Below are 143,795 nucleotides of genomic sequence, written 5' to 3' on the forward strand. Positions count from 1 at the left end.
AAGGAAGAAAGAAAGAAAGAAAGAAAGAAAGAAAGAAAGAAAGAAAGAAAGAAAGAAAGAAAGAAAGAAAGAAGAGGTGGAGGGAGGAAGGAAGGGAGGAAGAGAGAAGGAGAGGGAGGGAGAGAGAGAAGAAGAAAGGAGGAAGGAAGGGAGAAAAGAAGGAAGAAAGATTTAATGTGATACATAATTAGCAAACAAATATAAAACCAGATCACATCTATCTAACACTTTGTGCTTTCCTTTAGCCAACCTCCTCTGTAAGAAAAAGCCTTACACTGTGACACAATGAGGAACCCCCTCATTGGCAAGGGAACTGGAAGAACTCATGAATTGATGGATACCCAAAAAGGGCACTAAATCCCACCCCTCCGCCAATTCTTCTACTTGAAAAGTTGTTCACTTGGGGGCAGCTGGGTTGCTCAGTGGATTGAGAGCCAGGCCTAGAGATGAGAGGTCCTAGGTTCAAATCTGGCCTCAGACACTTCCTAGCTGTGTGACCCTGGGCAAGTCACTTAACCGCCATTGCCTAGTCTTTACCACTCTTCTGCCTTAGAGCCAATATACAGTATTGATTCTAAGATGGAAAGTAAGGCTTTAAAAAAAAAGAAAGAAAGAAAAGTAAGTCATTCTTTGCAGCACACTTGGACTTGCTATCATCCACATGGAATAGGGATACCACTAGATTAGCTAGTTCCTAGGCTCTGGCTGCCTTTCCCTCTTTATCTTTCCTTTCCTGAGTAGATGATTGAACAGGTTCTTAGGGAGGACATGTTCCAGCTCATGGAAGTCTCTTGTGGGTTGGAGAGTTCCAGGGGTCCTGGGTTATAGAAAAGAAATGGTTAGTTGTGGTGGTAATAAGAAACTTAAATTTTTTATATTATTTTTAAAATCTTCCTTTCTGTCTTAGTACCAACTCTAAGATAGAAGGGCAAGGGCTAGGCAAAAGGGGTTAAATGACTTGGTCAGGGCCACAAAGGTAATTCATACAGGATTAGGACTCGAATCTAGATCTCCTCCTTTCTAAGTGGATGATTTTCTCCAATATACAAAACAAACCGTCTCTTGGCCCTGGGTATTCTCTCTGGCTGTCCCTCATGTCTGGAACACTCCCCCTCCTCCACTCCTACTATTGAGTTTCCTGGCCTCCTTTAAGTCCCACCTAAAATCCCTTTTATAGCAAGTCTTCCCCAATCCCTCTTAATTCCAGTGCCTTCCCTTTGTTCATTATTTCCTATTTATCCTGTGTATAGCTTCCTTTGTATACACTGGCAAATAGTAGCATTTAATAAATGTTTATTGATGGATTGTTACACTACCTCCCATAGGAGGAAAGAAAAGAAAAGGAGGACCAAAGAGGAAAAAGGCAGTAAGCAAACAGCACAATTTAAGTCAATTAACTAGAATTTAAGTGTCTAGGATGTGCCAGGCACTCCCTGCTCTCAAGGAGCTTCCTGTCTGATGAGGCAGACAACATACAAACAGAGAACTATGTACAAATAAGACAGATGCAGGAAAAATTGAAGAGACTCTCAGAGAGAAGGCATTAAGATATAGGAGGCTCCATACAGAAGGTGGGATTTTAGCATTGCCCTTGGATTCTTTCTCTTTCCCCCAACACACTGCACACAGTAATTGGTTAATAAACATTTGATGAATGAATGAATTGAATCTGAGAGAACCAAAGTCAGAAAAGTCTTGAAGTAAATGTCAAATGCAGCCTGTCCAGGTCACCTGTTCAAAACTGCCTTTTGCCTGTGTCTACTTCATCCCAGGTGCTATAACTAGCACTTGAGCAGCATTTTTATCTCCCTGTTTCTCTATAATCTTCTCTTTCTCTGACATCCTTTATAGACTTTCCTCTGCCATCTAGAATCAATCGTAACAGTAAATCAAACAGCATTTATTATGTAACTATGAATACTATGGGGTAGCAGATTTCATATTCATGAATTTAAATCCAGCTTTAGACAATTGTGTGACCCTCGGCTAGTCACTCAACCCTGTTTGCCTCAGTTTCCTCATCTGCAAAATGAGCTGGAGAAGGAAATAACAAACCACTCCAGTATCTTTGCCATGGGGTCACAAAGAATTGAAAAGACTAATACTAAAACTCAAATGCTAGGAACTGAGGATTCAAAAACAAAAAAGAAATAATTTCTCCCTTCAAAAAGCTCAAATTCTATTGGGGGAGATGTACACATAAAAATAAATGTACATGAGCAAGTTGTGGTATATGGTTTTAATAGAATACTATTGTGCCATAAGAAATGATGAACAAAATGAGTTTAGAAAAACCTTAAAAGGCTTATATGAACTGATGCAAAGTGAAGTGAGCAGAAACAAGAGAACAATGTATATAGTCACAGAAATATTACACAATGATCAACTGTGAAGGACCAAACTATTATCAGTCAAGCAAGTTCCCAAGATATCCACAAGGTGGCATGGGATTCAAGGTTTCCCTTGGACACCCCAAACCCCAGAGATATCCCAGACCTTTTTCTCTTTTATTCCTTAAATGCTGAAGGAAGGTGACTTTGAGCTAAGACACTCCCTTTGGCCTCTCCACTAATTTCTTTTTTTTTTTTAACCCTTACCTTCCATCTTAGAATCCATACTGTGTATTGGTTCTAAGGCAGAAAAGTGGTAGGGGCTGGGTAATGGGAATTAACACAACTAGGAAGTGTCAGTGTCTGAGGCCAGATTTAAACTGTGGACCTCCTGTTTCTAAGGCCTGGCTCCCAATCCACTGAGCCACTCAGCTGCCCCCTTTCTCCCCTCATTTCTTGATAAACACAGATAGGTACCTCCCAGTTTTACTCTTATGAGCATGTTTGTATCTAAGATATCTAATCATCCCCTGAATTGCACAGGTCATTCTTTCTGTCTTTGAGGCATAACACATCAGCCCATTCCTGGTTATGTAGTAACATCATCACATCATCCCACCAACCCATTTCTGGTCAAGAGGGTATAATAATGCAAACCTCCATTCCCTTGAGAAGTCAGGGTCTTCCCTGCACCTGCCTCCCTATCATTCAGCTCAATAATTCATCTTACATTCAACTTAATAAATTTCTCCATTTTTAAGATATCACTGGAACCTCTTCATTCTTGAAGAAATCATCTTTCCTGAGTCCAGGGTTTTATTCTCTAACTCTCCCACAACAAAGGGATCTATAATGAAAAATGCTATCCAAAGCCAAAGGAGAAATTGTTGGAGTCTGATTGCAGATCAAAGCATGCCATCTTCCACTTTATTTCCTTCTTGAGTTTTTATTGTATGTGTGATATATGACTTCTGTTGGGATGAGCAATACAAAAATATGTATTGCATGAAAGCACTGGTATGATTTACATCAGAATATTTACCGTCCTGGGGAAGGGGGGAAATTAGAGGAAGGGAAGAAATCTAAATCCTAAAATATCAAAAAATGATTGTCAAAAATTGTTTTTACATATAATTGAATAAATAAATGTACATACAAATACATGTACACACGAAATAAATGTGGAAATTTCTGAGGAGGAGCTAGCAGCTGTAGATCATTAAAGACCTTATAGGGGAAAAAGTAATATTCAACCCAAGGTTGGAATTTTTTTTTTAATTTGTTGCTATCTTTGGTTTTCACCACATCTTTATGTTCTAATACATCTCTCCCTGCTCCCCTACCTAGAAAGATGTCCTTATGATAAATAATAATAAAAAAAAGAAAGGAAAAAGAAGTTTTTTAAAACTAACCAACACCTCAATCAAGTCTAATATTATATTCAGTAATCCACACCTATAGTACCTCAAGATGAAAAAGGTACTTTAGCTGAACTGTAAAGGGAGCTTGGCATTTTAGAAGCAGAGATAGGGAGAAGCAGAGATAGGGAGGGTGGGAATCCCAGGCTAAAAATACAGAGACAGGAGATGGAATGTCACACGTGGATAGCTGGATAGCTGGTTTGTCTGTAAGATACTCTGAATGAAAAAGAGTAATTTAAAAAGTTTTTAAAGATAAGCTAGAGCCAGATTGCAAAAGGTTTTGGATGTCAAAACAGAAGTGTTTGTATCTGATTCTGGAGGGTTCAGGAAGTCACTGGAGTTTACTGAACAGAGGAACAGGCTGATGACTTTTCCTTTAGGAGTATTACTTGGACAGCTGTATGAAAGATGGATTGGAGAGAGGAGAAACTGAGACAAGGAGACCAACTAGGAGGCGACTATGTGGTAAAATGGATAGAGGTCTGAGCCTGATATTAGGAAGACACGAGTTTAAATCCAATCTTAGACAATTAATAGTTGTGACCCTGGGCAAATCATTTAACCTCTGATTGCCTCAGTTTCCTCACCTGTAAAAGGGGAATAATAATAGCACCTACCTCTCAAAGTTGTTGCAAGGATTGTCAACCTGAAAAAAAAAAATACCAGAGAACTACCAGATAGTTAAATAATTCTATAACCAGGTCTAGGAGAATATAGTCAAGAAACACCACACAAAGCCACCACCCTGAGAGGAGTATATTCCCGAGAGAAACCCAGACCCTAAGATTTGATTTTTCTCATCAAACTACAAAAAGTAGGGTGCTTATATAATTGAAAAAAATTTTATTATCATGCAAAACACACTTCCATATTGGCCGTTGTCATAAGGTCGTTATATAATTTTTAAAGGTGTGGATATCATTCTGGTTACATGGTTTTACTAAAGCTTGGGCAAGGGCCCAAGTCAGAGTCCAGATAATTTGGGTAACTGAGATGTTCTTAAGGTTTTTGATTTTCTTTAGCTAATCTTGCCTAAGGTGACTGGATAGATACTTTAAAAGAGTTTATTGTCTTCTTTAAACTCAGTTCTTGGGAAAAAGGCAAACCCAATTTATAGTTAATTCAGTGTTTGTCTTGTTTTAATTCTCTGGGAACTGTTAGAGAAATGTCAATCTGGACAATCCTTGAAACAATGGTGTCAGGATCCAGTTGCCTTACTTATGGTTTGTGATATATATTAGGCAAACTTTACAAATAGTTGTTCCCTTCATCCCTTTCCCCTATTGCAGTGGTCCAAGTGAGAGGTGATGAGGACCTGAACTAGGGAAGTGGCAACCTTAATGAGAAAAGATTTATTGAAGAGATATTGTAGAAATAAAAAATGACAGGCCTTGGCAATGGATTAGATATGTGGAATGATTGAGAAAGAAGTGTCTCAGAGAGTGGTTGTGAACCTGAGGGAGTGAAAAAATGATGGTGTCTTGGACTGTAACAGCAAAGTTCAAAAGAAAAGTGGATTTGGAAGGAAATAAAATGAGCTGTGTTTTTGGCCAACTTAAGTTTGAACTATCTACTGAAATGTCCAATGGGCAGCTGGTGATGGGAGAGGCTCGTGTTGCATCGGTAGATCTGGGAGTCTGCAAGTCATTTATTAAACATACATGCAAGGCGCAGTGCTGAGCATAGGCAATACAAAGAAACATTTAAAAAAAAATGGCTCTGCCTTCAGAGAGCTTGCAATCTAATAGAGGAGATCACTTGCAAACAATTATATTCAAATAAGCCATAATAAGCTGAACACACATTTCCAACCTGTGGTAAAAATTCTTTTTCTTCTAAATTTGATTTCTTTCAGGTCAAAATGCCTGTGGACATCTGTCCTTTAACCTTTCACCTTGAGCCCAGCTGTGGTCCCGCCCCGCCCCTAGCAATGCTAGAGACACCTACCATGTAGGACGCAATGAGACTCTCTCCCTCAGGAGTCCGGAAACCCAAGTTCAAGGAGAGACTACATCTCCCAGAAAGCTTTGCGTCGTGAGGGGGGGTGGGGAGGGTCAAAAGGAGAGATCCTGAAGGACCTACCCAGGGAGGCGGAACCCGAGGCCCTTCCGTAGAATTCGGCCATTTGCCGAAGGGGCGGTGCGAACCAAGAGCGCGGCGGCTAGGGTCTGCTCTGATTGGCCTGGAGACCCGTTATTCTCGGTGGACCTCAACAGGCTCTTGCCGGTCAACGTCAGGTAAAGGAAAGACTGGAGTGCGGAGAGGGACTGAGCCTGGAGCCGGAGCTGGGTGAGTGGCCTCTCCCTCTACCTCCCTCCCACCGCCTCTGGCACCTTTGGGAACGCGGGCCTGAGAGAAGCCCTGACTAGCGGGTGACCTGTGTGCGCGTGTCCTCACCTGCCGGGCCCTGCATATGCAGGACCACATAGGGGTGTGGCTTGGCTCGAGAAACGCTCGGGGTGTCTTTGCAAACGTGATCCCCCGTTGGTCCTCACGACCGCCCTTGGAGGAGGGCACTGTTATTGCCACCACCTCACAGATGAGGAAACTGAGACTTAGAGAGTGAAGTGACTTTCCCAGGGAGCAGGATTTAAACCCAGCTCTTCCCAGCTCCAGGCCCAGCGCTGTGTGCACTGTGCCACAGACTGATCCACACACAGATACACACTGGGAAAGGAACAGACAGGAATAAAAAAGGCCACGCCCTGACTCACACACAAGTGTCAGCGCTCAGACACAAACAGGTGCATCTATGCTCAGACACACACAGATATCCCCTCTCAGATACACACAAGGGCAATGATGTCGAACCTATGGCATGGGTGCCAAAGATGGCATACAGAGAGCTCTCTGTAGGCACCCAGCTGCTGCCGGCTCCCCTCCCCCCAGTTTGTTACTAGAAAGGCAGAGATTGGGGGGGGAGGTAGCGGCTTCCCTCCCCCTCTCCACTGTGGGTGACAACAATTACCCACCCCTTTCTGCCCAGAGCCCAATGGGAGCACACATCCGGTAAGGTGGGCAGCTCACAGATGGCAGAGCTATAGGGGAGCAGAGCATTCAGGCTATTCCCCTCCCCCTCTCTATACTCCCTGAGAACATTCCTCACTCACCTGCCCAGCAGCCCAATGGGAATATTTTTCTCCCTCCCCTGTGTGAGGGGAGGGGAGGGGCTGGCAGGGCTTTTTTTGTGGGATGGAGGGGAAAAAGGGGAGAATGGGCACAGCGCTGGTGGTGGAGGATAGGGAGTGGCCTGGCACTCCATCTCTAAAAGGTTCACCATCACTGCACAAGGGTATCCATGCACATACACATAGACATATATGTACTCACACCCACCCAGCAATAGGTTCTCACCCAAGTGTTTGCACACAGAGCCTAGGAAGGACCCACACTCCCACAAAACATGTTCACACCCAGAGTAGCCTTTTCCCTCTGCTCTGGTGGAGAGGCAAGAGCCTGTTGTCAGCTCCTAGCTCCCCAGGTACAGGTTTTGCCCTTTAGATTGGTTACTCCCTCCTTTACTTTCCTTCTCTTTTGAATGAGAGGGTTGGTCTGAGCAGCCTCTATGGACAGTGGCCAGTGGTTTTCTCTTGCCTGTGTGTCTTTGGGAGGTTCTCTCCTTGGTTCTCCCCTCTACCATTCACATTCTTTACCTTCCCAGGGATCTTAACAGGGAACTTCAGGAATATGTGGACATTAGGAAAGAGACCTCGGCCTAGCATTGGATCACAACTGAAACTATGATAGAGGTCTTCACTAGGAGAGGCTTCACAAACAGAATACCACAGTTTCAAGATTGCTGTAAAATGCGGCTTTTTCAGTAGAAGTGGTAGGTAAAATTGTTTTGAGGTTGTTGGACAAAAGGAAAAAAGTTTCAAAAAGAAAGAGAAAGAAAGGGAGAAAGAAGAAAAGGGAAAAAAAGAAAGAAAAGCATCAGAAGTTAGAGGGGTTGGGGTGGGGAAGAAGTATAATGTTCATTGATTGGATAGAAAGAACTCTTGAGTTTGGAGTCGGGAAAACAGATTAGAATCCTAGCTTTCTGGCTATACAGGGTATCCCAAAAGTCTTAGTGCAGTTTTAAGTGAAAACTTTGAAGATACCATGTATAATTACAGGCAAATTCACTTAACCTGACTCCTCTATAAAAAGGAGAAAATAAGAATACCTATTGTGTCTTGAGTTGTAAAATTTAAACCACTTTCCAAACCTTTAAAGCATTACATAAATATTACCTTCTAGTATGTAAAGTTCTAAGATGAGAATATAAAACTTAATAATCATTTGTCCAAGCTAGACTTTGTATAAAGAGGAGCAAACAATTGAGGGAGAATAATTTTATTTCAGTGGGAAGTAGACAAGAACAAGGCTGCTAGACGTAAGAGATAGAGTGCTATTCTTGGAGTCAAGAAGACCCGAGTTTAAATCTGACCCATATACTTATTAGCTGTGTGACCTTGGGTAAGTCACTTAACTTTTGATTGCCTCAGTTTTCTCAACTGCAAAATAGGGTTAATAACAGCTTCTACCTTGAAGAATTGTTCTGAGGATCAGGTGAGATAGTATTTATAAAGCACTTAGCACACTTTCCCAGAAGTATGGAATTAAGCATTATAGGAGCTCACTTGTGTTTCCCTCAAATTAATCCCCAGTGCCCAGCACAGTTCTTGACATATAGTAAATGATAAATGCCTGTTGATTGATGAGAACATTTGGGAGGGGGATGAATCTCATTTGTAACTTCTAATTTTAGAAAGTTGCCTGAGACACTGAGAGATTATTGATTTGCTTATAGCCATTCAGGTAATGTGTGTAGTGAGTGGTAGGAACTGAATTCAGGTCTTCCTGACTCCATTACCATTCCAATACACCTGACTTCTATACACAAGGTTATGGATGCTGCTTTTCAATCCAGAGCTTGTTTCTGAAAAACCCCAGTTCTGAGCATGTTAATGTCCCATGACCCACTGTTCTAGAAGGTTCCCTGAGTGCTGACACTCCTAAGAAAATATGGTTCTTGTGTAATAGCTTCACATTCTAAATGCAGCCTAAGTTTTTATTTTGTTTTTGCCTTTGGACTCCTGCCAGACACACCCAGATGCCTCCAGAAAACTGTTTAGTGAAAGATTCTAAACAAGCTACTTCTATTTTTCCTACCTGTCTCTTGCTTTTAGCTTAATACGAATGGACATTGCATGTGACAGAGGCAGGGATGGTCGGTTATGACCCCAACTCAGAAAATAGGAACAATTCCAAGGTGGAAGTGGCAGTGGCTGGGTCTGCATCTGGGTTTGTTACCCGGGCCTTGATCAGCCCCTTGGATGTCATCAAAATTCGTTTCCAGGTAGGTCCCTTTCTTTCTGTGTCATGAGTGGGAACATAAGTTCAGTTTCCTCTACAAAAGTTGTGTATGATACTTGGAACTGGAACTATCTCTTCAAAATTAAGAAAGTTCTCTGCTTCTTTACTGAAAAGTCTTTTCCCCATCATGCCCTCTTATCTCCCCCTTCTCTCTATCCTTCGGTTTTTAGCTTCAGGTTGAGCACCTATCATCCAGAGATCCACATGCAAAATACCATGGGATATTACATGCAGCGAGGCAGATCCTGAAGGAGGAAGGCTTGACAGCATTCTGGAAGGGGCATATTCCAGCCCAAATTCTCTCCATGGGTTATGGAGCTGTCCAGGTAGGTGACAGGGAACAGGCCAGGGACCTGAGGTTTCAGTTGCTTAATAGAGAAGGATAGAGACTATGAAACAAATAAGGCAACTACCCTTAGGTTCTTAAAAAGGGCAGCAATGATTTTATCAGAGTGCTTTCTGTTTGTCTTATGTCAAATACTCTGTGGAAATAGAAAATATATTCAGAATGAGAGTTGAAAAAACAGCATTTTCCAGGAACAACTAGGTGGTACAGTGGATAGAGTGTCAGGTGTGAAATCAGGAGAACCTTGTTTCAAATCTGGCCTCAGACACTTCCTGGCTTTGTGACCCTAGGCAGGCCGCTTACCCCCATTTGCCTAGCTCTTGCCCTTCTGTCTTAAAGTTGCTACTTAAATTAGAAAATAAGGGTTTTTTAAAAAGGCATCTTCCCTTCCACTGTGCACATATCATCCTTGTCAGATGTATATAATTAAGTTGTAATAATAGCATGCCCTAGATTACCCAGCATAGAATGGACTTGGTGCCACTTCTCTTGTAGATAGTCCATAAATATATTTAGTAATAACTTTCTGTTTGTATAGTCCTTTTCAAGGTACTTTCACAAACATCTTGTTGGAGTCTCCTAGAGAAGCAGGTAAGGCAGCAGGTATCCTTTTTTTCAAAGAGAACAGTTGAGACACAGGTTAGGTGATTTATCCAAGCAAATTAGTGCTAGTGTCAGGATGAGAGCCTCAGGTGTCCTAATTCCTAGTCCAGATCCCTTTCTCCTCTGCCACACTGAATTCTCAGTTCAGTATTCACCGAATGTGGTTGGTCCTAGTTCATCCTTCAAGGTTCTGCTACACAGCACCATTTGGAAAGTAAAAGCTAAAGTGGCATTAATTTTCCCTAAAGACTTGCCTAAGGTGATACCCATTGCGAGTACAGTGTCCCCTTTGTGTCCATAATAGCATTTACACTAGTGAGGCTTGGCCACAGCCCTCAGACGTGTCTCTATCTTTTATAGTTTGTGACCTTTGAACGTCTGACTGAACTGGTCCACAGAACTAAACCGTATGGCATAAGTGACTTCTCAGTGCATTTTGTGTGTGGCGGCCTGTCTGCCTGTGCCGCCACTCTCTCATTGCAGCCTGTTGACGTTCTCCGGACTCGCTTTGCTGCTCAGGGTGAGCCCAAGGTGAGTGGTCAGAGGTTAGAGAGCCATAGCATCTTTGAGGGACTAGGAAATGGCAGATTAAGTGGGATTCAGTTGCTTAGCAAAAAGACTTGAAAGAACCTTGGCAACTACCTTCAATCCACCAATAAATATCTATAGATGACTCAGGAGTCATGCAAAGTGCTATAAAAATATTCTGGATTGGGGGCTAGGTAGCACAGTGGATAGAACACCAGGACTAGAATCTAGGGGACCTAAGATCAAATCTGGCCTCAAATACTAGCTGTGTGACCCTAGGCAAATCACTTAACCCCCATTGCCTTGCTCTTGTCCTTCTGTCTTAGAATTGATATTAAGACAGAAGGTAAGGATTAAAAAAATATATTTTTATATATACTTGGCATTTGGCATGCTTTATTAATTGATGTATTTCCAAAAAGGGATGTGAAGACCGACTTTGTTTAAACAAAACCATATTTTAAATGTGACAGAAATGAGCTTTTTTTAAAATTAAATTATAAGCAAATATCTATTTTTTCTCCCTCCTGAACCTTTTACCAGTCCCCACTATGGGGGGAAAAAAACCAAATCCTTGTAGCCAATATGTATAGTCAAGCAAAAAGTGATTACCACATTGGTCATGTCCAAACAATATGTCTCATTCTATATCCTGATCCCATCGCCTCTCCCTCAGTATGTAGGGTAGCATTCCTTATCATTGATTCTCTGGAATCATTGTTGATCATTGCATTGATGGGACTTCTTAAGTCTTTCAGTGGTATTTGTTTTTACCTTGTTGTTGTGTAAATTGTTCTGGTTCAGTTCCCTAGAAGTGCACTATTTTAAAGGCACTCTAGTGAATCTGGTCATTTGAGTTGATTAGTCCTTAATTCATCAATTTTATCAGTGAGAATTCATTTCGTTAACAGATACCTCCTATGTGAAAAACATGAGGGCTGATACTTTGGTGGATTCCAACATGAAGGAATTATAAGCCTTGCCCTCATGGAGCTTAGAGACCATCCAGGGAGGCTAAGTTGTATGATACTGATTGTAGATGCAGTCAGCTCAGAGAAGAGAGATCAGTACGAGGTCACAGATCTAGAGAGTTCAAAGGGTTGTTTGGGAGCTTCTCCATCTACACAGAGGACAGAACTGGGGCGGAAAGTAGCTTTACATTTGAAGCTAGAATGTGTTGGATTACATTAATGAAGAACTTGCCAAGTGAAAAGGGAATTCAGAATCTGGAAGAGGCATTACATGGAAGATTTTTTTGGGTGTAATTATAAGCTTAATGGTAACAAAAAGCAATGTAAATGGCCAAGAGAAGAGAAAACCTACCTTCCTTTATAGTACCTCTGCAGGAGCCTATGCAATGTGTACATACTTGGAGTTTGCCAATACTTTGATTGGTTTTATTTAACTATTTTTTCTTTGTTATGGAGAGGGCTTCTGTGGTCAGTGGTGAAGTATTTTTTGAAATGATTATGAAAGGGGGCAGCTAGGTGACTCAGTGGATAGAGAGCCAGGTCTGAAGAAGGGAAGCTCTGGGCTCATATCTGGCCTTGTATATATCCTAGCTGTATGACCTTAGGCAAGTCACTTAATCCCTATTGCCCAGCCCTTATTACTTTTCTGCCTTGGTACTATAGGATTTAAATTAATGTCCAATACTCCAAGTATTCTATTTTATAAAGTTTATTAATAATCACTTGAAGTAAAGGAATAAAAAGGTAATTATCTAACAAAATATAAGGCCACGTGAGTAAATTCTACTGCTACTCACCTCACACCACCTCCACCAAACGGGATCACAGGAAGAGAGAGCAAGAAGTGGGGCTACACAAAACTTATATCCTTCCTACATCAGCACGTAATGTGAAAAGGAAAGTGGGATGCTTGGAAATGAAGTCCAGGTGATCAGTTTCTAATTACACAATCCCCCCTATGATTCCCATGGGAAACAAGCATGTAGAAATCTCCAATATTTACATGCCTAGTTTCCCAATGGAATCTATACACATAACCAACACATATGTCTAAGGATCTTTAACTAGAAGTACATACAATATTGCACTATCTAAAGGGAAATTACAATAATTTGGGGATAAAAGGGAAAGAAAACAGAACGAAAACAAAATTAATGATTGCTAGGCCAAATTGGGGTTAGTCTCCTTTGGTATAAGGATTTACATTCAAAATAAATGTGTTTAATCCCCCACAGTTCAATTTCACTACATCCCAGAGTTCATTCTAGATCTTTTGGTGCAGTGTGAGGTTTTTGCAGGCATCTCCATGGCACCTTCTCCAAACAGTTCACTTTCTTGATTCAGGGAGGCAACAAGTTTCTTATCCTAAAATTACTCTCAAGGGAGGAAGCTGTGTAGCTCAGTGGATTGAGAGCCAGGCCTAGAAAAGGGAGGTCCTAGGTTCAAATCTGCTCTGACACTTCCTAGCTGTGTGACCCTGGGCAAGTCACTTAACCCCCATTGCCTAGCCCTTACCACTCTTCTGCTTTGGAGCCAATATACAATATTGTATCCAAGATGGAAGGTAAGGGTTTTTTAAAAAAAAATTAAATTAAAAAAATAAAATTACTCTCAAACAAGAACATTTCTATAAATCTAGAATTTATGACAGTTATACAGTGCCCCCTAAAGAGGGTGTTGACAAACACACAGATCACCCTGAGATACTTGGTTGAGTTATGAGGTATGTAAATTGATTGTTAAAAAGAACTCAAAACATTAAAAAAAAGGAAAAAAATTAAATAGTATATGAAAATTCTGAGTAAGTAAGAATAAGCCCATAACAGGTACTAGAATCAGGGCCTAATAAAGTGATTTATGTCTCACAAGCCTGTAGGGCCATTGCAGCAATATGCACTTACCCAGTCAGCAGCCAGGACTACAGAAAACTGTCACATTATGAAGGACAGAAAAGGAACTAGTTTTTTGCAGTAAAAGGGAAATATCATTCCCTGGTCTGATTTTACCTTCACTCTCAGGGATAGGGGAGCCAGAATTATAGCTAAGCGGAGGTACTTTGTCTGAACCTGGCATGGGGAAATCCTGCATCTGACATCATCAAACAACTGCTTCCTTAAACCCCAAAACAAGTCCTCTGTCTTGGTGTAGATTCTCATCAGTCCCACCAGGATTGGTTGGTCTCCTTGACCTTGTGCTTCTTGGCACTATATAATGGCTCTTTTGTGATCCCTTCTCCTAGAATCAGACACAATCATTAATCAAAGTCTCATAATATTAACAATCAATGGCAAGTTTCCATAATCTAAAGCTTTTGGGTATACGTTAATATTAGGGCTAATGGATATTATAAATTTATATTAGTGCAGAACCATTCTGCACCAATCAAAAAACCATTAACACTGGTAACATGTGCTTCAAGTACAAAAAATGAGAGAAAAGAGAAAATTCAAATACTCTATTGCACATACAAGGAAAAAACAATAATATTTTTTTTTAATCAAAAGTATATAGTTCACAATCAGTGACACACTGTGTTCGCCCAAGGAGAGGCACAATACAAAGGTTTCTCACTCAAAAATGAGATCCATTTCCTTTTTAATTTGGCCACGATTCACAGTGTGAGTGCAAATGATTTTCACTAAGTAACAACTTTATAAAACAGTAATATAACAGATAATGCACATTCAAAGAAGTACCAAAATCCCCAAATCATAAGAGCCCGTTTAATGACAATAGCAAACAAACCCGCTATCATATAGGATTCACATTAGTTGCTGTGTGACATTTAAAAAAAAAACAAACTTTGAAGGTCATGGATACTTGTCACAAGTTCTCCAGATCTAGCCAGTCTTTCAACCTTGGCTAAGATATTTTTTATTTTTATTTTTTTATTTTAAACCCTTAACTTCTATGCATTGAGTCATAGGTGGAAGAGTAGTAAGGGTAGACAATGGGGGTCAAGTGACTTGCCCAGGGTCACACGGCTGGGAAGTGGCTGAGGCCGGATTTGAAACTAGGACCTCCCGTCTCTAGGCCTGGCTCTCAATCCACTGAGCTATCCAGCTGCCCCCCTTGGCTAAGATATTTTTAACAAAGTCTATTACTGCCATCATTCCAAAATGTGGCAGAGGAGCCCAGAATAAAACTTCTGTACTGCTGATGAAAACTTTTTGGGTCTAAAATGTCACTAAGAATCTAGATCATTCTGGTGGAAGGGTAGAGTAAGCTGAAGAGTTATGAATATAAAAAATGAGGCTAGTGGTTATAAAGCCCCCCTGGGAAAATCCTCTGGTATGAAACTGTAACAGCTGTAAAAGGCATGTGTTTATATGTCCATCCATTGAAATGTGGAGGCAAGGACTACAATGGTGAAAATCGCTTCTGATGTCTCATCCATTACATTTTTAATAAATGTGGAGGTGGGGAATACAATAGTGCTATTGCACTGCACTTCATCTACTAAATGGACCCTTACCTTTTGTTACAAACAACTCAAAAGTGGGCAAATGATCAATCACAGGTAGTGGTGTTCCTACATATCCTGAAAAATCATTTATGAAGACCCCTTAAAATCAATATAAATTTTTAGGTCATTAAATTCTCCAAAGGTTGTATACAGGTTGTAATCAGTTTGATGGAGTCCATCCATCATCTCTATGTGACATTTGACAAAGGCAAAAAGGAACAAAAGGCCACATGTTACCTTGATGGATCTAGTGATAAACTCAGCATCCATAAGGACCTACGGTTTTGCCATGGAAAAGGGTTTGCGTAAATAGACTATGGGCTTTTACAATGGTATTTTCTCCAGTCCAGGCATAGGGGAGGTACAAATAAAGACAACGTAACAGAATATGTAGCTAAATGGCCAAAATGTAGTAGCTGAAAATGATATAGTATAACAGAATGTATTAGATTAGATCAGTGATTCCCAAAGTGGGCGCTACCGCCCCCAGTGGGTGCTGCCGTGATCCGGGGGGCAGTGATGGCCACAGGTGCATTTATCTTTCCTATTAATTGCTATTAAAATTTAAAAAAAATTAATTTCCAGGGGGCTAAGTAATATTTTTTCTGGAAAGGGGGCAGTAGGCCAAAAAAGTTTGGGAACCACTGGATTAGATTAATATGTGAACTTAAAAAAACCAAAATTAAATCTTAAAGCAAACAATCAGCAAATACAATATATGTGACAGGATACAAGCACTGAATTTGAGTCCTTTTCTTCAATTCCAATAGCTGCGTTACAGAGACTTCTTCACTATTTGGAGGAGAACAAACTAAAACAGTTAACAATGGAGTCTGAAAAGCTAAAAATTCACCTCCAGACTCCTTAAGGTTCCTTACCCTCCCCAGTATCATCATCTGTCTTGATTCCTTTGGTCCTACCTCTGGAGTTCCCCATACCTGCACTGGGTATAGTGTGGACGAATCCCATGTTGGGTGTATCGTAGAGACTGGGCAGGCCAAAATGGCAAAGGGACATAGGAAGATAAATCACTCCCCCCACCCCCAAATCTCAGGATTACTGAAGCAAATCGCAAGGTGCACACAGGAACTGCTTTGAGCTGCTCGAGCTCTAATGCTCTCCCAGAATGGGAGCTGTTTGAGATAGGCAGGAAACTGGGCCATGTTTGCATTTCTACTTATGCCTTTTAGTAGGTGGTACTAGCCTATTATGCACTGGCTAGGAGTAAAGACCTCACAAGGCTAGTAGATGGAGAACTACTTGTCTGAGGAATAGGGCAACCTACATGAAGTTTTGAAATTGTTCTAGCATTAGGTTTCTGTGACAATTTGTGACTCAATTTTACCGATTGTGTTTAAATAGAAGTTGAAGAAAGAGGGCAAACAATGGAAAACCCTACCGATCCCCATTTGTCATCCACTGTTAGTCTGCATCCTTTGGGTTTCCCTTGGGTGGTTTTTTTTTTTTGGCAAGTTTAATTGACTTTGACAGCAGAAGTGATGTATTTGTTAGTTCTGTTATTACTTGTGGTTAGGAGGAATAAAGCCCATAGAGGCAGTGCAGTATAGTGGGCATTGGATACGAGGTCAGGAAGACTTGGGTTTAAATCCTGCCTCAGGACACTGTGATCTGAGTCAGCAAGTCACTTCTCTGCTTCAGTTTCCTATTGGTGAAATTGGTGGTTGGGCTTGATAGCTTCTAAAATCCCATCCAGCTCTAAACCTAAGATCCTTTGACCCTGTGAGTTCACCAGAGCAACCTGTGCTCACTTGCAGATCTACAGAAACCTCCGTCATGGTATGAAGATGATGTACAAGACTGAAGGCCTGTTGGCTTTCTACAAAGGCTTGCCACCAACTATTATTGCCATTTTTCCCTACGCGGGCTTCCAGTTCTCCTTTTACAAGATGCTGAAGCAGGCCTATGAATGGGCTATGCCAGGGGACAGAAAGAAAAATGGTGAGTGGGGGGCTGTCTCTTTGGTGAGTGCATGGCCCATCGTGTTTCTGCCTTGGCCACGACACAGTATCAGAGGCCTACAACATGTAGACTCACCTTTACTGCTCAGTAGATTTTTCTCACTTCCTCCTGAAGCCTTGCTGGCCACCTCTTCTGTTTGCCATTCTAGGGCCTTCAGGAGACTGGTTCCATGGCCTAATTTGCCCATCTTCTGCCTTCTTTTGGGCCCGTACTTGAACCTCTTTGTGATTAGAGTAACCTCGTTTGACCTTTGGTAGAATTTTTTTATTTGAAAAAATTTATTTAATTAACTGATTTAGAATATCTTTCCATGGTTACATGATTCATGTTCTTTCCCTCCCCTTCTCTCACCCTCACTCCCTCCCATAGTCAACAAGCAGTTTTTAGTAGAATTTTTTGAGGGGAGGAATTGCTCCCATCCAGACATCAGCTAGTGCTAATCTGCAGTTAATTACTATCCTTGTAGAAATTGGCTGCTGTTCGCATTTCTCTTATTAAACAAATCCTTTCTTATGACTGAAGGAAATTTTTAGGATTTGTTCTTCTGAATCAGGTGAAGTAGGCTGTTCTGGGGTGCCTACTAGGATGAAAACCTTAGATTACATTTTTTCTTTTCTTTCTCTTGCTACCTTTCACTTTTATTGCAGCAAACATCAAAAACCTGCTGTGTGGCAGTGGAGCTGGGGTCATCAGCAAGACTCTTACATATCCTTTGGACCTCTTTAAGAAGAGGTTACAAGTGGGTGGGTTTGAAGAGGCCCGGGCAACCTTCGGACAGGTGAGAAGCTCTCTCAAAGGGGATCTTGGGAATGTTTTGAGTACAGGAAGTAATATCCTCAGATTTTAATTACTAAGGAATATTAATCTGGCAGTGATATGTATGGGACAGATTTAGAGGTGAGCCCAAAGGCAAGGATAATTGTACAATAGTAACTGACTAGAAGTGACAAGTGCCTGAATGAGGGTGTTGGCAGTGGGAATGGAAAGCAGGGGATGTATAAAAGGATTGAATGGTCTCAAGTCAAACCCATAGAACCTGGTGAATGATTGGCTAGAGAATTTCTGCTCTGACCTCGATGACTTAGTGAGATATGAGGAGCATACCTGACTTAAGTAATGGCAGCTCCCTGCTCATGGCCCCCCCCTCATGTACTAAGCACTTCCTAGACCCAAAGCTCTTGTTTGTGAGGATGATTGGAGGACCCTCAGCAGTTCAAATTGTAGACAGTAGGGTGCATGGACATAGAGGAAGGAAGAAGGACTCATGGTCTGTCCTTGGGAACCTGCCAGTCTATCACTATCTTTTTCTGTAATTATTGTGTTTAGTCGTTATCTCTTATTAGACTGGAAGCTTTTTGAGAGCATCGCCTTTGACATATCCATCTTTATGCAGGTTGCTTAGAACATTGCCTTGTATATAGTTAATGCTTAATCCTCTTTTTTTTTTTTTTTTTTTTTTGGTTTTACTGAGAAAAAAGAAAGGATTCTATTGCCCGATGTGGCCTAGAACTGACTCAGGTTTCCCAAAGAGTGGAAAGCTCTTGGTAGACTGGAGAAAAGTTTGGAGAAATGGGCCCAGTGAAAAGTGGTCTGTTGTCTGAGGACCAGCCTCAATTATCTGGGAAGGCATTTGTCAGTGTTAGCTTCAGAGTAATTTTTCAAGAATTTCAGGAATTGTGTTCAGTGTTGATGGAGGGAGTACTCACTCTCATGAAACAAATTATAGATTGTTGAAGTGTTGAAATAAGAATTAAATACAGCAGGACATTGTCTTAAACTCAGCACACACAAATTCAGGCAGACATGATTGGCAATAGAAATGCAAAAAAAATGTAAATTGAAATTTTAAATTATGTACTAAATCCTCACCATTTTCCCAAGCAATGTAAAGCCTCTCAGGAGTTCACCCAGTCACTCACTCTCATTCTCATTCTGAGAAGCATTAGTGTTAAGTCATTACATTGTTTTGCATCAAACATTACCTCATGAATCTGTCTTTGTCTTGAGTTCTGGCTTGTAACAAGATATGTCTGTCATTACAGGCCTTCTCTTTGTTTCATTAACATTCTTTAGCTATTAATTATGGCCCCAAAATACAAGAGTCGTGATGCTGGTAGCTCTGATAAACCTAATAAAAGTTATTAAGTGCCTATGTATGTTTGTATAGGAAATACTTATTAAATAATTGAATTTGCTATTATGATTCTCAACATAGACAAAGGGATTTGGAATGTATTGGTCACTTAAAATGAAGTCCTAGGGCAGCTGGGTAGCTCAGTGGAGTGAGAGTCAGGCCTAGAGACAGGAGGTCCTAGGTTCAAACCCGGCCTCAGCCACTTCCCAGCTGTGTGACCCTGGGCAAGTCACTTGACCCCCATTGCCCACCCTTACCAATCTTCCACCTATGAGACAATACACCGAAGTACAAGGGTTAAAAAAAAAAAATGAAGTCCTAATCTAAGTGTTTGCCTTAAAAGGGGGTTTAAATATATTGCATGCCCTACAATGAGTTTAAAGGAATTATTTTGTTAAAGCCTGTACTTTGTTCCCTAATGTATTTGTTTTCATTTTCTTCTTTCAAGAAACATTTCTTGATCACCTACTATGTGCAAGCTCCTATTCTAGTTCCTATAGGAGATACAAAGGTGTAATCAAAAGTAAACATTGGCCCATCTCCAAAGGGCTGATGATATAGTCTTTTTTATTTATGAAGTATGTGCTTCTGTGTGCCAGGTGCTCTGATAGGCAAAGGGGGTAAAAACCAAAATGAAGACATCCCTGATTTCATTCCTTAGGGCAAGAAATGTGCACAGACAGTTCTTGCTTTACTTAAATTTGCATTATACAAATTTGACTTTATGTGAAGAAATCTGAAAAAATGTGTTACATGGGTCTCTGTCCATGTCTGGCCATTGAGTGTCTGCCCCAAGTAGGTTTTTCCTCCCAATTCCAGCCAGGCACCCATGTGCCCTTTCTTCCTCCTTCTCTCCCTTCCCTATATCCACTGGGATATTTGCATTATGTAGAAATCTCCCTACATAGAGGTCTGTGGAAAAGTCCATTTACCCAAAGCAAGAACTATCTGAAAATCTTTGCAGAATAAGTACAAAGTAGTTTTCAGGAGGAAACCTTGCCATCTGACATAGGAAGAACTTCATGTGGGCGGTTTTGATCAAGCTCATCTTTGAAGAGAACCAGAGGTAGGGGGATGTGTAGGTGAAGAAGGAGTACATACCAAGCAAGGAGCATTGCTTGTGAAAAACCATGGTTTGGCAGATGGAATATGATGTGAATAGCATAGCTTGTCTGAAGTATTCAGGAAGGAGTCTATTGAACAAGAGAGTGACATCAGACCTGTTTCATAGGAATGTCACTGTGACAGGTATGTGGAGGATGAATTAGGGGGAGGCAGGAAGACCATTTTCTTCTAATAGTCATTCAAGAAGTGAGCTTGGGCTAAGATGTTGGTGGTTGTATGCAAAGAATGAAGAGAACTACCATGAATGATGTGAAGGAGGGAGAAACAAGATTTTGCAACTGATTGAATATGTGGAAAGAGTTGAGGATGGCTCTGAGATTATGAGGAGACAGCTACATGACTCATTGACTAGAATTTTGGGCCTAGAGTCAGGAAAACCTAAATTCAAATCTGGGCAAGTCATTTAACCATTGCCTGCCTCAATCCACTGGAGAAGGGACTCACAAACCAGCCCAATATCTTTGTGAAGAAAATCCCTAGATAATACTGGGTGTGATCTGGTCTATGGGGTCATGAGGATTCAGATACCACTGAACAACAATCAAGGTGAATGGAGTGCGTGGAAAGATGATGGTGTCCTCAGCAAAAAAAGTGGTTCTGTTTTGGACATGTTGAGTTTGAGAAGCCTCTGTGACATGTAAAGAGGAAAAAAGGGTTTTTTTTTATTGGGTATATTAAAAGGGATGGTTGCCAGGGAATTGAATAAATTTCAATCCCCAATAAAAAAAAATCCTCAAATCAAAATGACTTTTATGGTAGTTTATTTACAAATGAGAGGAGGGAGAGAAAGTAAGAAAATCAGAGAGAGGATAGGATAGGATAAGTAATCTAATAGACTGAGTAATTTGCTCTGACCCCTGGTTCAACCCAGGCAGGTTTAACTAATCCTCAATCAGAGAGAGCTGAACTGAGAGTTCCTGAGGCCCGAGGGCTGAGGATAAATGAAGCAAAAGCTTCAGTCTCCAGTTCTCTCTTGAAAGGAGAGTTCCTTCAGAGAAATCCAGGAAGATTTAGTCATTACACTCACCACGTGTAATTCCAAGGGAGAGATTAAGAGCAGTCTCACCTAGTCCAAGGTCTTAGCCAGCGCTCCTCCAAGTCCAAGACATGAACAAGAAGAGCTCCTTCAGGTCCAAGACACAAACCAGAAGAGAGCAACAGGAAGTTGTCACTCCCTTTTAAAAGCGCTTCTTTTTCATCACTTTTTGTGCCTTCCTCCTAGTTTACATGTCCAATCACAACAGATGATTTGCTTAGGACTGCCTCAAGGGCAGTCAGTCAATTCTGATTCATCACCCACTCTTTCACATGTGGGTCACAGACCTCCCCACTTGACAATTAAGTGCTGGTGTTTACACCTTTGATGATTAGATTTGAGAATTGGCTGGGTAGATTTAATTTTATTACCACAGACATCCAACTTGAGATGCTACTGTGCAGTTGGTGAGAGGAACTGGAACTCAGGAGAAAGAGGAGGGTTGGAGAGATGGATCTGAGAGTCTTCTGTTTAGAGATGATATTTAGGCCCGTGAGTGCTAATGAGATCATTGGGACAGAGAGGCTGTAACAGAGCTACCCACAGCAGCTAGACCCGGGTACCTTGGTATATGCCAACAGATATACCTTGGGATATACTCATGGGAAGTGGAATATAGATGACAATCCAGCAAAAGATCCTAAAAAGGAGGACTCGAGATTAGTTGGACGAGAAAGTAGGGTCATGAAACCCTTGTGAGAAGAGAGGAGTGTCAGGTGATGAAGAAGTATAAAGCCTGAGAAAGGGCCATTGGATTTGGCATTAAGAGATCACTGGTATCTTGAGAGAGAGCTGCTTTAGTCAGGCAATGAAATCCAAAATCAGATTGCAAAGCTTCAGGAGTAGGGAGGAGAGGAAGTATCATTAACAAGTGTAGATACAACATTTTCAAGCAGTTTGTTTGGGAAAGGGAGGAGTCATATAGGACAGTACTCTGAGAGAGTGGTAGGGTCCAGTGAAGAGTTTTTAAAGGCTAGAGGAGACCTGGGCTTGTCTGAATGAATGAATGAAATGGAAGGAGATAGAAATAAGGGTCCAAATAGCAGGGTTGGACTTGCCTTGGAGGAAGACCATCTCTTCATCAGAGACCAGAGAGGATGTGGGGTGATGTCAAAGGGTTCTGAAATGTACCAAAAGCAAAATGAGGAAATTCAAGTAAATGGCTTTTTTTCTTCAGTCAGCAGTGAAGGAAGTGCCTTCTTTGAGAGGATGGGGTAGGGAGTGGCATGGGAGGCTGGAAGAGAGAAGGTCTGAGGCATGGGGAGCAGGATAGAAAATAAACCAATTAGGGAGAAGTCAAAGGGTTGCCTTGCTTTTGTAAGGGCCCAGTTGCAGATGTACATACATACATACATACATACCTAGTTGTGTAAGCTTCCCTTCAGTTAAAGGAAAAGTCTTATGCAATTCAGTCCCTAGAGGGCCAGGTGGAGAAGATCAGAAGAGGGAGATAGCACTACCATATGGAGTAATCAGGAAAGGCTTCCTGAAAGAGGAAAAATCGGGTTGGCACTTGAAAGATGAGTAGGGTTTTAGTAAACAGAGTATAGAGTAGAGCCCTTTGAGATGAAAGGGGTGACCCCAGCTAAGATGTGGAGGGGTGGGTGAGCCCAGTGTGTATTGGGGAGCCTTGATTAGAGCTGTGGGTGGTGAGGCAATAGATAGAGAAAGTCCAGATAGGTAGATTGAGTCAAAATTTTGGGTGCGGATCAGAAAGGAGAAAAACTATAATCAGAAATGTTCTTGGGGAACAATGATCTGCCACTGGTATGTAGGGTGGATCAGGGGAAAGGAACTGAATTCAAAGAGACCAAAATAGGCCACACTTAGAGGTATTGGTTGATAGAGCCTGCACTAGGGTGATAGCACCGTAAATGAAAAGGAGGACTTAGGCCTGAGAAAAATTGGGGACCTTATTGGCTGACTCTTCCTTCTGTCTTTCCCCTCCATAGTCATTAAAAGGAATTCCCAGAGAGACTTGAGATATGTGTTGCCAGCCAGCATGGTTTGAAAATTTGTGCTTCCCTGGGTTTAAAAATCCCTCTCCTTGTGCATTGCTATCCAGCAGAGGAGGCCCTGGCCATTTCAATTATGCTGCCTTCTTAGTTTTATCACAAAATAAATGCCTATGTCAGAGAGAGTAGAATTTTCTGCCATTAAAAGTATGTGGATTTGTTTATAAAAACAAAAAACCAGAGTGTGCCTGTCTCTTCCATAGTAGGCCCAACTGTTGCCAGCTTTGCTCTAACCCTTTCAGAAAGGGGCTCCTCTGCAATACAAGCAGCAGACCCCAGTATGGAGGGGATGAAGAGAAGGGATGAGTTGGTCAAGGAAGACAGACTTTCTGCTTCTCCTTCTTACTGTAGCAGATGGAGATGTTACTACAAAATGCCCATACTGGTGCTCAAGGGCCTTGACCAGAGTTCTCCAGATGCATTTGAAACTAAAAGAGAGAAAGGCTTGATTTGTCTGAATCCCTGTGGTGGAGAGAGTTCTAATGAGGGGCTCTTGACATCTGTGACTCCATCTCCACCGCAGGCTTTATCCTGGTCTTCTCTCTCCTGACTCCTGCACTCTTCACACCAGACCTTTTAAAATGTTCTGTTGGTTATAAATCATGTCTCTGTTGCATATACCATCAGTCTTGGTCAATGTCTCACTTTGGCAGGAATGATTTTTCCCTTCTTTTTTCTTAATCACAGGGCACAGCTGGGGATAGGGGGAGTAGGAGTATATTGGGGGAGCCAAGGTAATATTAAAAAAAAAACAAAAGAGAGCAATAATCTTTTTTTCCCCAAAAAAAGGGGGAAATAAAGGGTACTGATTGGAAAATTTGGCAGAATTGAATGGCTTATTGCATCTTACGATTTCGAGGCACTCTGGTTAGATCTGAGTAAAACATTTGAAAGTGGAAGACCTCATGCTGCCCAAGGGTGGGAATCCTAGGAGTCCCAAACTTGGTGCCACTTTTCCATCTGTCCCTGGCCTCCTCAGATGTTCACAGGATTTTCATGTGTCTTTCTTCTCTAGGTGCGAAAATATGAGAGCTTCCTGGACTGTGCCAGGAAGATTCTCCAAGAAGAGGGTGCACAGGGCTTCTTTAAAGGCCTCACTCCCAGCTTGCTGAAGGCTGCTATGTCAACTGGCTTAATTTTCTTCTTGTATGAAATGTTCTGTAACCTCTTCAACTGTAAGAAGACCTCAGACAACCAGAAGACAGGGCAAGTAGGCTGAAGGCCTTGGGCTTCAGGGGACTCAAAAGAGAAAGAAAACTTATCTATTGCACTGCAGGGTGTCTCTTCATCCATTACCTCCTAGCCATAAACTCTGAACACCTGATAGGGTACAAGTACCCATCTCCACTCAGTCCATATATTGCCAACAAGAGAACTAGTTTTATTTTTTAAGGTCTCCAGGGAAAGCCTGGGGATTGGCATGTGTACTTTGGCCTCCATTAGACCAAGGGGTAGGAAGAGGACTCAACTTCCTTGTTTTATCTTCATCCACTAGACACTTGAAAAGAACAGGCAAGGTACTATATCTGCACCCCTAGACTCGCTTTGAGCAATTTTAGGACCTATGTCCCACACTAGGTGGTCCTCATCCTATTTTAGTCATCAGACTTTAGCATTGAAATTATATCCTTGGTTTTCTATCATCTCTGCCCACATACCTGCTTTTTTCCTTATCTCCCAAGCCACCTCCACAATTTCTGTAATTCATTATTCTCCCTATATTGCTAAAAGGAAGAAATTACTATGTCTTCAGCCATTCTAAAGTTAGCCTGAAGGTCTGAGGGGGAAAAGGCAGTCCTGGCCTTCTCCAAGCTCCATTTTCTGAATAGCATTTATCCTCCTCCATTGTAGCTTTCATCTTCCAAATTAGCTTTGCTTTTTTACTTTAAGGAGAATTAGTGCCAAATTGAGTGACCCTCATATCCCCAGATGCCGGGACCTTGATTCCGTGGAGAGATACAATTTTAGTGTTTTCTCTGCATGGACAAGACTGTTCCCTGACAGCCTCCTCTTATGGGCTGTGGGAACAGGTTTTCTGGGGGAGTAAAAGATGGCAGGGATTTGGACAATGTCAGCAGATGGGTGTGGAAGAGCAGGGGAGAAGCTGCAAACTCCCTAGGATTTCATTTCCCCCTTCTCATTGGATATATCAAATACTCATTCTCTACAATAACACTTGCAAGGAAATTTGGGGCTCTGGATTTGGGGGAGCAGAGGCTGTTACCACTCTGGTGTTCAGATTTGATCCAAGGTTGTGGTGATGACCTTTTGTGGGCCCGTGGCAGCTTGAGCAGAGATGACTGTTCTCGTGAGGTGTTCTGCTGAGGGCAGGGTTCACAGCCCTGTGGGGTGAAGATAGGGGAGCCCACAATTGATATTTATTTAGAATCACAGAGGAAACTGCAAAGTTGGGTGTGTGGGAGGTGGAGACAGATGAGACAGACCATAACTGCTGGACTCCTTGCTTTTACCCTTGACCACAGTCATATTCACCTGGTGTTCTAGGACCCTAGCCCCAGAGGCTTGCTCAGTAGGGGGAGAATCCTACCCAAATAAGGACAATTTTGGTTTTTTCTTCATACTGAGGTTTAGTAGAGGAAACCAGAAGGGTTACCTTGATCAGCAGATCCTGGAAAGGGGGCCTTAGCTGTGCCCGGTGCTCCCCCTCTCCCCCCAGGTGCCAACTCTTCCCAGCTGCAGAATATGCACTGATCTAAATCCTCTCAGCCCTTAGAGGACCACAGCTAATGGGGTGGTCTTTGATAACTGGTTTATCATTTCTGTTTCATGATACACTCAGCAGTCCTGGAGGATGGGAAACTTTACTTTCCTGAAAATCTTTTCCTCCCCCCTGGATGCTGTTATGTGAGTGAGCAGAAGCTGCTATAGAAAGCCTTCACATCAGGGGCCCTGGCCTGGCTACCAAGGCTTTGGCTCTTTGGAGCTGCTGGGAAGGCAGCTCCCTGAATGTATTTTATATACTTCCAAAGTCAACACATCTGTGCTCAACCAGTAAAATTCTATTCTCACCAGCTTGGCCTGAATTATTTGCTTTTTGCCAGTTCCTTATTATCTCTCTCCTTTCTGATGACTCCTCCACCTTAAAAAAGAAACTTTACCATCTACCATCAGACTTTCCCTGTTGGCCTGGGCTGCTGGCAAGAGGCACAACCATCTTCTTTCTCCTCCAGCCTAGATAATAAAGGCCAGAGGGAGCAGCTTGAGCAGGGAATGGCATTTTTCTGTATAATTACAACTCATGTGTGTATGTAGTACTTTGACCATGAACCCTTTTCTCTACAACAAACCTGGGAGGTAGGTGGTGAGACTATATTCACAATGAGAGAGGAAGGATTCAGAATCTAATACTGTGGGACCTGGCCGAACTGCTCTGGCCTCCATTTCTTTATCTTTAAAATGAAGAGGTTTGGATTAGAAGGCACCAGAGGTCCCTTCCCCCTCTCAGTCTAGGATCCTGTGACCCCATTTTACAGTTAACAGACTCAGAGCTGTTGTGGCTTGGAGCCAAACAACTCTAATGTCAGAGCCGACACTGGCTTTGGAAGAAGAGGAAGCCTTAAAATCCGACCCCAGGGGATAGTGAAATTCCCTGTGCAATACATGGAGTGTCCCAAAAGTCTTAGTGCAGTTGGCGCTTCATCAAAGCTCAAAACTCTCCTAAGACTGGGGACTCAGGGTATATAAGAGACTTTGCCGTCTGCCACGGGTTGGGCTCGGGGCAGGGATTTCTCTTTGCTGAAGTGCCTAAGTCTCATTAATTCAATCAGTCCATTAGCCTGAAGGAGGAAGGGGGCTGAACTAGATCCCCGTACCTTTGATCTAGGTCACCATGGAGGTCTTTGGATAGTGAACTTGAATGGGGGGGAGGGAATATTAATCTTCATTAACCTCTATCATGGCTTTTCCTTCAGTTAGTTTAACACTATTCTGAAAATGGTCCCTGACCCAGAAGGTCGAGAACTGCAGTGTCAGATGATGTCAGAAGCTGTGGTCCTCCGCATCCACCTATCTTCCAGGCTGATTTAGTCCCAGAAGAGCAGTGACTGATTGTAACTCCCCTCCCTCCTCAGTGACTCCCATGCCCGCCTCTCTGTGGTAGCAGCCGGGACACTGAAGAAAGGCCATGAGGCTGCTCTGAGAAGCGCCCTGGGATCCTGTAGGGGACATCCTGGGCAGATTTCTCCCACCAGGCCAGGGGTTTGGCCGTGTCGCCGCTACCCCCACGAATACGAGTCCCTTTCTCCAGAGTTCACTGCTATTCGGTTGAGCCCATGTGTCTTAGCCGGGCCTGGTGAGCCAACTAAGAGCTCCACTGCCTCCGGTTAGGCCGAAGTCTAAGCCCATTGGGGAGCGGGACCGGGCGCACCGACCTCGTGGTCCGGCAGACGGCGCTGGCGAGGCGCCTCAGGCTCTGGCTCCGCCCCGCTCGCCCAACGCTGGGTCCTTGGAGCTCCCCAGGCGCGTTCGGAAATGACCTAACCGGAGACGCTGGGTCAAGCTGAATGCTGGCTGTGGCTGCTAGCCGCCGCCGCCGAAGGAGTGCACCATGTCCACGCTGATCCGGCATCCGCGGGCGGCGGGAAGATAGGGACGGTCTCGGCTCGGCAGGTGGGTGGTGGTTCCAGCGGGCGCCCGGGAGCGTTCTTTCCTTCCACCCTTGTCCGGCTGCCGGCGCTGCTTCCGCGCGCGTTTCCAGCTGTTCCGCCGGCGCAGTCGTGTTGGGGGATGGAGAGGACAGGGGTGTTGGAAGGAATCGGCAAACCCGCCCCGGAGTTCCTTAGGGAACAGGGACCCCGAAGGCTAGAGATGGCGGACGCTGCCCACAGCGGGGGCCCCAAACTGGAAGTCCCAGCCTTCCCTGGCCAGTCTTCCCCCTCGCCCCCACAACCCTAAAGTTAGGAGTGCACAGGCTGACGCCCTAGGAACCAGACCTGTTTCGAGGTACAGCCGGTGCCTGGCGCTGGGGAGGGGGGGAGGGAAGGAGAGCCAATCTGGCGTTGAGGGCCTCTGGGGAGAAGCTAGCAAGAGAGTGGGATTTGGGGCTCAAGTGACCACAGAGAAGTTCCCATGAACGGAAAGGGACCTTTTGTGGACGATCTGTTGCAAGGCCCTCTTTAGTTCAGTGAGCTCTGATGAGGGTCGGGCGAGGTGCGGAGAGAGACCTCGCACATCCCGAGCGGGACAGGCAGGACCTGTGGAGTCCAAGTATTGGAAGCCTAACGAGTAGGTGGTCCCAAGCTGAGGCCATTCCCGTTACCAAGTTCCACTCTCGGGAGTGAGGGTGAATCCGAAGCTTAGAATTGTGCTGAGCTCTGTGATTTGTGGTGCGTGGAGCGTGGCCGGGGCGGGGCTTCCAGGCTGAGGTGGAGTTACAGGTATCCGCCTAGATAACTATGTTGTTTGTCTACGCTTCGCCGCCGCGGGCCAGGATTGTGGGCACCCGGAAAGCTATCCTGGCATCCGCCTAGAAAGTGCTCTGCCGCCCCTTCCAAGGTCCGGAGGGTTATCTCTGTTCATCCTAAACCTCGTCTCTCATTTAAGAAGTAGTAGATAGGGATTTCCAGAAATGAGCGGCCGGGGCATTGTCCTTCCCAGCTTCTGGTGGGAGTTCCGTGTGAGGGTCTTCCCTCAGCCTAGGGGCCAGGCCAGCAGAGGATCCATTTTTGTTTTGTTGTAAACAATCTGTGAGTCCGGCACCTTTGCTCCTGTCCACCTGGGGGTAGACGTGACTTAACTGAAGCCTGGTGAGCAGGTAGACACTGAACTAGCCAGGAAGACCTGGGGTTGGAGTCTCCCCGCTCTTACTTACCGGCTCTGAGACGCCTTTTACCCCCGTCTCCGGGTGCCAACTCTGTAAACTGGGGTTGGTTGGCCTTGATGACCTTGAACATCTAAATTAAAAATCTTCCTCATGAAGCCTTTTCTTATCCCCCATATAGCGTTCCTTTCCCTCCCAGACTACCGTGTGTAAAATTGTTTATTTACAATGCATATAGTTTTATACATATTTCTAGTCCCCTTCCCCACCAGAATGTAAACTCACTTGTTGAGTAGAGATTATTCCCTTCTTTGTACTTCTATCCAAACACAGTAGGCATTTAGTAGCAGTTGGGTGCCTCGTTGATTTTGTGCCCATTCCTCTCTCCTCATCTCCTCATCAGGTGCTGCCAGCTCTCCCCTGCTTCTCAGCTGGGGGTGGCTGGGCAGTCATGGGTGAACCAGGCCATGAAGAGTATGAAATTCAGTCCTTTGATGCTGAGACCCAGAGATTACTGAAGACTGCCCTCAAAGGTAAGAAGGAATGTGGATTGGGCTCTGAACCAGGGCAGACCTTCTTAATCCCCTCTTAATCACACTGACAAAGAAATGGAGCCCGAGTCCCTGGTTTCATCACTTTAATTCTCCATTTATTAGTGAATTTAAAGCCTTAAGGTCTTGAATTGGGAACCAGGGCATGCTCATTTTAGATCTGACAGTTTGAGCCTCCGCTCCAAGTCTCCTTTGGTGCTTCATGGTGCTGTGGAGCTGACCCTAGTTTGCTGAAGTCCATCCCAGCAGAGCAGGCCACCAACTCAGGCTTATAGAATAGAAACTTCTCTAACTCCAGTACCTGGCCCATCAGACTCTTAACAAATGCTTGTTGGCTGTCTGATTGGAGAGGGTTGGCCAGCAGGGGCTTAACTTCTTTGCCACATAACTCATAATAACATACAAATTCAACAATTAATACCTCCACCCCCAGCTATGTGTAAAACTTGGGGCCGTGGTGATCTGCTTTAATAGAGGGAGTACCAACTTGGCTGAAATCACTTAATCCTGAAGTGAGCAGGTCTTGTGCCATGTTGTTGCCTCCTTCTCTCAAGCATGAGTTTCCAAGAAGGTGGTCTTTAAAAACCCAAAAGAACAGGGGAAACTGGATAGCTCAGTGGACAGAGTGCCAAGGCATGGAGACAGGAGGACCTGGGTTTAAATGTGGCCTGACACTTCCTAGCTGTGTGACCCGGGGCAAGTCACTTAACCCTAATTGCCTAGCCCTTACAATTGCCTAACCCTTTCCTCTCTTCTCTCTCTTGGAACCAATATTTAGTATTGATTCCATGTTGGAAGGTAATGGTATATATATATATATATATTAAAAAAGCTAAGGGAACCATCAAATTAGAAAATACTAGAGGGACAGTTGGGTAGCTCAATGGATCAAGAGCCAGACTCAGATGGGAGTCCTGGGTTCAACTCTGGCCCGATACTTCCTAGCTGTGTGACCCTGGGCAAGTCACTTAACTCCATTTTCCTGGCCCTTACCAGAACTGATATAGTGTCTAAGACAGAAGCATTTGAAAAACAAAAGCCATAAAAGAGAAGCTACTAGAGAAATTTAAGCCAGCATTTTAAAGGGGGAATAATGTGCTTTTATAATCCAGCATGAAGATAACTATAATCTCAGCAGGTATGCCAACAGAACAAGAGCTCTCCTAAGACCTTGAATATTAATGGGTCTGGGGATGGGTTTTGGGTCTGTCCAAGGACCAGCCAAGAAGCAGATCTGTATGAGCTTCTAACATGGACCAATAAACTTTTCAACCACGCTACCTCAAAGGCCACCACTGAAGTCAAAGAAAAGTGGTGGTTTTTACCAATGAAGTAGCACCCATGCCAAGGGAATTTGATTTTTTTGTTTTTTATTGGCTCATTGACCCAGAACCCTCGTAGATAAGAGAAGACAGTCACTGATCTTGAGGCATTTATAGCTTTACCGTCAGCTTTTGCCATAACGTACCCATCTCTCCTTAGGTCCCCTCTTCCCCCTTTATTTCCTAAAATGAGATCTTCAATGACGAAAGGTCCAGTGGCTCACCCATGGAAGAGGCAGTGCACAGACTGTATGCAATGTAAGGGTTGCAAAGAGCTTAACATTATCTCAGTGGATCCTCACAACCACCCTGTGAGGCAGAGGGTACAGAGAGGGAAGCTGAGGCACCCAGAGGCTAGGGAGTCTGCCCAGGTCCACACAGCTGGTTCTCGGGGCAGGACTGGAACTCCAAAGCCAACACTCTATGTCTTGGGGCACTCAGCAGCTACCCCCGCGGCAGGGTTCCTGGGTACATTGCAGATAGGAAGAGCACTTCTATCAGTGGACTACCTCTCTTACCTTATCCTTAGAACCTGGTGCTGTGGATTTGGAGAAAGTGGCCAATGTGATTGTGGACCAATCCCTGAAAGACTGTGTGTTCAGCAAGGAAGCTGGACGCATCTGCTACACCATCATTCAGGTCTTGGGGTGGGGAGAGGCCCTGGGGCTGTTGGGGGCTGGGGGAGTTGCCCCACAAAGAGACTCTAGGGAATGAACAGAGAACTCCTGGCTAGCTGAGGGAAGGCAGGAAAGCAGCTTCCAAAGGCCCCTTACAGAAACCATTCTGCCCTGAGACCTCAGTGTCTCTAGCATAGGTGTCAGAGTAGGAGCAGAGGGAAGACCAAGGAAGGGAGGATTTCAGTGGCAGCCATCCTGGGAAAAGCCCCCACATACCCTGGGCTCACCTCACCTTCCCTGGGTCACAGGCAGAGAGCAAGCAAGCCAGCCAGAGCGTCTTTCGTCGGGGCCTCCTCAATCGGCTGCAGCAGGAGTACCAGGCCCGGGAGCAGCTCCGAGCCCGATCCCTGCAGGGCTGGGTCTGCTATGTCACCTTCATCTGCAACATCTTTGACTACCTGAGGGTGAGGCCAGTGAGAAGCTCCCACTTCCTTTGCCCCTGTGGCATCCCTACTCTAAAGCAAACCATGCTCAGTTTTCAGGGCTGTGGCCATGGCTCCTGCCTCACCCTGATCAAGGGAAGGTTAGGCTAAGAGCTGGAGGCAGAGGCCTCAGGAACTCTTTGAGGCTCTGCAGCCCTGTGCTCTTGGCACCAAGGGCTCTTACTCCAAACTTGATGTTTTAGGTGGTTTCTAGGTCTGCTTCATGCCAGTCTCTGCCTATGTACAGGATTGTTTCTAGAACTGGGGAATGGGACCATCTGTCCCTACTAACAGTGGTGCTTGGGTCCCTCCTCCATCAGGTGAACAACATGCCTATGATGGCATTGGTCAACCCTGTCTATGACTGCCTTTTCCGACTGGCACAGCCGGACAGCCTGCACAAGGAGGAGGAGGTGAGGGGGAAAGGAAGTGCTGCATGCTAGAGCTGTCAGGAGAGCAGGGAGAGGGGGGACCCTCTTAGGAATTTAAGGCTTTGTGGTCAGTTTTGCAATTTGCTCTCTAACAGAATGGTACCAGAGTCACAACCCACCCAGGACAGAAAGCAAACAAATTGGGGAGGGCACAGGGAGAGAAGGGTTTAGGTCACTAGAAAGAGCAGTAGGAACCACCCAACTAAGGAGAATTAGTCTTATGGGAAAGGGCAGAGCCCTGGTGTGGGAGCATGGATGAGTTGAGGGATCATAGGGTCCCAGAAATGGAATTAGGCAGAGAGGGAGAAGGGTGACTGGGGCATGAAAAACTGGGGAATCCCTCCCCAACTCCTTCAGGTGGACTGCCTGGTGTTGCAACTGCACCGAATTGGAGAGCAGCTGGAGAAAATGAATGGGCAGAGGATGGATGAGCTGTTTGGTCTGCTGCGTGATGGCTTCCTGCTTCAGGAGGGGCTCAGCTCCCTGTCCCAGCTCTTGCTCCTGGAGCTTATTGAATTCCGGGCTGCTGGCTGGAGAACCACTCCTGCTGCCCAGAAATATTATTACAGCGAGGTTTTGGATTAGGCTGCCCCAGCCTCAGGCCCCACTCACCAGCACCTTCCAGGAGGTTTCTATCTACACATAATTCACCCTAAGACAGAGCCCCAGGCTCAGGCTCACACACCTGAACTTGTATTAAAAGATTTCTCTGTTCCAATCTGTCTGCTACTAGGGGTACTACCCAACTTCAGACTCTGGGCTTACATCAGTCCAGCCCTAAGCAACTTTCTTCCTGCCCCCTACTCACTTAATTCGGCACTTCTGATCTTTTAACTTCTCCAGAAAGGTGACAGAAAGCAGTACCCTGGCCCACTGCATTCAACTACAGAAAAGCACAGATACAGTTAGAAGGAACCTCAGAAGACAATAAGCTCAACTCCTTCACTTTACAAATAAGGAAACTGAGGCCCAGAAACATTAAATGATTTGCCCAGGGGTTACACAGATTAAGTGTCTGAAACAGCATTCAAACCTAGGTCTTCCTGATTTCAAATCCAATGCACTATTTAGAATACCCAACTCAACTGAATGGGGCTACTTCCCCAACAGACTTCAGTGCATCATCTATCTTGATACCTCAGTTTCCTGATTTGTAAAATGGTGACTTAGTATTAGGATGCTTTGACATCTTTATAGGATAAAATACAGAAGGAGAAATCTAAGAATCAGATAATAGAACTGAGGCCTAGTCTTTGAATGACCTGCATGAAAAGGAGGTTTCCAAAGCCAAGAGGTTAATGCCAGGTAAAGAGGCCAAGGCATCAGAGCATAAGGAGTATGCTAAAAACTGAGTTTATTGCTTTTTATAATTTTTGTACAAAAATGACTTGGGAAACAAGGGTATTTTATCCAGACAAGTTTTAATGAGCTGCTGACCAAAACACTGGTTCAGTGTGGGATTTAAAAATATATAAACATATATATGTAATTTATTATGAACCAGTGTAGGACTTTTCTAGTAAACCTTTTCTAAAGTGAACGCTGCTTCTTTTTTTTCCAAAACCCAAAGGCTCAACTAGAACTGAGGTATTGGAAACAGCTTTACTGAGTTCATGTGCAGAGCCCAAGCATGTGTTCTTCCTCTGAACGGAAGTTAAATGTGACAAATGTTGGGGGGAAGGGGTATGGCACCCAGGATGGCACAGCTTGAGTGATTCCCCATTCAGATGCCTCCCCACCCTTTAACATGCATGTTACAAACAGGAACCAAATGGATGTTTTACTCTAATTTCTGGCAAGACCAGTAAATAGTGACAAGGCTACAAGGGGAATCTTGAAGAGAATGCATTCTAAGCTCCCACTACTCCAATCTGAAACCTGCCTTGTTAGTGTCCCTGGCCCCCAATAGTAAAAAATTAATGACCCTCCTTTACTCAGGTTGACCTTTCCAGCAGCAGAAGGATAGAAGGCTGAGCAATATTGCCCAACTCTCACCTTGTGGCTCCAGCCTTCCTACCCTCTACCACCAGCGGTAGTGGGCAAAGGCTCGGTTAGCCTCTGCCATCTTGTGCAGGTCATGTTTCTTCTTGACCACAGGGCCTTGGTTGTGGAAGGCTTCCAGTAATTCATGAGACAGTTTTTCTGGCATTAGCATTCTCCGGGGCTTCTTTTCCCGGCATTCTTGAATCATCCATTTCATGGCCAGGAAGCGTCGGCGCTTTTCACTCAGCGGGGCTGGGACCTATTTTGAGAGAGTTGAGGGAGGAATAGTAAGATGAGAAAAGCCAAGCAAGTGAAGGAGGAGTTGAGCCTGCCACAGGCAAAGAGCATGATCTAAGAGAAGCCAAAGCAACATAAATTTAATGTCTATTATTTACTGAATAAGCATGTATTAGATACCTCCTATATATCAGGCACAAAAACAATAGTCCCTGCCCTCAAGAAGCCAATGTGCTATCAGCAATAATCCATATACCTGTCACATAAGTAAATACAAAACCATGTACACAGTAAGCCAGGGGAAGAATGCCCTGCTAAATGATCTTTGAGTTCGGAGGGGCTATAGATCCTAAGGAACAGAGATGAAGGGGAAGAGCAAAAGCACAGAAGGGAGATGGGCTGCAGACTAGGAACCATCAACGGGCAAGTCTGAAACAACACTTCAGAGTGTGAAAGGATAAAATCTGGAGAACAGCAGCAGCAAAACTATTCTCTGTCCCCATAAATCACACCATTTGGGAGGATGTAAACAATTGGTCTTGTTTAGACTAAGCTTTCCAAAAAGAAGAATTAGGTTTGCATTTGTCTCCCCTCCTTTTGTACGTGGACACACAAAAACAGCACAATGACTGAGAGCAGGCATCCCTGAAAAACCTTCAGTCACATCAGACCATGGGGCAACCGGGAGGACCACCATTCCCTCTTGCTCACCTGATAGAAGTGGCCACCTTTAAGGATGCTGACCAGGCCAAGGACAGGTTGACAGTTGTTTAGGGCCTGATGAAAGATGGTGTAGGGGTTGCACTCAATGGTCTCCCTCTCCTCAGCTGGGGCTGCATGGTACTTCTGAAACTGCTTTCTCTTGAGAATTTCCAGAGTCTGGAAGAGAAATGTAATGAGACCCTCTGAAATTCCTAGAAGGGTTAATTAGTCTGGCTTAGCTGAAAACTCCTTTTGGTTTATTTGGGCCTTTCACTATCTCTCTTGGGACTTCTCCATATTAGTCTATTTCTAGTCTCCCCCTCCTCTCTTCCCCACTACAGATCCCCCTCCCCTCTTAAAGCTGTGCAAGCTATGCCAACTTAAAAGCCCTTTTCTAAAGATGCTCTGAATTGAGACGCTCATCAGTCTATTCTGGTAACAGTTTGTGGTTGCTGTTGACATAATCCCCCCACCCTGGCGCCACATGCACTAATGTCTCCTTTGGGACTGGGTTGAGGGAATCAAGGAAAAAAGGGACAAGAGAGGAAAAGGAGGGACAGGGAATGTCATCTTTACCTCAGTCATCAGGGATCTGGCCAGTATTTTGTTTCCTCCTTTCATCATCATGTTGGTGAATTTACTTCAAGGAGAAAAGCAAAATATTCAAGCCTCTAATAGAACACACTTATTTTAGACCCTCCCTAGAAATGGTCATTGCCCACTGAGAGAAGAAAGTATATGGATCTAACCTGATCATTGGGTCCTCAAACAAAGAGCTTGTCTTTGACGCTGGGGGAGCCTTGAAGACCTGTGTGGTTCTGAGATCCCTCTCAAATTTCTCCTCTTCAGTCAGCTCCTCTACGGGCTTACGGTAGAAGTCTTTATCAAGTTGAGGTTCTTTGTAATTCACATCATATCGGCTCCATCTTACCTGGGTCAATCTGGAAGGGGAGGAATGGGGATAAGAAGTCATAAGATAGAAGAATTTAGAGCTAAAAGTGACTCAAGATCACTGAGTCCAAATCTTTCATTCTGCAAGTGAGGAGAGTAAGGACTATAATTTACTTGCCCAAGGTCAGGCAAAAAGCAGGATGGGGCAGAATTGGGCTGTAAGATCAGGTCCCCGATTTCCAAATTTGGCTTGGCTTTTTGGTTTAATGTTCCTCCATGAAAGCCAGAAGACTAGATGTGAGGCCAACTGAATTTAAGCAGAAGGAATTCTGGCTATCTAGCCTCAGGGTGTGGCCCCCACATTAAAATATACTTTAAAACCCCTAGTGATAGGGAGCATCAATGATCCTTTCTAGAAGCACAAGATATTTCCCCTACTCTCAGCACAAACAGATCAGTAACCAAATCAAGGTTCCAATCCTGCATTTGCTGCCTCTGTAGCTTTGAGCAAGTTACTTAACCTATCTAGGCCTCAGTTTCCTCATCTGTAAAGTGAGGGGGCTAGACCAGATTGGTTAACTAGTCAATAAACACTTAAATGCTTTCTATGTACCAAGTAGTGAAATGGCCTCAAAGCTCCCTTAAACTCGACATTTATGATTCCATAACATTTCCTGTTGCCCCCTCTCTCCTCTTTTAGGACCTTGGGTAAAGGAGGGTTCCTGGCATCTCACAGAATCAAAGAAACATTAAAGCTGCCTTAGATCTGTGCAGTCTCAAGTTCCTATTCAAGGGTTTGTTCACTCAGCTCCACAAAGCTTTGCAGTAATAAAGTCTTATCAAGCTAGGATTCTCTGTAATTGAGGCCACAGTATCAACCTTTATTTTGCAGATGAAAAAACTAAGGGGTTGGAGGTGACCTGTCATGGTGTAAAGGAAGCTGAATGGTGTGTAATGTAGAAAACTGGCCCTGGACTCAGGGAAGACCTGAGTCTAACTCCAGCCTCAGGCACTAACTTACTAGTTGTGATTCAAGATAAATCACTAAACTTATTTATTAACTCCATTTCCTCAACTGTAAAATGAAGATAATAAAAACAAAATCCCAAGGTTGTGAGGATCAAAAGACATATGCATATATTTTTTTGCCTTGCATTATTCTATTTACTTTTATTACTATACATTAAGTGTTTTAAAGTACGCATGTGCAAAATTTCCCAGGGAAGTCAGTCATTATGGTATATGCATATATATACATACATGTAAAGAGTGCATATGATACACAATAAAATCCAGTTAAATATATATAGGGAGCAGTAAAGTCCTGGCATTCTGATTTTTTTTTAGAGAAGACCCCAATTCCACTCCAGGGCATCCTTTGGGCCCTGGGTGGTCCTATCCCACTCCATCCAGAGGCTTTCACTGACTGTAGGTATCTGAGGTAAAAGATAATGGCAGGCACTGTTTCCTATGGGTCCCTTTCCAGTAGTCCTATTATTAGCTTTCTCAGTTAAAGAGTTGTACCTTTCCTCTTCAGTCTTATCGTGGGAAAATAAGAGTTTTCAGTAGGGATATTGTTGTTTTTAAAGAAAAAGTTGCATTTTTTCCCATTGGGAGAAAAAACTAAAGAAACAAAAAGATAAATCTAGCTGTTTGTGATGGAGTGGGCAACTTCTTTTCATGATATCCCAGTTCTCTTTTATGAAATGCTGCAACATTTACTTCAAAAACATTTTCTCCATTGTGATCATGGAGATCATGATTCACACACACACCCCTTGAGACGCAATATCAAAGCTAATTGTTGCTGCTACCAAGAAGAAATCAAGCGTCTACTATGTGCTAGGCACTACACAAAGTATGGTTTACATATGGACACAGAAAAAAATCACTTGCCTCTTCCTAGTTAGTATTTATATAACGCCTTCAGTGGGCGCAGATCCCCTCCGCGGCGATAGGCCATGCACCAATCTAACCCAAGCGGTTGCAGCCTCTGCTAGTATAGGGACCTGGCCAACAACTTGTAAAAGGGGTGGGGGGACTTCATGATCTCCAAAGTCCCTTGGCCTCCTCTCAACCCAGTTTCACACACCTGCCCCTAGGCCAGGTCGTACTAGGGCGGGCCTCCCAGGCCCCATTCGCCCCAAGACCAGGTTGCACTAAGCGGATCTGGAAAGAGGCTGGGGTGAAAGAAAAGTCTTCGCTTGCTCCCCTACCAAAACCCCGACGCAGATCGAAAAGGGCTCGGCTGCCCGCCACCTCGGTCAAGCACAAAAGACCTTGGCTCCCCCGACGCTGGTTTTCTCACCCTGGAATCGCCCGGAGTGTCTTCCGCACCCTGGGCCCCAAAGCCCAGAAGAAACGCGCCGAGTTGACAGAGGGGACAACCATCATGGCTGGTTCTAGGACCCCACAAGCCGGAGAGGAATGCCTGCTGGATTGCCTGAGCAGTTTTGAGAACTCTCGCGATCTTTCGTTGAGCCCGCCCCCATCAGCTTTTTAACATAAAGTCCATAGCCGTCCAATCCTACAGAAAGATGATTTATTAGGACCTGGCCTTTCTTTAGGAGTCGATCTGGAAGCTACGGAGAGCCAAGTTCAAGAGTTCAAGTGTTCCCTTTTACACATCCTGCTTATGGAACTCTAGACAGATCATAACTTACTCCCTCCTCCACCGCACACACACACACACACCTTAACTCTCTCCAATCTCCCTCCCTTGATTTAATGACATTGTTCTCTTTGCTGTTCCTCTGACAAAACTTCCATCGCTTGATTCCAAGCATTTTCCTGGCTGTCCCTGATGCCTAGAATGCCATCCCTCTTCATCTCTTGTCTCTTGACTTCCTGGAAATCCCAGCTAATATCCCTCCTCTCTACCTTCTACTGGATACTGGAAGCCTTCTATACTATTTAGTTCTAGTGACTTCCCTCTATTAATACCCAATTACTTCAAATCCTATGAAGTAGTTTAATTATACTATATTTTATACTACTTCTCTCTGCATATTTCCATTGGGCTAGAACCCTTCTCTCCTCTAATTTCTAACTCCTTACAATCCAACTTCTTCCCTTATTCCACTGAAACTGTTACCAGTTATCTCTTAGTTGCCAAATCCAATGGCCTCTTTTCTATCCTGATTCTCTTTGACCTTTGATCACTCTCCTCCTGGACTCATTTCTTTAAGTTTTCTAAACACCAGTCTTCCCTGGTTCTCCTACCTATCTGACAGTTCCTTCTCTCTCCTTTGCTGGATCCTCCTCCAGACCATGTCCTCTAATAGTAAGTGTCCTTCAGGGTTCTGCCCTGGGCCCTTTCAATCATCTTTCCCAGCCCCTGGATCTTCCCAAATGGTATATAAGTTCCCCAATTTCTTTTGTTCCTTGGAGTCATCATCTAGCATCATCTAGTGTCATCTAGTGCAGTGACACTCCCAGGGGGTCAGGGACCAGAGCAAGCAGAGTTCAATCCTGGGACTCTGCATAAGGCATGTGGCTCCCTGCTCTGAGTGGAGGCCTAGTCAGCCCTGTTTCCCCTTTTCCTTAATTAAAGAGTGACTTTTATGACTATTTAATAGTTCTGTGTTTTTTCTAAGTCAACAAAGGATTTAAGAAAGCTTTGCTGTTTTTCAGAGAGTGACTGAAACTACAAATTTCAAAGTGACATAGGGATTGTGCAGAGATGGCAGGGACCCTGTAGCCCTTAACTCAAGCAGGCTGTGAACAGGGGAATTCCCTTCCCCCTTCCTGCCCTTGTGACCCCCGAGGCAAAGACCATTATCCTTGGAATTCCTTTAAGTTTAGATAGACAAAGAGATATACCTCCTCAATATCAAGTTGTATCTCCGACATCCATCTGTCCCCTAAACTATGAGGGTCATCCCCTACGTCTCCAGGCAGACCCTGATCAGATGACCAAACCCCGCACCGAATACCTGAGTGTTTACCACTCTAGAATCACATCCTCATCATGACACAGCATCATGTCCCCACGGTTGTAAAAGTATATAATTGAGGGATTCAGGGGGCAGCCTCCCATGGCTGTTCCACTCATGCTGTCTTTCTGGCCATTAATCCTATCTTACTAATAAATCTTTCTTTTTACTTTTAAGATAAGCTTGGAGTCCTCTCATTCTTGAGAATGGTTTCCTTCCTGAACCCAGGGGTTCATCGTTTGCACCCCTATGACAAAAGGAGAGTGCCAACTTGCTTTTGTCAAAGAAGTTGAATTTCCTCAATTCGGAGTTCCCTATACCAGTGAACTTCACAGGCCTTAGCCCTTGTCCTACCAAGTACCCAGTTATTTGTCAAGAAAGTATCCTTAAGCTGGAGATACAGGAACAAAGCAGCTCTTTCCCACCAGGACCTACCCTCCCTTGAAAACTGGGACGGGGAGTATAAAAGGTAATTTGAAAAGGAGAGAGCATTAGCAACTAGAAGGATTAGAAAGGGCTTCCTCTAAAAGGCAGAGATGAAAGGGTAAGCATTCCTGTGCAGAAAGCCCATAAGATAGCAAGAATTCAGAAGAGAATCAGGACTTGAAACTAGCTATAACTCAGTGTAATGTAAGAGAAAATAAGCCTGGAAAGGAACTGAGGTGTTTGCATTTTATTCCAGAGACATTAGGTAGCACCTAAGCATTCTTGAGCTCCTGAGTGACTTTAATTGTGGGAGTGATTCTGGGGGCATACGGTTTGGAGAAAGGAGAGACCAGAGAGAATCAGGGGAAACCACCTGGAGGATTAATGGCGATGGTCTGGGAGAGAGGACTTAGAGAATACGTGTCTGAGGTGCACTTAGAATTAAGCCCGGGAGGTACGGGAAAGAAACTTTCGCCATCCAGCCCCAGGCCTTCGTCCAGCCTTCACAGTAGTCAGAATTAGCTGCAGATTTCGCAGGGGAGTGGGGGAAGCCACTCAGAGTTTCGACGTTGCCTCACTCCCCGAAAAGGCTGAATAACCACTGGGAGCTCTGGCCCCGCCCATATCCCGGAAGGGCGGGGGATCCGATTCGTCAGAGACCGCGCGCTCCTCTTGTCCTTTCCCCTCCCCTCTCCCTGCTGTTTTTCCGGTGACTCTCGCGAGTTCTGGGGCTCCCAGGCCGGGAGGCTGCAATATGGCGGAGGCCGAAGGGGAAAGCCTGGAGTCCTGGCTGAGTGAGTAACCGCGGCCCTACCCCGACCCCTGGGGCTCCCCGGCGTCTCGGCCCCATTAAGTTCGGGTGTCCACCAATCCCCCCACTCTTGCCGTTCGTGGCTCCGCATTCCTCCTTCGAGCCGGGTTCCCTGACGCCGCTCCGGTACCCGCGTTCTGTCTCAGGCCCCACGGTCCCCTGGCTCCCCGGCTTGTCCGGTTCTAAAGCCCGCCTCATTCCGGCCAGGCCCCGCCCCAGGAACGGGAGCACTAGGCCTGGGAGTGAGAGGGTACCATACATACACGTATACAGCTATCCTAGGGACACATGCATACATGTACACTCATCCCAGTGACACACATACATCCTTATTTAATGGAGACAACACATACACACATACCCTTGTCCCAGCAAATACACCCTTCATCCCAGGGACATACAGGCATCCCAGGGATAACACACACAGGCACATACATTCATCCTAGGAAGATACACAAACACATAGTATTCCCTGGACACAGAAGAAAATTTAGACGAGATCTGGAGGAGAATTTTGAAAGGGATTGACTCTTAAAAGGAGAAATGCAAGCTTTCTCTTTTCATTTAAAAGTCGGAACAAAGAAGAGTCTGTTATGCTCTTGGGATTAAATATTTACTCACCTGGACAGTTATGTCTTAATTGGAGGCTCTTGTTTATCATTATTCCTTTGTAGGGAACTATACTTGTTAGACTTGGGGTACAACTACAAAAAAGTGTCACTGTGTTATTTTCTAAATGCTATAGCTTCACACACCCTTCGTAGATGATTGGTCTGTAGATTTAAAATTGGAAGGGACCTCAAAGGCCATCTAGTGCAATTCTCTTATTCCATAGATGAGGAAACTGAGGTCCTGGGGCAAGTGACTTGCCCAGGTCACACTGGTAATTAGTGCCAGGAATGGGATTTGACAGGTGTATTCTTCCTGTGTTCTTCAGAGGGAATGAAATTGTGAAACTTTTTTTTTTTTTTTAAGTAGGTAGGATATGAGGGTTCATTTCAGTAGACATAATGCTTTGCAAAGTCACCAGGGATACAAAGATAGCTATGACACAGTTCCTGTTGTCAAGCAAGGGAGAGAGATACTGAGAAAATTGAGACATTAGATTCCATTTTCACCTAGAGGAATCAGAGAGGAATTTAATGGAAGAGATGGCATTTTAGTTGAGGCTTGAAGGAAGAGAAAAGATCTGGAAGCATAAATAATTTGGTTTTTTGTTTTGTGTGTTTTTGAGGGGGTGAAGGGATGTGATTCTATTCCAGTTTTAGGAGATGGTATGTAAGCTGTGAGATAGGGCAGAATTAGAAGTGGGGAGCAGGGAACAGAAAATAATGTAAAATATGTGAAAAGGATGTAGTATGAGGTAAGATTGGATAGCTTGAAGTTAGATTATGAATTCTTTTAAATCGAGTATAGTTAGAATTTTATATTTTATTTAGTGGGGATCACAGAAGCTCTGTATCAACTGCTGTAGGCACTGACCACTTGTGGCTCTGTCTTAAGGATCGTTGAGTTTAGGCACAGGTTGGACTAGATAATCATAGAAAAGTGATACCTAAGCATAGTCCTACTAAAAGATCTCTTTTTAGAAGGAGATTCAGCTGCTGTGCTCCAGGGAGTTACAGATAATTTATTTTTTTTTTAATAAATTTCCCAGAAAAGTGAGTACTAAATTAGAACAGAAGCAGACAAATATTCATTAAGTAAATAATGAAGTGGATCAAGAAGCTAAATATTGAGTTTCCACTGTCTTACTGCTTCCTCTACAGATAAGAATAACTATTTTTAAAAATTATAATAACATCTTGGCAGTTCTTAAAATATCCCTTATCTTAACACATGTATAATCCATTGGAATTGCTTGTCAGCTCCGGGAGTGGGAAGGGAGAGAAAATGAATCATGTAACCATGGAAAAATATTTTAAAATAAATAAAATTTAAAAATAAAAAGATGAAAAAAATCCTTTATCTTAAAAGCAATCAGCTGAAAAACATTTGCTAAAGTTCATTGACTATTTAAAGGATTTTTAAAAATATAATAGTATTGCATATTGTGGACATTATGATGTCTCAGATTTGTAAAAATGAAATAATTTTACAAAAATGATATTTTGCTGTCAAAATCAAGTTACACAAGGTCTAGTATATAAATACACAAGTTGAAATGGAAAATTTAAGCAGTTACTCAGATAATTCAAGGGGAAAAGCATATTTGTCTACATTATTTGGACAACATAGCACAAGTGGAAAGGCATTGGTCTCAATCCTGCCTTCTGAAGCTGGTGGTTTCTTTCATATTGAGTGAGAAGAAAACAGCAGAATATGCATTTGCAAACCTGACTTCCCGATAGATAGGACTATTCTTTAAAAAGCTCAGTTTCCTTTGTGGATATTTTATCAGGATTAATGTTCTCAGAATGCTAGTGAGGCATTTTTAAAGCTCTTTGCTGCCTTCAAAGCTGAGCAGGAGGTAGCAGGAAGTATGGAGCCCCCTTAGATAATCAACTGAAATATAGAGGACTGATTAAAGGACTGGAAAACTGGAATCCTGGAATCCAGGCAAGAAAGGTGAGTCCTGAGAGAATAACATTCCAGTAAGCTGTAAACTTGAAAACAAGGCCTCTTTCCTTCTTTAGCTTTTTTCCTTGTTTCCCGCCTTCCATCCTTTCTTCCTACCTGCCCTTCTTCCTTTCCTCCTTCCCTTTACCCCTCCAGCTGGCCAAGGTTTTTGTAACAAGCTTTCATCATTAAGTCACCATATTTACACAATGACAGTATAGATTCAGACATGCTTATAGGAGAAATAAAAATGGCCCCAAAGAGGCAAAGTTGGCAACTGGACTAAGTATATGTAGAGAAGACTTCTGTTTTGGAGACAGCCCAATTGTGAGAGGTCATTGAGGGATTGATTCATTAAAGGAGTGGAAGATACAAATCAATGAATAAAATCTTGGAACTTACTATTAAAAAAAGGTGTACTAGAGAACATCCACTACTACTGATATATATCCTTACTCTTTGTACAGATCAAAGGCATTCTTGCTAAGGTTATTGTGGAATAATCAGGCTTGTGCTAGCAATATTCTACAATGGACTACATACCTTTACCATTTCTTAGTTCACTGAAAGACAAGATCCTGTTGTATTTAGTGATAGTTAATTATGAAAAGCATTTGATTCCATAGAATTCAATGCTGCAGCTGTAAAGTTTGTCTTCCATACAATACTTCCAATATCATTCAGAATGTCTTGAATGATAGATATATATAAAGGTTAAAATTAATGGTTGGATGATGATTATATGAAATTATGTGGTCGCCAGTATCATATCTTGAGTCAGAAATTTATTTACAAATATATACAAGTAGAGAGGAAACAATAAAGAAGAGAAATGTGAGGGGGATAGAGAAATGATCTATCCTATCAACCTAAATGTTTTGCTCCAGGTCTGCTTAATCCAGGTAGAAATTAATTAGCTCTCAACCAGAAAGGCTGGTAGTTAGTAATCACTGCAGCCTCCTCCAAGATGGAAGCTAGTCTCTCCAGAAGCTAGGAAAGGGGTCAGCCTTTTACTCACCCAATGAAATAGTCCAAGAGTCAGAGTCCAAGTAGAAGCCGTGCTCTGAGGCCATGATCCAGACCATAGTCTCCAGCAAAGCTCCCTTGAAGACTATCTAAGACTATCTCCAGAAGACAATCTCTTAAGATTATTTTCTCAATCTGCCCTGAAGGAGCTCAGGGCTTGCTTTTTATGGTGACTTCTTGTCCCTTCCCCTCTTCACAGGGGCCAGTCACAGTTTCCAAATTGTCTAGCACTGCCCAGGGGGCAGTGTCTATAGGATCAGCTTCTCACCTTCTGAAGGTTAAGTACTCATCAAAAAGATTCACAGATTTCTGGCTGATTGAATCAAAAAGGCTCACAGTTTCCTGATTTGATTGAATTTCTAAGGGTGTGAATTCTCTAAGTACCTGGCTAACTTCACACCTAGTACTAAGTAGGGTGTTTAATCTTCTGTTGATTCAATTTAAAAGTAGACAAAGGGGGAGTTAATCCTGTCTTCAGTCTAGTGAGGTACTAAGAAGTGGTACTTAAGTTAATGTTAACTCAGGATAGACATTAGAGTAAAGAATTCTCTTTCACATATAACAACAGAAATAACTGTTCAGGGATACATTGATCTTAAACAAAAGATGAGGCATACAATTATATACATGGATACGTGGGCCACGACTGTGGAGGATAAATATCCAGCAGTCGAAAAGGGATTGCTTTAAGCAGTGAGACCCTCCAGTCATTCTTGCGAACACACACTGGACATTGTAGTACCTCTTAGCTCTCTCACCACTCAAAAGAATTTCCACTAACCATCCATGCAGGAAAGACCAATGAATAAAGATCTCTTGTTCGCATTATCATGTGCAGTTGCAACCAACCTGTAGAACTTGTCCATTTGAATCTATTTGGGGGCAGATAGTATAAATGTTAACTGAGTTTAAACTAAAATTAATAATAACAGAAGGAAGAGAGAGAGAGCTAGGTTGCCTTTATGAAATTACAGAGCTCCTTTAATGACCCTAGACTTCTGGAAACAAAGGCACATCTTTTTCATATTAAAGTTTTACCAATATTATGTAACGGAAAGACATAGAACACAACAGCCTCCAAAGAATTAAAAGTGACACAAGACAATGGAGAAAAATAAAGTGGTATTAAGAGGTTGCAACATATTACCAATAAGGAGCTTCAAAGAATAGGAATCAAAGGCTTTCTAAGGGAATCTATGGTAAGAAGAAGACAAGATAGGCTGGTCATGTGTCAAGGGCAAGGGATGACAAATGGACAGTCTAGTTAGTCCACTGGTATCTTTGAGATGTTAGGAGAAAGCAAGAAAGGTTTCTGGTATGTTGGATGGATGTCCTACACAGCAAACATAAGGGAGGTCATGATTAAGAAACATGAGATGAATGGGCATGGATTGTTTGAATTATATCATTAGAGGGAATATACAAACTCGTGTGATCAGTGGCCCATTTGAGTCTACCTAGCTGCTTGGTCACAGTACCTTGCAATTCAACAAGTATTTATCAAGCCATAAGTGCTGGGTACAGTGCTAGGTGATGATAGGCTAAGTGTTTGTTGTCTAATGGAGAAGTAAAATGACTTCTCTATGGTGACATAGCAAATTAGGTGAGCACAGTGATAAAGACTGAGCCTCAGGACTATGCACTGTGAATTCTTGATGAGGGAGAGCTGTACTGAGATATATAGATATAGATATATTATCCTCACAGTAACCAGGACTTTGATGTCACTAGACTATCTCTCCCTGCCTTAATATCTTGTTGCCTATATTTCCTCTCTCATAAAATTAAATTACTTAGCTTGAGGTTGAAAGCCCTCCCCAGGCTGTTTCTCACCAGACTTTCTAGGTTTATTTATTACTCCTCTTCCCTCCTCCTTCACACACTGTGTTTCAACCAAACTGGCCTACTAGCTTTTCCATTAATCATGTCACTCCTTTTTTCAGAAACCTATATTTGTTTTATTTTTCACTCTCTTAAATGCCTATTCCCCTTTATGGCTATCAAGGCTCTTTATACTGTGACTGATATTTCTGACTGCTTCATACCCTCTGCTGTAGTCACACCATATTCAGTTCTATCCCAGGGTTTGGAATGGATCCAAGTATGGAGGAAGAGGAAGGAGCCAGTGACAATCCAGGTTTCAAGCTGGGGTGGCTGGATCTATTGTGGTCTTATTAGCAAAAATTAGAAATCAGGAAGGAGTCTTATTTTATAAGAGACCAGATTTGATGTTAGATGTTGAATTTCCTTACATCATTTAGTTTTTTATTATATGCTAATTGTTGCATATCTGTTGGTAATCTTTTTTCACAAAAGCTTTTAAGTTCATTGTTCTCAAAAAAATTAGTATTGTATAGTACATCTTGCCTTTGCTTAGTTCTAAATCATTTGTAATGCAGTAGTTGAGCAGGAAGTGAGTTTGTCACTTTAGGACTATCCATAGTTATTAGGCAGTAAATAGACCAATGGCAAAGGTTGCTTCCTCCATAACTACTAGGTGCTTGTAAATTTATCCTTTATACTATTTATTATTTGGATAAGGTTCCAAAGACCACCAAAGTTAGTGATATAATTAAACTGAAAATGATAACAGAAAATGTACAGATGCATATACCAAAGGGAATTAGGCTTTGAGAAGAAATCTGAAAATAGATGGAGTCTATGAGTCAGAGAAGTAAATAGAAGAGGGATAGTTTTAGATGGAAGAAGCTGCAGAACAGAGAGCCAGTATGTGCTTGGTTAGGGGACAGTATGTTTGTGAGGAAGGGAGAGGGAGTAGAGAGAGTCTCAGAATTAAATGATTTGATCATGGATCCTAGAGGAACAAGAGAAAAGACACTTAGAAATAAAGCCTTTATGTACAAATGTATAGGCATTTAGCAGATCTGAAAGGCAAGAGAAGGCTGATAATTTTAGAAAATTTTGTCATAAGCAATTGCTATCAATAGAAACATACCAAATGAGGCAAAATTTCACCAAAAACTCTTAGCTTTTAACAAGTCAGGACCAAAAGAATTAAGAAGCAGAGATTTTTAAATTAATTAAATTAATTAATGTGTAATTTATAGCATATATAATATAATAAAATTATAATCAATAATAAAAATAAATCAATAATTAATAATTTAATTAAGAAGATAACATATCTTAATTTATTCAACAAGCACATATTACATGCATACTAAATGCTAGACACTGTGCTGTGTGTTAGAGCTATAGACAAAAATTCAAAACAATTCCTGTTCTCAGGTCAGGGAGTTTAAATTTGGAGGAAACAATTGATGATGAGTAAGAGCAAAATATGTACAAAGTAAATACCAAAGGATTTAGATTAGAAGGGCACTAACAGAGGGGCTGGGGATCACTGCCTCATATAGTTGATAGGACCTAGGCTATGCTCCATCGGCAATTTGGGATTCAAAGAAGGCAGAGCATCTAAGCCTATCCATAGACTCCAAGAAAGAAGAAAGAATGTCATATGTTGGAAAAAGCCAAGTAAATCTATTTGGCTAGAACATAAAGTATATGTGTTTGGGAGAGAAGAGTAATATGAAATAAGTTTGGAAAGGCAGGTTGAAGCTCAACACAGGTAACATGGTACAGTTATACTCAATTCATGTTGTTAATTCATTGGTCTGTTTCTTTAAATGCCCTCTAGAGAGCTCTTCTAGGAAGGAAGCAAGAAAGCAAGCAAGCAAGCAAGCAAACAGGGAGGGAGGGAAGTATTTGTTATGGGTTCCTTATGTCCAAAGCACTGTGCTAAGTGATGGGGATGTGTGTAGGAGTCAGACAGTTCCTTTTTCAAGTAGCTCATGTTCTTTTGTCCGTCCCCCCCCCCCCCAATTACCTTTTGGTGATTCTCTTGAGTTCTGTATTTAGACATCAAATTTTCTATTTGTCTGGTCTTTTCTTTATGAATGCTTGGAAGTCTTCTATTTTATTAAATGACCATACTTTCCCCTGCAAGAATATAGTCAGGTTTTGTTGGGTTTTTTTTTTTTTTATTTTTTAAACATTTATTAATATTCATTTTTAACATGGTTACATGATTCATGCTCCTACTTTCCCCTTCACCCCCCCCCTCCACTCTCCCCCCACCCATGGCCAATGCACATTTCCACTGGTTTTAACATGTGTCCTTGATCAAGACCTATTTCCAAATTGTTGTTAGTTGCATTGATGTGGTAGTTTTGAGTCCACATCCCCAATCATGTCCTCCTCAGCCCATGCGTTCAAGCATTTGTTTTTCTTATATGTTTCCTCTCCTGCAGTCCTTCCTCTGACTGTGGGTAGCGTTCTTTACCATAAATCCCTCAGAGCTGTCTTGTGTCATTGCTTTCTGCTGGTACAGAAGTCCATTACATTCGATTTTACCATAGTATATCAGTCTCTGTGTACAGTGTTCTTCTGGCTCTGCTCCTTTCACTCTGCATCAGTTCCTGGAGGTCTTTCCAGTTCACCTGGAACTCCTCCAGTTTATTATTCCTTTGAGCACAATAGTATTCCATCACCAGCATATACCACAATTTGTTCAGCCATTCCCCAATTGAAGGACATACCCTCCTTTTCCAGTTCTTTGCCACCACAAAAAGCGCAGCTATAAATATTTTCATACAAGTCTGTTTATTTATGATCTCTTTGGGGTACAAACCCAACAATGGTATGGCTGGATCAAAGGGCAGGCATTTTTTATAGCCCTTTGAGCATGATTCCAAATTGCCAGCCAGAATGGTTGGATCAGTTCACAACTCCACCAGCAATGCATTAATGTCCCAATTTTGCCACATCCCCTCCAGCATTCATTACTCTCCCCTTTTTTCATTTTAGCCAATCTGCTAGGTGTGAAGTGATACCTCAGAGTTGTTTTGATTTGCATTTCTCTAATTATTGGAGATTTAGAACACTTTCTCATGTGCTTATTGATAGTTTTGATTTCTTTACCTGAAAATTGCCTATTCATGTCTCTTGCCCATTTATCAATTGGGGAATGGCTTGATTTTTTATACAATTGATTTAACTCCTTGTATATTTGAGTAATTAGACCCCTGTCAGAGTTTTTTGTTATAAAGATTTTTTCCCAATTTGTTGTTTCCCTTCTGTTTTTGACTACATAATATAGTCAGTTTTGCTGGGTAGTTGATTCTTGGTTATGGGCCTAGTTCCCTTCTTTCCAGAATATTATATTCCATGCCTTCCAGTCCTTCCATGTAGATGTTATCCTAACTGTGGTTCCATGGTATCTGAATGACTTCTTAGCAGCTTGTAATATTTTTTCCTTGATCTGGTAGTTTTGGCTATAAAATTCCTGGGTGTTGTCAATTGGGAATTAAATGTAGGAGGTGACCTATGGATTCTTTCAATCTCCACTTTTCCCTCTCGTTCGAGAATGTTGGGGCAGTTTTCTTGGATAATTTCTTATAGGATGATGTCCAGGCTTTTCCTTTTGTCATGATCTTCTAGTAGTACAATAATTCTTAAATTGTCTCTCTTCAATATGCTTTCAAGATCCAAGGTTTTGTCAATTAGGTGTTTCATATTTTCCTCAATTTTTTTATTCTTTTGATTTTATTTTATAGATTCTTGCTGCCTTATGAAGTAATTTGCTTCTAGTTGTTGGATTCTAATTTTAAAAGACTGAATTTCATCCCTGGCTTTTTGGTTGCCCTTCTCCTTCTGATCTGATTTTCTTTGTAGGTTATCTTTCTTTGCCTCTTTTTCAAGCTGGTCAGTTTTGGCTTTCAATTCTTATTTTAGTTCATGTATTTTCTTTTCTCAATTGTCTTAAGCCTCTCTTGATTGTTTTTTGAGTTCTTGAGTTAATTGAATTTTGAGTTCTTCCAAAACCTGTGTCCAATTCACTGGAGTTTTTGTGCTTTTGCTTGGTGTTCCTTGGTCCTCCTCTGTTCCATTTGCAATTTGTTCATTTCTTGGATAGAAGCTGTCAATTGCAATTTCTTTTTCTGTTGTTTACTTATATTTTTTCCTTCTTCTCCCACTCCCTCCCCCCCCCCCAATGGCTATAATCTTGCTCCTTTTATTTGCTGGATCTGTGGGTTTGGGCTCTTCTGTCCTGAAGGGACTTCTCTGCTCTGCTAATTGACTAGGTTAATGAGCCCTAAGGTCAGATCTTCCCTAGCTGGCAGCAGAAACTGAAGATGTGATTATAGCTACTTTCCCTGCAGTCTGTGGGAGAGGGATGTTGGAGCTTCCCTGAAGACTTCATATCTGCCCTATTATTGATAAGATTAAACCAAGGTGGAGTTGATCTGCAGAGCTGGATGTGCCCTGAGGACAAAACCTGGAGAAAGGGGAGGGCAAGATGGAGTGTTTTGGCTGTGACTAGGCTGCCCTCTCTGCACTTCTCCTCCAACTGCCTCCCTGCCATTTATGTTCAACTCCCCGAACCTGGCGCAGCTGTGCCAGTAAGGCACTCCTTCTGGACTAGTGCCCTTGCCTGCCCCCAATTCCACTGGGTTTTACATGTATCTTTGATCGAGACCTATTTCCATAATGTTGATAATTGCACTAGAGTGATCATTTAGAGTCTATATCCCAAATCATGTCCCCATCAACCCATGTTTTCAAGCAGTTGTTTTTCTTCTGTGTTTCTGCTCCCACAGTTCTTTCTCTGCATATGGATAGCGTTCTTTCTCATAAGTCCCTCAGATCTTGGGTCATTGCATTACTGCTAGTAGAGAAGTCTATTACATTCAATTGTGCCACAGTATATCCATCTCTGTGTACAATGTTCTCCTGGTTTTGTTCCTTTCACTCTGCATCAATTCCTGGAGGTCATTCCAGTTCACATGGAATTCCTCCAGTTTATTCCTTTGAGCACAATAGTATTCCTTCACCAACAGATACCATAATTTGTTCAGCCATTCCCCAATTAAAGGACATCCCCTCGTTTTCCAATTTTTTTGCCGCCACAAAGAGGCCTTTTTAAAGATTGAGTCATTGTTGAAGTAGTGCCACCTGGCTTCCAGTAAATTCTTTCTCACCTCAACAACTCTGGTTTCTTCCTTTTTGACTTTTTAAACATCTCTGTATTGCTGTATTTTTACATATTCATTTCTTTTTAGTTCGTATATTTGTGGTTATGGTAAATATTTGTGTTTTGATCACTTATGTTTTATTTTAACTTAATATCTTTTTTCTTTTAATAACAAAATTCCATATAAGTTTTCTGAAGTCATATGGTCCATTTGTCTCCCTTACTTCTTTCCTCCTTACTCCTGGAGCTGACAAGCAATTAAATTTGGGTTATACATGTATTTTCACACAATTATTGCTATTACTCATTTTTGTAAGTGTATAATTTTTTAAAACTAAAACCCCAAACATATACCCAAATAAACAAGTGATAAATCATATGTTTTCATCTGCAGTTCTTCTCCAATAGTTCTTTCTCTGGAGGTGGAAAGCATTCTTTTTCTTAAGTTCCTCAGAATTGTCCTGGATGGTTGTATTGCTATCTGTAGCAAAGTCTTATCAATTTAATCATTCCATAATATTGCAGGTACAGAGTATAGTATTCTCTTGGTTCTGCTTATTTTACTCTGCATCAGTTCATGTAGCTCTTTCTAGCTATTTCTGAAATCTTTCTGTTCATTTTTCCTTATAGCTCAGTAGTATTCCATCACCAACATATAACACAATTTGTTTACCCATTCACCAATTGAGAGACATCCCTTTAGTTTCCAATTCTTTGTCACCACAAAAAGAACAGCTATAAATATTTTTGTGCAAACAGGTCCTTTTTTTTTTTCTCTTCGGGAAACAGACCTAGTAGAGGTATTAATAGATAAAAAGGTACGCATTTTTTATAGCCCTTTGGGCATAATTCCAAATTGTCCTCCAGAATGGCTGGATCAGTTCACAACTCTACCAGCAATGCAGTAATGTCCCAATTTTGCCATATTCCCTCCAAAATTTATCACTTTCCTTTACTGCCATATTGGCCAATCTGATTGCTGTGAGGTGGTACTTCAGAGTTGTTTTAATTTGCATTTCTCTAATCAGGAGGGATTTAGAACATTTTTTTCACATGATTATTGATAGCTTTGATTTCTTATCTGAAAACTGCCTATTCATATCCTTTAACAGTATCAATTGGGGAATAATCAGTTATATTTTAGACAAGTGTTTGCTGCATTTTTTTTTAATAGATGTCTCTCTTGGTCAATTGTCCAGTTCTTCATAATCTCATTTGAGGTTTTCTTGGCAGATACTGAAAGAGTTTGCCATTTGCTTCTCCAGTTCATTTGACAGATGAGGAAACTGAGGCAGAGTTAAGTGACTTGCCCAGTGTCACACAGTAAGTGTCTAAGGCCAGATTTGAACTGAAGAAGATGAATCTTCCTGACTCCAGGCCTGACTTTCTCTCCATTGTGCCACCTAGCTGAGCAGACAATAAGTACTATGAAGGCAAATGAATTTTTATTTTTCCTTTGTAACTCTTCATTGTACCTATTGGAAAACCATGCATACAATAAGCTTTCAGAATGACATCAGTAACTGACTGGCCTGATGAAATTATACTTACATATTTAGAAGCATATCTTTAGCCAGAGTTGAGGTCCCATCTACTTAAGGTATTCTTTTCTCCTCTACTCCTGTATTCATCATGAAAAATTTCTGGTTCTTTTTTGTACAAAGATAAAGCCACCAATCCTTCCAACCGCCAGGAGGACTGGGAGTACATTATTGGCTTCTGTGATCAAATCAACAAGGAGCTTGAAGGGTAAGTCCCAAAGCTATAGACCAGTGATTCCCAAAGTGGGTGCCACGGAGGGGGGGGGGAACAGTGATGGCCACCGTGCATTTGGGAGCCGTGAATAACTGTAAGGGGGTAGTGATAGTATGTGACAGGGGTCACTAAGTAATATTTTTTCTGGAAAGGGGGCAGTAGGCCAAAAAAGTTTGGGAACCACTGCTATAGAGGGTGCATCAGTAGGTGAGAACTACATCTCTTAAGAAAATCAAAGGCTTTGATTCAGGAAAGCTATCTAGGGATTTATGGTTTAATTGTGATTGGCAGTATGGATTGCTTATGTTTCTCAGGCCTCAGATTGCAGTCCGGCTGCTTGCCCACAAAATCCAATCCCCACAGGAATGGGAGGCAATCCAAGCCTTAACGGTAGGTAGCATTTCTTCTTTTCTAAAACCCCATTTCACTGTCATGAGGGCTTCTCATTTGGTGGGGTAGAATGCCAGGGCATTTATTTTTCTCTATGCTTATGTAATATCATTTATGGAGGTTTCCAGAACTTAGGACCTAGAAGCTTGCTTTTTTGGTGAAAAAAATTTGTTGCTGTGGATCTTTATGGTCCTCTAAATTGAACCAGAAAAATAGATTCTGAGGAATATGACCTACTTACTATTGGAATCTGAGGCAGATAAAAGCATGTCCTCTTCTATTTTATTTCCTTCATGAGATTTTTATTATATGTGTGATATATGTCCTTCACAACATATGGAAATATGCATTGCATGAAAGTTCTGGTAATCAGACAATATGGATCCTAAAATGACAGAAAACAACTGTCAAAAATTGTTTCTACATGTATCTGAAAAGATAGATTAATTTTTAAAAAAGAATATAACCTCCTTGGTGGCAGAAAATCTTTGTCTTCACTTCTCCAGTCTTGCATGTAATAAATACTTACAAAACCAAATTGGTCTAGACTTGGATTTTCCCCTACTTCCTCTACTATAGGAGACTTATGTAGATCTTTCAGAAGTCATGGAATAACAGAATCTGCGAGTTAGAAGGAATAAAAATAATAACAACAGCTAACATTTATATGGCAACTGCTGTGTACCAAGTACTGTGCTAAGTGTTTTATGATAGGATCTTCATTTGATCCTCACAACAATTGTGGGAGGTAGGTGTTATTATTATACCCATTCAGGTCATTTAGTGCAGTCTTTACGTCAGCAGTTACTCTTTTGACAGCATCCCCAAGATTGGTCATCCAACCTTCATTTGAAGACCTTTGGGGAAGGAGGGTTGCTATTTTCCATGACAACCCATTCTGCTTTTAGACAACCCTAATTGTTACGAAGATTTTCCTTAAATCAAGTCTAAATACTCCCCTTTGCAACTGCCACACAGTGGTTCTAGTTCTAACTTCTGGGGTTAAAGAATATTTAAGCATCTACTCTGTGCAAGACATTGAACTCAGATAGATATTTTGTCTCTCTTAGATCTTTTAAGACTGAATGCCTCCAATCTGACTGATTCCCCCAACCCTACCTTATATCACTTTGCCATTCACAAATCTTTAGGGACACCCTTTTACTTCTGTGATTAAAAAAAAAAAAAAACACCACCAAAACTACTGGGCCTGGCATTTAAAGTCTTCCACAATCTAGTTTCCACCTAATTTTTCACACATTTCATAGGCCCCTTTATTTTCTCTACATTCCAACCAAATTGGCTATTCCCCAAACTCAGCATTCCATCTTGTATCCATTTCTAGAATTTAGTCCTTCCTCACTTTCAATTCTCATAGTCTCTAGCTTTCTTTAAGATTCAGTTCAGGTGTCCCTTCCTAATCTTCTAGGTATGCTTCATTTTTATCTTTATCTCTTCGTTCCCCTGCACAGTGCTTTGTACATGATGGGTACTTATTAAGTGCTTATTAGTTTAAATCGATTTCATGTTACCATATTTTCTAGTCCCTTCACCATTCTTGTTATCTTACACTCGACATGTTCTAGTTTGTGAATGTCAATTCTAATATGTGTACAAACACAACCATGTTTTGGTCTGCAGAATCTGGAAAAGCTATGGGCAGCTGGGTAGCACAATAGATAGAGAGCCAGGCCTAAAGAGGACCTGGCTTCAAACCTGACCTGACACTTCTTAGCTTTGTGACCTTGGGCAAGTCACTTAACCCTATTGCCTAGTCCTTACCACTTTTCTATCTTAGAGTTGTTACTAGGATGAAAGTAATGATTAAAAAAAAAAGAAGAATCTAGAGGGACTGTCACCTCCCTTCAGAATCCTTCATCTTGACTACATGAGGAAGTCATAGGGCTCTTTATTCCCTAAATGTCACTTACCATGTTGACTTTTGGGGATATTTTGTTACACTGTTGATTTATAGAGAATTGGCAGTCTACTAAGAATCCCAAATCTTTTTTTCCCCCACAAGATCTTTTTTAAACAAACTTTTTTCTAGCTATGCCTCCCCCTTTGTCTCCCCATTCACACCCCTCTCTTACCTGGCCATAGGTGCTGGAAGCATGTATGAAGAACTGCGGGAGGAGGTTTCATAATGAAGTGGGGAAGTTCCGTTTTTTGAATGAGTTAATCAAAGTCGTCTCTCCCAAGGTCAGTTAGCAGTTGGTTGTCTTACCTCATAGTCACATCCTTTTTGTGCCTTCCCTGTCCCCTGCTTCATCAGCTTTCCCTAAACAACCAATATCTCCTCCACGAAACAGGATTCCTCTATTCTGGTTGAGAATAAGGACTTTGTGGAACCTAGGGACAATCTTTTTTTGATTAATTCCCAGTTTAAGCAAAAAAGTGTGTGAGAGAGATGTGTTCCTATTTGATAGACCCAGCACCACTAGATTCCTGGGGTTTTTACAGGCATCAGTTGTTAACTTATGTGGCTCATAAAATTTAGGTATTAACCTTCTGGGATAGGTCCTATTGAGTCAGTATCACCTAGCTCTGGACACTACCATGAAGGACCATTGGGACCTGTTATATCTTATTAAAGAAATTCCCTTTAACTCCTTCAAGATAAAATGCAGTTGTGTTTCTGGCAGATTATGCATGGAAATGACAGTAACAAGAAGTCCTGGCCCCTGCCTAACTACAGGCTGTATCCCAGATTGATACAGATATGCCACAGGTAGTTGCCTCTCTTATCCCTCCTCTTTCTCTCACACATACCTTTAAAGCCTGATGTCTTTTAGTAGGCTTGAGGACTAGTGCTAATTAGCAGCCAGTTAATTACAGTCAAGAGCCTTACCACTTTTCCTGCCTTCAGATTGCAGTTACTAGGCTTTCCTATTTCACTTTTAATCTCAGTACTTGGGGGACAGGATCTCAGAGAAAGTGAAAACGAAAGTCATTGAGCTGCTATATAGCTGGACAGTGGCCCTGCCAGAGGAATCAAAAATCAAGGATGCCTACCAGATGCTTAAAAGACAGGGTGAGTGTCTCATTGCATTCACTTTTCCTCTCTCTCAAAACCAGGTAATAGAAGGAATTTATGTTTCAGCAGATCAGCAGAGTGAAGGAGCTTATAAAATCACCCAAATCCTTTGACCCAAGACTTGATATTTCAAGGGGATGCAGGAAAGAACACGGCTTTCGGAGTTAGGAAACTGACTTAGAGCCTCAAATCTGACACTTTCTGGCTCTAATCCTAGTCACTCACTTCTTAATTGTTATAGCCCTCAGTTATATCATTCATAAAATGGGGGTAAATAAGATCTCATCTGGTTTTTATGAGGAAAATTTTCATGACTGTTAAGGTGCTATTTAAATGTGAGTTATCACTGTTACTTGAAAGAACTTAAGTTGTTGAAGCAGCTGTGTTCATTCACCAGGGAGGGATGTGAGAAGTACTATGAACTGTACCTTGAACTACTTTTAACCTTGTTGATCTGATTCTCTCAGGAAAGGGAGGGAAAAGAAGAAAAGTTTTTGTCCTTGGTATCAGTAAATACCCTTATTCTGTGGGTCTCATTTCAGGGATTGTGCAGTCTGACCCACTGATTCCTATGGATCGGACACTAATCCCCTCCCCACCACCTCGTCCCAAGAATCCTGTTTTTGATGATGAGGAGAAATCCAAGGTAAGGTACAGCCTGCCCGTGGCAATCCAGAGTCAAGAAAGGCTAAGCAATATGAAATCAAGTACTAGACTGAACTTTACAGCAAAGTGGAATGTCATTTTAAGAAACCCTTACCTTCCATCTTAGAATCAATACTGATTGATCTTGGTTCTAAGTCAGAAGAGTGGTAAGGGCTAGGCAATGGGGGTGAAGTGACTTGTCCAGGGTCACACAGCTAGGAAGTGTCTGAGGCCAAATTAGAATCCAGGACCTCCCTTCCATCTCTAGACCTGACTCTCAATTCACTGAGTCACTCAGCTGCCCCTGGAATGTCATTTTTACAGTAATCTTGTCTTTGATGTCTTTTATAGCTCCTAGCCAAGTTGTTGAAGAGCAAAAATCCAGATGATCTTCAAGAGGCCAACAAGTTGATCAAATCCATGGTGAAGGAGGTGAGCAAACTTGATGCTTTGACATAGCATTTGTCATGAAGCAACAGTCTTTTTTCCTTCTCAGCATTATACTTATTCATTCTTGTCAGCAGCTTCTTGGTGTATGTCAATACATTGGTCTTGAGGGAGATCTAGATTGAGTTAGAAGGATTAGCATTATTATATCTGAAAAGGGTGGAAGTAGGGAAGCAATGTCAGATCAGCTCACAGGGACCTGAATTCATACATAACAATGTGCTTTGGCAGTAAATTCTCTTTCTACTGTCCAAGAAGGCAAAGGCCAAAGAGCTTTTCTTTACTTTGTGGGTGCCCTGAGTGCCCTGGGATTCACAACTGGATTCTGAGTGAAATTCTGGGAGATAGAGAGATCTCTGCTTTGAAAAATCTTTTTAAATTTTTAGGGTTTTTTTTTTTTACAGTTACAGTCAGTCTATAATTTTCATGGTCTGTTTACTTCACTTTGGATCAGTTCCTATGTCTTTTCATGTTTTATGTTCTATCAGCAATGCTTCAGTTAAACCCAGTGGGATTGCATGTTGGCTATGGGCAGGAGTTGGGGGAAGGTTGGGAAAGAACATGAATCTTGTAACCATATAAAAATACTCTAATTAAATAATACTTGCTGGGTTTGAAAAATAAAATAATAAAGCAATGCTTCAGTTAGTAGGCATTCACTTTGTTTTTTGCCCCTACAAAAAAATGCTGCTATAAATATTTTGGGTATATATGGGAATCTTTCTTTTTATCATTAACTTCCTTGGGGTTTATACTTAGCAATTGGAACTGTGGGTCAAAAGATATTTAAGATTTAGTTGACTTCTTAGCATAATTCCAAATGTGCTTTCCAGAATTTTCATGCCTCCCCAAATAGTGTGTGCTTATATTTTCCTTTTTATTATTAAATACTTGTGGTTTTTTTTTTGGAGTTTGCCTTTTTACAAACTCATCAGTATTGATTATTGATTTTTTTTCTCTTTGTCAATATTTGGGGTGTAGGATAAGACTTTAGTTATTTGTATTTGCATTTCTCAGCATTGTAAATAGAATGGTTACCAAAAAAAAAGTAAAACTAAAAGCTGTGAAATTGTGACCAGTCTTGGCACCAAAGAATAAATAAGAGAATCTACCTCTTTCCCTTCTTTGTAAAGATTGGGGAAGTTGGGGGGAGGAGGTTATTAATTAAGCATATTGATAATAGAATTTGGTTGATATGTTAATTTCACTTACCTGTTTTTTAAAAATTTATTTTAACAGTGGATTTCTGGGAGAGAATGGATATAGTGGGAAAAGGAGGCATATTAAAAGCAGAATAATAAGAATTTAAGAAATAAATTAAGGCACTGATAATCGGAGTTTTTTAAAAAATCTTTTTCTCCATCCTCTTGTGATTCAGGATGAAGCTAGGATCCAGAAAGTGACCAAAAGACTACATACTCTCGAGGAAGTCAACAACAATGTAAAACTTCTCAATGAGATGCTGGTTCATTATAGTAAGGAAGACTCATCAGAGGCAGATAAGGAACTCATGAAGGTAATCATTCTTAGTAGGACTAAAAATCAGGGAGCATTTCTAATTGAAGGCAGGATGCTGTTAGCTAATCCAGGGATATTTGATGACTCTCATACTTATGACTCTTATACTGCAACCTGGGTGCCTTTTAAATATAGATCAAATCTTGTTTATGGAGCTAGTGACAGACTTAGATAATATTTTGGACAGGTACCTGTTTTGATAAAGTCTTGCCATGGAATTCAGGTCTGAGGCTTGTTGTGAATTATGGTAGCATCCAGTATCAAAATAATTTAGGTAGTTTGGTTTCCCATATTGGAATGCATTATTAAAACCATTATTTAATCTGTTGTTAAACCCATAATTTCCATATCCATTTTGCCTGAATCCATTAAAGTGATTAAACCTATTGCCTCTGTTTCCCCTGAATTCATTGTCCAATGAATTATCCCCTAAATCTGCACTCTCTCATGAGATGACCACGTCTGTCACAAAGATAACATCTTGGGGTTTCTCTCTAATGTCTGGGGTTGTGTTATTTTTGGGTTGTCTATAAGTACAGCTACTGGTTTTTTCCTGCACTTCATTGGATTTCAGTTTTTGTTTAAGCTCTCTGATTTCTTTGGTTAAGTTATCAATTATATCGTTTTTCTCTTCTGATTGCCTGTCTTTCTCATCTTGGAAAACATAGTTAGCAATTATTCTCCAAATTTCGTCAAGATCCATATCAATCTAATTTGGACAGTTACTTGGAAAATAATTTCAGATCACAGGGCATACATTTTTTCACAAACTGCCTGCAAATGTGATTTATGTTTTCCTCTGTTAAAATATCCTACCCAATCCATTTTTTAGCACAGTCAATAATTCTATCAAGGAAAGTGGAGGGAGTCTCTTCCACTTCCTGCTTTAGGCATTCAAATTTAGACCAGGTTCTTGGGCATCTAGAATTTTGCTTCATAGTTTCAGTTATTGCCTCCCTGGCTGTAATTCAGTCTCTGAACCCCACAGATGAGTTAGCTTCCCACTCAGGATCCTTGGTTGGCCAATTGGCAATTCAGGGGTTCCTATTAGTGTCCTCTATAATATGCTGTTTCTCCCTCTTTGACAATAATTCATCCATAAGGATGTCAAAGTCCAAATAAGAAGGTTTGTAAAGCTTAACTAAGTGCTTGAATTGCTTTACAACTCCCATTGGTTCTTCATATTTTTGAGTATTTTTCTTAAAACTGTCTATATCAGCTTGTGTAAACCTTTTGTGGCATATGAAATTCAGTACACCACGCTATGGGGACACTATGGGTACCTCCCTTAAAGGAAACATATGAGCTGGTGTACTTTCTAATGCTTCATTTTCCATTTCTAATTTAGTTGGTTTATCTGATTTAGTTGTACCCTCTAATTTAGTTTCTTCATGTTCTTTGCTTTCTGCCATTGTCCCTTTAGATCTGAGTAATTCCTCATATTGAGTTTCCATTCCATCCAGTTTAGTATCTAAATAGTTCACTTTTAACGTTAGATCATTCTTTGCAGTAGCTTGCTTGATGTTTGCTTTTAAATGTTTAAAAATGACTGCCAAAGACTCAATCATCATGTAAAAGCACAAGAAAAATAATACTAGCACAAGGATATAAGAGATTAGTTCCAGGAGTGTCAGTGGCATTAGAAAGTCATAGGCAAGTAAATTTTGTTTATAATCTGGTATAATGCAGAAAAAGATATGGCAGAAAAGCCACATCTAACAGAAAAAGCCCCATGGTGATTTTATGTAGCTAATTCACCAGCTTTTCTGAGAGCTCAGAGCCTTTGAATCAAGTTGACTGGGAGATGGGTTTTGGAGCCACCTAGAGTTCAGCTCACTGTTACTACAGCCCACAGTTAAACTATCAGCTCTAGCTCCTTCCACAGACCCCCTGTTGTGTGGGATAATGGTTTCAACTGCCCAAGTTGACAGTTGGCCCCTTAAAATCAGATTTTCTGATTCTTTTTCCTATTGAACTCACCAAAACTGTAAAAATAATAGGCAGTGAATTGATTATTGATTATAAACTGATAAGATACTCTGCTTGCTGTGCTTACAAAGTATCTTCAGTTTATATAAGTGAAGCTCATAAGTGAACTTCTCTTCAGGACCAGGCACAAGGACACTAAGTAGACTCTTGTTACATAAAAATAAACTATTTATTGAGAATATAAGGATAAAACAGGATTTCTCACTCCACTCAAATAAAACTCCCTGGTTCTGCAAGGAACCACTTCTCCTGTTTCCATAGGCTACACTGATCCTTTCTGGGCTGACCCAAATTTTCCCTGTTCTGCAATAAACTAACACTATTATCCTTAAAAGAAGTTATAAAAATAACAAAGATCAGCTGGCTGAGTCTCAGCAAGAACCAAGTTAGAACTCTGAGCCTTTCTTTGGTCTTCTCAGATATAAAAACAATTTATGAACCAGCAATAGACAGTCACTAGTGTTTCCCAGGTTGGAAAAGGAAATCATTTAGCTCCTTGAGGTTTTCCTCTCCTTTCCTTCTACCTCAGATAAGAGAGATAAAAGATGTCACCTCATCTCAGAAGAGAGAGTGTCACAGAAAAACCGTTTAACTGTCAACATTTGAAACTGACACTGTCTCAGATCTTTTTAAACTCCAGTTCTTTCTCAAGCCAGCTTCTTCTTCTTACTTCTAAACTAATATAATAAGATTTAATTTCTGTTATCATCCTTATAATACTCAAACTGCAACCTGGGGCCCTTTTATAAATATAGATCAAATCTTGTTTATGGAGCCAGTGACAGACTTTTTTAGTACCAAAGCTTAGCAATATGAGGCATTCAATAGAAGGAGCTCTAGTCTAGGAATTAAAAGACACAGGTCCTATTTCTACTTAAATAATTAACTAGCAGCTGTGTGTTCTTGGAAAAATTACTTCTCTGGATCTTAATTTCCCCACCTATAAAAATGAGGGAATTAGACTAGATATTTAAGGTTCCTTTTAAATATAGATTCTATGGCCCTAACCTGCTTTCTTCCAGGAGCTTTATGATCAGTGTGAAACCAAGAGGAGAACATTGTTCAAATTGGCCAGTGAGACTGAAGACAATGATAGCAGTTTAGGTGAGTGAGAAGGGAGGGATGGTCAACAGAGAACCCCAGGAGTTTGGATGTTCATAAGGGAGATATTAACTCTGGTCTTCTCTTCCCTACTCTAGGAGACATCCTGCAAGCCAGTGACAATCTTTCACGGGTTATCAACTCCTATAAAAAAATTATTGAAGGACAGGTCATTAATGGTGAGGTGGCTTCCCTAGCCATATCTGTCCCTGAAGGTAAATATTGTGGTCCTCACAATCCTGGTGACTTTTTTCCTCTAGCCCTGCCTTGATTCCTATTTCAAATCATCTATGATTTACAAATTGCCATGTGGGATTAGGAGAGCACTCCAATTCATCTGGGATATCCAAAGCCAATGAAAGAACTGAGTAAAAATCCTTACTTTTGAGAAATAGAGAGCAATAGTATCAGTGGACCTGTTGGAAAATGGCTTTTCTATCCCTGCTACTTTTCCCTATTATCTCTGCAGGCCTGCACTAGTATGAGTCTGGGCTCTGCAAACAGCCTTAGAGTTCTGTTATACCCTCTAACCATCTTCACCACCATTTTCTCCTCCTCATTTAGGAAGCAACACCTCCAGTAACCTCAACACCCTCATTGATCTTGCTGAACTGGACATATCCAGCAGCCCGCCCCTGGTGCTGGCTCCACAACCTGCCCCCCCCTCCTCAGACATCCCTATCCTTCCACCCCCTCCACGAAGCTGCTCATCTAGTCAGACCGAAGCCTCCCCTGGGGCCAGCAGTGTGACCAACTCCCTCTCCTTGTTGGATGAAGAGCTGTTGTGCTTAGGTAAAACCTTTGAGGAGTGTCGAGGTTTAACCTAGGTCAGTGTTGGCGAAGGTTTTCAAGTTCACATGCCCAAACTGCCTGTGAGCCTCTTCCTCCCCTTCTTCCCCTCCCCCTGCCCCCCCAACTACCAGAGAATGAGGTGGCTGGACAGAGGGACATGCAAAAAAATGGTCTTGGGTGCTAGGAAGAGGGGGAATGGGAGCAGCTCCCCCCCCCCAAAAAAAAAAAAAAAAACAGCATACATGCCAGTACTTCGACAATGCTGACCTAGGTTATTTGTAAGGGCCCTGAAAAGAAATGCTAACACCTGATCAGAGTCAGCTATGTTACATTCAGTAATAACATGTGGAGTAAAGAGGATCTGATCCTCCTCACATAAATTCCTAAATCTGGCTTGTTGCAAAAACTTCATTTGAATAACTGACATAGTAAAGCATATTATCATACCACCTAATTTTTAGCATGTTGCCAAGGGAGGATTTGGAGTTATATAATCTGTAGTTTCTGAATGTGTTGCTCTCCTCCTCTCCCAGTGGCTTCTCAAAGTGTTTCCTGCCTGCTCTGGAGGCTGTTCTTGGTCCTCTGAGCAGTTCCCATCACCTCAAGATCTGGCTGGTGGAGATAGCCTTCAGTTGGGTTTCAGGATGAGGCTAGGTCTTAATCCTACCACAAGGGAAGCTGGATTTGAGGCTCCTGGGCAATTTTATCCAGTGCTTTTCCCAATTTCCAACTATTCTGTGACCAGGCCTTGCTGACCCAGCCCCTAGTGCTGCTCCCAAAGAGTCAACAGGGAACAGCCCGTGGAACCTGTACCAGGTAGGAGAACTGATCTTAACCTGGGTGGGCAGATGATGGGGACGCCCTTGAGAGCCTTGCCTTAGTAGTCAGTTTCAAGTAGAATATAGCAGAAAGCAATTACCTCCTTTTGAATGTTCATTGTGGAACCTTACTCTAAGCATTATTATCTAGTACTAGAATGGAAAGAAAAAGGCCTGGATCCAAACATTTGGGATATCCCAATTTAGGGGGAAATTTAGGAAAATGAAAAACTTCTCTAGGGGGAAAAAAAGGGTGTGGAGGGTTGTGTCCCCCAAGTTCCCAGGAGCCCAAGGGTTCAACGCACCATTTAATTTTGTGGCATAATAGTCAGATGTAGGATTTTTCAGCCCAAAGCTGTTGACTATTGTCTACAACTCCCAGGACAGCCCTTTCCTCCAGTCCTCTACACAGCCCTTGAACAGCTCCCCAGCCCCACTGCCTCCTCCTCCCTTTACGGCTCCTGCTACCAAGGCCAGCGTCCCTGCCCCCAACACAGGCTCATTCTTGTTCTCCATGGGACTGGCCACGGCTACACCCCAAAAGGTGGGGCCACCAGCCCCAGGGTACATCAGCTCAACTGTGGGTGATAGTTCCCTGTACCAGTTGGATGTTCTCAACCAGCTTCTGGAAGAGACCAAAGGGTAATGAATTGGGAGGAGGGTAAGGGGATAGGGAGGGGGAATGGTGGTAAAAGATTCTTTAGCAGAGGGAGCAGGATTGGAAGGAGTTGGGGGCTGGTCTTTGGGATTCTGGGAGGAACCAGTGTGGGAGTAGGGGGAGTCCAGTTCCAGTCTGGCTCAGATCTTAGAAACTAGAAAATGGCAGTGGGTAAAGTGACCCAGTCTGGGGGTTGAGAAAGTCAAGGTAGTGAACCTGCTGTAATTATAGTATATTGTTCTTGCCCAGGCCATCAGGCTTGGTAAAACCTATCTCCTCCAGCTTCCACCCTGGGGTCACCTCCCCAATCATCCCCAGCAACACTCCAGTGGGGCCACCCGTCTCCTTCTCTACTGGGTCTGGTAGCCCTTTGTTCCAACCACTGCCATTCCAGCAGGGAAGCCCTCTGAAGGGAAATGAAGTCTCCCTGACCAATGTCCACGTCCCATTGGAATCCATCAAACCTAGTAGGTATCTTGGCAGCTGGTGGGTTGGGCATTTTCCAGGTAGAAAAGGGTTAAGACATTTTTATATTGCTGGGAGCAGAATCTGGGCCATTTTTCTAAAGCTGCGGGTGTTGACTAAACCTTTTGCAGTCTCCCCACTTAGGAGGAAGAGCAAGGCATCATGCTTTCTGTTCTCACCAAATATGCCTATGTTCTTTTTTCTCTTGTAGGCAGTGCTCTTCCAGTGACAGCCTATGACAAAAATGGCTTCCGCATCCTCTTTCACTTTGCCAAGGAGTGTCCACCTGGGCGGCCTGATGTGCTAGTTGTCGTAGTGTCCATGCTGAACACAGCTCCATTGCCTGTCAAGAGCATTGTACTTCAGGCAGCAGTGCCCAAGGTACTCCGGGCCTTTGCTGCTGGCCCTGAGCCCCTCCTGAGGTGGAAATATTTTCCAGGCCCGCCTCCAGGCAGAATTGGCTCATTTTCAATATGGCGTGTCTTTCCTTCACTTCAGTACCATGTAGCTGGGTTCCCTTCTCTGTGCGTGTGGCCAGTACATCATCCCATTCCAGCCACTTAGCTTTCCCTTTCTCACAATTTCTCTTCTACTTTGTAGTCCATGAAGGTAAAGCTGCAGCCTCCATCAGGAATAGAACTATCACCATTCAACCCTATCCAGCCACCTGCAGCCATAACCCAGGTTATGTTGCTGGCCAACCCACTGAAGGTAAGTTGAGCAAAACCAGGTCTATTTAGAGCACATTCATTTTTCTTCCTCAGAATGTTTTTAAATACATAAAATAGGATTGCAAAGCAAACATCAAAATAATTTTCAAAAAAGTTAACCTTATTATTTTGGAGTTTTGGTTTTATAGCTTTTATAGTGACCAATATGGAATCATGTTTTGCATGATAATAAAAATATTTTTAAAAATAAAATAAGCAGCCATAGGCCTAGTAAAAAAAAAAAAAAAGTTAACTGTAACCAAGTTAAGAATCTTCATTTATAAAATGACAGTCTGCTGTTAAGAGCCATGCCTAAAGTGCTGAGGCAATGAAAACTAAAGATGAGAGAGGAGTGTTTGACTGGTAGAGGCCCTTCTTTATTACCTCCAGTAAGAAAAAAGACACTCAATATTCCTCCTAGGGTATTAAGATAGGGACTCTTAAAACTTAAGTTTCTAAAGCTGTTATTGACTTATTCTGTCCCTCCTTTAGGAGAAGGTAAGGCTACGTTACCGGCTGACTTTTGCCCTTGGGGATCAGCTTAGCACAGAAGTGGGTGAAGTGGACCAGTTTCCCCCAGTGGAGCAATGGGGGAACCTATGACCTGTCAGGACAGCTATGATCACTGCCAGGTGGATGAGGGATGCTGCCAGCTACACCAGAAAGGAAGAGGATCACATACATGCCTCAGTACAGTCCTGCTTTGTTCCTATGGCCTGACCACAGTGCTTGAGTGCAGAGTGCTTAAGAATAGAACATGAGACCTGGACAGTGCTAAACTGGCCACTTCTTGGTCTTGAAGGGAACCACCCCACCCCACCCCGACCTCTTTTTTCCTACTTCTACTCTAATAATAACTTGAAAAAACAGTACAGTTGAGGCGCAAAGTACAGCCAACTGCCGAGGTGGGTGGTTCCCTCCTCTCCTAAGCAATATCTGGCCTGGATAATTTTCTTCACTACACAGTTCCATGCGGAGAACTCTGCCTGTAGAGAAAGATGTTTCCAGATCTTCTGTCCTCAAATTAACACCTGGTTTGTTAATACCACCAAAGACCCTTGGCACAGGGAGTATTCTGACCAAACCCTCCAACTACTTCCTCAGTGTTATAGGCTGGAAGTCGATGGGAAATGTCACAAGGGTAATGAGCTGTCTTGTATTATTTCCGGTGTCTGCTGGCTCTGTGCTATAGTTATTATAGCAAGAGAGCTAACTAGACAGCAGAGAAAGATAAAGCAACCAGTGTTCCCCCAATGCAGGGATAGGGGAACCTAGTTCTAGGCCTGGGCCAATGAACTCTGGTATAGAAATGATACCTCTTCCCTCTGCTTAGTGCAGAATAAAGAACTGGCTCCCTATCCTGCCACTCAGGCTTCTGAAGAATGCTTCTCCATACACTCTGTAGCACACTTGGATGTATAGAATTAGTAATAATATCAGCAAGTTGCACTAGGCTTTGTCCATGTCCAAAGCTACAAGTGAACTGTCTGGCCCCTCCACCCTCCTTGCAAGTGTCTGTGGGCACCATCAGCAAGGTGCTGGACCTGGAGGAAGAAGCTGATGAAAGGAGAGATTCATTGGAGCTCACCTGCCAACAACTGGCCCTGCCTTTCTGCAGAGTTGGGAAAAAAGAGGACAAATGGTACATCTGCCCCCAAAGGGCTAGCTAACTACATCCCTTCTGTTCTTTCCCAGCCAACATTAAATCTCAGTTTAGCTTCTGTATGCTCACTTAGAAAGCAGGTTTCCCTGTTCATTATAGAAGTGAATGAAATGACAGATAAGGAATACCCGAGCTTTTCTGACGGCTGTTCCACCCCTACCCAGGAAAGACAGTTTAATGGTGTGGCAATGTAGAAGCTTCAGGCACTGAACCTAATGAATGTAATTTGTTTGTATGTTGAGGTTGCAGCTGAACTATACATTCTGTCTCTGATGCACTGGTTTTGCTGCATGTCAAATAAACATTTTCTGTAGATTTGACTCTTCTTGGAAGCCTTAATATGTATTTATAGGAGAAAAGGGTTCCCAGAGATAATGATCCATATGAACAAATGATCCAGCTACGATAACAGTGGAACCCTAGGCCAAAATTACACCAGGACCACTGAAAATGAAATTGTGTCTTCTCCCTCTCATGACTCACATCATCTTTACTGACTAGACAAAGGGATGTCCTTTTATTTGTAAAAGAAAGCATTTATTTTTAGGAAAAAACATCTACCACCATACGGTTTCATGAGCCTTCCAAGGTTCCTTCCTTCACAATTGCCCGTGCAAGGTTTCGTGCAAGAGCAAGTCTCAGCATTTCCACTTTGGTCGTCTCGACGTCATCCTCCTAGAAGTACAGTTTGTTAGGAGAAGCCCCTCCTACCCCTCTGCAAACCTCCCACCTTAACTGGGATCCAGGTACCTGGGATCTCTGGCCCCCGAGCTTTCTGGGCTCTGGTCTTCCCATTGTCAGGTCCTCAAGGCACTGCATCAGCTCATAGGTTTGCTCAGCAGCAAAGATGACCTAAGGAAGTTTTAGGAGGGTTACATTCCTTATGAGGAGCTGGGCATAAAGGTCAACCCTATAATTCTCAAAGGAGGATGGAGAGGTACAGTCAGTCGGGCAGAACCTGACAGCTCCTAAATTCACACTCTATACCAACCCCCCAAGTCCACACCCTTCTGGAGCTCTGTCAGCAATTCTAGGGCAGGGTCTCAACTGCCAGATGCCCTCTATCAGGCAAATCAGTTTAAAAGGAAGAAACATTCAATCTGTACCTAGTGTTGCATTTAAGTCCTGAAAAGGGCAAATTTTAATAATTGGACTGCAATATAGCTTTTGAAGTACAAAAATTCATAGAAGGAAAAGACCACTGTGGGCTGATACCTGTTTCTGTTCTAGTAGAGGAAGGGCATCAGTCAGTAGCGTCATCCAGAAGGATCGAGGGGCAATTTGGGAAGTCATCAGTGACAGCAGCAGGGAGGCAGCATCAGCAAAGCGCTTTTCTCCATACAACCGGTGAAACTCGCGGTACTTTCCTATTGATCAGTGACAAACCCTGGTGGGATTGTGCTTGCAGGGAAACTATAGGTGCTACTATAACAAGAGAACATTCTCATATAGCAGAAAGCTGCCACCCCCCACCCCCCAAAGGCCTCTACATGGAGCGAGGGGTGGCTCCAAGGTCCTAACATCTTTTCCTGGAGTAGAGGATGTTTCTGATCATCCAAGTCCAGGCAGACACTGATGGACTTAGGATCTGCACCCTCTTCCAGGTACAATGAGCAGCCCAAGAGATACCTAGGAAAGTCAGACGGTCACTAAGCATCATAGCCGGGCCCAGGTTGTCAATGAGATCCAAGTCTGAGAAACTGCCCCGTTCACAGTAATCCTTCAGGAACCTACAGAGAAATATCTCAGGTGAAATCCAGGGCAGCCGGTACTCGCCCTCATGTAGCCCATTAGTTCCTAAGAAAGGCTGGCAGCCCCACCCTCTAGCCAATTGTTATAAGAAAGAGGAAGAAAACCCCGTCCAGACGCACCTATCAGAGACAAGAGTGGCAAAAGCTGCATCTTTGGCTCGGATACTCCAGGACAAGGCAGAGCCCAGGCGGTTGTTGCAGACAGCTTTCATGGCAAGAATCTTGCAGATGCTTCGAACTTTCCAAAGGGAAGAAGATAAACAGCAGATTCTAGATACCTCCCGGAATATCCATTTTCCCTTGTTTTCATGGACTATCTTTACTGAGGCCTGCAGCAGCATCAGAAATAGACCTGACCCCTAAGTATGTATGACTCCAAAAGCAGCATTCTCTCCATTAGGCCATGCTGCAGAAGCTCTACCTGAGGCTGCCCGATATACATTGCCATGAAAATCAGGCTGTTTATACAAAGGCAGAATGTGTTCCGGAAGCCTGCTCCCTGACTGACTATAGCTATGAGCATGTTATTATTTGTAGTTGATTGCTGATTCTTCTGTACTTTGCCTACTCATTTTCCAAGCTGGTACAAACTGACAAGGAAGAGATCTCCAAACTACCTAATCATCCCCTGATGTTAGGCTGCAGTGGCAGTGACAGCTACACTGGCTCACTGGGCCTACCTTACCTTGTTCAGTCATCTGCCGCCTCTCACAGATCCGAAGTACTTTGAGGGCCTTCTGCTCTGTGTTTAGTGGAATCCGCTCAATATGTAGCTCCAGGTAAACCCTGCCCAGCTCTGGACAATGGTCAAAGTAATCCACACCTAGCTGCCATAGGCTGAAAACAAAATCCCCAAAGGGAGAGAAGTGTGGGGCAACCCAAAGTGGGCACTAACATCTGAACTATGTCCTTCATAGCCCCTATTACTAGTGGGTAGCTCTGGCTACAGAAGAAAATAGTTCAGGCCACCCTTCCTCTCCCAGCTTCACCAGAAAACCCCAATCTTTCCAAGTATTCTTACCTATGATGAGCAAACAATCCTGATGCATATTCAAGCAGAAGGAATTCTCGCATATTAGAACCAAAACTGAAATAAAACTCACTGTAAGATTATTAGCAACCAAGGCCTTTTCTCCTTTCTAGGTTCTAATCCTTAGCCAGACTCCATTCCCATCCCTGCTCATTCAACCCACCCCTTCCCTCAGGAATGTCAAACAGTTGCCTACTCCTTGCCACCACCCTCTGCCACTTACTAGAGGTTGTGAGAATGGAGAAGTTTGCAGTGATCAAGTAGGTCTGTCAAGTGAGCAACAAACCACCAATTGCTCAGGGCAATGCTGTAGAGGCAGATGTCAATGCAAAAAGGAAGACAGTTAGGGTGGATAGTTCAGAAGAGATATGAAAACAATCTCAATATAGGCAGCTTTTTCTTAAAAACTATTTCCTAGTGGGAGCAGCTATGTGGCTCAGTGGACTGAGAACCAAGCCTAAAGATGGGAGACCCTGGGTGCAAATCTGACCTCAGACACTCTCTAGCTGTGTGACCCTGGGCAAGTCACTTAAGCCATCGCCTAGTACTTACCTCTCCTCTGCCTTGGAACCAAAACATATTATTGATGCCAAGACAGAAGGTATGGATTTTAAAAAAAAGTTATTTCCTAGAGGCAGCTAGTGGATCAGCGAAAAGAGCACCAGATGATAGGACTTGGGTTTAAATCTGGTCTCAAGACACTTCTTAGCTGTGTAATCCTGGACAAGTCACTTAACCCCAACTGATTAGTTCTTACTACACTTTTGCCTTGGAACCAATACTTAGCATTAATTCTAAGACAGAAAGTAAGGGTTTAAAAAAAAAATAAAACAAAGATATTTCCAACTTTTGGATATGAAGAGCCCCATTTATTTCTACCCAGACTGCCCCTGTTACAAGGTAAAGTTATCACTTGCTGACTTAGGAGGGAGGCACATTGGCAAGAGATGAGAAGCAGAGGGAACCAGGAAGATTTCCTACCTGCACTCCTTGATGACTTGATGAATATCAAATTCAAAGGCTGCCATCAAAATATTGTCCAGAGGTTCTGGACTACTATCGCCTCCCAGAAAGAGATCTAGGCTGGACTGTAAGAGGACCACAAAATGAACTCAATTATAAGAGTGGATAAAAGTTCTTGAAGAAAGGCAAAATTAAGGTGCAAAGTTGGGAATCCCAAAGAAAGGAGATAGGATTTCTCCAAAGATTATCCCATTAGACCACCTTGGAATCTAATCCTTTTTTGGAAAACAACTGCTAGGAAAACTGGAAGGAAGTCTGTCAGAAGTCAGAATGAGACCAACATTTATACCATATGATCTGAATGTAAAAGGTCATTCATTAAAAAAAAAAAATCAGAAGAGAACAAGACCAAGTATCTTTCTCAACTATGGTTAGAGAATGATTCTTAATAAAACAAGAGAGAAAGAAAATTTTATGAAAAACAAAATAGCAAATTTTCACTATATAAAATTTAAGAGCTTTTGTCCTAATAAAATCAACAGATTTAAAAAATAAAAATAAAATCATCAAGAAAAGTCTGATACCCAAAATATACAGGGAATTGACCACAAAAGCCATTCCTGAACAGAAAAGTGATCAAAGGATATTAGCATACTTCAAAAGAAGTTTTGCAAACTAATGACCACATACACAATAAAAGCCTGCTCTAAATCACTAATAGTAAGATAAACATAAAACAAATTTGAGGCTTCAACTCACTCTCCCCAAGTTGGTAGAAATGAAGAAAGATAAGAACCATAAATGTTGATGAGGCTGGGGGAAGATAGGCTTATTAATGCACTATTGGAGTTGTGAAATGGTCTAACCTTCTGGATTTCAAGCAGGAATTATATGGAAAAAGTAACTAAGTAGTCCATATCCAGCAATCCCATCCCTGGGCACATACCCCAGTGAAGACAATGACAGAAATGGATGCCAAAACCTTCCTAACAGCATTCTCGACTGTAGCAAAGAATTGGAAACAAAGTGAACACCCATCGATTAGGGAACAACTGAAGGAAAAAAACACAACACAAAACCACCCTGCTTTGTCCTGGGGAAGATAATGAAACATACCCCTTCTCTCACAGTACAGACATGGGCATCTACCAGAATAGAATATTCAAGAAGGTTAAGGTTTCTATATCAGATGCTTGTTTTTCTTTGTTACAACATAAGGACTGATAGAAATGGGGAAGTAACAACTGTGACAGAAAGAAGAACCAACAATAAAACATTCTTTAAAAAAACAAACCCCATAGCCTTCTCCCTTGAAGTGGTGCCCTCAGACTTACCTGGGCATAGAAGTGCAATTCAATGGGTTTCACTGTGGGGTGAGAGTAGAGAAGCCGAGTCACTAGAAAATGATACCAATTACTGAGAAGTTCCTTCTGCTCCAGTAAAGCATTGTCGTCTCCCAGCATGATCTAAGGGAAGAGGCTTTTCTCTCAGCTCAGGGAGTTGGGAGCTCAGTACACTTAGGACAAGTTCTCACCCCCAAGACAAGGGAAGATGCAAATTTCCCCCAGGAAAGGGATGGTCCCAGAAAAGCCTTCTCTGAAGGACAAGGGCTCTATCTTTACTGTGGGGGCCGCCTAACCAAGCAGAGAAGGCGTTCTTACCCAGAGGATTATGAACTTGTTTTAAAAAATGTTTAGATGTTTTTCAGTACAACTTTTTCCCCCTGTTATCCTACATAATTTTATGCTTTTAAAAACATTATTTTCAGAATACTTCCCTAGACTTCCCCAGACCACTAAGAAGATGAACCTTTGGGCAACAAATTCATTGATAGTCTACCCAAGCCTCCAGCCTACACACCTTACAGAGGGATTCCAAGTGGGGGTTAGAAGCAAAGGTGCCATCTTGAAGATGTCGCTCACATTCCTCATGCCAGTGCTGCCATTTCAGCTCCAGCTCTGTCAATGTCTGTGTGTTGCCAGGCTACAGAAGGAAAGGTCTTGCTTTGAGAAGTTCCCTTCCTCCCTGCTTTGGCCCAGCAATAACACTACTAGGAATATATCCCAAATAGATTTTTTAAAAAGGTCTTTTATATGCAAAAATATGTATAGTAGCACTTTTTATAATAGAGAACCGGAAACAAAACAGATGGCCACTAATTAGGAAATGGTGAAACAAACTGTGGTTCATGTATGTAACAGAATATCTTTGTTGCAAGAAACTACAAATATGAAGAATCAAGAGAAATCTGGTTTCTAGGAACTGTAAGCAAAACCAAGTGAACCATTTACACAATGACTATAATGTAAAGGAAAACAAGCCTGAAAAGCTTTAGGATTCTCATCATAGCAGGGAGTAGTGAGGCCTTCGTAGGTCTCCTTCCATTTCTCTGCAGATTATAGGTGAAGAATAAGGAAATTTTTTGTCACAGCCAATGTGATGACCTGTTTTACTTAACTGTATTTTAGTGAGGGAGGCTTCTAATACATGAGAGGGAAAGTGCATCAATGGAAAATGAAAACAATGTGAAAAAGAACATCTATAAAACTTTTTAAAAAGTAATTTCCCCATAGCCCCACTTAGTTTTGTTTTCTGTTATGGATGTGTTGCCCAGTATTAAGGCTATTCCTACATACACTGAGAATAGGCATCGTCCTCATCAGGTCCCCCAGGATTCTGCACATGTTGGCTGAAGCAGGGTTAGCATCAGCTTCTTTGGACAGCATTTGCCTCGCCTCGTCCAGGCGGCCCTGTAGCACGAAGAGAGTCGCCTGCAAGAGACCCCAAACCCATCTAGCCTCAGGGAGGGCCCAAGTACCAATCTCAGGTTCCCAGTGGGGGATTCTATCTCCCTAAATAAATTCTTTAGCTCCAAGAATCCAAAGGATTTATTTCTCCAGTTCAACAAGGATTCTTTCTCAGAAGAAGAAAGAATCAGGAACAGCCCCAAGGTCCTGAAGGCAGATATTAACCCCTTTGCCAAGTTCCAGTTTTTAAACAGAATTTCAAGGGGGCAGTTAGGTGGCTCAGTGGATTGAGAGCCAGGCCTAGAGAGAGGAGGTCTTGGGTTCAAATCTGGATTCAGGTACTTCCTAGTTGTGTGACCCTGGGCAAGTCACTTAACCTTCACTGCTTGCCCTTACAGCTATTCTGCCTTAGAATCAATATGCAATATTGATTCTAAGAGAGAAAAGTAAGGGTGTTTTTAAGAAATCAATTCTTAATTATCTTTCAATAATATCCAAGAAAGCTATGAAAGCTCACATATTGTCCTGATTTCTTCCCTACCCTGACAAGATTTCTCTGAGGTTCAGGAATAGTCAAAGGGATCTAATTAAGATCATGGGCTCATGGGAATCTTCAAAATCATAAATATCTAGTCCAGTTTTCTCCATTCTACACAGGCAAGGGTAAAGAGAGAGAGAGAAAAGGAAAATGTCAACATTCCAACTACCTCTCAGAGTTGCAGTTATTTTCTCTGAACAGGAGGAAAAGGATAAAAGAAAATATTTCTCTAATCAGTGATTTCAACTGGTCAGACTATCTACAAGATATGGAATCTGGCTTGCAGGCCCACCTGAGCATCTAGTACCAATGTTCTGAAGAGAGGCTCAGCCTGAATTCAATTCTCACCAAATTCCAGAAGTTTTCGTGTTTGTTTGGATTTTCACTACCAAGAACATCTGCTGACAAACCATCCATTTCACACACGTGTAGTCGGACCCAATCAAGGAGGTGAAGGAGTAGAGGGCCAGCTGGGAGCAAAAACTATAGTCAATATAATCCATAACTTCTACTTTCCCAACATTAGATGTAAAATAAGTTAAGATAGAGAGGCTGATTACAGAAGATTATCAATTAATATTAATGGCACAGCATAGGCTTAGTGTAAATAGCTCTCCAAAAGAGGACTGTGCCGGAGGCAGAATTGACACTGACACATATATGGCCTCTATTTACTGATTTTTAGCTATCAAATTAAACCCATGGCCATTAATATAGAGATGTGGGTCACTGGCAAATGCCCCAGCTATAAGATGAAATACCAATTAGTCCTTTGCAACTTCATAGTTATCTTGACCACAAAACCCACAATTTTGCACTCCAACAATTTATCACAATCAAGTGTAACTAATATCCCTATGTTCCTCTTAATTATATGAACCCCCCAATTCTCTAGATCTCAACCTGAATTCAATTCAACATATAGTAATTAAGTGCTTTTTGTGTATAGGGCATGATACCAGGAACAAGGGATACAAGCATGAAAAACAAGATTTTATCAACCTACCAATTTATAATCAAATAAGAGGGTTAAGACACAGACACAAATCTCTCTCTATATAAAGGTAAAATATGAGGACAATGGAGAACATTCTATAAAAAATATCAGAAGGAAGAACAAATTTTCAGTTGGGGGAACAGAGAATTTGTCTAATATTTTAATCTCCTGACAGGTCTCAACTTTACTATTCTTCCCATTCAGTGATATGCAAAATACCACATACCTTTGAGTATTGAAGTGCTTATGAGAATGAGGTGGAAAATTCACCAACAAAATCAACAAATATTTATCACATAAATGCTATGTGAAAGACACTGTAATAGACACTAGGGACAAAAAAGCAAAAAGCCCCTGTCTTTAAGCAGCTTACATTCAACTAAGGAAAACGATGAAAGATGGGGGAAATAGTTTAAGCAAGGAATCCTATAAAATAGATAGAAACAATGAAAAGGTAAAGGCAGGGGAAGAGCAATGTCCTAAATAATTTTTATGTTACATAAGCATCCAACTATTCTCACCTGGGGCTACTTCAATAAAGAGGATCTCACAAAGGTTCCAGATTAACTCCATGGCAGAAAGAATAGAAACCTAGGGGAAGAATCAAAAACAAATCTGGATTGAGAAAAAACACTCTGTGGTAACAATGGAACAGAGCAGGAAATGAACCACAAAGTGGTCAGAAAGATCAAATGATGTTAGCTCATGCATGACAAAATAAATGCTTTGCTGAGTTTGCAGGGTAGAAAACAACCAGATCATTATTAAGATAGAATACAAATTAATCTTCTTGCTCCAGGCAGGGTAAATTAAAATCTAATAATAAAAGAAAAGAGAAAGTAGAACACTTCTATTTCAGTCCCCAGTTCAAGACTAAGATATTTTATTAAAACAACAGATCTGGAAATAGGTACTAACTGTGTGGCTACCTAAGAACTCAACTCTCCATCCAACATCAAATCATATCCATCTAGAAAATCTAAGATAAGTATTTCCACTGGTTGACTTGTTGAGTAAGAATCAATCAACAAAGGGAGCAGGGAAGTGGCTCAGTGGATTTTGAGCCAGGGCTAGAGGTCCTGGGGTTCAAATTTGACTTTAAACACTTCCTAGCTGTGTGACCTGGGTAAGTCACTTAACTGCCATTACTTAGCCCTTACAACTATTCTGCCTTGGAACCATTATACAGTTTTGATTAGAAGACAGAAGGTAAGGGTTTAGTACTGTAATGAATTCTTTTAAGAAACCTCCATGAAGATTCTAGCTGGCTTCTTAAGGTAACCCTTCAATTCTCTTTCTCTAGCCAATCAACCTATTCCTACTTACCAAGAATCTCTAATTAGTCCAAGTAATTAATTAACTCTTAATTAACTATAATAGTACCTATTATATGCAAAGTTTCAGGGAAGAAAACATAAGACAAGCTCTGCTCTCTAAGATCTTAAAATTGAGTTAGAAAGAATGGTCAGCCAATAACTATAACTATGTAAGAATTCAAAGAATTTACAATAGATAAAAGTTAGTGGTATAGATATAATAGAAACATCTGTACCTGACTACTATATTGACGCCCACAGATCGGATCTTGAGCAGCAACTGACAAAAATGAACAAAAAACAAAGACATTTTCAATGAGCAGCAATTTTACTGGTTTCCCTAGAATGCTGTTATAATACTTCTCTCTGTGCTATTACTAGAATCTAGAATTTCTTCTTTTGATTATTTTTTATTTGTTGTTACACTATTATCTCAGAAAAATGCAAATTTCAGGTGACTCAAAGGGCAAAGGAAAGACAGTTAGCTCGATACTACTAGGTCTATACCCCAAAGAGATCAAAGAAAGGGGCAAGGACCCATGCATACAAAAATATTCATTGTAGTAGTAAAGAATTGGAAACTGAGAGGGTGCCTATTAAACTAGAGAATGGCTAGACAAGGTATGGTATAGGAATGTAATAAAATACTATTGTACTATAAAAAATAACAAAGGAGGTGAGTAAAAGAATAATTTATATAATAACTATCATAAGGACAAAAAACTTTGAAAGACTTAAGAACACAGTTCAACACAATGAACCATCAATTCTAGAGGACTCATGCTACCTAAACTTCCTGATAAAGAGGTGACAGTCTCAGAATGCAGAATGGGACTTTTTTTTTTTTTGACATGGCTAAATTTGTGTGAATTTGTTTTGCTTGACTATCCGTGTTATAGGGGTTTTGTTGTTGTTGTTTTTTGCTTTCTCAGTGAAAAGAAGAGGGAAAGTGGGAAGTAGGAAAGACAGATTTTCATTTAAAAAATTAAATTTGAACTTTTTTAAGAAGAAAAATAAAAATAGAGGTTAAGTAACATCGTACCTGCAAGGACTAGCATTCAAGAACTGGCATAAAAGACATCGCCAAGAACAAGTATGCCTTAGAGAGGAGGTAGAGGGCTGGTCTATGACTGCCAAAGAAGATAAGAATATAAAATAGATGCAAAAAGAATTGGTAGTATAGATGTAGCAAATGTAGCAGATATTGGTTTCAATTTTACAAGAAGTCATTCACTGACACCATATGGATAACTTTTTTCCCAAATCACTTACCAGACAGGTCATAACCATGGACCTATGGTACCTTTCTCCCACTATATTAGGTTCAGCATGCTTAAAGAACCAGGCCAAAGGATAGCAGATGGACAGCCCAAGTCTTCCCTGGTACCACAAAATATTAAAAGACTCATGAAAAAGTGTCTAGTGCTCTGGATAGATCTCTCCATGAAGGATTTGTGGAAAGACATAGACAAGAATTTCTCAAGATGAGAGAGAAAGCATTAGGTCTCACATTATTATTTGTGGAGTGATATGTTGATAAGGTAATATATTCATTTAAGTAAGTATATTCACTATAGATATTTTTTAACATAACTTACACTCTTTTACTGTAGGTCAGTGATATGAAAACTGTGGCTCTCAAGTTTCCTGTAACAGAGTATTATATTACACTGAACTCTCTATAGGGTACACAGTAATTTTCTGGCTCTTCTGACTAAAGGTTTTGCAGATGTCAACAAAACTCATAACTTTGAGCACCACTGCCCTTTTGCCTTATGTGTCAATTATTTGTCAATTCTATAGGCTCTACCTTGGAAAAATGTAACTAAGATTACTGTCCCCCAAAAAATCAGATTCTAAGGGGCCAACATCACTGAAAGGGAGATTGTGGATTTAAAGAAGTGCAAACCAGATCTGATTTCTGTAATTCTAATAAATCAGTCAAAAAGCATTTATTATTAAATACCTGCTATGCCAGGCACTGAGGATACAAAGACAAAACATGAAACAATTCCTACCTTCAAAGACATTATGTTCTTTCAAGTGAGACAACACGTACATATATAAACACATACAGAATGAATACAAAAGAAATATAAGATACTAGGAGAGAGGGTGATCTAGCAGTTGGATTGGGGAACACTTCAGCAAAAGGTATCATTTGAGCTACCCCTTTGAAGGAAGAGATGCTATCAGGCAGAGGTGATGAGTGCATATATTTGAGTCATGGGGGAAAGCCAGTACAAAGGTGCAGAAAGAAGAAAGAGATCCATTAGCAGGACAGTGATATGGTCAAATTTGTACTTAAGAAAAAGTCCTTTGACAAATGGGTGGAGGATGGCCACTGCAATAGACTAGGCAAGAAGTGTTAAGAGCCAGACCTGGTATAGTGTTCTTATGAGGAGAGAAGGGGTCAATGCAAAAGATGTTACAGAGGGAGAGATGGCAAAATTTGGCAACTGGCTATGGATATGTAAGATGAGGGAGAGTAAGGAACTGAAGATAAGACTAAAGTTACAAACCTGGAAACTTTAGGAATATTGGAATATCTGTTTTTGAAGAAAAAAAGATGACAAGCTGTTTTAGATATATTAAGTTTGGGATGTCTGTGGGACATTCAGTTTGAAATGTCCAATAAGCAATTGGTGAATACTTACTTTTAGCAGGCATGCTAGATGAACTAACAAAGGAGATTAAGGAGATCTCAAACAAGGTAGGAAGAGAATCAAAAAGAGAGTAGTGAGACTCCAATAGGAAGAAGTCATCAATAGTACACAGAAGTCAAGGAGAGTAAAGACAAAAAAAAAAATCAGATTTGACAATTAAGACATTGTTGGTAACTAGAGAAATTCAGTTGAATGATGAGGTCAGAAGCTACAGTTGTAATGAGAGAAAGTGGCAGCAATAAGTGCAAACAGCAGTTTCTATTAAGTTTGGCTGAGAAAAGGAAGAAAGATACCTAGAGGGGATGGTAGAGTCTAATGAAGTTTTTTTTAAGGATAGGGGAGACCTGGGTATATTTGAAGGTGGTAGAAGAATTTTAAATTAGAGGGGGAAAAAAGAATGACTAAGGGGGCAATTTGCTGGAAAAGGAAGGTAACAGAATCAAGGGCATATAGAGAAGGGTTAGCCTCATCAGAGATGAGGAAAAAAAGACAGATGCTATAAGAAAAGTAATTTCATATTGGCCTAAAAAATATTATCTCAAATTCCATCACAAAATTACTTACTTGCTACTTGATGCATTTCTTCCATACAGGCCCTTATAACTGAACGATAGTTTTTACTTACTCGAACCAATCTATAAAGAATACAACGGTCTTTAAAAAATAACATTCAGCAAGGATTTGTGAAATATATATAAGAAAAAAGCAGAGCCCAAAGAATAAATGTAGCTATATCAATGTAAATGAAAAATAAATTTTTTAAGGTCAAAGTCAGGTGAAATAAAATGAGCAATGTTATCACTAAATTTCTGTTACTAAAGAGTAAACTATAAATTATAAAGTGATATGTATTATCAACCTCAATTACTCTATTATGCAATTTTGCTTAACTGTTTTTTAAAAAATCCTTACCTTCTGTCTTAGAAACAATATTAAGTATCAGTTCCCAGGAAGAAGAGCAATAAAAGCTAGACAGTTGGGATTAAGTGACTTGTTCATGGTCACACAGGTAGGAAGTGTTTGGGTCAGCACTTCTGCTCTCTAGTCCTGTTTCTCCATCCAGTGCTACCCCACTTAACTGGTTTTTGAAAAATATATTCTATGAGGGACTTGTTTGGGTATTGGTTAGGAAGTATATATCATGCTAAAACAAAATTTTTTAATGACGTGCATATTTAAAAAAAAAAAAAAGACCATAAAATCCAATTCCTTGTTATTTCCTTTTCCCTACTCCACCTTACAAAAATAAAATAAAACAAAACACCAAGGATATTTAATTTCAAAGTTCACAGGATAGGACATACAAAAGTGATACACATAAGATCTGAACGGTTAAGTTATTTTCCAGTTGTGGCTCCCTGAGGACAAAACTTAAGTATTTATAAAAAAGCTGGCTAGGATACAATCTACAGTTATTTTTCTATTTAAAGAAATCTTACTGGCTTAATAGGTAACTGCCCTCATTACTGGTACCATCTGGTAACTAACCTTAACACAATACAGGGGCAATGACTGTGTTCTAGTTTTCTATTCTTTGGTTATGAGAGGATTATAGACTAAAAAAACACACTTTAAAGAACTGATCCCTTTTGTGATTAAATTTCCATTCACCCAATATAGCTCCAACTAAATTTAATAACGTAGAAGAAGACGGCCTATATTAGGACACTAATGCATTGCTGATGGAGTTGTGACTTGATCCAACCATTCAGGAGGGCGATTTGGAACTATGCCAAAAGGCTATAAAACTGTGCATACCCTTTAATATGGTAATACTACTACTGGGTCTGTAACCCAAAGAGATAATAAAAAAGGGGAAAGGACCTACTTGTACAAAAACATTGATAGCAGCTTTTTTGGAATGGCAAAGAATTGGAAATTGAGGGGATGTCCATCAATTGGGGAATGAATGAACAAACTGTGGTACATGTTGGTAATACTATTGTGCTATAAGAAATGATGTAAGAAGATGATTTCAGAAAAAGTTGGCAAGATCTACAGGAACTGATGCAGAACTGGGAGAACATCACACACGATAATGGCAACATTGAACAATGATTATCTGGAAACTTGGCTACTCTCAACGATGCAGTGATCTGGGACAATCCTGAAAGACATGATGGGGGAATGCTATCTACATCCAGAGAAAGAACTGTTGGAGTCATCTTTCACATCACTATATCTTTGGTTTTATTTTGGGGTTCTGGTTATATACAAGTGTGCTCTTACAACAATGGCCAATATGGAAGTATGTTTTGCATGACAATAAAAATAAAATTTTTAAAAAAGGAAGAAAAATGGCCTGGGATAACACATAAGTAATTCAGAGGCATACTATTAAGATCATCTCTTTTTCAGATAATTTACACTTTTCAAAGTCCAGGAAACAAACTTGAACCTATAAGATGTCCTTCTTCATTGCAAAAAATTCAACTTACAAAATCAATTGGGAGTTATTTCATAGTCAACCTGGCATAATGGAAAGAGAGCCTGATTTAGTGTGTTTCAATCCAAATTCTAACACTGTGTAGCATTAGGGGAGTCATTTAACCTGAGTCTAGGTTTTCTCCTCTACAAAATGGGTATCATGTAAGCATTAACTACTTCAAGGGATATTGTGAAGAGTTAGATAAATGTTCCTCCAACAAGCTACTTACTGAGCTTTCCGAGATTTTCCTGTTGATTCTTCCTCAATCCTCTGTAGTCCTACAAAGATGCCATGGGACTCATTGAAAAGTTTTCGCAGGATCCGAGAGTAAACATCTATATCCTTCCGAACAATATAGATTAAAGGACAGCCTGGCACCTTCTCTTCTTTCTCTGAAATGGAACAAAGTAAAGTCATAAAACCCAAATAATCAAACCAAATATCTAGCTATAGGGATAGATACTGAATCCACGATTTCATTGGTATAGGGTACATCTGTGAGAAATCAAATTCCCTCCATCTTGACAAGAAGGGCCACATTATTATCAAAGATTAGGGGAAAAAGAGGAGAGATGTTATAACAAAAGCCAATGTATGTCTACACTTATGAAGTAGAGCTATCTAGGACACCGAAATTCAATGGTTTGCCCAAGGTCACACAAACAATATGCATCAGAGGAAAGATCTAACCCCAGCCTGGGCTTCCTGGCTTAAAGGCCAGTTCTTTATCCACAATGCCATCTTGCCTCTATTTAACTATTACAATTTTATTAATTTGCTGCTAGTCCCACTAAAGAAACTCAAAGCAATATATAAAATATATACAAAAAATATATAAAAGAGTACAGTTATTTATCAATCATCTACATATAAATTATTCATGGTAAACTTGTAATCACTATTGCATGCACAACAAAGTATGTAAGCTCTCTCTCAACTTTCAATGGGCTATATCTGTCAGTTCTCAATAATCAGGTATGTGATTAAAAGCTAATATTAATTTGTACAAAACACAGTTAATGAAGGTGAATCTGTTGCCAAAGTAATGTAATGTTCTCTAAAATAGAAAATTTTAATAGTATTTTTAATAGTACACACACACACCTCATAGATGACAGAAGTTAACCATCAGATAATGTTTTATCAGCAAATGCAACCAATGCATGATGATTTAAAAATTAGAAACTACAAGTCTACATAACTTTCTTATACAAGAACTATTTCTAGAACATGTTGTGTTGTTGTTCAGTGGTCTGCAATGAGCAAAACAAAAAGCAGAAAAGAACGTGTGGCCTAGACTCATGAGTTTCCACCCAAAACATAATGTGCTAAAAGTGCTGAGAAGTTTTTCTCTCTTAAATATGTAAAAGGGCCATCTGGATGCATTTTCTATAAGATTGTCCTAAGTGGGTCCCTTACGTGGTAACTGCAGTCTTACAATGCCCAAATTTCCTGCTAGGGATATAGCAAAGAGAACAGACATTTTAAACTAGAAAATTAAGAAAAAATAGCTCTCAAGAATTAGTTAAATTAGATTGGCTAACATGACAGCAAAGGAAAGTGGTGAATGTTGGAGAAGGATGTGACAAAATTGGCACATTAATGCATTGCTGGTGGAGTTGTGAATTGATCCAACCATTCTGGATGGCAATTTGGAACTATGCCCAAAGGGCACTACCTTTGATACATTGCTGGGTGTATACCCCAAAGACATCATAAGGAAAAAGTCTTGTACAAAAATATTCATAGCTACACTCTTTGTAGTTACAAAAAAAATGGAAAATTAGGGAATGCCCTTCAATTGGGGAATGGGTGAACAAATTGTGGTATCTGCTGGTGATGGAATACTATTATGCTCAAAGGAATAATGAACTGGAGGAATTCCATGTGAACTGGAATGACCTCCAGGAACTGATGCAGAGTGAAAGGAGCAGAACCAGGAGATTATACACAGAGACTGATACACTGTGGTACAATCAAATGTAATGGACTTCTATACTAGCAGTAATGCAATGATCCAGGACAATTCTGAGGAATTATGAAAAAGAACACTATCCACATTCAGAGGAAGAACTATGGCAATAGAAACACAGAAGAAAAACAACTGCTTGAACACATGGGTTGATGTCGATATGATTTGGGATGTAGACTCTAAACAACCACCCCAAGTGCAACTATCAACAATATAGTCTTGATCGATGATACATGTAAAAACCAGTGGAAATGCGCGTTGGCTATGGGGATGGGGTGGGTGGGGAGGGTGAGATAGGTGGAGGGGAGAGTAAGAACATGAATCATGTAACCATGGAAAAATTTTCTAAAAATTAAAATAAAAAAAAAGAATTAGTTAAATTGAAAAACCGATAATTTTACTCAATCTTCCACAAATAAGTCTTTCATTAGACCTGATATAGTTCTTGCAATAAAGGAAGAAACTCTATATATTTTAATAATGTTTCCTCAAAGACATAAGAAAATCTCTCTAAGAGGTACCTTGTTGTTAGCAAGCAGTATAATAACTTTTTTTTAAGTTGATTACACTACTGCTGTAAAATCTTCATTGAATATATTGAACCCATTAAAAAAAACTCTTACCTTCCATTTTAGAATCAATACTGTGTATTGGTTCCAAGGCAGAAGAGAGGAAAGGGTGAGCAATGGTGGTTAAGTGATTTGCCCAGGGTCACACAGATAGGAAGTGTCTAAGGCCAGATTTGAACCTAGGACCTCTTGTCTCTAGGTCTGGCTCTCAATCCACTGAGCCACCCAACTGCCCCATGAACCCATTTTTTTTTTTTTTTTAAACCCTTACCTTCCGCCTTGGAGTCAATACTGTGTATTGGCTCCAAGGCAGAAGAGTGGTAAGGGTAAGCAATGGGGGTCAAGTGACTTGCCCAGGGTCACACAGCTGGGAAGTGTCTGAGGCCAGATTTGAACCTAGGACCTCCCGTCTCTAGGCCTGACTCTCAATCCACTGAGCTACCCAGCTGCCCCCCCCCATGAACCCATTTTTAATAGCTGGTGATATTCAGAACAACAAAAATAAAAGGATGCCTTCTTCCCAATAAAGACAATAAAGACATCTCTGGCCATACTGCTACTACTTAGCTCTAGATAGATTATAAAAAGAAAACAATATTCAATCTATTTAATACCATGAATAGAAAATAAGAAATAGCCAAAATATCTTGAAAGTGTCATTCAAATAAGGACTGAAGCATAGTTATAGTTTTAGTGAGTAGAGAAAAAGGAAAAATAAAATCTCCTGCTGAACAAGAATTAAAATAAAGAACAGGCGGGAAGCATGCCCATCTTCAGATGGAAAATCAATCACATCAACAATTTATTATGAGTTGGATGTTTTTCAGTTCCATGAGATTCTCAGGCATGACTATTTAATGACAACTGCCAAAGCCTCCAAAATTTAAAAGTCAAAATTCCTCCTGTTCCAAGCTAGTCAAGATGCATAACAATACAGACACGCCAATAAAGTCTACAAGGTGACTGCATGAAGAGAGCATGAAATAATTACCTTTATTTTTGAACAAAGTTTCACACACCAGCATCTCTCCAGGTCCCCAATCAAAACACATTTGCTTCTTCTTGGAATTCACCCCTGGAATCAACTAGAAAGAAGTAAAACATAACTGTCAAACTTTCCTTGATAAGAGAACTCTGAAGTCTTGAAATTTCAATGATTTTTTTTTTACACAATCCTAAAATCAGTAATAAGTAATCAAAAATACTTATGAAGGGGGCAGCTGGGTAGCTCAGTGGATTGAGAGCCAGACCTAGAGACGGGAGGTCCTAGGTTCAAATCTGGCTTCAAACACTTCCCAGCTGTGTGACCCTGGGCAAGTCACTTGACCCCCATTGCCTACCCTTACCACTCTTCTGCCTTGACTCCAAGAGGGAAGGTAAGGGTTTAAAAAAAAATACTTATTAAGGACTTGTATGGATATGGTACTGTACATGGTGATTAGTTAAGAAATCATTTAAGCCAGGCCATTGAACCAATCCTATAAGGACCCCAACTAAACAACTCAGAGTACACAAACTGTCAGTAGCATCATCATATATTAACCAAGGGAAATAAGCATCAATTTTTACCATCTTAAGAATCATACATTTCATTCAAGGCTTTTGTTATTCTGTAGGAGTCAGCAAACTCTAACCTGTTTTGTACAGCCCATAAGCTAAGAATAGTTTTTATATTTTAAAATACACCTTATTCAGTATGTTTTGCCTTTGCTGACTAATTGTGTGACTGTGGATTATCTGAAGCCATTCAACTTCCCTGAGATTCAGTTTTTTTTAAAATCTATAAAGTGGGTACTTTACCTGTAGTATTATACCTGTAGTATTATGTACTTTACCTGTAGTATTATGTCATATGTAGTACAATATAGTCAATATAAGGATCAACTGGGAAATTTTTTTATTTAAAATTTATTTAAAGGACCTTATAAACCTTAAAATGCTATATAAATGGGGGCAGCTGGGTAGCTCAGTGGAGTGAGAGCCAGGCCTAGAGACAGGAGGTCCTAGGTTCAAACCCGGCCTCAGCCACTTCCCAGCTGTGTGACCCTGGGCAAGTCACTTGACCCCCATTGCCCACCCTTACCAATCTTCCACCTATGAGACAATACACCGAAGTACAAGGGTTTAAAAAAAAAAACAAAAAAATGCTATATAAATGTCAGCTATCATAATATCAAACAAGTTGTTATCTTGTGCCTAAAATATTTGGATGAATCTATATCACTGACATTGCTGCAATAGGACACCACCCATCCATATCCTCCCATAAATCCTCTACAGACCTTTCATTAGCTCTAGATACCAAGATATTTCAAGGGCACCATAAAAGCGAGTGGGCATTAGTGATCCTTTGCTCTCAATACATGATTTCTCCACCTTCTCTTCTGGTCTTTCTAATGAATCTCTTTATGTCACTTCTCTTGCATGCTTCACTCCACTGCCCCCTGGGTGACTCACAACTTTAATTCTTTGGAAACTATGCTAATCCCATTATGTATAACACTTGCTTCAACAAATAAATTGGCAAAGGATATGAAGTCTTCAGAAGATTGGTAAACTATAAATGACCACATAAAAACATGCTCTGAATTAAATAATCACAAAAAATACAAACTAAAACAATGCTGAGGTTTTACCTCATCCAGATAACTGGCAACGATGGGAAGTCAATATGGAAGACCTGTGAGCAGACTAATGCACTACTGCTGGAGCTATAATTCATCATTTAGGATTTCAGTATGGAATTATGTTGGAAAAGTAATGGTGATAACAAAGAAATGAGTCAAAATGAGTACCCACTGATTGGGGATTGGCTAAAAAACCCATGTTATAAAATTTGTAATTAATTACTATGCAGTAATAAATGAGGTCATGGGGCAGCTGAGTGGCTCAGTGGATTGAGAGCCAGGCCTAGAAACTGGAGGTCCTAGGTTCAAGTCCGGCGTCGGACACTTCCTAGCTGTGTGACCTTGGGCAAGTCACTTGACCCCTACTGCCCACCCTTACCACTCCTGGGCCAACGACAGTCCCTAGCCCGGATGAAAAAGGAGGAAGGTTGGGCGTGGAGCTAGCAACCCCACCCTGTAAAAACTACATCTGCTAAAGAAACTGCAACCTAAAGTAGGGGCAGCTGGGCTAGCTCAGTGGATTGAGAGCCAGGCCTAGAGACGAAAAGGTCCTAGGTTCAAGTCCGGGCTCAGACACTTCCCAGCTGGGTGACCCTGAGCGACTATGTGTCCCATTGCCTACTGGTTGTGGCCCTATGCTCCTTGAATGGAGTCCCAGGATAAAAATAAATAAATAAATAAATAAATGAGGTCAGAGAAAAGTGGGAAGATTTGTATGAACTGATCAAAGCAAAATAAACAGGACCAAGTAAACAATATACACAATATCAACAATAATAAAAACAGTGGGCAGTTGGGTGGCTCAATGGATTGAAAGGCAGGCCCAGTGTTGGGAGGTCCTGGGTTTAAATCTGGCCTCGGATACTTCCTAGCTGTGTGACCCTGGGCAAGTCATTTACTCCCCATTGCCTAGCACCAGGGGTCGGCAACATATGACTCTTTCTGCAGGAGCCATAAAGTCAATTTTTTTTCAGGCGCTGTTACAGGTGAGCACTGTACGGCTCTCACGGCCAAAAAGGTTGCCAACCCCTGGCCTAGCCCTTACCACTCTTCTGCCTTAGAACCAATACATAATATTGAATCTAAGATGGAAGGTAAGGAGTTTTTATTTAAAAACAACACAAAAAAAAAACCACACCAATAATAAAAGCATCACTATAAGTTGAATTCTAAACAATGGATTGGATCTAGAGAAGATATAATAGAACATAACATCTTGGGGCAGCTGGGTAGCTTCAGTGGAGTGAAGAGTCAGGCCTAGAGACAGGAGGTCCTAGGTTCAAACCCGGCCTCAGCCACTTCCCAGCTGTGTGACCCTGGCCAAGTCACTTGACCCCATTGCCCACCCTTACCACTCTTCCACTTATGAGACAATACACCGAAGTTAAAGGGTTTAAAAAAAAAACAACATAACATCTCACCAACGGCAGATTGCTGAGAGACTATTAGACCAGAATGCTGGTCTCACATCCCTAAAATATAGGTGCTATTATTAGCTCCCTTTTACAAAGGAGGAAAGTGAGGCAGAAAGAGCTTGTGGCTTGTTCAGGGTTTGCAAGGTGCTTTACAAACATTATCATACTGGTTCCTAATCACAACCCAGCTAAATAGGTGATGTCACTACCTCTATTTTACAAAGAGGGTTAACTAGGGCTCGAAGCGCTGTAGTGAGGAGCCTAGGGTCCATAGAACTGCGACTCCGCCGACTTGGCAGAGGCCGTATTTGAACTCAGGTCACTCATCCTACCCGCAGAGCACTCTACCAGCTACGTCGCTATGGTGACGCTCAAAAAATATAACGACTATACCCGAGGATGGGCAGGCAAGGGAAAGCCTAATAGGGTTCCTCCGGTGGGGAGGAAGGGTTAGGAAAGAGAAGGGGAAAGAGTGGAAGCCCGGCCGGGGACGCAGAAGGAACACCCATGTGCACGTATATGGGCGTGGCTAAGGCGCGAAGAGACAAAGGAGCCTCAGGCCTGCGACACTCGCGACCGGGCTCCGTCGGGGCGTGAGCCCGAGCTGCAGAGTGACACCCCCCCCCCCCGAGGGCCGGGGCAGCGATCTCCGGCGAAAGGAGAGGAACAAACCAAGATTACTCGTGGCCGACTCTAGCCCCTGTCCACCCCATGGCATGGACCTTACCGTGAGCGTGGGGTCGCCGTCCAGTTCCTCCATTTTGCCGGTCTGATAAACCCAAACAGCAGGCTCTAGAGCCGCCACCAGCGCCCGAACCCCGGATCTTACGCCAACGAAGGACCCCACTTCGGACCCCGACTAGCCGCGGAAGTGCCTGTCAATCCCCTCAGATTTTGAGCGCATACTCGCGTATGCTCTCTCTAGGAACCTTTACAAGTAGCTCCCTAATTAGGTATTGGAAGCCATCCCTCCGAAATCTCCGGCTCCGAAGCAGCGCGTAGTGTTCCCATCGCTCCCTGGCACCAGGCAGCGCTTTGGACAGCTCCGTGCTGAGGCGGGGGAAACGCCCCCCAGGTGGCGGGAGAGTAGTTCAGCCCGATTTTAACTGGGTGGAAGAAGCTTGGGATCTTCGAGCAGAATGCGCCTCCTTGCGGCTGTGGCTGTGGAAACTTCTGGACTGCAGTTCCTGTGGGTTTGGCAACCTGGAGCCCTGCAGGTTAGCTGTGCAGATTTGTAGCCCGTCCTATATTGGGACTTTTCTGCACTCCAGGGCCAGCAGACAGTGTAGCTCCCGTACAAGACTCATTCATGAGGTTGGAAACTGTGTCAGTGAGATAGAACTTATTTTAGGGAAACATTGCCCTAACAGAAACTAATTTTCCAATGATGGTGACAATAATAGTAATAATAATAATAATAGCTAACGTTTACATATCACTTACAATGTGCTGGGCACTGTGCTAAGCTCTTTACAAATATCTCATAGAATCCTCACAGCAATCTTAGGAGGTAAATGCTATTATTATCCCCATTTTACAGAAGAGAAAACAGAGGCAACAGATTCAGTGACTTGCCTAAGGTTACAGTTCATAAGTGTCTGAGTTCGAATTCTAACTCGGGTCTTCCTGACTCCAGACACACAGTCTACTGCTTCCACCTAACAGTAATGGTTTTAACAAACTTAAAGCCCTTGCAGTTGCCCTGGGGAAAGCATGCAAATTCCCCAATGAACTCATTCATTTTATTTTTTTTTGATGTTGAGAGACAACTAAGTGGTGCTATAAATTGAGTTGCTTGCCTCAGTTTCTTCATCTGTAAAAGAAAACTGGAAAGGGACAGGTAAGTGGCTCCGTAGATTGAGATCCAGACCTAAAAACTGTTCATGGGTTCAAATATGCCTCCAATATTTCCTAGCTATAGGACTGGGTACTTTTCTACCTTGGAACCAATATGTAGTATTGATTCTAAGATGGAAGATAAGTTTTTTGTTTTGTTTTGTTTTTTAAACCCTTACCTTCCATCTTGGAGTCAATATTGTGTATTGGCTCCAAGGCAGAAGAGTGGTAAGGGTAGGCAATGGGGTCAAGTGACTTGCCCAGGGTCACACAGCTGGGAAGTGTCAGAGGCCAGATTTGAACCCAGGACCTCCCATCTCCAGGCCTAGCTCTCAATCCACTGAGCTACCTAGCTGACCCCTTGTTTTGTTTTTTTAAAGGAGCTGGAAAGGTAAATGGCAAACCACTCCAGTATCTGCCAAGAAAATCCCAAGTGGGTTCAGGAAGAGTTATTGTCTTTATGAAATGGAGGTAAATAGGGGTACTCTTCCCTCTTTAATGGAAGTAATTAGGGAAACCCTTTCTCCACCTCTCCATCTAGAAGAAAATGTTACGTTCCTGGTAACTTGTAACCTTACTCACTGGGAGGAGGTGATACCCAGATAGTCCATGCCAAAGAAGATAGGTGATTAAAGCAGGAGTCACCTATTAAGTAATCTTAAAAGGAGAAATAACTTCTACTCTCTCTCTTTGTCTAGATAGTATGTAGAGCTGTCTTTTGGATTTCCAGTAGTTTTGGGAGGGAAGGGAAAAGGGACCCCCCCCCACTTCCCCAGCAGTCAGCAGCTATAGTGACTGTTCACATGAAGCAGAGAGAGCATGTATTTGTCTATATGAGCATTAGACTATCTCAGAAGCTGTTGCTTCTTTTTTATGTTTTTTTGCTTTAGTGTTGGTGATCAAATAGGGACTTTTGAGTCATATTCCCAGCCTTGATGAACTTTTGTTTTTGTTTGGTCATGTCTTACTCTTCTTGACCTCATTTGGGGTTTTCTTGGCAAAGATACTCAACTCATTTCCTTCTCCAGCTCATTTTACATATGAGGAAACTGAGGCAAACAGGGTGAATGAAGTGCCTTACCCAAGGTCACACAGCTAAGAATTATCTGAGAATAATTTGAACTCATGAAGATGAGGTTTCCTGATTCCAGGCCTCACACTTCATCCATTGTACCACCTAGCTGCCACCAAAGAATCCAGACTTCACAATCATTGAGAGGTTTGGGTATTGAGAGTTCAGTGGGAAGTTATACTTTTCTTGGAGAAGAAAGCCAGCACTAGGAGGATGGAACTAGTGACTGGCTGGTCAGAAATATGGCCCATGAATGAGTTATTTACAGAGCACAGCCTGAGGTGAAAATGAAATCTATTAGCAACCCTACCAGTGTCCTATAAAATTTTCCTACCTCCCAGTAGAGTATAATAGGACTGATGGATTATTGTTTCATGTTTTAAATATTTGTCAGTGAGTGCTTATGAGTCTTGTGTTTTAAGCATTTCTTTTGTTGTGGAGGAAATAAATGGTTTTTCTATACATAATCAAGGGCAGCTAAGTGGTACAATGGATAGAATATGGACCTGGAGTCAGAAAGACTCATCTTTCTGAATTCAAAACTGGCTTTAGACACTTCCTCGCTGTATGATCCTGGGCAAATCATTTAACCATGTTTGCCTCAGTTTTCTCATCTATAAAATGAGTTAGAAAAGGAAACGGCAAACCACTCAAGTATCATTGCCAAGAAAACTCCCAATGGAGTCATGAAGAGTCTGAACGAGAAATACACAATTTATTATAATGCATAGTACATTTAGTACCTTTCTAGAAGGTTAATCCCTTCTGGGAAGAACCTAGACTAAATTGATCTTTGTTTAAGAGATTTTCCCAAGAGTAGAACTCTGGGTTGGGAGCATAATGTTCCTCAAGTTGGGAGCTTTTGCTGGGAAGAGGTCACCAACTTCCTATCAGGCTGTGAAGGACATCTGAGTGATTTTATTCACTTTGGCAATAGCATCTACAAAAATGTAGGGGAGAAATTGTGAATATATTCTGGGATCAGAAGAGGTTTCATAGAATATTATGGCCTAGAGCAAAATGTCTTACATATCATTATAATAATGGGAGTCGTATTCCTTATCACTTCTAAGAAAATGTGCTCATCTCTAGAGTTTGTCTTTTTGGAATGACAAAGCACACTCTTGGTATCTAACTCCCCAGTAGTTGAGTTGGGAGAGGCTGAATCAAACCTGCTTCAGCTAGGATTGGTCACTGAGCCAGGAGGAATGGCTCACTCCAAGGACCTTAGGAAGGGAGGAATTTTGTCCTTTATCTCTTTTCTTTCAACTTCCCTGGGTGCAGAATGGCTTTCCTGAGTTCTAATCTCAGATACTCTACATCTTTCCCTTCTAGACTGCCTTTAAGGGAAGAAAAAGCACCCTTTCTTTAGCCCTGACAACATGAGGGCTGCTAGCACATGGCAACAAGGCCAGCTGACCCTGGGCCTTGGGATCCCTGTCTAGCTTTTTGAATTTTCCAAGATGTACATATTGTTGGTACAAACAAACAATGCAACCAAAATTAGAAGGGAAGCAACAAATTGGGGGAAAAAAATCTTTAAAACTCTGACAAAGGTCTAATTGCCTGAAGCCTGCTAGCAGCTCCAGATACCCTGGGAGGTGGATCAGTTTAGCAGAGATTGAGAGAGACAGACAGTCAGACAGACAGACAGACACATAGTGGAGTTGCAGAAGCTGTTCTGAGAACTTCCTGTTACATCTTTATTTTTTATACTTTTTTCTCAAGTTCTCAGATGCTGGCGTGAATTACATTTTTTCTCTAAAAAAAGTAGAGCTCAAGGTTACATAGAAATTGGCATGCAGAGTACATTTTTTCATATAGATTACATTTTAGTCTAAACCGATTCAAGGCTACCAAGACCTTAAGTTATCCAATTATTATTTTGATAACAGACCTTTAACATATTTCAAAAGGTAGGTTAAAGTGTGAGAACCTTTACATTTATGGAGTTAAGTTCAGGGAAGTAGTGGAAGGGAAAGTAGTGAAGCAGGAAAGTATTTTGATTTGCCATGCTGTGTCCTTCAAATTTCTGAGACAGAGAGATTAAAGCAGCTTCTGGTATTTTGCTGAGGTTATGAACTATTAACTCATTTAATGCTGGTTTATTATAGGGTATTTAGGGGATTTCTATAAGACTTTGGGTTTTTTTTAAAGATATAGAGTATAATAATTTCAATAATAAGTGTTGGTCAGAAGAGAGTCACAATGAGGGGCCTGATTGGGTTTTCCATCCATCCTGTGGCCGGTTTTTAGGTCACAGGGGTCAGTGTAGTACCATGTCAAACTGCACTGACTTGATGGAACCTCGTTCCCTTGGGGGGGCTCTTGGCATCTAATTACTCAAATATATAAGGAGCTAAATCAATTGTACAAAAAAATCAAGCCATTCCTCGGTTGGTAAATGGGCAAGGGACAGGAATAGGCAATTTTCAGATAAAGAAATCAGAACTATCAATAAGCACATGAGAAAGTGTTCTAAATCTCTTATAAGTAGAGAAATGCAAATCAAAACAACTCTGAGGTACCACCTCACACCTAGCAGATTAACTAATATGACAGCAAAGGAAAGTAACAAATGCTGGAGGGGATGTGGCAAAATTGGGACATTAATGCATTGCTGGTAGAGTTGTGAATTGATCCAGTCATTCTGGATGGCAATTTGGAACTATACCCAAAGGGCTTTAAAAGACTTTTGATCCAGCCATAACACTGCTGGGTTTATACCCCAAAGAGATTATAAGGAAAAAGACTTGTAAAAAATATTTATAGCCGCACTATTTGTGGTGGCAAAAAATTGGAAAATGAGAAGATGTCCTTCATTTGGGGAATGTCTGAACAACCTGTGGTATCTGTTGGTGATGGAATACTATTATATCAAAAGAATAATGAACTGGAGGAATTCTATGTGAACTGGAATGACCTCCAGGAATTGATGCAGAGTGAAAGGAACAGAACCAGGAGAATATTATACACAGAAACGGATATACTGTGGTACAATCAAACATAATGGACTTCTCTACTAGCAGCAATGCAATGATTCAGGATAATCCAGAGGAATTTATGAGAAAGAATGTTATCCACATTCAGAGAAAGAACTGTGGGAGTAAAAATGCAGAAGAAAAACACCTGCTTGATCACATGGTTCAATGGGGATATGATTGGGGATGTTGACTCTAATCCATCACCCTAGTGCAAATAGTAATAATATGGAAATAGGTCTTAATCAGTGATATGCATAAAACCCAGTGGAATTGCTTGTTGGCTACAAGATGAGGGAGGAGGGGGAAAGAAGGATAGAAGGAAAAGAATGTGAATCATGGAACCATGGGAAAATATTTTAAATTAATTAATCAATAAAAAAATTTTTAATTGCCTGATCCTGGGCAAGTCACTTGACTGTTGCCTGCCTCAGTCTCCTTATCTAGAAAATGAGGATCATAATCAGCACCTATTTCTTGGGGTTGTTGTGAGAATAAAATGAGATATTTGTAATGTGCTTTACAAATATTATTAGCTATTATTATTCCTGCTATGTCTTTAAGTATTTTGTCAATGGGGACTTGTGGGTCTTTTGTTTTTAGCCTTTCTTTTATATAGAGGAAATAAATAGCTGTCCTAGCTCTGATCAACATTTTATAGTACCTTTTTTCCTCCTTTTGAGGAATAACCAACCCTAACATGGGGGTTTTACTTATCCTAAAATTTCAGTTCCCTTAAAAGAAGAGAGAGGGAGGGGGCAGCTGGGTAGCTCAGTGAAGTGAGAGTCAGGCCTAGAGACAGGAGGTCCTAGGTTCAAACCTGGCCTCAGCCACTTCCCAGCTGTGTGGCCCTGGGCAAGTCACTTGACCCCCATTGCCCACCCTTGCCACTCTTCCACCTATGAGACAATGCACCGAAGTACAAGGGTTTAAAAAGAAAAAAAAAAAAGAAGAAGAGAGAGGGGCCTTAGATTTTGGGGAGATGCTCAACATGAGCAAAGCCCAAGGTTTGTTTCCAAGACAGAGAAGCCATAAGGTCTAAGTGATTGCAGTTAAGTGACTTGCCCAGAGTCACACAGCTAGGAAGATGGGGAGATTTGAAGCCAGATCTCTCTGACTCTAGAACTGGTTCTATTCATTGAACCTTCTAGCCGCCTCGCTTTAAATAATTTTATCATAAGCAGAACTGGGAGAACATTGTACACAATAACAACAATAATGGATGATGATTATCTGTGAAAACTTGGCTACTTGCAGCAATGTAATGATCTGGGACAATCCTAAAAGATTTATGATGGGGAATGCTATCCACCTCCAGAAAAAGAACTATTGGAGTTGTCTTTCACATCAGTGTATTTATGTTTTTGTTTTGGAGTTTTGGTTTTATATAACTTTGCTCTTACAATGTATATGGAAATGTGTTTTGCATGACAATAAAAATAATTTTAAAAATAAATAAGTCATTTTTTTCCAGGGACTCTAGAGTAGCATATGTAAAGAGCCAAAAGAATTCAATAAAAAGAACCAGTCCCTCATTTTATGTGATTTAGCTCCTTCCAAATCTAGTTCACATTTTCTTGAGTCCAAACCTCTTTTTTTTTTTTAAATTAAACCCTTACCTTTTTGTCTTAACATCAATATGTGTGTTGGTTCTATGGGCAGTAAGTAGCTTGCCCAGGGTCACATACCTAGTAAATATCTGAGGCCAGAGTTGAACCCAGGACCTCCTGTCTGGCTTCCAGGCTCTCTATCCACTATAGGGCAGTGATGCTGAACCTTTTAGAGGGGCAAGTTATATGAGAAATGTCCTCAGGTACCTGTGGAGATGAGGAAGGGAGCAGCCTGGCCCCATGTCCCTCTAGTTTTCTAGTAATGAACTCTGGCAAACTCTGTGCTGTGTGCCCCCTCTGGCATATATCCATAGGTTCACCACCGTGGCTCTAGGGCCTCGGAGTGAAGAGCACTGAGTAAGAGTTAGGAGGTCAACAAATAATTTGAATTAATTACCCAAATAAACAGATATTTGAAAAAATCAATTGACTTATTCCATGCTCTTCCCCTATTACATTTAACAGGTTGGAACACATCTTATTTGTTAACTAGATATGAAGAAGTCCTAGCCATGTCACTAGATAAAATAAGAAATATGTTCTGATTGACTGAGGAAACTTAATTATGCTCTATGGGCCATCTGTAAAATGTTGAGCCTAAGGGGCAGCTGGGTAGCTCAGTGGATTGAGAGCCAGGCCTAGAGATGGGAGGTCCTAGGTTCAAATCTGGCCTCAGACACTTTCCAGCTGTATGACCCTGGGCAAGTCACTTGACCCCCACTGCCTAGCCCTTACCACTCTTCTACCTTGGAGTCAATACTGTGTATTGACTCCAAGACAGAAGGTAAGGGTTTAAAAAAAAAAAAAAATATATATATATATATATATACTGAGCCTAAGAGATCTTATGCCCAAGAGATCTTATGCCCAGCCATGGAAGAAAGAGCATTCCAGTTATACCTCTGAGAAAGAATCTTTTGGAGACAAGAGAAGAACAGAAAGGGCCCTGGCTTTGGTTTTTTCCTGCCCCCAGTCCTATTTTGATTGGAGGACTAGAGGACTGTTTTCTTCCCATCTTCCCACTGACATCCTTGAAATACCCTTGGATCAACTATTGACAATTCCTGCTTTGAGAAACAAGATGATGAGGAAAGGAAGATTCAACAGCTTCACAAAGAAGAAAAGTTAAGCCATATTTAAAGGGAACATTTCACAAGTGTTTTCTAAGCTCAATTCCACTTTCCCATAATTGTGAAAAGAGTAATCTAAAGTATACACCCATCAATGAGTATACACCCAAACAATGGTTCATGAATATAATGAAATATTCCTGAGCTGTGGAAAAAGAAAAATAAACAAACCAGAAACAGAGGAAGAGTTAAATGAAAAAATAAAATAAAATAAAAGCCAAGTAAGCAGAGCCAGGAAAACAAATGCACACAATGATTCCAAAAATGCAAATGGAAAGAACAAAAAAAAAAGAAACCTAAATGCTTTGTAATTATAATAATGAAGTTTAGCTCTAGAGAAGTAATAAGAAAACATGCTGAGTAGGTAGATTATGGGTGTGGAATCTGCCTGTTGCCAATAATGTCTGTCTCAGTTGATATGTTAGCCAATTGTGTACTGTAAATTCACAGCAAACTTGCAACCCAAAATGGGGCACAGAAATTGTTTGCCAGACCCGGCTCCTAATAACTCATCATCAAATAGAATGGATCCCTAGGCTGCATATTGTCTTAGAAAACCACAAATTAATGGTTCTTTTTCATCTAACAATGAGAAACACTGAACTTAAGGCAGCTAAAGCACTAAGGCTACCTCTCTTCTCTAGTAAGGGGCTCCTCTCACCTCTAGACCTTTGTACATGTTTTAGACTGAATTCAATCTTGGAAAGACTTGAATGATTCTTTTTTTTTTTTTTTTTTACTACCCTTACCATAAGTGACTTGTCTGGGATCACACTTACACAGCTAGGAAGGATAGATTTGGACCCAGGACCTCCTGTCTCTAAGCCTGGCCCTCAATCCACCTAGCTGCCCCCTCTGAATGATTCTAAAAAAGAGATTTGATGCCTTCACTTACACACTTTAGCTGAATGTGTCCCATGGCCCAGACACTTCTGGGAAAAATGACTTAAAGATTAGTTTGGGACCCATATTTAAGATCTCCACCAAAAGAGAAATTAAAAATATACTCTATGGCAGGCAGCTGGGTGGCTCAGTATATTGAGAGCCAGGCCTAGAGACAGGAGGTCCTAGATTCAAATCTGGCCTCAGATACTTCCTAGCTGTTGTCTACCCTTGGGCAGGCTATACTTCCTAGCTAAGCAGGCAGGCTAAATGAGGTTGAGGGTAACCCATACACCTCAAAGCCTTTAAGATATGGGGGTGTCTACTTTAGACATGTGAAGATTTCTTCCCTCTGAAAGTGAATGAAAAAAAGTCTTCTAATGGCCAGGAAGGCTGTGGAAGCAGGTGCTATGGAGTTCTTAGAATCTGGTTAGATATCAAAGAAGCCCAGGACATCCATTGCATCCCAAGCCATCACCAGTTGTCTTGACTTTTGTCTTGTCACTGGAGTTGGATGACTGTAGAAAAGAGATTGAGGTTGATGACTTGGTCCATTCCTGCCTCACTTAAATCCAACTTATTTATGAACCATCTTTGAGCATGAAGGACAACAACCAATCTCTTAAGGATATATATCTAACAGTATTGGTGGGTCTAAGAGTATGCACAGTATAATTACTTTTTGGGTACAGTGCCAAATTGTTTTCCAAAATGCTTGAAGTCAATTCACAAATCCAGGGTCAGTAGAATATTACTATCTTCATATATTTTTTCCAATATAATGGATATGGGATGGAAACTTAGAATTGCTTTATTTGTATTTCTCTTAATAGTGATTTAGAACATTTCTTCAAATGATGGTTGACAACTGACATTTCTTCTTTTAAGAACTACTTGTTCATATCTTTTGACCATTTATTGGGGGATGACTCATTTTTATGTGTTTGTTCCCTCTATTCCCTCTATATCTTAACCTATCAGATCTTTATCAGATAAATTTGATGCTAAGATTTTTTGATGGGCTTGTTTTGAAGCATTTCTCAAAACTTAGCTCTGTATCCTGTAATTCTTTTCAACCACTTATTGAGATTGACATTGTTTTTATAACAGCTACAGCAAGAAACAAGTAAGGATGGTAAAATTTTGTATTATAGTAGGGCCCTCATATATGAAGGTGATATATTTGAAGACTGTCTATGGATGTCTGAAATGTTGAACAGTTCTTGCTTTAACTTTCCAGTCCACATGTCCTTGAACTGTATGCTGGCCCCCTCCCTCATCCCCAGCAGCCTTCTTCCTGTGTCCTTCCTTCCCTTTCCCCCTTCCCCAGGTAACTGAAACCCTGGAAAGCAAAACCTTGGACAAGGTTTTATGTGACAAAACAGAGAACTCTGTTCATCTGTAGCCAAAACATAAGATGTTTCAGTTTAATAGCATAAGACAGGTCTAATTAACTGCTTTTTTAAAAAAAACAACTGTAGAACATTTGTAAGGAAGGGAAGATTTAGTTTTTCTCTTCAGTTTAGATGATACACTCATATGATATAATCACAGATAATAAAAGATTAGAATCCTATTATCCCTTTAAGAAGTAAAAAACACCTCTCTCTGACTGTGAAGTGGGCAATGCTATTAAATGAATAATCACTGGCCATGTCCAAGTATGAACTTTAAAGGACAATTATTCACATTCAAAGAAGATACCCAGCTTTTGACCTCCTAATGAGATACTTAGAAGATATCCAGAGCTGGAGAGATACTGTGAAAAGCCACAGGGAATTTGGAAAATACTGGAAACATGAGAATAGGCAGCAACCACAAGAAACAGGACCAGAATTCAGGGATTAGGCATGGAGAGTATCAAGACAGATGATCTGTTGCTGAAATACCCCCAAATGCATTCCCCAAGACAGTAATTTCATATTTCCTTTTTTGAGTTCCTTAATAGGAGGCTGAAAATTTTTCCTCTAGGCATGGAAAGTCCATTTACATTCTTTGTTTTAAATGTTTACTTTATAAACAGTGTTAATCATAAACATTTGCTAGTTTGGGTATGCTTATTATTAAGATTTCATTTTGGGAAGAAGTTGAGAGAGAAACCTCTCCAGAGAAGAGAAGATAGATTCAATACAATAGTATTTTGGCAAAGCAAAAATGTCCCTAGCTGGGGACTCAAAGCTTTAAAAAAAAATGGAAAAATGATGAATCCTTTCATTATAACTTCCCAGAGTAGAGAAAGAATATTTATACCTATAAACCTATCAAGGTAATGAGTCAGTAGTAAAGTGAGGAGCAAAAAGGAATGGTTGAACGACAAAGGTTACCACTCTATAGCACATACATTTAAATTTTTTTACTTTGTAAATTTATTATTGCCCTATATTTTAGACTCAAAGTATGAATTTGAGGGTCTTCTATTGATCTGTTTTGATGTAACTAGAAGGAGGAAGAGTATGAGAAAAGCTAGGAGTCCTTTGTTTCCAAGGAATAACAACTAATCAACTGTGCCCTCACCAAAGTTGTGCCACCTATATGACAGAAGCAGGGTGGCTCTGAGAAACAGCACATGTAAAAGTTGCTCTCCAACACTTCTCCCCCAGGATAGCCTACAATACTCTTTTTTTTTTCTTTTAAAGAAAAAATTTTTCCATGGTTAAATGATTCATGTTCTTACTCTCCCCTCCAACCCCACCATAGCCGACATGCATTTCCACTGGTTTCTTCATGTGTCATGGATCAAGACCTATTTCCATATTATTGATAGTTGTACTGGGGTGGTCATTTAGAGTCTGCATCCCAAATCATGTCCACATCAACCCATGTGTTCAAGCAGTTGTTTTTCTTCTGTTTCCACTCCTGTAGTTCTTCCTCAGAATGTGGGTAGCATTCTTTTCCATAAATCCCTAAGAATTGTTCTGGGTCATTGCATTGCTGCTAGTACAAAAGTCTATTACATGAGATTTCACCACAGTGTAAGAGTCCCTTTATACAATGTTCTCCTGGTTCTGCTCCTTTCACTCTGCATCAATTCCTGGAGGTCATTCCAGTTCACATGGAATTCCTCCAGTTTATTATGCCTTTGAGCACAATAGTATTCCATCACCAACAGATACCACAATTTGTTTACCCATTCCCCAACTGAAGGGCATACCCTTGTTTTCCAGTTTTTTGCCACCACAAAGAGCACAGCTATAAATATTTTTGTACATGTCTTTTTCCCTGTGATCTCTTTGGGGTATGGGGTAACCAGCAATGGTATGACTGGATCAAAGGGCAGGCAATCTTTTAGCGCTCTTTGAGCATAGTTCCAAATTGTCATCCAGAATGGTTGGATCAGTTCACAACTCCACCAGCAGTGCATTAATGTCTCAATTTTGCACATCCCCTCCAACATTCATTACTTTCCCCTGCTGTCATTTTAGCCAATCTGCTAGGTGTGAGGTGGTACCTCAGAGTTCTTTTGATTTGCATTTCTCTAATTATTAGAGATTTAGAACACTTTCTCATGTGCTTATTGATAGTTTTGATTTCTTTATCTGAGAATTGCCTATTCCTGTCCCTTGACCATTTATCAATTGGGGAATTGCTTGATTTTTTGTACAATTGATTTAGCTCCTTGTATATTTGAGTAATTAGACTTTTTTTTTTAAACCCTTGTATTTCAGTATATTGTCTCATAGGTGGAAGATTGGTAAGGGTGGGCAATGGGGGTCAAGTGACTTGCCCAGGGTCACACAGCTGGGAAGTGGCTGAGGCCAGGTTTGAACCTAGGACCTCCTGTCTCTAGGCCTGACTCTCACTCCACTGAGCTACCCAGCTGCCCCCGAGTAATTAGACTTTTGTCAGAGTTTTTTGTTATAAAGATTTTTTTCCCAGTTTGTTGTTTCCCTTCTAATTTTGGTTGCATTGTTTTTGTTTGTACAAAACCTTTTTAATTTAATGTAATCAAAATTATTTATTTTACATTTTGTAATTTTTTCTAACTCTTAATTGGTTTTAAAATCTTTTCTTTCCCAAAGATCTGACAAGTGTACTATTCTGTGTTCCCCTAATTTACTTATATTTACTTATAGTTTCCTTCTTTATATTCAAGTTATTCACCCATTCTGAATTTATCTTGGTGTAGGGTGTGAGATGTTGATCTAAACCTAATCTCTCCCATATTGTTTTCCAATTTTCCCAGCAGTTTTCGTCAAATAGTGGATTTTTGTCTCAAAAGTTGGGCTCTTTGGGTTTATCACAGACTGTCTTGCTGATGTCACTTACTCCAAGTCTATTCCACTGATCCACCCTTCTGTCTCTTAGCCAATACCATATTGTTTTGATGCCCACTGCTTTAAAGTATAGTTTAATATCTGGTACTGCTAGCAACCTTCCTTCACTTTTTTTTTCATTATTTCCCTTGATATTCTTGATCTTTTGTTATTCCAAATGAACTTTGTTATATTTTTTTCTAATTTTGTAAAAAAGTTTCTTGGTAGTTTGATAGGCATGGCACTAAATAAGTAAATTAATTTGGGTAGAATGGGCATTTTTATTATGTTAGCTGGTCCTACCCATGAGCAATCAATGTTTTTCCAATTGTTTAGATCTAGTTTTAATTCTGTGGAAAGGGTTTTGTAGTTATGTTCCTATAATTCCTGTGTTTCTTTTGGTAGATAGATTCCTAAGTATTTTACATTGTCTAGAGTGATTTTAAACAGTATTTCTCTTTCTAACTCTTGCTGCTCTAATGTGTTGGAAATATATAGAAATGCTAATGATTTATGTATATTTATTTTGTATCCTGCAACTTTGCTAAAGTTGTTGATTATTTCTACTAGCTTTTTAGTTGATTCTCTAGGATTTTTTTTAAACCCTTACCTTCCGCTTTGGAGTCAATACTGTGTATTGGCTCCAAGGCAGAAGAGTGGTAAAGATAGGCAATGGGGGTCAAGTGACTTGCCCAGGGTCACATAGCTGGGAAGTGTCTGAAGTCAGATTTAAACCTAGGACCTCCCATCTCTAGGCCTGGCTCTCAATCCACCGAGCTACCCAGCTGCCCCCTCTCTAGGATTTTTTAAGTAAACCATCATATCATCTGCAAAGAGTGATAGCTTAGTCTCCTCACTGCCTATTTTAATACCTTCAATTTCTTTTTCTTCTCTAATTGCTACTGCTAGTGTTTCTAGTACAATGTTAAATAATAGAGGTGATAATGGGCATGCTTGTTTCACTCCTGATCTTATTGGGAAGGATTCTAATTGATCCCCATTGCATATGATGCTTGTTGATGGTTTTAGATATATACTGTCTATTATTTTTAGGAAAGGTCCTTCTATTCCTCTACTTTCTAGTGTTTTCAGTAGGAATGGGTGTTGTATTTTGTCAAAGGCTTTTTCAGCATCTATTGAGATAATCATGTTATTTTTGTTTGTTAGCTTGTTGATATAGTCAATTATGTGGATAGTTTTCCTAATGTTGAACCATCCTTGCATTCCTGGTATAAATCCCACCTGATCATGGTGGATAACCCTCATGATCACTTGCTGGAGTCTTTTTACTAGTATTCTATTTAAGATTTTCACATCTATGTTCATTAGGGAGATTGGTCTATAGTTTTCTTTCTCTGTTTTTGGTCTGCCTGACTTTGGAATCAGTTCCATATTAGTGTCATAAAAGGAATTTGGTAAGACTCCTTCTTTGCTTATTATGTCAAATAATTTTTATAGTATTGGGATTAGTTGTTCTTTGAATGTTTGATAGAATTCACTTGTGAATCCATCAGGCCCTGTGATTTTTTCTTGGGGAATTCTTTGATGACTTGTTCAATTTCTTTTTCTGGTATTGGATTATATAAATAGAATATAAGTATTCTATTTATTCTACTGTTAATCTAGGCAATTTATATTTTTGTAAATATTCATCCATCACCTAGATTGCTACATTTATTGCCATATAATTGGGCAAAGTAAGTTTTAATGATTGCCTTGATTTCCTCTTCATTAGAGGTGAGGTCTCCCTTTTCATCTTTGATAATGTTAACTTGATTTTCTTCTTTCCTTTTTTTAAATTAGATTTACCAGTACTTTGTCTATCTTATCTGCTTTTTCAAAATACCAGCTTCTAGTCTTATTTATTCAATAGTTCTTTTACTTTCAATTTTCTTAATTTCTCTTTTGATTTTTAATATTTCTAATTTAGTTTTCATTTGGAGGTTTTTAATTTGTTCCTTTCTAGTTTTTTAAGTTGCATGACCAATTCCTTAACCTCTGCCCTCCCTAATTTGTTAATATATGCACTCAATGATATAAATTTTCCCCTTAGAACTGCTTTGGCTGCATCCCATAGGTTTTGGTAAGAAGTCTCATCATTGACATTGTCTTCAATGAAATTGTTTCTATGATTTATTCTTTAACTTATTTCGGAGAATCATATTATTTAATTCCAATTAGTTTTTGGTTTGCCTCTCCATATATCCTTGCTAATAACTATTTTTATTGCATTATGATCTGAGAAGGTTACATTTATTATTTCTGCTTTTTTGCATTTGTTTGCCATGTTTCTATGCCCTAGTACATGGTCAATCTTTGTGAATATTCCATATGCTGCTGAAAAGAAGGTGTATTCCTTTTTGTCCCTATTTATTTTTCTCCATATATCTATTAACTCTAATTTTTCTAGGATTTCATTCACCTCTCTTATTTCTTTCTCATTTATTTTTTGGTTTGATTTATCTAGATCTGATAGGGGAAGGTTTAGGTCTTCTACTAGTATAGTTTTATTATCTATTTCCTCCTTGAGCTTTGCCAGTTTCTCCTTTAGAAATTTAGATGCTATACCATTTGGTGCATACATGTTGAATACTGCTATTTCTTCATTGTTTATACAGCCTTTTATCAAGATTTAATTACCTTCCCTTTCTCTTTTAACCAGATCTATTTTTACTTTGGCTCTCTCAGAAATCATGATTGCAACTCCTGCCGCCTTTTTCTCAGTTAAAGCCCAATAGATTTTGCTCCAGCCTTTTATTTTTACTCTATGTATGTCTACCTGTCTCCTGTGTGTTTCTTGTAGACAACATATGGTAGGATTTTGGTTTCTAATCCACTCTGCTATTTGCTTCCATTTTATGGGCGAGTTCATCCCATTCACATTCAGAGTTATAATTATCAACTGTGTATGCCCAGACATTTTGATTCTCTCTCCTTGTCCTGCCCTTTCTTCTCTCACAATTTCCTTCTATACCAGTGTTTTGTTTTAATCAGTTCCCCTAATCCCCTCCCTTATTGTACTTCCCTTTCTCCCCCTCCCTTCTTATTCCCCTTTTATTCTTCTTTAGGGTCTTTTTAAGCTACCCCCCCCCACCCTCTCCCTTGCTTTCCTCCCCACCAGTCCTTTTGTTACCCTTCTATTTTTCTATAGGGTGCTATATATTCTCTGCCCCAATGGATCTGATTGTTCTTTCTTTAAGTTAATTTCAATGCACTTAAGTATTAAGTATTTACTCTCTCCAACCTCTTTACCCTTCCAGTGTATTGGTCTTCTCCGCTGTTCGCCCCACATGCTTCTTTATGGAATATAAATTTACTCCCTTTGTCTGTTTTCCCATTTTTCTTAATATTATATCCTTTTTTCCCCTCTAGTTTTATATATACATTTCATTCTATACAGTTTGTCACTGTTTCTTATAAGTAGACTTCTAGTTACCCTGTTGATAATAACAATTTTTAATATTTACCAATATCTTCTTTTCTTCTAAGGATACAAATTGATTTAACTTATTGGGTCTCTTAAAGAAAAGGGTTTTTTGTTTGTTTGTTTTTCCCCCACTTTCTTAATTACCTTATGGTAATTCTCTTGAGTTCTGTGTTTGGGCTGCAAACTCTCTGTTTAAGTCTGGTTTTTCTTTATGAATGCTTGGAAGTCTTCAATTTTATTGAATGACCATACTTTCCCCTGCAAAAAATATAGTCAGTTTTGCTGGATAGTTGATTCTTGGTTGTAGATCTAGTTCTCTTGCTTTCTGGAATATTATATTCCATTCCTTCTGGTCCTTAAGTGTAGGTGCAGCCAGATCCTGTGTTATCCTAAATGTGGTTCCCTGGAATCTGAATGACTTCTTCTTAGTAGCTTATAACATTTTTTCCTTGGTCTGGTAGTTTTTGAATTTGGCTATAATATTCCTGGAAGTTGTCAGTCGCGGATTAAATGTAGGAGGTGATCTGTGGATTCTTTCAATGTCCACTTTTCCTTCTTGTTCGGGAATGTCAGGGCAGTTTTTTTGGATAATTTCCTGTAGGATGACGTCCAAACTTTCTTTTGTCATGATGTTCCAGTAGATCAAGAATTCTTAAATCGTCTCTTCAAGATCTGTTCTCCAGATCTTTGATTGTGGCAATGAGGTGTTTCATATTCTCCTCAAATTTTTCATTTTTTAAATTTTGTTTTATATATTCTTGCTGCCTTGTGAAGTCATTTGCTTCTAGTTGTTGAGTTCTATTTTTTAAAGACTGAATTTCATCTCTGGCTTTTTGGTTATCCTTCTCCTTTTGGTCTGATTTTCTTTGTAGATCATCTCTTTCCTTCTTTGCTTCATTTTTGAGCTAGTCAATTTTGGCTTTTAAGTCTTTATTTTCTTGTTTTAGTTCATGTATTTCCTTTTTCAAATTGTCTTCAGCCTCTCTTGATTGTTTTTTGAGTTCCTGAAGTTCTTGAGTTAATTGAATTTTGAGATCTTCCAAAGCCTGTGTTCAATTCGCTGAAATTTCCTGATCTTCTATTTCATTTGCTCTTTTTTTTGCTTCCTGGAAAGAAGCTGTGAATTGTAATTTCTTTTCTCTTTTTCTGTTGTTTACTCATATTTTTTCCTTCTCTGTTCTGGTAGTTTATGCAGATGGATTTAATGAGCTTTGATGAAATATCTTCTCCCAGTTGGCAATGGAGGTTTGTAGTTATGTTCTCTGCAGTCTGTGGGGGAGGGGTGTTGGAGTTTCCCTGCACTTCTTGTCTGTCCAATTGATGGAAATAAGCCTGGACTGGGTTAGTCTGTAGTGCTTAATGTGCCCTGAGGCTAAAACCTCAAAAAAAAAGGGGGGGACAAGATGGAGTGTTTTCACTGAGATTTCTAGCAGTAGGGTCCCCCTGCTCTGCCTCTCTGCTATTAGACCTGGTTTTCTTTCCTCTCGAAGCACTTTGTTCTCTATCTCAGTATGGTAAAGCACATAGGTCTGAAATTTTGCTCTATCTAAGCAGCCACCTTCCAAGCATTTTTTCTGTGTTCCTCTGGCTTTCTCCTCTAGCCACCTCCCTGGTGCCTGTGTTCAACTCCATGAGTCTGACACCAGCAAGGCCCTCTCTCCGGGCTGATGTGTTTTTACCCGTACAAAGATTTCAGGGGCTGCTGGAGACTCCACGTAGCCTGTGGGGGAGGGGTCCTGGGATTCCCTCAGACCTATCAGTTCAAGAATTCAAGCCTTTTTCTTGGTCTACCTCTTGACCTGTTCAGCAGTAGGATCCCCCTGCTCTGTACTGTTGTTAGATTTGGTCCTCTTTCTTCTCAAAGAGCTTTGTTTTCTATATTGGTGTGGAAAGGGTGTGGAGGACTTAAGATTTGCTCCATCTAAGCTGCCATCTCCCCAGAATCCTATAATACTCTTGTAAACTGGAAAGGAATTAACCACCATATCCTCAGATTAACCAACCTGATAGGTGTGAGATATTACTTGAGGGTTGTTTTAATTTGCATTTCTCCAATCAAGAGGGTCTTAGAGCATTTTTCCATGTGATTATATATTTTGCTTTATTCATTCAATATAACCTTGATTTATTCATTTGTCAACTGCCTATTCATATCCTTTGACCATTTATCAATCAGGAATTATTTGTATTCTTATAAATTTGCCTCAGTAAATAATTGGGATCAAATTTTATTTTGCTATAAAAAATATTGTGATAATGATCAACTGTGAAAGACTTTACCACTCCATTCAAGAGAATTCCAAAGCACCCATTATGCTGAAAGAGGATTGATGAACTCTGCAGATTGAAGCACATTTTTGTTTGTTTGTTTACTTGCTTTTGTCTACATTTTCTTTGGCCTAGTAGTTATGGAAATATGTTTTGTAGGACCTCACACATATAATGGATATCAAATTGCTTTCCTTTTCAAGGAGGGGCAGAGAGGAAGGAGGGAAAAAATTTGGAACTCAAAATTTTAAAAAATGAATGTTTCAATTTTTAATATGTAATTGGGAATATTTAACAAAATAAATAAAAATATGTTAAAAAGAAAAATGATCAATCTAGAGTTCAAATAATCTCTAACACTTAAGAATTCGTTCTGTCTTTGACTCTGTCCCTTTTCCCCTTAGGGTTCCATTTGGGGGATAAATTCTCCTCCAGGACTTTAAAGGATTTGGCTTTCTTACCCTCCCTCGCTCTTAATCTATGCATTTAATAACCAAGCACTCTCAGAGCTTATGGCCATTAAATGTTATAATAACATAAGAATTATTATTATTATTATTTAAGGAGCATAGATATGAAAATAAGTGGACAAACTGAACCTATAAATGTTGGCTACTTGGACTGACTCTCAAGAAGGGACCAGGAGAAAATCTGCAAGTGAATGCAAAATGGCTTCTCGGGAGAAGAACTGAGCAGGGAGAAAAGAAAGATGTGGTTAATTAGGCTGATGTTCCTCACAGATGGCAGAGTTGGCTGTGACCTTTTCACCTCCCACAGTTCATGCCTGGTCAGCAGCTCAAGTCCACCCTCATTTCTGGTTATCCTAATTGCCCGCTCTATGCAAGCATGATCTGAAGTCCCTGATATGCCTCATCCTGGCCCTCCATTAGTCTCACATAGTGCCTCCCTCTCCTGCAGCAGTCTTGGCTTCTTCCCAGAAATCCACCCAGGGTCAAGCACAGACCACCAGAACCTCAGGAACTCTGGGTAGCCTGGCTGCCTTGTGGGGAAAAGATACCTAGTTTCCATGGTAATGACTCTGTGGGTGGGACAAATGCAGATTATATACAATACTAAGTATTTCAAAAAAGATTCACCAAATGCACAAGTTTCAGCAATAAATTTATGTTGTAAAATGAATTTGCTCCATTTTTTCATTCTCACTAAGAAACTGGCAATTTATTTTAGCTCAAACAACTAAAATATAAAAATATTCTGTTCTCTCCACATTGTCACAACTTTGCAAAAAAGCTTTCCTTTTTAATGGACTGTTAAAAATTAAGTATTTTACTTTTTTCTGAATTGAACAAAATACAAATAAAAACAAAAATACATAGAACAGAAAAACAATTATACATAAAGCTAGATTTCTATTATGTACGGCTTACTTTATTTTCAAGGATGCAGTAAATTCAGTCTGTACCCTTCAAAAACTATCCCCTTAGCTGTATTTCTCATTTTCTTTTTATTATTTATATTTAGAAAAAGATGCCACACTGACTTTTTTTTTTGGCTTAAATTCTATCTTTATCTTCTTTTGACTTCTCTCCCCGGTGAGAAATTTAAAAAAAAAAAAAAAAAGCTGTTGTAATAAATTGATATAGATTCCACCTGCCCCCTCTATCCCACATTGACTGTATCTAAAAATGTGTATTATCCTTCATCTTGAGTCCATCTAGGTAGCATGTTTCATCAGAAGACCTTTGAAATCGTAGTTGATCAATCTTTCAAGGTCATTTTTCTTTACAAATATTGCTAATCTTTCCATCTCTATCTCTGTAGTTCTCACTGTCTCTCATATAGATATATAATTCTCCTGGTTCTGTTCACTTCTCTCTGCATTAGTTAATAGAGGTTTTGCCAGGCTTCTCTGAAACCAAGCCCTTCATTATTTCTACAGCCATTACATTCATGTACCATAATTTGATTAACCATCTCCAAACTGATGAATATTCCCCTAGTTTCCAGTATTTTTGCTGCTAAAAATAATTTCATTCATATAGCTCCTTTTCTTTGATTTCATTGGGGTATAGATATAGTGGCAGCATCAGTAGGTCAAAGGATATGCATAGTTTAATAGCTTTTTGGACATAGTTCCAAATTGCTCTCCAGAATGCCCGGATCATTTCACAGCTCCACCAACAGTGCATTAGTGTACCTTTTATCCAATAGCCCTTCCAGCAACTGTCGTTTTCCCTTTTTGTTGTCTTTGCAAATATGATAGATATGAAATGGTACCTCAGAATTGTTTTAATTTGCATATCTCTAATTATTAGTGATTTAGGACTTTTTAATATGAATATTGATAGATTGGGTTTCTTCTTCTGAAATTGGCCTATTTATATCCTTTGACAATTTATAAATCAATTGGAAAATGTTTCTTATTTTTATACATTTGACTCAATTCCCTAAATATCATAGAATGAGACCTTTACCAAAGAAACTTGCTACAAAGATTTTCCCCAAATTTCCTGTGTCTTTTCTACTTTAGCTGAGTAACACTTATAGTTGGTAACAAGGGAGCAGGGGCCTTGGTCACAATTCCAGGACCAATTTGAGTGCTAACACTTATAGTTGTGAGGGAGCCCTACTCTTGTTGGATAAAGACCAGTATATAGACCAGGAGAGCAGTCAGCATACTTCTCCCTAGATCATACAACCTTAAAAGCACCAAAAGTTTGCAGACCCTCAGAACTATCTCTGAAAACAGCAGCATGAAAAAAGCCTGATGCTTAGGACAATGTCTTCTAACCCCCAGTTAAGCAGAGCCCAATTTTAACATAAAGTTAAAAAAAAAGACTAGAAAAGTGAGCAAGCAATTAAAAAAACAAACAAACTTGGCCATAAAAAGCTACTAGGGTGGCAGGAAGACATAAACTCAGAAGACAACAATGTGAAAAAAACCTATAACCAAAGCCTCAAAGAAAAATGCTAATTAAGCCCACGCCTAATAAGATTTTCTGGGAGAGTTAAAGAAAGAGATAAGTGATAGAGAAAAAATTGGGAAAAGAAATGAGGGTGATAAAAGAAAATTATGAAAAAAGAATTAATAGTTTGGTAAAAGAGGCACAAAAATTATTGAAGAAGTAAATTGGTGCATTTTTAACTCTTCTGCCTTAGAACCATTACATATTGGTTCTAAGGCAGACAGTAAAGGTTTTTTAAAAAATGACTGTTGATAACTTGCTTTTATTATTTTGAGAACTGTCAAATTCATATCCTTTGACTATTTATCTATTAAAGAATGGCTCTTGTTCTTTATTTCAATCATTTCCTTATATATCTTGGATAGCAGACCATTAACAGAGAACCTTGCAATAAAAATGTTTTCTCAGTTACCTATTTCCCTTCTAAAAAACTGTATTAATTTTATTTATACAAGAGTTTTTCAATTATATGTAATCATTGCACTAAGTTTTCCCAAAAGTTCAACATCGAGATGGCAAATAAATTATCTGATCTTCTCTACCTCTTATATGGTCAGGAATTGTTTCCCTCATTCTAAAAAGTGTTTTCAGCAGGATCTGTTTCAGACCAATTCCATGATATTCTAGATTCACTAGTGAAACAAATGAGACTTTCAAAGATCATTTTATAGTTAGCAAAAAGAGACTTAGCCTTTGCAGAAGGGTATTCAACAAGCTTAGGCATTGAGAACACCTTGAGTTGATTCAGCTGAGCAAAACTTCTTTGCCTGAATTATCCATCCATCCATCATCATCCACCAACCAGGCATCCTAGTATCCCTAGAGCTTCCTGTGACTGGTTTGTGCTCAGGGGACAAGGAAGTAATGTCAACAGTCTGAGCCTTTAATCCCTTGAATCAATAAAATCTGAAGGAGGGTCTAAAAAGCTTTTAAGAAAAACTAGCCTAATATGCATTGGAGGAACAGTTTGGATATTTCTCATGCCACAAAAGGTATCTTCTTCCATTCTCTTCTAATTAGTTTATGATGTGACCTTTTATGTCTAGGTCATGAATCCATTTGGAACTTCTTGTGGTATATGGAAATTATGGTCTAAACTTAATTTCTGCCAGATGGCTTTCCAGTTTTCCCAGCAATGTAAAAAAAAAAGTGCATTTTTATTCTGAAGTTAACAAATAACATATAGTGGACATTTCTTCCCTTCCCTCCACCCCCTGTAGGAAATGAAAACTTTTTTAAACTTAAATTTGCTTAGTTTTATATTTAGGATTAGTAAAAAGACCAAGTTAATCAATTTAACCCTGATCAAGGAATTCATTTGAGCCAAACAACAGCATTTTTTAAGTAGTTTGCCTTTTAGTAGTTCTTTTGTAATCACAAAATGGCATTGTACTCTAGATTTTTTTGTAATATAGTTTAATGTACTGTTCATAACTAGCAATATTTTGAAAATCATACAAATGGGGTATAACTAAATTCAAGATGATTGACAATTTCTGGTAACATTCTTAAGAATTTCAGCAATTTCTCCCTGATATCCATTTTAAACTACAAAAAGAACAAATTCATATAAAATTGCCAGAATTTTAATAATCTTTCAATGAAAAAAATAAGATAATTCAATTTGCCATTCCCTACCAAACATGACTATGAAATAAAGTTACAAGTAATAATGTCTGCATTTTAAGACAACTAGTGGCGTTAAAATAGATAGTATTGAGGGGCAGTTGGGTAGCTCAGTGGATTGAGAGTCAGGCCTAGTGATGGGAAATCCTAGAGTCAAATCTGAACTCAGACACTTCCTAGCTGTGTGACCCTGGGCAAGTCACTTAACCCTTATTACCTAGCCCTTACCACTCTTCTGCCTTGGAAACAATACATAGTGGAAGGTAAGGGTTTTAAAAAATAAAAAAATATATACAGTATTGTTAAACTCCATGAATGTGCATTGCTCCAAAACACTTTAGCACAAACTTCATCAGTGTTAACTGATACTCTTTCAAATATCCATTAATGCAAATGAGTTTTCAAGGCTGAAAGATGAGGCTAAGATCAATGATGTAGGATTGGATCCATATGTACACTGAGCTGCATTTCATTGTCAAGAATTTGAACAAGCTACTACATGGATAGAAGGTGACCAGATTCCAGCTTTGAACAGAGTGGTATATCATTTAAAGTTTTGTCTCAAAAATGCTTGTTGACTGGTTCTCAATCATGTTACTTGGGAAGAAAACCATCATTCAGAAAATATTTTATTTCCTTGGTCCTACTGCCAGGTGCTTGCAGTTTATATGCCAAAGGAAAAAAATTCTTGCCAAAAATTTCAAGCATATTTATACTAGTTTGACAACTGATGAGAAAGATGCTTTATAGGTGGGGCTTATATATTGGTTGAAGGAGGTAACTCCCTCTTCCTATCAGTATATTTAGGTACTACTGGTTGATAACACCCAAGTACTCCTAAAACACCCACCTATATAACCTGGGGAAATGCAAATCTGGAACTTAAGCAGTGGCCCCATCATATACTATATCTTGGTGCTTATCTGGCTTGGCAGCTATCATGAGTAGGAGCAGCAGGAGCCTCATTATGGCTCAGGGGCAAGCCTATGAGTAGCATTGAGTCGAGCCTGGCATAACTGGTATGGAGAAGAACAAAAACTGTGGATTGTAATGAAACATCAAATTTTTATTATATACATCTGACTTTTCTTTTTAAATATATGAGTTCAACCTATAACAGTGATGGGCAACCTTTTGAGCTTGGTGTGTCAAAATTTACCCAAAAAACGAACATAACTCAGGTGGTGTGTCACTTGGAGAAAAAAACCATAATTTCACGATATTTATAGTTTAAATAACAAAAACGTATAGTTGTAATATATAACTGTATTTAATAAACCAAAATAGGTAAATTAACATAGGTAGAATTGTCATCTATAGTGCACAGTGTCTACACTACACTACAGCAAATGTTTCATCCTCAGCATGCGGCCCCATACTTCTCTGTATGCAGCTGATTGCGTTCTTGTGTCATTGAAAATGGCTATGTGTGTCAGTGCTGACACACATGACATTTTGCCATCACCGACATATAACTTCCACAGTTGTCCTATTTATATGTGTTTCTGGTTTTTCTCTTTTCTCTTCATTAAAAAAAAATTCCTCAGTGATACTCTTCTTTTTTTTTTAAGCTACTCTATCTCTCAACTTTTGCCTCCTCCCACCCAAGTCAAAGAAAACAAGTTACCATATTGATTGTGTCCAAAAATGTATGACTTATTCTTCATCTTCAGTCTATCATCTTCTTATCAGGAGGTGAGTAGTTTGTTCATAATCAGTACGCTGAAATAAGAGTTTATTATTACATTGATAAGCATTCTCAAGTTGATCAAAATTGTTTTTCTTTATAATGTTGTTATTGTATAAATTGTCATTCTGCTTACTTTTCTTTTTGTTAGTTCATAGCAAGGTTTCCCTAGATTTCTCTGAAACGATTCCTTGTCGTTTTAAAAATTCAATTCAATTGTGTTCAGATACCATAATGTGCTTTACCTATTACCCTAAAGATATTATTCCCTCAGTTCCAACTGTTTGCTACTGTAGAAAGACTTGCTCTGCATAATGTTGTACATATGGACTCTGTTCTTTTTTTTTTTTTTTAATCTCCTTTGGGCATAGACCTAATAATAGTGATATAAATAGTTTAGTGACTTTCAGGGTTAAAGATCTAAATTGCTTTCCAGAATGATTGGACCAATTAATACCTATACCACCAGTACATTAATGTACCTATTTTCCCACAGTCCCTCCAACATTTTTCATTTTGATTTTAGGTTAACTTTGCCAATATGAGAATTGCTTTAACAGTTATAGTCAGACAACAAACATTTAAATTCTTACTATGTGTGAGGCACTGTGCTAAACACTGAAGATACAAAAACATAGTCATTGACATTCAGGTACTCACATTCTAATTAGGGAGAGAATATGTTAACAATTCTGTTCATATAAGACATTTACAGTACAAATAGGAGGTAATCTCAGAGATAAGGCTATAATAGTAGAGAGGGTAGGAAAGGAACTGAGAATGGTCTCTCAAATATGTGAAACTTGAAATGAGTCTTGAAGGAGACCAGAAGGTGGAGATAAGGAGGGAAAGCATATCATGAATAGGAGACAGACATTTAAAAGCAATGGAGTAAGAACAGTTACATGTTTCTGTGGATCAAAAGCCAGGCCTAGAGACAGAAAGTCCTGGATTCAATCTGACTTCAGATACTTCATAGCTGGGTGACTTTGGGTAAGTCACTTAAAGCCCATTACCTAGCCCTTATTGCTCTTCTGTCTGGAAATCAATACTTAGTAGTGCTTCTATAACAGTAGGCAAGTGTTTTAAAAAGAAATGTCATGGAATTGGTCCAAGGGATTAATTTTTTTTAATTATTAATTTAAAAATTTTTATGATAGATAAAATTTTAATAATTATTTTTGGACATTTTATGATCCATGTTCTTCCCTCCCTCACTCCTATAAAAAATAAAATGAATATATAAAGATAACTTTAAAATAATTATAGTTTATTTAAAAAGATTTATTAGTAACCACTAGGAAATAAAGCCATGTGCCATGCTAGCTTAGGCTATTTAACCAGCCCACCCACCATTCCCAGCTCTCACCATGGTGGATAGGAATCAAAGAGGAAGCAAAATGCCAGCCCCTCAGCTTTACTCCTCTGTCTACGTCATTGAGTAAGGACAGGAAGCCAGTGGGCTCATGGAAAATATAGTTCAAGGACCGCAATATTTCCAATAACACATTCCTCCCTGAGAGCCAAGGGAGACTGTTCTCCCCAAAGGCTCTTGTAAACATAACCAACTTTTAAATAACAGTAATCTGGGGATAAAAAGGAAAAAAAAAAGGACAAAACCAATGATCCAATGATTGCTAGGCGCATTGACAAAAAGCCAGTTAGGGGACAGTCCCCTTCGGCATAAGAGTGTACATTCAAAACAAATGCATTCAACCCCCAACAGTTCAATCAACTGCACACCAAAGTTCACTGTGGATCTTCTTGATGCAGCATAGGGTCTCTGCAGGCATCTTCATGGTGCCTTCTCCAAACAGTTCACTTTCTGGATTTGGGGAGGTAGCAAATTTCTTATCCTGAAATTACTCTCAAAAGAATTTAAACTTTACATTATAGATTATAACACATACATACCCCCGGAGGAGAATAATAACACATTCTCCCCTCAAGATGATAGAGATAGGGGGCAGCTGGGTAGTTCAGTGGATTGAGAGCCAAGCCTAGAGACAGGTCTTAGGTTCAAATCTGACCTCAGACACTTCTCAGCTGTGTGACCCAGGGCAAGTCACTTAACCCCATTGCCTAGCCATTACCACTCTTCTGCCTTGGAGCCAATACACTTGACTCCAAGACGGAAGGTAAGGGTTTAAAAAAAAAAAAAAGAGGATAGAGACAAACACCCAGATCAGCTAAGGATACATGACTGAGTTATGGGGGTGTATGAGTCAATTATCAAAAGAAATCCAAGGGGCAGCTGGGTAGCTCAGAGGATTGAGAGTCAGGCCTAGAGACGGGAGGTCCTAGGTTCAAATCCGGCCTCAGACATTTCTTAGCTGTGTGACCCTGGGCAAGTGACTTGACCCCCATTGCCCACTCTTACCACTCTTCCACCTATGAGCCAATACACAGAAGTTAAGGGTTTAAAAAAAATCCAAAAACATTAAAAAAATCCAAAGAAAAAAGAAAAATAACTTGTGGAGGAAATATAAAATGTCAAAGGCTTATGTGCAAAAATGTAAGTAAAGGAAAAATAAACTTATAATAGGTCCTTGAATCAAGGCCCTATTAAAGCGATTTCTATCCCTCAAGTCTGTAGGACAAAATGCAGTAAATTTGCACTTACCCATTGGCAGCCAAGACTACAGGAAGTTGCCACATTCTAAAAGAAAGAAAAAGACTAGATTTTTGGGTAAAAGGGAAGTGTCATTTCCTGGTCTGATTTGCCTTCATTCTCAGGGTAGAGGGAACCAGAATGATAGCCAACCTTCGGGACTTGACTAGGATGTGGCTCAGGGAAAGCTGGCCTCTAACATGTCAGACTAGCCACAATCCTGAACCCCAAACACTAGGTTAAAGTCCTTTAGTATTGGCATAGAAATTCATCAATCCTACCTGGATTGGTTTGGTCTTTTTTGACCTTGTGCTCTTAAGCATTGAGCAGATTCTCATCAATCTTGTTGGGATTGGTTGGTCTCCTTGACCCTGTGCTTCTTTGCACTGTATAGTGGCTCTTTGTCCCCTTCTCAAGGAATCAGACACAAGCATTAATCACAATCCCATAACATTTATCAATAAATGGCAGATTTCCATAGTCTTAAAGCTTTGGGGTATGCTTTAATATTATAGCAAATACATTTATATTAAACTTATATTACTGTAAAATCAAAAAGGATTAATATTGATGAGTTCAAGTACAAAAATGAGAGAAAAAATAAACTCAAATACTGTATTGCACATACAAGGGAAAAGAATAATAAAGAGAATGTTTTAAAAATCAAAAATATATATAGCTTAGAATCAGTGAAAGGTTTCTCACCCAAAAAATGAGATCCATTTCCTTTTTAAAACTTGCCATGAGCTACTGTGAATGTAAATTATTTTTACAAATAACAGATATATAAAAACAAAATAGTAGTAGAGGGGGCAGCTGGGTAGCTCAGTGGAGTGAGAGTCAGGCCTAGAGACAGGAGGTCCTAGGTTCAAACCCGGCCTCAGCCACTTCCCAGCTGTGTGACCCTGGGCAAGTCACTTGACCCCCATTGCCCACCCTTACCAATCTTCCACCTATGAGACAATACACCGAAGTACAAGGGTTTAAAAAAAAAAATAGTAGTAGAGTAGATAATGCACATTCAAGTAAAGTATCAATTTCCCAAAATTCACAATAGCCCAATTATTGACAATAGCAAACAAACACATTATTATATGGGATTCACATTGTTATATGGGATTCACATGAGTTTTTATATAGCCACTTGCTGTGTGATATTTAAATATCTATGTGATATTAAAATGTCTATGAACTGATGTATACTTGTCACAAATTCTACAAGTATAAAAAATCTTTCAACCTTGGCTGATATATCTTTTAACAAAATTTATTATTGCCATCATCCAAAATGTGTGTAGAGTTACAAATATTTAAAAAATTATTTCAAAGCTACTATGCTTCAGAGAAAATTCTTCACACCTCTCAGATGAGATTATAACCTGTTACAGGGTAACTGAGCCTCTTGAGCATCTCTCTTCCTCTGGTATGAGACTATAACAGTTTACAGACCTGTTTTCAAAATGTCTCACCCATTTCATGTGGAGCAGAGTAATAAATAGTGAAAATCACTTCAGATTTCTCATCCATTACATTTTTATAAATGCGGAAGTGGGGAAATAAAATAAAATGGTGTCATAGCACATCTCTTCAACTACCAGTGAACCCTTATTTCTAAAAATTGCTTCTGAAGATTTCTTAAAATCAATTGAGATATTTAGCTCATTAAATTGTCCAAAGGTTGTATACAATTGTCAAAATAAAATAAAAAGCAACATGTGATCTCATGAAAGGGTTTGTGACAATAAATTTCAACAATGATATTTGCTCTCGTAAAAGCATGGGGAGGTACAAATAATATCATGTAACAGAATTTATCTAAAATTTATCAAAAACACAGTAACTTAGAATTATTCAGTGTAACAGAAAGATATTGATCAGATTAATATATGAACACAAAAACAACAAAATTAAATCATAAAACAACAAAATTAAATCATAAAGCTATCAGCGAAGTACAATAAGATACAGAGACTTTAAAAAAAACAGTGGAGTCTGAGAAGGCTTAAAATCCACCTCCTCTCTTTAAAATTCCTTCTCTATCCATTTGAATTCTTTTTATCGGAGCTCTGGGATCTCCCATAGTGAGGGAGAATTCTGCACTGGGCATAGTGTGGATGACCCCCATATAGGATGAGGTACAGAGGCCAGACAGGCCCAAATGGCCAGGGGGTGTAGGAATCTCTCCCCTGAATGTCAGACAAGATTACCTTAAGGACTAGTGAACCCAGGAATGGTAGGAAGAAAAAATATAGCTGTTTGAAATAGGTAATGCACTGTTCTTCAATAGGGCAGACTATGTTTGCAATTTTATTTCCTGTTTGGAAGAGTAACCTTCTTTTCCCTTCCCCTTTGGGCTAAAACGCTAGGGCCCACATGCTATCCCAGTCCCCTCTCCCACAGGCAGAGCATGGAAGCCTAATTGGAGTAGGGACTGGAAAAGCAGCAGGCTCGAAAACCCACATGTTGGGTAGGGTTTAAGAGTGAGAAGCTCTCCTCAGGTAAAAACCCTTTAGGAGGCTAATTATTGCCTAAGAGAAAATATACCCAGGATTCCAAGGCAGGCATCAAGGAAACTCTCAGCTATGCACAATGAAAAAGAAGGAGGGTTAGTTATACTTCCCAAACCTCAGGAGATTGACTCTGAGCAGCAGCAGCTCCAGGCACCATTTTGGATAGGGAACAGTGGGAACAGCAACAGCAACAGGGAGTGGCCAGGATATGGGGTCGGTGGCAGGCAGGCAGCCAGTGGTTGAAAGATCAGGAACAGAAGTGGCAGAAATGGGCAGCTGTAGCTATCAGCTGCAGCATGGCTTTTACTAAATTTATTATCTTAAAAACTTGAGAGTTCTTTTTCTAAAATTCTGGTTGCCATCAATATAAAAAATAAAATGAATATATAAAGATAACTTTAAAATAATTATGGTTTTTAAAAAAGATTTATTAGTAACCAATAGAAAATAAAGCCATGTGCAATGCTAGCTTAGGCTGTTTAAGCAGCCTACCATTCCCAGCTTTCACCATGGTGAATAGGAAACAAAGAGGAAGTGAAACGCCATCCCCTCAGTTTTACCCCTCTGTCTACATCATTGCGTAATGACAGGACGTCACTGGGCTCATGGGAAATGTAGTTCAATATTTCCAATAACACATTCCCAACTCTGCTGTCCCCAAGATGGTAGATGATATGATATAGGTTATACATGTGCTATCATGCAGTATATATTTCCATGTTCATCATGTTGTAAAATTAGACACATATCATTTATACTTGAGAAAAATTCATGAAAGAAATAAAGTGAAGAATGATATGCTTCAATCTGCATTCAGATTCCATCAATTCCTTCTCTTGTGGTAGATGACCTTTTTCATCATGAGTCCCTTGGTGTTGTCTTGGATCTTTACATTGCTAATAATGATTGTGATTTACAGTTGATCATCATACATTATTGCTGCTACTGTGCACAATGTTCTCCTGGTTCTGTTCATTTTACTTTGCATCATTTCATATAAGTCATTCCAGGTTTTTATGATCATTTTTTTGTGTTCATCATTTTTTATGGCACAATGAAATTTGACTAAATCATATACAACTTGTTCAGTCATTCCCCAACTGATGGATATTCCCCTAGTTCCTAGTTCTTTACCTCCACAAAAAGATCTACAAGAAATATTTTTGTACAAATAGGTCCTTTCCTCTATCTTTGAGCTTTCTCTGGAATATGGACCTAGTAGTGGTAGTCTTGGTTCAAAGGGTATACTGGCGAAGAAACAGAAGGGAGGATCAGTGGAATAGACTAGGGGTAAGCAACCTCAGCAAGACCGTCTATGATAAACCCAAAGAACCCAGCTTTTGGGACAAAAACCTACTATTTGACAAAAACTGCTGGGAAAAGTGGAAAACAATATGGGAGAGATTGGGTCTAGATCAACATCTCACATCCTATACCAAGATAAACTCAGAATGGGTGAATGACTTGAATATAAAGAAGGAAACTATAAGCAAATTCAGTGAGCACAGAATAGTATACCTGTAAGATCTCTGGGAAAGGAAAGATTTTAAAACCAAGCAAGAGCTAGAAAAAATTACAAAATGTAAAATAACTAAAAAGTTTTTATACAGACAAAACCAATGCTACCAAAATTAGAAGGGAAGCAACAAACTGGGAAAAATCTTTATAACAAAAAACTCAGACAAAGGTCTAATTACTCAAATATACAAGGAGCTAAATCAATTGTACAAAAAATCAAGCCATTCCCCAATTGATAAATGGGCAAGGAACATGAATAGACAATTTTCAGATAAAGAAATCAAAACTATCAATAAGCACATGAGAAAGTGTTCTAAATTTCTAATTAGAGAAAAGCAAATCAAAACAACTCTGAGGTACCACCTCACACCTAGAAGATTGGCTAACATGACAGTAAAGGAAAGTAATAAATGCTGGAGGGGATGTGGCAAAATTGGGACATTAATGCATTGCTGGTGGAGTTGGGAACTGATCCAACCATTCTGGATGGCAATTTGGAACTATGCCCAAAGGGTGCTGAAAAACTGTCTGCCCTTTGATCTAGCCATACCAATGCTGGGTTTATACCCTAAAGAGATCATAAGGAAAAAGACTTGTACAAAAAAATTTATAGCCATGCTATTTATGGTGGCAAAAAAATGGAAAATGAGGAAATGTCCTTCGATTGGGGAATGGTTGAACAAATTGTGGTATCTGTTTGATGGAATACTATTGTGCTCAAAGGAATAATAAATTGGAGGAATTCCATGTGAACTGGAATGAACTCCAGGAATTGATGCAGAGTGAAAGGAGCAGAACCAGGAGAACATTGTACACAGAGACTGCTATACCGTGGTACAATCAAACATAACGGAACTTCTCTACTAGCAGCAAAGCAAGAATCCAGAGCAAGGCTGAGGGACTTATGAGAAAGAAAACTAGCCACATTCAGAGGAAGAACTCTGGTAGGAGAAACACAGAAGAAAAACAAATGCTTGAACACATGGCCTGATTGGTGATATAGACACTAAATGATAACTCTAGTCCAACTGTCAATAATATGGAATTAGGTCTTTTTTTTTTTTTTTAAACCTTACCTTCCATCTTGGAGTCAATACTGTGTATTGGCTCCAAGGCAGAAGAGTGTTAAGGGTAGGCAATGGGGGTCAAGTGACTTGCCCAGGGTCACACAGCTGGGAAGTGTCTGAGGCCAGATTTGAATCTAGGACCTCCCATCTCTAGGCCTGGCTCTCAATCCACTGAGCTACCCAGCTGCCCCCGGAATTAGGTCTTAATCAATGATACAAGTAAAACCCAGTGGAATTGTGCGTCGGCTAAGGGGGATGGGGGGGGTTGGGGGATTGGGAAGGAACATGAAACATGTAACTATGGGAAAATATTCAAAATTAAAATTAAAAAAAGAAAGAAAAAAACCAAAGGGTATACATTTTTATACGTTTTATGGTCCCTTTGGCGTGGTTCCAAATTGTTTGTCAGAATCAGTTCATGGCTCCAATTTTCCCACATCCCCTTCAACATTTATCATTTTCCTTTTTAGTCATATGAACCCATCTGATAGGTGTGAGGTGATACCTCAGAGTTGCTTTAATTTGTGTTTCTCTAATAAATACTGCTTTGGAGCATTTTTTTCATATGACTAAAGATAGTTTTAATTTCTTCATCTGAGAACTGCCTGTTCAAATCAATCTAAGGGACTCATGAATGAAAAATACTATCCATTGTCACAGAAGGAACTAATGGAATCTGAATGCTGATCGAAGCATTCAGATTTTTACTTAATTTCCTATGTGAGTTTTTTCTTGCATGTGTGACATATGCCAAGACAAATAGGGAAATATGTATTGCATGATAGCACATGTATAACCCATATCAGATTACTTGCCAGCTCAGGGAGGGGAGCAGGAAGGGACAGAAGGAAAGAATTTGGATTGCAAAATATCAGAAAACAAATGTTTAAAATTGTTTCTACTTGTAATTGGGGGAAAAATATAAAAAATATTATTGGGTAGGGAAAAAAAGTACTCTATTTAAAAAAAACAAACTTGAGCTAGGAGATGGAGTGTCAAGCAAGAAGACAAGCATCCCTAGATTGTAGAGTATGGGGAAGAGAGTAAATGTAAGAGATCTGATAAAGTAGAAAAGCAACTTTCCAGTTTATGAAGGGCCTTATTTTTTTTAATTCTTAGTTTCTGTCTTAGATACTGTGTATCAATTCCAAGGCAGAAGAGGGATAATGGCTAGACAATGGGGGTTAAGTGACTTGCCCAGGTCACATAGCTAGGAAGTATCTCAGGCCAGATTTAAACCCAAGAACTCCTATTTCTAGGCCTGGCTCTCAATCCACTGAGCTACCTATCTAGCTCCCCCCTGGAAGAGCTTTAGAAGCCTGAGGACCTTATATTTGGTCCTGGAGAGAGCCTTTGAGCCTTTGACAGGGTTGATGTGGTCAGAAAATTTAGGAAGATCAGTTTAATAGCTGAGTGGAGGATGGACTGGAGTAAGGAGAGAGGTTTGTGGCAGTAGATGTGAGGCCAGGAGAGCCTACACAACTGGGAGGGAATTTTTTTATCTTAATCAATCAAGTACTTGGAGTGCTCCACTCTTTTTAACTTAATCAGTTAGGAACTTGGGATCCTTTTGATAAAAGTTAGATCCTTAGAGGAGGGGAGGTGGATCCCACAGGCACTGCCCCTTGGGCAGTGCCAGGCAAATTAAGAAACTCTGATTGGTTCCTGAGATGTGATAGACCAGCCCACAGTGAAAGGAAGTAGAAACCAGAGAGACAGGAAATGATGTGAAGAAAACTGCTTATAAAAGCCAGCTGAGGGCATTCTGAGTAATTCTGTTGCCTTGATGGCTCTTGCTGAAAGAAGGATTCTGTGTGGCATTTCTGCATTGGACTTTTGTATTGGAGGATTTCTGAACTGGAGATTCTGTGTTGGTGGCTCAAAAAAGTTCAGCTTTGGTGACTCGATAGCCAATTGTAAGAATTAAAAAGGTTTTTGTCAAATTGTAAGAGTTTTAAAAAGTTGTGGTCACCAATTACAATAATTAAATATTAAACTATGAGCTTTTAAGAATTTAGTTTAATTAAAAAAGAGATATAGTAACAGAGGGAAATGTAAGAAGAAGGTAGAAAATATTACCTACCTAAATACCCTATAATTGCCAAACTGATGGGAAATCCAGCTTACCACTAAGAAAGGCTCCCTCAACAATCTCCAGCCAAGGAGTTGAACTTCTCAAGGGTCTCCAACACACAGGAGGCTGAGCCACCAATGACAGTGTGCCTAAACAGATGTGCATGTGCTGCCACAAAAGTCCTAATAGGCCAAAGAGAGCTAGCAGTTCCTGGGTTCAGCTTATATGCAGTTTTCTGAACCCAATAGCTCTCCCACTCACATCTCAGGAAAAAAATCATAGTTTCTGGCACTGCCCAGGGGGCATTGCCTGTGGGATCCACCTCTTGTCTCTGAGGGTGTGAACTTTTATCAAAAGTATCTTCAAGTGTCGGACTGATTAAATTAGAAAGGAGGGGAATTCTATTCACAGTAAAATAATTTGAGATTAGGTACTGCTAGACCTCTTCCTTCTACTTTATTATTTCTCTTTACTTCTTTTATTATTATTTTTAAAAGGTTCTTCTTTCTTTTAGTTATACAGAAAAAAATTTAACATTTGTTTAAAATTTTTTGAATTCCAAGTTCCCTCCCTCTCTCTCTACCCTTCAATAAGAAGGTAAGCAATTTTATAAAGTTTTGCATGTGCAGCCACACAAAACACATTTCTCAATTAGTCATGTTGTGAAAGAAAATACAGACCCCTCCAAAAAATAAAGTACAAAGAAGTATGTTTCTATTTACATTCAGATTCCATCAGTTCTTTCTCTGAAAATGGAGAGCATTTTTCATCATAAGTCTTTTGGAATTGTCTTAGATCACTATATTGCTAAGAATATCAAAGTCATTCATATTTTTAATCACAATATTGCATTTTATCATCCTTCAGTATTACTATTACTATGTACAATGTTCTCCTTGTTCTGCTTACTTCAGTTTGCATTAGTTCATGTAAATCCTTTTTTAAAAAAATGCTTACCTTCTGTCTTAGAACCAATGAGACAGCAGAACAGTAAGGGCTAAGCAATTGGGATTAAGTGACTTGCCCAGGGTCACACAGGTAGGAAGTGTCTGAGGCTAGATTTGAACCCAGGACTTCTTGTCTCTAGGCCTGGCTCTCTATCTACTGAGCCACCTAGCTGCCCCAATGTAAATCTTTCCATTTTTTTTTAAATCATCCCCTTCATTTCTTATAGCACAATAGTATTCCATCGCAACCATATGCCACAATTTGATCAATCATTCCCCAATTGGTAGATATCCTCTCAATTTCCAGTTTTTTGCCACCACAGAAAGAACTGCTAGAAATATTTTTGTACAAATAGGTTCTTTCTACTTTGATCTCTTTGGTACCTTATAGTCTTTTGGACACATGGTTCTCCATAATGGTTTAATCACTTAACAAATTCACTAACAATGCTTTAAGGTCCCAATTTTCCCACATCTTCTCTGTTGACATGGAATTTAGAAATCCCCAAACTTATAACCTTATGAGGTCTGATAACCCTCCAGTTTAGTTAGCTTGAAAGTGAAGACCTCCAGGTTGACCTTGTCACATGAGTTTCCCCCTGAGGGAAAAACCCAACTTCTAGAGTCTCAGACTAACAATAGAATTTATAGTAGTTTAGGTGGAGTTGGCTAATCCCATCAGGTGTTAAGCACCTCTTTTGTCCCAAAGGTTTCTTCCCTTACACCCTTAAACCCAAGTCCTTTACCAAAATAACCCAGTCCTGGGTCGGATTTTTCCCTTTTGTCTCCATTAGGACTCCTCATTTTCTTTCGTTGCCATTATAAACTCAATCAACTATACTCTCACATCCTCCCAATTCCCCTAAAAGGGTATTTAAGCTTTCCAATTTTATTGGCTCTTCCTGAGTGGTCCTCTAGCCTGGTGGTACTCCCAGGGGTCAGTGACCAGAGCAACCAGAGTCTTGGGAGTGAGCAGCTCTGTGTGGAGGCCTTGAAAGCACTGAATCCCTTTTCCTTAATTAAGGAGTGTTTTTTTCTGACTATTTAATAGTTCTGTGTTTTTTTCCAGTTTAACACTTCTAACATTTGTAATTTTCCTTTTCTGTCATATTGGCCAATCTAATAGGTGTGAGGTGTTTATTAATAGCCACAGAGTTGTTTTAATTTTTATTTCCTTAATAAATAGTGAGTTAGAACACTTTTTCATATGACTATAGATAGATGATTTCTTCATCTGAAAATGTCTTATTCATTTATCAATTAGAGAATGTCTCCTATTCTTCTAAAGTCGACTCAGTTTTCTATATATTTGAATTTTTCTTAATTTTATTCCAATAACAAATTTACACATAAATTTTCCAAAGTTACATGATTCATGTTCTCTCTCTCCCTTTTGCCTCCCCTTTCCCAGAGTTCACAAGCAGTTCTACTGGGTTATACATGTATTATCACTCAAAACATTTCCATATTATTCATTTTTGTAAGAGTATAATCTTATAAAACCAAAACCCCATATTATATACCCAAATAAACAAATGATAAATCATATGTTTTCATTTGCATTTCTACTCCACCAGTTCTTTCTCTAGATGTGGATAGCATTCTTTTTAATAAGTCCCTCAGAACAGTCCTTGTATTGTTGTTAGTAGCAAAGTCTAGCGCATTTGATCCTCCCACAATATTTCAGTTACTGTGTATAATCTTCTCCTGGTTCTGTTTATTTCACTCTGCATCAGTATACTGAGTTCTTTCCAGCTATTTCTGAAATCATTCTGTTCATCATTCCTTATAGCACAATAGTATTCCGTCACCATCATATACACAATTTAGTTAGCCATTCCCCCCAAAAAGGACATCCCTTTAGTTTCCAATTCTTTCGCACCACAAAAAACAGCTATAAATATTTTTTGTACAAACAGGTCCTTTCTCATTTTTTTTTTACCTCTTTGGAATATAGACCTACTAGTGGTATTGCTGGATTAAAAACTATGCATTCTTTTAAAACCCTTTGGGCATAATTCCAAATTGCCTTCTAGAATGGTCTGATCAATTCACAACTCCACTAGCAGTATATTAGTGTCCTAATTTTGCCACTTCCCCTCCAACATTAATTATTTTCCTTTACTGTCATACTGGCCAATTTGCTAGGTATAAGGTTGTATTTCAGAGTTATTTTAATTTGTATTTCTCTAATCAAAAGGGATTAGAACATTTTTCATGTGATTATTGATAGCTTTGATTTCTTTATCTGAATACTACCTATTCATATCTTTTGACCAATTATCAATTGGGGAATAACTTAGTTTCTTATATATTTGACTTAGTTCTTTATATATTTGAGAAATTAGACCTTTATCAGAGAAATTTGTTATAAAATCTTTTTCCCAGTTTGTTGCTTCCCTTCTATTCTTGGTGACATTAGTTTTGTTTGCACAAAAACCTTTTTTTTTTTTAACATTTATTAATATTCATTTTTAACATGGTTACATGATTCATGCTCCATTCATGCTCCACCTTTCTCCTTCAACCCCCCACCCCCACCCCACCACCCACCCTTGGCCAATGCGCATTTCCACTAGCTTTGTCATGTGTCCTTGATCAAGACCAATTTCCAAATTGTTGGTAGTTGCATTGGTGTGGTAGTTTCGAGTCCACACCCTCAATCATGTCCACCCCGACCCATGCGTTCAAGCAGTTGTTTTTCTTATATGTTTCCTCTCCTGCAGTCTGCACAAAAACCTTTTAATTTAATATAATCAAAATTATTCATTTTATATCTTGAATATTCTCTCTCTCTCCTTTGGTCTTAAGTTATTCCCTTCTCCATTGATCTGACAGGTAAACTATTCTATGTTCTATGTTGCTGTTGTTTTTAATTAACCTGCTCACAATTTCTTAAAGTGCAGTAGTATTCTATCATAATCATATGCCACAACTTTTTTAGCTGTTGCCCAAATGATGGGCATCCTCCTCTCAATTTCAAGTTCTTTGCCATCACAAAGGGAGATACTATGAATATTTTTGAACATATAGGTACTTTTCCTTTTTTCCCCAGTTATCATAGGAAATAAACTTAATAAACCTAATAGTGGTGTTGTTGGGTCAAGAATGTATATGCGGTGGGGGCAGCTAGGCCTAGAGACAGAAGGTCCTAGGTTCAAATCCGGCCTCAGACACTTCCCAGCTGTGTGACCCTGGGCAAGTCACTTGACCCCCATTGCCCACCCTTACCAATCTTCCACCTATGAGACAATACACTGAAGTACAAGGGTTTAAAACAAACAAACAAACAAACAAAAAAAAAAAAAAAATATATATATATATATATATATATATTATGATGAGAAGAGTATAAGAAGGCTAGAAATCCAAGAGGGGCTGGATGATGAAAAGCTTTAGATGCCAAACAGATTTTATATTTAATCCTGGAGGCAATAGAAATTATAAGGGATTCAATAAGGTTAAACTCTTTACATTCCTACATGGAAAGATGATATTTGTAACTCCTAATAACTTTATCATTATTAGGGCAGTTAGAAAGAGTATAGATAGATAGAGGACATGGGTATGAGTTGACTATGATGGGGAAAATATATAAAAACATAAAATTAAGAGGTGAGAAAGGAAAATGAATATGATGGAATGATATCTAAAAAAAAATCAAAGTAAGGGGTGAGAAAGAGGGATGCACTGGGAGAAGGGGAAAGGAAAGGTAGAATGAGGTGAATTATCTCACATTAAAAGGCATGAAATAGATTTTGCAGTGTAGGGGTGGAGGATAATACTTGAACCTTACTCTCAGTGGAATTGACTCAGAGGGAATTACAAGCACACTCAGATGAGTATAGTAATCTAACCCTATAGGGAATTAGGAAGGAAAGAGGATAAAAGAAGGGGAGGGGAGGGGCAGCTGGGTAGCTCAGTGGATTGAGAGCCAGGCCTAGAGATGGGAGATCCTGGGTTCAAATCTGGCCTCAGACACTTCCCAGCTGTGTGACCTTGGGCAAGTCACTTGACCCCCATTGCCTACCCTTACCACTCTTCCACCAAGGAACTAATACACAGAAGTTAAGGGTTTAAAAATATAAAAAAAAAGAAGGGGAGGGGGGTGATATAAGGGAGAGAAGACTGGAAGAGATGGTGGTCAGAAACAAAATATTTTTGAGGAGTGACAGAGTGAAAGAAGAAAGAGAGAAGGATAAACAGGGGAAAATAAGATGGAGGGAAATAAGCAGGTGATAATCGTAACTGTGACAACATTTTATAAGTTTCTCTGAGAAAGGCTTCATTTCTCAAATATATGGAGAATTTGTAAGAACATAAATCATTCCCCAGTTGATAAATTCTTAAAGAATATGAACATGCAGTTTTCAGATGAAGAAATCAAAACTGTCTATAGAGTAAAATATAATCTAAGAATTTTAGTTTTATATTCATTGTTTATACCTCAGTATAACTGTATATTCTCTGCGTATAATTTATTAATCAGTATTATAAAGATAAATTGTGCTCATAATAGATTTAATAGTAAGAAATAATTCTAATTATTAAGTAGTTATGTATGAGAGTTCATAATCAATAATAATAGTCAACTTAAAATTAATAATAGAATTCCTTGTTGATATCTTTGCCAAAGAAGGTTTGTGTATGCCTTCAGTGCCTTGGAATATATCCAGGAGTTTCTGAGGCTATATCTCATTTGGCTCTGAAGCTACAGAATAACTTTGACTATCTCCGTTATTACCATATGTGGAATGGAGGGGTACCGCCTTATAGAAAGAGATATAAGAATACCTGACCTTCTTGCCAAGAAAAACCTTAGACCTTCTCAATAAGAAAGTGTCTGTCCTTCAAGGGAAGATGATCTTTTAGTCAAGAAAAAACCCACCTGAGAGTAGATGGATAACTCAGCAGATTGCGGGTCAGGCCTAGAGATGGGAGGTCCAGGGTTCAAATTTGACCTCAGACACCTCCTAGCTGAGTTGGGTGACCTTGGGCAAGTCACTTAACCCCCATTGCCCAGCCCTTATTCTTTTGCCTTAGAAGCAATGTGTAGTACTGATTCTAAGATGGAAGGTAAGAGTTATAAAAATTTTAAAAAAAGAAAAGAAAAACTCCACCTGGAAAACATTCTTGCCAAGAGGGTACCATGCCTCTAAAGGGAAAATGAACTGCAACACAAGAAAAACCTCATTAAAAAAAGACCTTTAAGGGAAAATGATCTTCACAAGAAGACCCCTGGGCTTTCTTGCCAAGAAAGACCCGTCTTGGCAGACCTCCTCTAAACAGAATTTGTGTAATTTAGCTTGGGTATATTAATGTCATCTCAGTTTAAATCTCAGGGTCTTTTATGCTATTAGGGAGTCTGTAGATCACTGATTTAGATGAGTTGTACATTCATAGAAAATTCTGCTTCACTCAGAACCTTGTTCCCAGTATTTTTTCTGCAATAGTCTGTCAATGTGGAATCTAGAAGCCCCCAAGCTTGTAGCCTAGAAAGATTTTAAGTGATCCCTTCTACTTAGCTCTAAGATGTTAGCCTCAGGCTTGGATCCATCACATGAGAGTTCCTCCCTGAGGAAAGGCCAAACCCAAGCCACGTGACTCTTCTGGTCTCTAGAAGCCTCTCTAGTATATCACACCCTCCCTTCCAAGGATCAGAGGATCTAACTCGGACCTTCAGCTTACTAGACTGATGCCTGCTGTGCCAAAGAATCACTTGGCTTGGATTTCAGTACATAGAATGCAAAATGATCTGCCATTTTTTTCTATAATGCCATACATCTTGGTCCATGTCTTTTGAAAGGGTCTACTACCACTTCCTTTACTTAACCTTGGTTTTTTATTTTTTGGGTTCTCCATCAGGGAGACAGTTACAGAAGATAGAATTATAGATAGCCTCTTAGCCCTGCAGGCAATTAGGGATTAACTAGCCTACCTGACTACAAGATGGCACATGTAACTGTCTTTTAGAAAAGGGCAGGGTTAATAAGGATGCACAACAGTAATAGTGGTGAAATGGAGTCTGCACTATGCTGTAAGATGGCATTCCTTATGTAAATTAAGATGGCTGCAGCTCTTTATAATGGCAGGGAACTACACCCATAAAACAGGCTGGCCCTCTCCTCTCCCAGCCTCCCTCTTACTTATCTCAGTAATGATGGTCAATTAGAAATCCACAACATCCCAGAACAGTAGATTGGATGATGGTTGCTGTGGTTATATGGTTGCTGGCAATGGCAATCACAGGGCCCCCAGAGATGCGTCCCCTGCAGCATTCTCCTGAATCCTGCTCCCCTGGCCAGAAGTGAGTCAAAGGTTCCCTAAGGGCCAGGAAGTCCCAGAACTAGATGCTCTGTGCCAGAGTTCTGTTCTTTTGGCCTACAGACCTCAGACACAGAGTGTATACACTACACTACAGCAAATGTTTCATCCTCTGCATGTGGCTTCATATTTCTCTGTATGAGGCCACATGAGGCCGTGTATCAACGAAAATAGCTACACATGTCAGTTTTGACATGTGTGTCATAGGTTCACCATCAGGGGGCTAGGCAATGGAGATTAAGTGATTTGCCCAGGGTCACACAGCTAGGAAGTATCTGTGACCACATTTGAAACTAGGACCTTTAGTCTCTAGGCCTGGCTCTCAATCCACTGAGCCGCCTAGCTACTCCTAAAACTTGAAATTTTTAAAAAGGAGTGTTAAAAATTGTTTTAACATATACTTGGAAAAAAATTTTTAATTAAAAAAATAAAATAAATATAGAATGCGTTAAAATATTTAGTAGACTACCTACTAAGGTACACATAGGAATTAAATGCATACAACTACAAAACACTATTTAAAATAGCAGATTTTTTTGTATCTAGATCCCCTTAAGTCCCTAAAAACTATTGAAGACCCCCCCAAAAAAGGTGACTCAGTGGATTAAGTGCCTGAGAGCCAGACCTTAGAGCATGGAGGTTTTGGGTTCAGATCTGGCCTCAGACACTTCCTAGCTATGTGACCCTGGGCAAGTTACTTAACCTCCCATTGCCTAGCCCTTACCATTCTTCTACCTTGGAATTAATACATTCATTCTAAGAATGAAGGTTAAGAATTAAAAAAAAAAAAAAAAAAAAAAAAAAAAAAAAAAAAAAAGAGGGGGCAGCTGGGTAGCTCAGTGGATTGAGAGCCAGGCCTAGAGACAGGAGGTCCTAGCTTCAAATCAGGCCTCAGACACTTCCCAGCTGTGTGACCCTGGGCAAATCACTTGACTTCCATTGCCTACCCTTACCACTCTTCCACCTATAAGTCAATACACAGAAGTTAAGGGTTTAAAAGAAAAAAAAAGAAAAGAAAAGAAAAAAGTGGGAAGAAAGGGGACCTAATAGTATCAGATCTCAAACTATACCACAAAGCAATAATCATCAAAACTATTTGGTATTGGGTGAAAACTGTGGAGGTAGATCAATGAAATGTGAAACATTAGGTATATGATATTCAGAGGCAAAGAAACTGACTAGCTTAGTGTTTAATAAGCCTAAATATCATAGCTCTTGAGGTAAGGACTTACTATCTGTATCTTTAAGATACAATGTACTTTTATTTAAAGTAATTTATTTTCTTTCTTTTATTTAGTTATCTTTTTTTTCTTCCCTTCCTTTCTCTTTCTCCTTGGTTAAGGGGTTAGTTCAAAATTTTCCCTCCTCTCAACCAACTTCTTATATTTGTGAATTTTTAAATGATATTTTTCTTTGCTTTGTTCTTTTTATTTTCTTCCCTTTCGATCCATTCTGAAATTTTATTCACTGAATTATAGTATATATGCTTATTCCTTCTTTAATTTCTTTGTCTTCTGTCTGGGGTTAAATCTTTTCATTTTAGTGACTTGAACTTTTAAAAAACAATTTCTAATTAAAAAATTGAATCTAATATTTATAAATGTTTAAAAAATTGAATCTAATATTAATAAATGTTAAAAAAAAATGAATCTACTTTCCCAGTACTCTCCTCCCTATTGAGCAAATTTTTAAAAATGAGTCCTTCAATTGATATAAGCAAAACAATTTTCCTCTTTAGCCAAATTTTTTTCTTTTTATAATTTAAATTCATCTTCTCTCTGTCAGAGTGTGAGTTGCATGTTTATGCTTCATTCTTTTGGACTCATAGTTTATCATTATAGCTTAAATTTTTGGAGGCATAAGGTTTCAGCACCCTCTTATGCTATATCTTGCCTTTCTAAATCCATAGATATCTCCTTTTTCAGCTGTGCTTAATTTTTTTTTTCTGGACCATACATGTATTATCATGCAAAACACACTTCCATATCAGTCATTGTTGTAAAAGCACACTCATACAAAACCCAAACTCCAAAATAAAGCTGTAAATAAATTGATGTAAAGGATAGTATGTTTTGATCCACATCTATCCAACTCAACAGTTCTTTCTCTGGAGGTGGATAGCATTTCAGGTCATAAGTCTTTCAGAATTGCCCCAGATCATTGCATTGCAGAGAGTAGCCAAGTTTTCACAACTGATCATCATACAATATTTCTGTTGCTGTGTACAATGTTCTCTTGGTTCTGCTTATTTCACTCTTCATTATTAGTTCATGCAGATCTTTCTAGCTTTTTCTGAAAGCATCTTGTTTATCATTTCTTGTATGTGTTTAATTTTTTAAAGTATAATTTTGTAAGGAAAATAACATTTGATAGAAGCAACACTGCATGGTAGAAATTACCCAGTATCCAAATTTAAGTCATGTCAACGTGGAATCTAGAAACCCCAAACTTGTAGCCTCGTAAGATCTGATGAACCTCAAGTTTTAGGACTAGCATAATAAGTTGGAGACCCCAAAGCTTGTACTTGTTCTTGGTTCTTGTGAAAATCCACCCTGAAGGGAATCTCAGGTTAGCAGTTTCAGACTGAATAATGGATGGTAAGGTAAATGTCAATCCCAGTTAGATTGGACTAAGCATATGCTAAATACTCTTTTTGTCTTAGGTAGTCTTCCTTCTGGTATCAGAGACCCTTCCCCAGAAGATCCACACCTGCACAGGAACAACCTTTTAGTACCCATTTTAATTAAGTAGCCCCTTCCCTTATACCCTAGCCTCTGCCTATGATTCCTTTCACAAGCTTGATAGTATCCAGTATAGTTTGAACACTCCCATTTCCTTGTAGCTATGGTAGTGTCAATCATTTTTCCCTGCCCCTGGATCTCCCCAAAAGGTACATAGGTTCCCTGAATTCTTTTGTTCCTTGGAATTGTCCAATCTAGGGCGGTTGGCTTTCCCAGGTGTCAGTGAACAGAGCAACCAGAGTTCAATCTTCAGACTCTGCGAAGGAGTGTGGTGAGCAACTCTGCATGAAGACCTAACTCAACACTTGTACCCCTTTCCTTAATTAAAGAGTGGCTTTTCTGACTATTTAATAGTTCTGTGTTTTTCCCAGTAAATATCTGCTGGTCAGCCCTCTGTGCAAAATAATTTGACCCCTGCCTTATTTTACTAAATCAATAATTTTACTTTTATGCTAATTCCTAATCAGTACTGTGATTCCACTGGGAAGTGATTATTTCTTTTGCATTTATATACATTTAGTCAGTTAAGGATCAACCTCCTAACATAATATAATTGGGAGTAATTAGATTAGGTTAAATAGATTCTTTCTTATATTAGACTTTGAACTTGTCAGGACAAGTACTTACAAAACCACAAAAATGTCCTTGCTAGAGAACCTCCACCCAAGTGGCCTGATGAGTGGCAGAATGGGCTAGCCTTCTGAACCTCCACCCAGAATGAAGATAAGACTTTGCCATTTTAGTACTCCCAGATATTGATGTTCTAAAGGGGTGGAAAATCACTAGGAAGAGTCAACCATGGCCCAAAACTTGAGTGGAGCAAGAATTATAAGATTGTGGACATCCCATTACCCAGGGATCTACCTGCCCAAAACACAAGCCTGGAACCACCAATGAGATTTTTGTATCTGGATTGTCTGGGACTTCAGACCTGTAAAACTAATAATTTAGAGTTTAGAACAGTGATGGCAAACCTTTTAGAGACTGTTGGGCTCTGCCCCCACCTCACCTCAGAGACGAATTTCTATGCCCCTCCCCCCACTCCCCTTTACCCCAAAGGGAAGAAGCTCTCCCTTTAGGTGCTGGGCAGAGGGGTGGATGATGAGAGCTCCACTCCCTTCTAGCTATGTTCCACACCTAGCTTCTCTCCAACCCCACCACAGGAATCACCTTCACCACAGACAGGTTGCCTTCTGTGCCAAGAGCATGTGAGCCACCTCCCCTTATCCCAGATAGGGGAGTGAGGAAGTGAGGAATGTCCTCAGGTTCATTGAGAGGGGGAGGGGAATAGCTCTACCCCAGTCCCTCTGGCTTTCTTGTAATGAACTCTGCTGAGTGACTGCTGGCCTGCCCACAGAGAGGGCTCTCTGCATGCTGTTTTTTGCACCCATGCCATAGGTACACCATCACTGGTCTAGAGTGTGGAGGCATCTCAGATCACAAAGAAGATCTGAAGTCACATTCATTAAAGGGGGCTTCTAATAAATGCTTTTTGGGGGTAGCTAGATGGCTTCATGGACAGAGTCAGGTGCTAAGTTCAAAGACTTAGACACTGCCTAGCTGTGTGGCTCTGGGTGTTTTAAATAATACACATATGAATAAATAGTTATTGACTAGGAATTCTGCCTCAGTGGTTTTATTGCATATTGGACTGACTTTTTTCCCCATGATACCTCTTCATGATTTTTCTCCTCTATAATGATGGTGTCATTCCATCTCTGGGTCCATATTCCTGCCATTTATCTGGGTACCAGCTATCAGTAGTAGCTCCTATATCTCTTTTCCCAGTTCATAATGTCTATGGAAGTAAAACACTTTCTCAGAAAAGGTTTTCTTTCAATGCATCAACTCCCCACATAATAAAGACCCCACTTCCCATTAGGCATAAACTATTTTCCTTACAGGATTGCTCATCAGTAGAACCTACTCCCCTTCTGAGATTTAGATCCTCCTTCATTTTGGTTCCCAAAATGCAATTCTTCTCCTCTGGTATCTCTTCTATTTTGGACTTCTCTGGAAAATGGGTACAGGAAGGTAAATGGTGCAATGAGTAGCAGGAAGTGCTTGGAAGCATATTCATCTTCATGAGTTCAAATCTGGTCTCAGACACTTATTATCTGTGAGACCCTGGGCAAGTCACTTACCCCCATTTGCCTTAGTTTCCTCATCTGTAAAATGAGTTGGAGAAGGATATGGAAAATCACTCAACTTTCTTGGCCAAGAAAACCCCAAATGGGGTCATAAAGAGTTGGATAGGACTGAACAATAACCAAAGGGAGAATAGGTGGGGGGAAAAGAACTTGAGTTGAATATGAAAGAAAATGTGGAAGGTTTGGACTAGAGAAGTTGGTCAGAGATTGTTGGATGTGGTGGGGAGAGGAGAGAATTTAGTCAGAAATAGGATAGAAAAGGATTAAGAAGGAACAAGGAAGATAGGGAATGGAACTTTAAAATTTAGATTTTAAAAGGAAACAAAGCAAAATAAGAAAAGTTAATCAGAACAATTCAAGGGTTAAGCAAATTGTTACGATGTATGGTTGGAACAAACTGGAGAAACAGTATAAGGTTGGAAAAATAAACTATGTAATTCTACTTGTGTAGGTGTTGAAACAAAGGAAAGGAATTTAACTGGGTAGTTTAAGAGATAATAAAAAGTGGATACAAAAGTTTTAACCAGGTTCTTAGGATGTAGATATAACAAGCCATAAGCAGTAAAAGAAGTAAAGCAGAAAATCTCAATCATAAGTTTCAGCAGCAAGTAATTCAAATTGTAATTTTCTATATCATTTATTTTTTGTTTTTAAACCCATCCCTTCTGTCTTAGAACCAATTGGTTCTAAAGCAGAAGAATGGTAAGGGCTAGGGCTATGGGGATTGTGACCTGCCAAGGGTTGCACAGCTAGGAAGTATCTGAGGTCACATTTGAACCTAGGACCTTCTGACTCTAGGCCTGGCTCTCAATCCTCTATTGCCCCCCAATGTAATTTCAATTGCTGTGTTATCCTGAGCAAGTCATTTAACTCTGTCTACCTCAACTTCCTCATCTATAAAATGAGCTGGAGAAAAAATAGCAAACCAGCCAAGAAAAACCCAAAATAGGGTCATGAAGACATGGCTAAATGACTGAACAAGAATGAAAAAATGATAAAGCCACATCTGTTTTGAATGTTGAGCTAACTGATAGTATCAGGGATTAGAGTAATAAGAACTTTCTTTTCCAAGCCTTCCATAGATTTGACTGCTGAGGAGGCAGAGGCAGAAATTGTCTAAATTGCTTCCTTGGATGGTGAGTAAGAGAGGGTAGACTAGTAGTAGAATTAGTGTGTGTTTGAGGGGTGGAAACATTATTGCCACTTTTGGGATTTTCAGGCTTGCCTATGTCACATGAATTCTGGAAGCCCCAAGTTTGCCCATTTCCCTTGAGAACTTGCCTTTAGGGGAAGTCCCAAAGTGACTTTGTCTTAGACTGAATAAGGGGATCTCCCAGCACCCATTAAATGTCCTAAATAGGAGTAATAGAAATGCTCAAATACTCAATCACTCTTTTAGTCTTAGAAGTTTCCCCCATTATATCAGAGATCTACTCCCTAGAAGACCAACATTTGTGCAGGACCCATCCTTTTTCTATCCATTGTAGTAGACCACTCCCTGATACCCTAGCCTCTGGCTACAGCCTCTTTCCCAAGCCTGCTTATAACCTGTCAGTTGTAAGGGGGAAAGGGAGTTTTGGGTAAAATATAATAAAAGGTGGTCACCAGGGGAAATTTCCCCAATTAAGGAATAACCTCAAGTCAAAATTGACTTTATGAGAATTTATTTACAATTGAGAAGAGGTAGAAGAATTAAGGAAATAGGAATCTAACACAGTAGGTAAATTGCTACAATCCCCTAGGTAGATCTAATTAACTCTTAGCTGAGAGTCAGAGGGCCAGAGCCCTGGAAGGTGAATGAAGCAAAACTTCATTCACAGAGTCTCTATTAAAGGGAAGTTCCTTAAGAGAAGTTCAGGAAGATTCAGTCTTTAAACTCACCACATGGAATTCTAGAGAAGATCTTAAGAGCAGTCTCACCAAGATCTCAGAGTTCCAGCCAGCACTCCTCCACATACCAGAAGAGCTAGAAGACTGGGCCCAGCTGACTGAGGTCTCTTTTTAAAGGGGTCACTTATGCGTCACTTCCTGTGCCTCCCTCCTAGTTTGTGTGTCCAATCACAACAGACGCTTCTCTTAGAAGTGCCTAGGAGGCAGTCAGTCAACTCTGATTTGTCACCCACTCTAGCACACATGGGTTATGGACCTCCCAAAATTGGAGATGTTCTCACCTTTGGTGATTAAATCTAAAGATGGGCAGTGTAGACTTAATCTAATTGTCACACAGTGTATATTTGATGTGCTTAATTCCCCCAAAAGGTATGTAATATCCCTATGTTCTATTACTCTTTAGGGAATCATCTAGCAGGGTGATTCTCTCAGGGTCTCAACTGTCTATAGATTTGGTGCTTGGCCAAGGACATATCTCTTTCCCAGGTTGACAACTGCCAGTTAATGGTAGTTTGTGTTGGTGAGAATGGTGGACCCCTTTTTCAGTAGAAGAGTTATTTGGTGTTGGTTTTGAAAAATTGATTAGGGAACAAAGTAGGAAGAATTAGAAATAATTGAAATCAATAACCCAGTATTTATGGAATTCCATAAACCTCAAAATATACAGAGAGGGAGAAAAGAACTTCTTTTAAAAATTTACTAGGAATACAGAAAAGCAACCTGACAGAAATTACAGGGTTTGGGGGGGGTATTTTTTAAAATTATAAAAGTATTTCATTTTACCATTTACATGTAATAACAAATTTTAACATAAATTTTCTGAAGTTATATGATCCAAATTATCTCCCTCCCTACCTTGTCCCTCCCCTCTCCTGAAACTAGCAAGCAATTTGATCTGGGTTATATATGTATTATCATGTAAAATTTAAGAAATTAAGTATGGGGGCAGGTAGGTGGCAGCTTGATAGTTCAGTGGATTGAGAGCCAGGCCTAGACACAGGAGGTCCTGGGTTCAAATTTGACCTTTGATACTTCCTCGCTGTGTGACTCTGGACAAGTCACTTAACCCCCATTGTCCAGCCCTTACCACTCTTCTGCCTTGGAACCAATATACAGTATTGATTCTAAGACAGAAGGTAAGGGTTTTTAAAAGAAATTAAGTTTAAATCAACATTTTACATGTTGGATCAATAAATCCAAAATGAATACATGATATAAATATTAAAGTTCATGCCATTAAAAAATTAAAAGAGAAGCACATTATATCCAAATAAGTAGGGTAGAGGTGATTTTTTTTTTTAAACCCTTACCTTCTGTCTTGGAGTCAATACTGTGAATTGGCTCCAAGGCAGAAGACTGGTAAGGGTGGGCAATGGGGGCCAAGTGACTTGCCCAGGGTCACACAGCTAGGAAGTGTCTGAGGCCAGATTTGAACCTAGGACCTCCCATCTCTAGGCCTGGCTCTAAATCCACTGAGCTGCCCAGCTGCCCCAAGGGTAGAGGTGATTTTTGCAAAAGATAGAATAAGATATTTTGAATACATGAAATTAAAAAGCTTTTACATGAACAAAATGAATACAAGTAGGATAAAAAGGGAAGCAATTGACCTGGGGAAAAATATTTATAGGAGGGAGATTTCTCTGATAGGGACCTTTATCCAAAGTAGAGTAGGTGGACTACTAACAAATTTTGAAGACCGAAACTCATTTTGTAAAGAATAAATAATTGGTCAACTGATACGAACAGTTTTCAAAAGAAGAATTATGAACTATTAACAAAAATAAGAAAAAAGTTCTAAAACAACAATAAGAGAAATGCAAATCAAAACAACTCTGAGGTTATACCTCATACCCAGAACATTTGCAGACAGCAAAAGATAGGAATAGTCAGTATGGAGGAAAGGGTGAGCACATGAATACATTTTTGGCAGAGCTATGATCAAGTATAACCATTTTGGAAAATACTTCGGAATTATGTGAAAAAAAGTGACTAAAATGAATTTTTCTTTTGATCCAGAGATTCTACAATGAGATCAATAACAAAAAAGAAAAAAAAACTCCATTTATATCAGAATATTTATAGTACTCTTTGTAGTAATAAAGAACTGAAAACAAATTAGATACTATTGATTAGGGAATAATTAAACACATTGTGGTACATGAATCTAATGGAATATTGTTGTGCTGTAGAAAAGATTAATATAAAAATATATAAGATTATGGGGAGACATATGAACTGATGCAAAGTAAAGTAGGCAGTACCAGGAAAATAATAAATACAATTACTTCAACAATGTAAATGGAAAGAACATTAAACTGAATGTTGAAAAATTATAATGACCAAGCTTGGTTTCAAAGAAGAAATCATTTCATGGTCCCCAGAATTGGAGATTATAGATGTAGAACACTGTTTAATGTTAGATTTTTCTATGTTTTTGTTAGTGTTACTAAACTATTTTTCTCCATTTTATTGTTTATTGTAAAAGATGGCTCTCGGTGATATATGGAGAGTACAATAGAAAAAGTAGATGACATAAACAAAAAATATCTCAACAAAATTCACTTTTTAAAAGAGACAATGGAATCTTAAAGAAGGACAGTTGAACATCTTTCATTCCATAAAGAATCTTTGAGGAATTGGAATATTTTAACTGTGGTCTGGAAAGACTACTAAATGTAATGACTTAAAGAGAAGACCAAAAAAGGACTGAGAGAACTGACTTTAAAGAAGTCACTTCATATTTAAAGAAATATGAAGAGATTTTAACTGGTATCTTGAAAGAACTGGATGGAAGAACTGTTTATAAAGTTGAAAATTCAGAATATGATGGTTAAAGAATATTGGCTCTAATCTTTATCACATGTGATACATTGCAAATAATTATATCTTTGTTTTATTGTTTGTTACACTATTAATAAATAGCATAACCAGATACTTTGGTATTTATTGACACCTAGACGATTAGAGGGTTCAATAGAGAGTGAAATTTAGAAAAATGTTTCTCTAGTTTCTACAGGAGTTAGCTCAGGGTTAATTAATGAGAGGGATACTGAAATTTTAGTAATTAATATGGAACATATCCTTGATTACCTTAGAAACTAGGATGAAAATATGTGAGATAGAATTGAGTGTGTTATTCTCAGAATGACTAGTCAGCTTACAAAGGCTAGTTTGTTATCATTTGTTGATTGAGGACTCCTGGACAAACTTGGGAGGGAGACAGATAAAAGACAGAAAGGACAATAAACATCTTGGTTGGGTACCTCACCTCACCTCACCTCACCTGAACTGAGTTGTAAACACAGGTGTTTCGGGTTCTGGGTCAAGCCCAGTGTGGGGGTCTCACAGGGGAGGAGGCTTATGTTGGGAACTTGTATATATTGCCTGTTGTTGCCTAGTCTGTCAGCACTTCTTAGCCCATCATTGAAATGCTCTCTTTTATGAAGGGAATAAACAATTGCCTCTTTTTAATCCTACCTTCTGATTCCAGGTTTTGTTTATTTGAGTGGGGCATTGGTGCTCATTTTTGAATGATGCACTTATCATCATTTTTTACCTCACACAAGAATGAATAAGGGAAATGAATAAATAGAAGATACCCAGTGAAAAATTGTGTGCCTAGTGCATGACCTGAGTTTATAAGTGTATGGTGATCTCTTATTTGCTTTAATAAAATAGCATCTGTAATGTTATTTTGTCTTATTAGGCAAATTGTTATGTTTAAGATCTAAAAGTGGCATTGTGATAAGTGTCTTGTGGTATAGATAGGAAACCAAAGAGCTTGGGTGATTTAAGGGGAAGTATATTTTAGCTCAAAAGGGTAAATGGAGATCTTGAGAGCATAAATCGAATTTGTGGCCAAGGCTTATTTCTGGACCTGCTAGTGTGAGAACAGGAGCAAACAGGGAGAAAATGGGATGTTTTATAGGCCTAAGTGAGGGATTGGGATACTGGTGGTATAGATTTTAAAACACTCTCTGGATGGGACTCTACGATCATATGGAATCTGGTATTATAATGTGGGGACACTGGAATATACCATCCTATTTTAAGCATTACACTTGTTTTCATTCTCCAGTTTAACACGTTCTGTCCTTAGAAAATCTATTCAGGTGTGTTTGGCCTATCAGAAGTCCCAAATCCTCCCTTGTGCCTGGTTCTATGAGAAAGCCTGTGCCAATTAATCAAATCTTGTAATTCAACATTCTTCTATACTTCCAAATACATGGTGCTATAATGAAAAAAAAACAAAAAAACACCATTTTACAAAGTTCTAATAGTTTAATGTTCTGGACGATCCTCACCACCCAAATCCCCCAAGTCCCAATCTCCACTCTTTCTCCACACACAGGCCAGTTTTAAGCATTAATCAACTTCAGCCTTGTGTTAGTCAACTAAAGGCAAATTAAGAAAATAAGACAAAAGGAATTATTTGGGGGGCATCTGGGCAGCTCAGTAGGTAGTGATGTCTAGATTTGAGAGGTCCTAGGTTCAGATGTGGCTGTGTGACCTTACGCAAGTCATTTAACCCCAATTGCCTAGACCTTACCACTCTTTTGCCTTTGTAACCAATATTTAGTATTGTAAGGGGGGAAATTATGAAAATGGCCACAGATTTTATTATTTTATTAATCAGAAAGGAATAGGGGAGAAGGATTAGAGAGAGAAGAGGTAGAATACTTAGAAAAGTTTACCCTAATCTAGCTTTCCCATTTGGCTGCTTGTCCTATAACAGCTCCTGCCAGCACTAATAGGAAGAAACAAGTCAAATGGTTTACCATTGATATACTCTCCGGGCTCCACCCTGCATACTGGTATTGCAGGATGACAAATGACATCAGGGCACTGGAGATGTTTAGGATGATCCCAGACTATCCTACATCTACAACAGCTATTTAGGCTGTAGTCAGGGAATGCCAGGAGCTATTTTTCCTCACACAGTATTGATTCTAAGACAGAAGGTAAGGTTTTAAAAAAAGGAATTAGTGGCTATTATATGAAAACAACTACAAAACACTTTCCAAACAATTAAAACTGGACCTCAACAATTGGAAAGCCATTAACTGTTCATGGGTAGGACAAGCTAACATAATAAAAATGAACATCCTACCCAAATTAATTTACCTATTTAGCGCCATACCTATCAAATTACCAAAAAACTTCTTTACTGAATTAGGAAAAACTATAACAAATTTCAT

At 40.0% G+C, this 143,795-nt stretch overlaps 5 protein-coding genes and 1 pseudogene across 10 annotated transcripts; 3 read left to right on the forward strand and 3 right to left on the reverse strand.

Annotated features, from left to right (window-relative positions):
- Nucleotides 1–5,955: 5,955 nt before the first annotated feature.
- On the forward strand, nt 5,956–26,345 carry SLC25A19 (solute carrier family 25 member 19). 4 transcript variants are annotated; one of them, XM_044673457.1, is made up of 9 exons: nt 5,956–6,040; nt 7,413–7,580; nt 8,923–9,092; nt 9,280–9,435; nt 10,419–10,589; nt 16,799–16,982; nt 17,651–17,781; nt 24,329–24,523; nt 26,117–26,345. In XM_044673457.1, the coding sequence occupies exons 3-9, from the start codon at nt 8,961–8,963 to the stop codon at nt 26,180–26,182; spliced, it is 1,035 nt and encodes a 344-aa protein (XP_044529392.1). In that variant the 5' UTR covers nt 5,956–6,040; nt 7,413–7,580; nt 8,923–8,960; the 3' UTR covers nt 26,183–26,345. The 4 variants fall into 4 exon arrangements, with proteins under 4 accessions (XP_044529392.1, XP_044529393.1, XP_044529395.1 ...); XM_044673458.1 differs by lacking the exon at nt 7,413–7,580; XM_044673459.1 differs by lacking the exon at nt 5,956–6,040 and having other exon boundaries at nt 6,958–7,580; nt 24,329–24,519.
- Nucleotides 26,346–27,805: 1,460 nt separating this feature from the next.
- On the forward strand, nt 27,806–33,213 carry MIF4GD (MIF4G domain containing). Of its 2 annotated transcripts, XM_044672490.1 has the most exons (6): nt 27,806–27,942; nt 29,496–29,625; nt 31,495–31,604; nt 31,891–32,046; nt 32,385–32,477; nt 32,853–33,213. In XM_044672490.1, the coding sequence occupies exons 2-6, from the start codon at nt 29,544–29,546 to the stop codon at nt 33,078–33,080; spliced, it is 669 nt and encodes a 222-aa protein (XP_044528425.1). In that variant the 5' UTR covers nt 27,806–27,942; nt 29,496–29,543; the 3' UTR covers nt 33,081–33,213. The 2 variants fall into 2 exon arrangements, with proteins under 2 accessions (XP_044528425.1, XP_044528426.1); XM_044672491.1 differs by lacking the exon at nt 31,891–32,046 and having other exon boundaries at nt 27,808–27,942.
- A 686-nt stretch (nt 33,214–33,899) lies between these two features.
- MRPS7 (mitochondrial ribosomal protein S7) lies at nt 33,900–38,778 on the reverse strand. The gene is made up of 5 exons (XM_044672489.1): nt 38,617–38,778; nt 36,167–36,358; nt 35,994–36,057; nt 35,427–35,594; nt 33,900–34,737 (listed from the first exon to the last, which is right to left on the reverse strand). Exons 1-5 carry the CDS (start codon nt 38,700–38,702, stop codon nt 34,516–34,518), a joined length of 732 nt encoding a protein of 243 aa, XP_044528424.1. The 5' UTR covers nt 38,703–38,778; the 3' UTR covers nt 33,900–34,515.
- A 2,645-nt stretch (nt 38,779–41,423) lies between these two features.
- Nucleotides 41,424–68,367, forward strand: GGA3 (golgi associated, gamma adaptin ear containing, ARF binding protein 3). The gene is made up of 17 exons (XM_044672114.1): nt 41,424–41,463; nt 53,724–53,808; nt 54,129–54,204; nt 56,308–56,406; nt 57,115–57,238; nt 57,784–57,887; nt 58,238–58,318; nt 59,712–59,849; nt 62,863–62,944; nt 63,040–63,156; nt 63,506–63,733; nt 64,479–64,549; nt 64,880–65,193; nt 65,459–65,676; nt 65,886–66,055; nt 66,275–66,385; nt 66,877–68,367. The coding sequence occupies exons 1-17, from the start codon at nt 41,424–41,426 to the stop codon at nt 66,985–66,987; spliced, it is 2,169 nt and encodes a 722-aa protein (XP_044528049.1). The 3' UTR covers nt 66,988–68,367.
- Nucleotides 68,368–68,562: 195 nt separating this feature from the next.
- On the reverse strand, nt 68,563–89,882 carry NUP85 (nucleoporin 85). 2 transcript variants are annotated; one of them, XM_044673380.1, is made up of 19 exons: nt 89,794–89,882; nt 86,016–86,109; nt 82,713–82,875; nt 80,620–80,690; nt 77,626–77,669; nt 76,595–76,664; nt 75,425–75,546; nt 74,428–74,562; nt 73,652–73,774; nt 73,126–73,257; nt 71,810–71,916; nt 71,052–71,135; nt 70,820–70,885; nt 70,484–70,635; nt 69,919–70,036; nt 69,677–69,777; nt 69,263–69,414; nt 68,798–68,899; nt 68,563–68,722 (listed from the first exon to the last, which is right to left on the reverse strand). In XM_044673380.1, exons 1-19 carry the CDS (start codon nt 89,824–89,826, stop codon nt 68,621–68,623), a joined length of 1,971 nt encoding a protein of 656 aa, XP_044529315.1. In that variant the 5' UTR covers nt 89,827–89,882; the 3' UTR covers nt 68,563–68,620. The 2 variants fall into 2 exon arrangements, with proteins under 2 accessions (XP_044529315.1, XP_044529316.1); XM_044673381.1 differs by lacking the exon at nt 74,428–74,562.
- Nucleotides 89,883–113,504: 23,622 nt separating this feature from the next.
- Nucleotides 113,505–143,795, reverse strand: part of LOC123246211 — a 50,333-nt pseudogene continuing 20,042 nt past the window's right edge.

Source organism: Gracilinanus agilis, chromosome 4 (genome assembly GCF_016433145.1).
Source record: "Gracilinanus agilis isolate LMUSP501 chromosome 4, AgileGrace, whole genome shotgun sequence".
In the NCBI taxonomy this organism is placed as follows: domain Eukaryota; kingdom Metazoa; phylum Chordata; class Mammalia; order Didelphimorphia; family Didelphidae; genus Gracilinanus; species Gracilinanus agilis.

Coding starts and splice junctions, on each gene's coding strand:
- SLC25A19 (XM_044673457.1), top strand. CDS start 8,961: ATGGTCGGTTATGACCCCAACTCAGAAAATAGGAACAATTCCAAGGTG. Junction 10,590..16,798: donor CTGCTCAGGGTGAGCCCAAG/GTGAGTGGTCAG, acceptor GCTCACTTGCAG/ATCTACAGAAACCTCCGTCA. Junction 24,524..26,116: donor ACAACCAGAAGACAGGGCAA/GTAGGCTGAAGG, acceptor TACACTCAGCAG/TCCTGGAGGATGGGAAACTT.
- GGA3 (XM_044672114.1), top strand. CDS start 41,424: ATGGCGGAGGCCGAAGGGGAAAGCCTGGAGTCCTGGCTGA. Junction 64,550..64,879: donor GCCCGTGGAACCTGTACCAG/GTAGGAGAACTG, acceptor GTGGCATAATAG/TCAGATGTAGGATTTTTCAG. Junction 65,194..65,458: donor CTTCTGGAAGAGACCAAAGG/GTAATGAATTGG, acceptor GTTCTTGCCCAG/GCCATCAGGCTTGGTAAAAC.
- MIF4GD (XM_044672490.1), top strand. CDS start 29,544: ATGGGTGAACCAGGCCATGAAGAGTATGAAATTCAGTCCTTTGATGCT. Junction 31,605..31,890: donor TCTGCTACACCATCATTCAG/GTCTTGGGGTGG, acceptor CCTGGGTCACAG/GCAGAGAGCAAGCAAGCCAG. Junction 32,047..32,384: donor ACATCTTTGACTACCTGAGG/GTGAGGCCAGTG, acceptor CTCCTCCATCAG/GTGAACAACATGCCTATGAT.
- MRPS7 (XM_044672489.1), bottom strand. CDS start 38,702: ATGATGGTTGTCCCCTCTGTCAACTCGGCGCGTTTCTTCTGGGCTTTG. Junction 36,058..36,166: donor TTTGAGGACCCAATGATCAG/GTTAGATCCATA, acceptor TTCTCCTTGAAG/TAAATTCACCAACATGATGA. Junction 35,595..35,993: donor CCAGATCCCTGATGACTGAG/GTAAAGATGACA, acceptor TTTCTCTTCCAG/ACTCTGGAAATTCTCAAGAG.
- NUP85 (XM_044673380.1), bottom strand. CDS start 89,826: ATGGAGGAACTGGACGGCGACCCCACGCTCACG. Junction 76,665..77,625: donor GGCGTCAATATAGTAGTCAG/GTACAGATGTTT, acceptor TTCTTCCCCTAG/GTTTCTATTCTTTCTGCCAT. Junction 70,636..70,819: donor GGATTGTTTGCTCATCATAG/GTAAGAATACTT, acceptor TTTTGTTTTCAG/CCTATGGCAGCTAGGTGTGG.